At 35.1% G+C, this 110,122-nt stretch overlaps 18 protein-coding genes and 1 long non-coding RNA gene across 23 annotated transcripts in view; 12 read left to right on the forward strand and 7 right to left on the reverse strand.

Annotated features, from left to right (window-relative positions):
• LOC110229932 (glycine-rich cell wall structural protein) overlaps positions 1-1,421 on the forward strand; it is a 1,676-nt gene extending 255 nt beyond the window's left edge. The window contains exon 2 of the mRNA XM_021031117.1: positions 5-1,421. Coding sequence (XP_020886776.1) covers positions 5-1,257 — 1,253 coding nt within the window. The 3' untranslated portion in view covers positions 1,258-1,421. The remainder of the gene's footprint in view (positions 1-4) is intronic.
• A 1,879-nt stretch (positions 1,422-3,300) lies between these two features.
• LOC9319499 (probable fatty acid methyltransferase) lies at positions 3,301-4,134 on the forward strand. Its single transcript, XM_021031118.1, has 5 exons — positions 3,301-3,327; positions 3,407-3,466; positions 3,541-3,702; positions 3,770-3,843; positions 3,942-4,134. The coding sequence occupies exons 1-5, from the start codon at positions 3,301-3,303 to the stop codon at positions 4,132-4,134; spliced, it is 516 nt and encodes a 171-aa protein (XP_020886777.1).
• Positions 4,135-10,879: 6,745 nt separating this feature from the next.
• Positions 10,880-11,251, reverse strand: LOC110229678 (the record flags this gene model as incomplete). Its single annotated transcript, XM_021030348.1, has 1 exon — positions 10,880-11,251. A coding segment is annotated over one exon (372 nt), but the record flags the coding sequence as incomplete, so codon positions are not given.
• A 4,385-nt stretch (positions 11,252-15,636) lies between these two features.
• Positions 15,637-16,146, forward strand: LOC110229679. The gene is made up of 3 exons (XR_002333069.1): positions 15,637-15,782; positions 15,882-15,962; positions 16,057-16,146. It is a non-coding gene; the product is annotated as an uncharacterized LOC110229679 (long non-coding RNA).
• A 475-nt stretch (positions 16,147-16,621) lies between these two features.
• On the reverse strand, positions 16,622-18,420 carry LOC9319500 (cyanate hydratase). The gene is made up of 4 exons (XM_021030347.1): positions 18,017-18,420; positions 17,871-17,942; positions 16,961-17,069; positions 16,622-16,886 (listed from the first exon to the last, which is right to left on the reverse strand). The coding sequence occupies exons 1-4, from the start codon at positions 18,286-18,288 to the stop codon at positions 16,833-16,835; spliced, it is 507 nt and encodes a 168-aa protein (XP_020886006.1). The 5' UTR covers positions 18,289-18,420; the 3' UTR covers positions 16,622-16,832.
• Positions 18,421-24,224: 5,804 nt separating this feature from the next.
• LOC9321634 lies at positions 24,225-30,353 on the forward strand. 2 transcript variants are annotated; one of them, XM_021030345.1, is made up of 23 exons: positions 24,225-24,504; positions 25,012-25,248; positions 25,994-26,317; positions 26,409-26,510; positions 26,587-26,646; positions 26,725-26,954; positions 27,037-27,160; positions 27,249-27,429; positions 27,512-27,540; positions 27,636-27,784; positions 27,858-27,960; positions 28,102-28,197; positions 28,299-28,345; positions 28,425-28,548; positions 28,641-28,703; positions 28,803-28,862; positions 28,940-29,101; positions 29,181-29,254; positions 29,342-29,435; positions 29,529-29,665; positions 29,738-29,818; positions 29,904-30,009; positions 30,103-30,353. In XM_021030345.1, exons 2-23 carry the CDS (start codon positions 25,072-25,074, stop codon positions 30,181-30,183), a joined length of 2,604 nt encoding a protein of 867 aa, XP_020886004.1. In that variant the 5' UTR covers positions 24,225-24,504; positions 25,012-25,071; the 3' UTR covers positions 30,184-30,353. The 2 variants fall into 2 exon arrangements, with proteins under 2 accessions (XP_020886004.1, XP_002883433.1); XM_002883387.2 differs by having other exon boundaries at positions 25,052-25,248.
• A 1,136-nt stretch (positions 30,354-31,489) lies between these two features.
• On the forward strand, positions 31,490-36,531 carry LOC9319501. Its single transcript, XM_002883388.2, has 14 exons — positions 31,490-31,887; positions 32,305-32,386; positions 32,672-32,775; positions 32,943-33,069; positions 33,416-33,510; positions 33,880-34,003; positions 34,107-34,187; positions 34,352-34,450; positions 34,557-34,712; positions 34,798-34,852; positions 34,933-35,003; positions 35,385-35,429; positions 35,607-35,786; positions 35,881-36,531. The coding sequence occupies exons 1-14, from the start codon at positions 31,850-31,852 to the stop codon at positions 36,319-36,321; spliced, it is 1,698 nt and encodes a 565-aa protein (XP_002883434.1). The 5' UTR covers positions 31,490-31,849; the 3' UTR covers positions 36,322-36,531.
• Positions 36,500-39,202, reverse strand: LOC9319502 (protein DETOXIFICATION 18). Its single transcript, XM_021030346.1, has 7 exons — positions 38,732-39,202; positions 37,819-38,363; positions 37,546-37,632; positions 37,395-37,451; positions 37,062-37,300; positions 36,863-36,981; positions 36,500-36,767 (listed from the first exon to the last, which is right to left on the reverse strand). Exons 1-7 carry the CDS (start codon positions 38,987-38,989, stop codon positions 36,663-36,665), a joined length of 1,410 nt encoding a protein of 469 aa, XP_020886005.1. The 5' UTR covers positions 38,990-39,202; the 3' UTR covers positions 36,500-36,662.
• Positions 39,203-42,385: 3,183 nt separating this feature from the next.
• LOC9321635 (protein DETOXIFICATION 19) lies at positions 42,386-44,873 on the reverse strand. The gene is made up of 7 exons (XM_021033639.1): positions 44,507-44,873; positions 43,677-44,221; positions 43,443-43,529; positions 43,289-43,345; positions 42,955-43,193; positions 42,757-42,875; positions 42,386-42,676 (listed from the first exon to the last, which is right to left on the reverse strand). The coding sequence occupies exons 1-7, from the start codon at positions 44,783-44,785 to the stop codon at positions 42,572-42,574; spliced, it is 1,431 nt and encodes a 476-aa protein (XP_020889298.1). The 5' UTR covers positions 44,786-44,873; the 3' UTR covers positions 42,386-42,571.
• Positions 44,874-45,210: 337 nt separating this feature from the next.
• On the reverse strand, positions 45,211-46,777 carry LOC9321636 (phosphoglycerate mutase-like protein AT74). 2 transcript variants are annotated; one of them, XM_021030504.1, is made up of 2 exons: positions 46,246-46,777; positions 45,211-45,539 (listed from the first exon to the last, which is right to left on the reverse strand). In XM_021030504.1, the coding sequence occupies exons 1-2, from the start codon at positions 46,530-46,532 to the stop codon at positions 45,509-45,511; spliced, it is 318 nt and encodes a 105-aa protein (XP_020886163.1). In that variant the 5' UTR covers positions 46,533-46,777; the 3' UTR covers positions 45,211-45,508. The 2 variants fall into 2 exon arrangements, with proteins under 2 accessions (XP_020886163.1, XP_002885570.2); XM_002885524.2 differs by having other exon boundaries at positions 45,215-45,465; positions 46,246-46,775.
• Positions 46,778-47,706: 929 nt separating this feature from the next.
• On the reverse strand, positions 47,707-50,308 carry LOC9321637 (endo-1,3;1,4-beta-D-glucanase). Its single transcript, XM_021030311.1, has 7 exons — positions 50,032-50,308; positions 49,911-49,932; positions 49,133-49,259; positions 48,766-48,856; positions 48,544-48,633; positions 48,355-48,455; positions 47,707-48,127 (listed from the first exon to the last, which is right to left on the reverse strand). Exons 1-7 carry the CDS (start codon positions 50,177-50,179, stop codon positions 47,987-47,989), a joined length of 720 nt encoding a protein of 239 aa, XP_020885970.1. The 5' UTR covers positions 50,180-50,308; the 3' UTR covers positions 47,707-47,986.
• Positions 50,309-50,735: 427 nt separating this feature from the next.
• Positions 50,736-53,988, forward strand: LOC9321638 (ribonucleoside-diphosphate reductase small chain A). Its single transcript, XM_021033334.1, has 9 exons — positions 50,736-51,298; positions 51,843-52,003; positions 52,160-52,208; positions 52,581-52,707; positions 52,842-52,907; positions 53,000-53,116; positions 53,208-53,370; positions 53,464-53,534; positions 53,661-53,988. Exons 1-9 carry the CDS (start codon positions 51,121-51,123, stop codon positions 53,773-53,775), a joined length of 1,047 nt encoding a protein of 348 aa, XP_020888993.1. The 5' UTR covers positions 50,736-51,120; the 3' UTR covers positions 53,776-53,988.
• A 7,289-nt stretch (positions 53,989-61,277) lies between these two features.
• LOC9319503 (mediator of RNA polymerase II transcription subunit 33A) lies at positions 61,278-67,623 on the forward strand. The gene is made up of 12 exons (XM_002883390.2): positions 61,278-61,770; positions 62,091-62,201; positions 62,321-62,665; positions 62,851-63,170; positions 63,270-63,361; positions 63,641-63,953; positions 64,076-64,286; positions 64,622-64,736; positions 64,814-64,975; positions 65,063-65,720; positions 65,951-66,157; positions 66,301-67,623. Exons 1-12 carry the CDS (start codon positions 61,496-61,498, stop codon positions 67,419-67,421), a joined length of 3,930 nt encoding a protein of 1,309 aa, XP_002883436.1. The 5' UTR covers positions 61,278-61,495; the 3' UTR covers positions 67,422-67,623.
• Positions 67,624-67,743: 120 nt separating this feature from the next.
• Positions 67,744-69,806, forward strand: LOC9319504 (endo-1,3;1,4-beta-D-glucanase). The gene is made up of 7 exons (XM_021030376.1): positions 67,744-67,956; positions 68,102-68,123; positions 68,497-68,623; positions 68,762-68,852; positions 68,952-69,041; positions 69,315-69,415; positions 69,484-69,806. The coding sequence occupies exons 1-7, from the start codon at positions 67,809-67,811 to the stop codon at positions 69,622-69,624; spliced, it is 720 nt and encodes a 239-aa protein (XP_020886035.1). The 5' UTR covers positions 67,744-67,808; the 3' UTR covers positions 69,625-69,806.
• Positions 69,807-70,086: 280 nt separating this feature from the next.
• LOC9319505 (plant UBX domain-containing protein 12) lies at positions 70,087-70,963 on the forward strand. The gene has a single exon (XM_002883392.2). It carries the CDS (start codon positions 70,373-70,375, stop codon positions 70,811-70,813), a length of 441 nt encoding a protein of 146 aa, XP_002883438.2. The 5' UTR covers positions 70,087-70,372; the 3' UTR covers positions 70,814-70,963.
• Positions 70,964-71,760: 797 nt separating this feature from the next.
• Positions 71,761-73,649, forward strand: LOC9319506 (dual specificity protein phosphatase 1). Of its 3 annotated transcripts, XM_021031876.1 has the most exons (7): positions 71,761-72,046; positions 72,279-72,444; positions 72,552-72,687; positions 72,780-72,900; positions 73,004-73,149; positions 73,275-73,316; positions 73,355-73,462. In XM_021031876.1, coding segments are annotated over exons 1-6 (597 nt in total). In that variant the 5' UTR covers positions 71,761-72,044; the 3' UTR covers positions 73,301-73,316; positions 73,355-73,462. The 3 variants fall into 3 exon arrangements, with proteins under 3 accessions (XP_020887535.1, XP_020887534.1, XP_020887533.1); XM_021031875.1 differs by having other exon boundaries at positions 73,275-73,649; XM_021031874.1 differs by lacking the exon at positions 73,275-73,316 and having other exon boundaries at positions 71,762-72,046; positions 73,385-73,649.
• Positions 73,650-73,789: 140 nt separating this feature from the next.
• Positions 73,790-75,881, forward strand: LOC9319507 (ribosome production factor 2 homolog). Its single transcript, XM_021031873.1, has 6 exons — positions 73,790-73,976; positions 74,179-74,382; positions 74,730-74,975; positions 75,112-75,354; positions 75,450-75,515; positions 75,602-75,881. Exons 1-6 carry the CDS (start codon positions 73,908-73,910, stop codon positions 75,716-75,718), a joined length of 945 nt encoding a protein of 314 aa, XP_020887532.1. The 5' UTR covers positions 73,790-73,907; the 3' UTR covers positions 75,719-75,881.
• A 15,861-nt stretch (positions 75,882-91,742) lies between these two features.
• On the forward strand, positions 91,743-93,392 carry LOC9319508 (adenylate isopentenyltransferase 7, mitochondrial). Its single transcript, XM_002883395.2, has one exon. The coding sequence runs from the start codon at positions 92,068-92,070 to the stop codon at positions 93,052-93,054; it is 987 nt and encodes a 328-aa protein (XP_002883441.1). The 5' UTR covers positions 91,743-92,067; the 3' UTR covers positions 93,055-93,392.
• A 12,009-nt stretch (positions 93,393-105,401) lies between these two features.
• LOC9321639 (cysteine-rich repeat secretory protein 34) lies at positions 105,402-108,537 on the reverse strand. The gene is given in 3 exon segments (XM_002885527.2): positions 105,402-105,824; positions 108,133-108,432; positions 108,435-108,537. Coding segments are annotated over 3 exon segments (753 nt in total). The 5' UTR covers positions 108,465-108,537.
• Between the last annotated feature and the right edge of the window lie 1,585 nt (positions 108,538-110,122).

A 110,122-nucleotide genomic window follows, 5' to 3' on the forward strand; every position in this document is an offset into this window, starting at 1 on the left:
TTAGAAATCCAACCGACTGACGCTAGCAATTTGTCGTTGAGCTCGGGAAGAGATGAGGATGAGAAAACGTTAGTTGGAGGGGGCAAGGGTGGTGGCTTTGGCGGCGGATTTGGAGGAGGAGCCGGTGGTGGGTTTGGAGGAGGAGCTGGTGGTGGATTTGGAGGAGGAGCTGGCGGTGGTGGTGGAGGTGGTGGAGGAGGAGGAGGTGGAGGAGGTGGTTTTGGTGGTGGAGGAGGTTTTGGTGGTGGACATGGTGGAGGTGTCGGTGTCGGTGGTGGAGTTGGCGGTGGTATTGGAGGTGGGGGTGGACACGGTGGAGGAGTTGGTGGTGGGTTTGGAAAAGGTGGAGGTATCGGTGGAGGAATCGGAAAGGGTGGAGGAATTGGCGGTGGCATCGGTAAAGGCGGTGGCATTGGTGGTGGAATCGGTAAAGGCGGTGGTATTGGTGGTGGAATAGGCAAAGGTGGAGGAGTTGGCGGTGGTATCGGTAAAGGTGGAGGTATTGGTGGCGGGATCGGCAAAGGTGGAGGTATTGGTGGTGGGATCGGCAAAGGTGGAGGAGTTGGCGGTGGAATTGGCAAAGGAGGAGGAGTTGGGGGTGGTTTCGGCAAAGGTGGAGGAGTTGGTGGTGGAATTGGCAAAGGTGGAGGTATCGGCGGAGGCATTGGAAAAGGTGGTGGAATTGGTGGTGGAATAGGCAAAGGCGGTGGAATTGGTGGAGGCATTGGCAAAGGCGGAGGCATTGGCAAAGGCGGAGGCATTGGTGGCGGAATTGGCAAAGGCGGAGGCATTGGTGGTGGAGGTGGATTTGGTAAGGGTGGAGGTATCGGTGGAGGTATTGGCAAAGGGGGAGGAATTGGTGGTGGAGGTGGATTTGGTAAAGGTGGAGGTATCGGCGGAGGTATTGGCAAAGGCGGAGGCATTGGAGGCGGTATTGGCAAAGGTGGAGGTATTGGCGGAGGAGGTGGATTTGGTAAGGGTGGAGGCATTGGAGGCGGTATTGGCAAAGGTGGAGGTATTGGCGGAGGAGGTGGATTTGGTAAGGGTGGAGGCATTGGAGGCGGTATTGGAAAAGGTGGTGGAATTGGTGGCGGCATTGGAGGTGGAGGAGGCTTTGGTGGAGGTGGTGGAATCGGTGGTGGAATAGGCAAAGGAGGAGGTTTTGGCGGAGGAGGTGGATTTGGTAAGGGCGGAGGATTTGGCGGTGGAGGCGGAGGTGGAGGCGGAGGAGGAGGCGGTGGAATCGGACACCACTAAACAAAAATATACACATGAAGAAGGTTGCATTGCATGTCTCACGTCACGTACAACATGGTTTACAAGTTTGAGAGTGTTGTTGTTTCCAAATATAGTACTAGTTTTAATCTTTATGTACTTTGTCTCTATTTGAATTACGAGCTATGAGTTTTGTTAGACGCACATGTATTTCGTTGGAAGTCATTTTCTTAAAAAAAAATCAATGAAGCAAAATAACATATATATAGCAACATGAAATGCAAAAACTTGTTAAGATATAGAAATAATTGTAACATGTACCATAAGTATTACAATGTATCAACTTACAATACTTATGAATCAATTCAATGGTTTGGTTGATCCATCTGTGTTAGGTGCATGCCTCATCTACCCGTCTTTGTCCATGATTACCTAAGCTTCACTTAAGGATCATAAAACTATACCTAAGCTACATTTCATTGTCTCTCTCTAATGCATGAAAAATTACTCAGCTCTCTCATAAGTTTGGAGTTACATTTTATACATCAATGATCAAAAAAGACAACTCTCACACTACTACGCTCTTTCTATTTATACTACTTTAATTTCCTTCCTCTACAATTCTGTTATATCATCTCTCTTTTAACAGTTTCAGAGACTCTTGCCACGTAAGTCTGCATTGTAACACTCTCTCGCTCTGCCTCTCTCTAGTTCATCATCTTGCTAGAGACTTCACTTATTCTGTAGCTTCTCCTTGTTGATCTTGGTCGAGATCTTGTACTTAGGCTGGTATGGTGGCTGCCCATGGTCTGCTAGAAAAAAAATATGGTGACTCCTCTGAGCTGTTGTAATGGTTAGATACTGAATTATAATTTTTTTGTTGGTTGCTAATTCAGCCCATATTGTTTTTTTCTGCATGTAGCCACCGACATGCCCCGGCTATGTCCTCTCTTATTCTTTCTTCATATCTTCTTTAACAGTTTCAGAGACTCTTGCCACATCAGCTTGCATTGTATCACTCTCTCTGGCACCTTTGTCGAGACTGCTTCTTCACCTATCCCATAGCTTTTCCTTGCTAATATTGATTCAGGCTGGTATGGTGGCTCCACAAGGTCCGTTAGGGAAGGATATGGTGACTTCTATGAGCAACCAAAAACACATGGTCCTGTCTCTAATCGAAAAAGCGGCTCGGTTTTTCTTTACTAGATTCTTGACACATTTCATATCAACCGGTTGTGTAACGTGAGTCCCCCTCCTCTGCTTTATTTTTTCATAAGTTGCTTTGAAATGTTATGTTTACTTATTAGTTAGATCCTAACAGAATAATTGAAGAAGGAGGAACAATGTTCACTTTCGAAAGATAAGATTCAAGATGTCATTTGAAATCTGAACTAGAGATTCACAGTCCTCAGTTTTACTGGAAGGTTAGCGTAGAATACCGATGTTAGAACTTAGAAGTGCTCTTTGAATCAGTGGAAACTGTTTTCTTCGAAAGCTCAAGATTTGGATTCTTGCAAATATTTTATCACACAGGTTATGACACAGGCTGATTTAGGACTTGCTGATGCTTATATCAATGGAGATTTTTTGTTTGTCAATAAGGAAACAGGACTATTGAATCTGATAATGGTATGGTAACCTACAATTATTGAAGCATGGAGATTGATGTTTAAAACTTTTGATCAACATCTATCTGCTTCATCATGCAAACTTGCAGATTCTCATTGCTAGCAAAGAATTGAACTCAAATCTTGCTAAGAAAAGGTAAAGTTTCAAACTTGCAGCTAAGTTACTTCACTTGTCCCATTGCACTTGTTTTTATTTATTTTGCAGGGGCCGGTGGACACCGATGTTTTTGACTACTGGTTTAGCATCTGCAAAGCATTTCCTAAAGCATTTCTATAGGCAGAACAATATAACTCAAGCTCGAAGGAACATTTCGCGACACTATGACCTTGTAAGTTGTGTTATGCCCCCCATCTTTTAGTCTCAAGATGAACATTTTTTTGCTGTTTTGAGTGTAGTGATGAGTAAATTGCAGAGTAATGAGCTTTTTGCTATATTATTGGATGATACCATATTACCATGTCTTATTCCTCTGCGGTATTCAAGGTAACAATGATACCTCCTCACTCTTTTTTTACTTTCTCTTACTCTGATTTTAATCTTTTGCCATTTAACACGTTTATAGTCGGATGATGAAGATTTGAAGACTGCACAAATGAGAAAAATATATCTTCTCATTGATAAGGTAACATTCTTGAATTAAAGCAAGAACCTGGCATTTGCTCTGTTCTTTAGTGATCAAAAAGTAGGAAATTTCAGTCGAGGATAGAGAAGAACCATGAGGTCTTAGATATTGGATGCGGATGGGGAACTTTGGCCATAGAAGCTGTGAGAAGAACTGGATGCAAATATACCGGTATTACGCTATCAATTGAACAACTTAAGTATGCAGAAGAAAAAGTGAAACAAGCTGGACTTCAGGTTTGCATAATCCATTCTGTTTCTGATCTCCAATGCTATGATTAACATTTCAACTTCTTAATGATAGGACCGGATTACGTTTAAGCTCTGCGATTATCGCCAACTATCTGATGCTCAAAAATATGACAGAATTATATCTTGGTAATATCTTTTTTTCCCCTCCCTTCTTTGTATAATTAAATATGTACTCTTGTCTTATGAGTCTATGTCTCTATGACATAACATTTTGGAATTTTCAGCGAGAGGCTAGAACATGTTGGCCACAAATTCATGGAGACATTTTTCAGTCACTGTGAAGCTGCGCTTGCGGAAGACGGCATTTTTGTCTTGCTGGGAACATTTGCATGTATCGCCAATTTCATGTTTGCACAACCATTGTTGGTGTCAGATCCCGCACCAGAAGTCCGGGACCAACCAAAGATTGCCACGTAGACAAGATGAAGACCCATAAAGGATGAAGCCCGTCGGATCCGTGAGCCAAAGGAACGGTCGGAGTGGTTGTCAACATAAAGAGGGTCCGAAGTGACTGCATCTCGACACGAGTCCGGAGACGAGGTCATGGTTAAGTCGGTCCAAGTACATTTGGGCCGAAAGGCGAGGCCCATAAAGACCAAAGTCAACTCAAATTCAAACGTGGAGCATTAAAATCAAGGAATCAAAACGGACACATTTAAGAAGGAATAATTGTACTTAATTACTCATTTTTAATGTCGTTTCTCTATGTATAAATATGGAGGCCAATGGCCATGTAAAGGGATCTCCCTCTAGAGCAAGAAATACGATAGCAATTTCTGTAGCAATTCATAAGCCTTTTACGTTCTTATTTTTTGTCCCTCAAGAATAATCTTTCCTACTAATAAAAATACTTGAGTGTGTGAATCCGACATCCACATTTTGGCGCCGGCTGTGGGGAAAGAAGGTTCTTGAGTGGTTAGATTTTTTCTTTATTACACTTCCGAGATAAGCAACAATGTCCGGAGGAGACGCCGTTGAGACATCATTGGCCGAAACCCTCAAAGCTATGCAGCAAACCATGTCGGACATATCACAAAAGTTCTCGGATGTGGAAAAGGCCGTCGATACGTTGCAAACATCCCAGGTATCTCTTAGTCAAAACGTCAATACTATACAAACTCGTGTTCGCTCTTTAAGTGCAGGAAACCTTGTGGGAATCCGAAGAGGGATATTCAACTCGCCAAGTTCCGCTGCACGAAATGAAACCAGCGGACAAACAACTCCCGGTGCTACTAATAATGTAGTTCAGACGTTGGAAGAAGAGGCACAGCTCGGAGATGAAGAACAACTTGCAGCTCAATACGAGCAGGAGAACCTCGACCAGTTCGAGACCATGAGGAAGGTTAGCCAGGAATTAAAAGAAATGAAATCAAAATTTCATCAAGTTACAAGTTCGGAGCCAGACATCAATCGAGTCATTGAAGAAGCTAGGCGAACACCTTTCATCTCGCGAATTGCAAGTTTGAGGATCAAAGATTCCCGAAAACTCAAGTTGGACCCTTACAGCGGATTGGAGGATCCAAAAAGCTATCTCGCAGCTTTTCTGATCGCTGCTGGAAGAGTCGAATTGGATGAAGCTGATGAGGACGCAGGCTACTGCAAGCTTTTTTCGGAGAATCTATGCGGCCAAGCTCTAATGTGGTTCACCCAATTAGAGCCGGGTTCGATCAGCAATTTCGACGAACTATCAGCCGTATTCTTAAAGCAATACTCCATTCTTATGGATAAAAGCGTTTCGGATGCCGATCTTTGGAACTTGTCGCAAGGATCTAATGAGTCACTTCGAGTTTTCATCACCAAATTCAAAGGAGTGCTGTCAAAGCTCCCAAGAATCTCGCAGCAATCAGCTTTATCTGCCCTACGAAAAGGATTGCGACATGATTCAAGGTTTAAAGAAGACTTAATACTTCATAAACCAGACACAATTCAGGATGCACTCTTTCGCGCGAACAACTGGATGGAGGTAGAGGACGAAAAAGAAAGTTTTGCCCAAAGAAATAAACAAGAAAAGCCGGCAATCACCGTCCCTACCAAGAAGTTCGAGCCTAGGGAGAGCAAAGGACCAAGGAAATTTGGGTCGCAACCTTTCAACAGTACCGTCAGAAAGCAATTCCAAGGGAAAGGAAGATCAAACACTTGGGTCCGTGATGAAAGTCTATATTGCGACATTCATAAAGTAACCGGACATTTAACCAAGGATTGCAGCGTTCTTAAAAGGCACCTCGCAGAGCTTTGGGCTAGTGGAGATCTTTCCAAATTCGATATAAAAGATTTTGTGAAGGAATACCACGAAGCAAAGGAAAGTTCCAAAGATCAAAATTCTAAAAGACCAAGGTTAACCAACGAGGAAGAACCAAGGAATTCTAAGGGTAAGATCAATGTTATTCTAGGAGGTTCCAAATTTTGCGGAGATTCGATAAGTTCCATCAAGAAACATAGACGAAATATCCTACTCAAAGCAAGCTTAAGCGAAGAAGTCGATTTTCAAGGTGCATCAATATCATTTAATGAAGAAGAAACGCGGTACCTCGAAAGACCTCATGATGATGCTCTAGTCATTACCCTTGACGTTGCCAACTTCGAAGTATCAAGGATCCTTATAGATACAGGCAGTTCGGTCGATTTGATCTTTTTAAGTACTCTAGAAAGAATGGGAATTAGTCGGGCGGATATAGTGGGGCCTCCGTCTCCATTAGTTGCATTCACAAGTGAATCAGCCATGTCTCTCGGGACAATCAAGCTACCGGTCCTTGCCAAAAAAGTATCGAAGATCGTGGACTTCGTTGTCTTCGATAAGCCCGCAGCTTACAACATCATCCTCGGTATTCCCTGGATTTATCAAATGAAAGCAGTCCCCTCTACATATCATCAATGTATCAAATTTCCAACATCAAGAGGAGTAGAAACAATGGATGACATGCCTGGCATAAATCCAAGTAAATTTGTCATGAACTAAACGTGGATCCAAGCTTCAAACCGGTGAAACAAAAAAGAAGAAAGCTTGGAGTGGAGCGAGCGAAAATAGTAAATGACGAAGTGGATAAACTTTTGAAGATAGGGTCCATAATAGAAGTGCAATATCCGGAATGGGTAGCAAACACTGTCGTTGTCAAGAAAAAGAATGGGAAGGATAGGGTTTGTATCGACTTCACAGACCTCAATAAAGCATGTCCCAAAGATAGTTTCCCGCTCCCACATATAGATCGACTTGTAGAGTCCACCGCTGGGAACGAGCTGTTAACATTCATGGATGCCTTCTCGGGTTATAATCAAATAATGATGAACCCCGAAGACCAAGAAAAAACGTCGTTTATCACTGATAGAGGTATCTATTGTTACAAGGTAATGCCTTTTGGTTTGAAAAATGCAGGAGCAACATATCAACGGTTGGTTAACAAGATGTTCCATAATCATCTCGGGAAAACAATGGAAGTCTACATAGATGATATGTTGGTTAAATCGTTAAAGAAAGAGGATCACGTTAAGCATTTAGAGGAATGTTTTGATATTCTCAATAAGTATCAAATGAAGCTGAACCCGGCGAAATGCACATTTGGAGTCCCATCCGGGGAATTTCTTGGCTATATCGTGACAGAAAGAGGGATTGAAGCCAATCCAAATCAAATTAACGCCTTTCTAAACATGCCATCTCCAAGAAACTTCAAAGAAGTACAACGGTTGACTGGGCGGATTGCGGCTCTGAATCGTTTTATCTCGAGATCAACAGATAAATCGTTACCTTTCTACCAAATTCTAAAAGGGAACAAAGGATTCCTTTGGGATGAGAAGTGCGAAGAAGCTTTTGGGCAGCTTAAGGCATACTTATCCACTCCACCTATACTGTCCAAACCAGAAGTGGATGAAAAACTTTATTTGTACGTGTCGGTTTCAAGTCACGCGGTTAGTGGAGTCTTGGTTCGGGAAGACCGTGGGGAGCAGAAACCAATTTACTACGTAAGCAAGTCAATGACGGATCCGGAAACAAGATACACAATGATGGAAAAACTTGCACTCGCGGTGGTAACTTCGGCTCGGAAGCTGCGCCCATATTTTCAATCCCATCCGGTTGAAGTATTAACCAACCAACCACTCCGAACAATACTTCATAGTCCAAGTCAGTCCGGACGTTTGGCGAAATGGGCGGTGGAGTTAAGCGAGTACGATATAGAATTCAAAAGCCGGATCAGTATGAAAGCTCAGGTTTTAGCAGATTTCTTAACCGAGTTACCAATACCTGGAACGATAGAGCAACCGGAGAACCAAACTTGGAAATTACACGTAGACGGGTCTTCAACAAAACAAGGATCCGGAGTGGGAATCAAGTTGGAATCTCCAACATCAGAAATTCTAGAACAATCATTCCGGTTGTTATTTAATGCCTCCAACAACGAGGCAGAATACGAAGCCCTGATTGCCGGACTTCGATTAGCACAAGGATTTGGAGCTAAGGAAATATTGGCTTATTGCGATTCGCAGTTAGTAGTTAACCAATTTAATGGAGACTATGAAGCCAAAGATTCAAGAATGGAAGCGTACCTCGAAGTGGTGAAGGATTTATCTAAAAATTTCTCGAAATTCGAATTAATCCGCATACCTCGGGGAGAGAATACAACTGCGGATGCACTTGCCGCATTGGCGTCAACATCAGATCCTGAGTTAAAGAGAGTTATTCCAGTGGAATGCATTTCGGAGCGAAGCATTCAAGACAGCAAAGAAACCCTCGTCGTTACAAGGTCTCGAGCAGCGGCACGCGACCGTGGCGAACCAGATATCGAACCGCCACCCAACAAACGAAGGAAGTCAAAGTGATCGAATACATCTAACAAGGAACCCGTTGTCTTAGCTCAAGAAGTGATTCCAGAAACAATGTTAGAAACCGAGCCGTTAATCGAGGAGGATGTTCTTGAACCAAACGAGCATCCCGAGCCAGAGCCACGAATATTTCACAAAGTTGACCAAATTCCGGCTAAAGACTGGGGGGCTGACTGGAGGGAACCAATAAAGCACTACATCATGACAGGTGAGCTCCCAAAGAATAAATGGCAGGCCAGGAAAATGAAAATCGTTAGCGCGAAATTTTGTCTGTCAAAGGATGCGTTATATAGACGAGGTGTCAGTGACCCTTACCTATTATGCATTTTTGGGCCCGAAGTCGAAATCGTCATGAGCAAAGTGCATGAAGGATTATGTGGGAGTCATTCATCAGGAAGAGCTATGGCTTTTAAAGTTAAAAGAATGGGGTATTATTGGCCCACTATGATCACAGATTGTGTTAAGTTCGCCCAAAGATGCAAGCGCTGCCAACTCTATGCACCATTGATCCATCAACCGTCGGAATTATTCTCCTCCATTTCCGCCCCATACCCGTTTATGAGGTGGTCAATGGACATCATTGGACCATTGCACAAATCAACTCGAGGTGTACAGTACCTTTTAGTCCTTACGGACTACTTTTCAAAATGGATTGAAGCTGAGGCGTATGTTGGTATCAAGGATTCGGCGGTGAAGACCTTTATTTGGAAAAACATTATATGTCGACATGGAGTTCCATACGAAATAGTCACTGATAATGGACCACAATTCATTTCACACGAGTTTGATGTCTTTTGTGCGGACTGGGGAATCAAAGTTAGTTATTCTACTCCACGATATCCGCAAGGAAACGGTCAAGCTGAAGCCGCGAACAAGACAATATTAAGCAATCTCAAGAAACGCTTAAGTCATCTAAAGGGAGGATGGTATGAAGAACTCCAACCCGTCCTGTGGGCCTATCGTACAACCCCTAGGCGACCTACAGGAGAAACTCCATTCTCTTTGGTTTATGGCATGGAGGCGGTAGTACCAGCTGAACTCAATGTGCCCGGACTTCGCCGAACAGAAGCACCGTTAAATGAGGAGGAAAATTCAGCAATGCTTAATGATTCACTAGATACCATAAATGAAAGGCGTGATCAAGCTCTAATTCGGATCCAGAATTACCAGCAGGCAGCAGCCCAGTATTACAATTCTAAGGTTAAAAGTAGGCCTTTCTTCGTGGGAGATTATATATTAAGGCGCGTCTTTGACAACAAAAAAGAAGAAGGTGCCGGTAAACTCGGTATTAATTGGGAAGGACCTTACATTATTACCGAAGTGGTTCGGAACGGTGTTTATAGGTTGAAAGACTTAGAAGACAATCCAGTCAAGCGACCTTGGAATGTGATCAACCTAAAGAAGTTTTATGTTTAAAGCTACATGCATTGTTTATGTACATGAACTACGATGTGGCTTGATCCCGAAATGGGTACGTAGGCAGCTCGGAAACGAGTTCAGCTATTAATAAAATTTGTTTTATTTCTTTATTAAAGGAAAAAGGTTCGACTGTGCGAACAAGTGAAGCAAATAAAGGTTCGGCTATGCGAACATACAAGAGGTTGGAAATAGAGCGTTATTTAAAAGACGGGATGTCCCTCATCGTACACTTCGGACTATGAAAATCTTGTTGACGAGCAGAATACTTCAACTCCTTGACCAGCAAGATCGAGGATCGGCATCATGCAGTCCGGAATTCGAGCAAAGTTAGATATTCCAAGCTCAGTCCACTCTCCGGGGTGAGATTCAAGGATGTGAAGATCTCTTGACACCGTAGTAAGCCTGCGTTGCATCCGGTTAATCCTCTTCCGGAGTCTCCTTTTTTCCGACATAAGCTTCCGGTGTTGAAGCTCGAGTGCCTCTATGAACGCCGTCGCTGTTCCTTGGTCTCTGATTGTGAGATCCCTGATCAAAGCGCATGGGGCTCGGATCTGAGATATCAAGAAGCCGCGAAGTGGAGGAAGCTGCCTGCTTGGCTCATTCGGAACATCTTCGTTTATCATTCCGATTCTGGAGAAGTCGGGCATAGATTCTGAACAGCGAAGATTGAACTCCATACCTACTAAAATGAAAAGAATGGTGAGGAGTAAAGGGAAATTGAGACTATAATTTATAGGAACGAGTAAGCTGCGGACTCTATCCTAGGAATGGAGTGATTCGCGGAGAGATTTATGCCCTCGAACAAATCCTGCATTAAAAGACGCATCTCCGAGAATATTTGAAAAGTAAGGAAAGTTGCAAATGTTTCCATAAATAAAAAGGGGCCGAAGCCCATTACGAGTTCAAAATAAGTAAAGAAGTTAGAGAACATTTATGGAAGAGGCTCAGGAACAGGCTCCTTCATCGCCGGTTTAGTCTTCGAAGTGGACGCCTTGTTCTTGGCATCCACTTCGGGATGATCCCGAACGCGTTTCCGACAGGTGCTGGCCTCCTCCTCGTCTTCTTCCTCGCTATCAGATGGAACGGTATGGACCGGAGCATTCACAGGACCCGGAACTCCTTTAGCACGGAGATACATCCGAAGCATCTTCGGGATCTCAGCAACAGAATCGAAGTTCCGCCATTCCCATTGAAAGGGATCACTTTCCAAAGCCCGTATCTTCCTCTCCACCCGAGCGATGCGAGCCTCGAGCGTTTGCCTTTTGAGGCCCAGCCGCTGCCTCTCTTCACACAAGCGACGGTTTTTGTCGGCAACCTAGCATAAAGATGAATGAATAAAATGAAACAAAAGCTTTTAATCAAAGAAGACAGATATAAACCTTGTCAATAAAGTCGCAAGCCTCCTTCTTCTCCTTCGAAGGAAAGTGGAAGACGGCGTGAGGGAAAAGAACGCCGGCCGGTTCAAAGCCGTCGCCGGACAAGAAGAGTGGACTGCCGGGATCAACGGGGGCTACTTTTTCGTTTTCCATACTCGTAATTTTACTCAAGTAAGATTCTAAAAACGAAGTTAAATAAAGCTTAGAGGTAGGTAAGCCTTTATTTATAATGATTTATGGTTTGTCTTGGAACCATAAATCCAATAATGGTAGTGTGCCCGAGTGGTTTAGCCCCTTTTTGGGAAAATCGAGAAAGGGCAGTTATTGCATTAAAGACGAGCCGTTTCCCTACTTTTAAAAAAAAAAAAAAAAAAAGAGCAACCGTCGCATTAACTACAAAAGTTTCTGAGGCCCAAGCCCAATAAATTTATCGAGTTGACTAAACCCGAAGTGGGGAACTCGCTTTAAGCCGAGCTCAGTTCTCGCATTCTAAAGAGAAAGGTCTGATCAGCCTAAAAATCTCGAAAGCATAACCACAAGGCCACAAAAGGTTAAAAGCGGACTTTGCAAACCCGCATAAAATTTTAACCAAACCCCCTTGGGGTCATAACCTAGAAAGGTTTAAAAGCCTCCTCAGGCAAATATCTTGTTCAAAAAAGAAATAATAAAGCCTCCTTAGGCAAAAACAAGTTCGAAATTAAGTCTTAAAATTAATGGGACAATTCCCAATTTAAAGTGGACACAGCCACTACGGAGCAACAGCCCCCTCGGAATCCGGCTCAACAGTCGAAGCTTCATTCGCCTCCTTGGCAGGTGCTTGGTCAGATGAGACTCCTGGTCCGCTCTCCACAGTACAACCATCCTCCGGGATGACCTCCGGTCTCGCAGGAATTTCGGGTGGGACGATATCTTCCGTCTCACTTAAGCCTGGGAAGGACGGTTCCAGTTAATTTTAAAAAAAAACGTAAGGTAAGAAAAGGGTGGTAAGCGTCAGGAGCCAAGCGTTACCTGCCCAGTCTAAACCCGATTCACTTATAGGAGGTGATTCAGTAAAGAATTCCTCGAAGTCAAGCGGGTTGAAGGTCGAAGTGGGAAGAGCTGCCAAGCGACTCCGTTTTTCAGAAAGATTAGTTGACAGTTCGGTCCTTTCTTGCTTCTCGGAGAAATCTGTTTCATGGATTTGATCCAACAGAATCAGGTTGCTCTCATGCTCCTTGATGTCTGATTCCAAGTCTGACCTAGCCTTCTCGGTCTGCATGAAGCGGATGGCCCCTTGGATCAACTCCATCCCGCGTCCCTTAACCTCCTTTCTGGCCTTCGATGCCGACCTTGCCAACTCGGAATCACGCAACTTGGCTAGCGCCTTGTACTTCGCGTCAAGCTCGATAAGTTGGTTGTTCAGGGTATCGGCGGTTGATTCGGATTCATGAAGTCTACCCTGAACACCAGAAAGTTCATCCTGGAGTTTGTAATTCCGATCGTACTGGTCTTGCAGCTCCCCCTTTATCTGCGCAAGCTCGGATGTTAAACTGTCGACCTTGTCCTCCAGATCGTGCTTGGAGCCGGCAGAAGAACTGAGTTCAGCCTCAAGGGCAGAGAGTTTCTTCTTCCACATGTCAATCTCCTTCTCCCGTCCAATGACCAACCCTTCGTAATGTTCGATCATGTCGTTAAGTTCGCTATGAACCTGGCATTATACATAAACCCGGGATGGCGAGTCAGTTCGCAGAATGGCAATGCAATATAAAAAAACGGAACTAACCCGAGATGAGTGATGCGCGTGAAGCAAATAGCGTTCACGAATCGCAGGGCGCCACTTGTCGAAGTCTGGCAAGATCGAACCCGATCGGGTCTTGAAGCATCGGAAGACGCTGCCTTCTTTCTCCATAGCTGCGAAGAAGGAAGAATTGTAAAAATTGGAATCTTAATAGAAACAAAAACGTTAGAGTATGTGTAAATCACCAAACCTGAGAGCGATTTGACTTGAGGGACAAGAACGGTTTTTAACCTCGAGGAAGCATCTCGAGATTCAGAATCTCCCTTTTTAGGAGATGCACTCCGAGCAGTCTTTTCGCTGTCGGGCTGAGAAGAAGAAGACATGTCAACAGGCCGGGGAGGACCCATTGGTTTAGTGGGAGGGGATGATCGAGGTGAACGATCAGTCCGGGCCCTTGATTTCTCCCTTCGCGGAGACGAGTCACCACGGGACGACTTGTCTCTCTTCCTACGAACCAAATTCTTAAGTGGTTCGTTGCTGAAATCATCTCGGGGAGGCCGAGGAGAATCGCGACGAGGAGACCGCTCTCTCCGGGGAGAACGTTCGTCATGACGTTCACGACGAGGTGTTAGCCTATAAGCAGCAACGGATCTGGCTCCCTCGGAGCTGTTATCATCAACCAGTAGGGTCCTGCTGTAATCTTTCTTATCAATAGCGGCCGCGAGGAACGCCTTGTTTTCAACACAAGCCTCTGCTATCGGCTTGGAAAGTTTCTTACGCTGGGCAGTAAGGGCCCGAGCTGACATGCCCTGAGTTGAGGGAGGAGGCGGAAGACGATGAAGTAGATTGGGAGGACTCATCCTGAGTTTTCGGTTGGCCTCGATAAACCGATCGAGGGTGAAAGAATTCCAAAGGGTTTCCCCTTCGAGGATTGTTCTGAAGAACTTGACAAATTCTTCAGTCGGGAGAGTTGAAGCGATAAGAGCTGCGAAGTGAAACAACTAATTTGGTCAGTAAAAAATAATAAAATAAACAGGAAAGGAATATACGACCTAGTCTCTACCAGGCTTCGTAGACCACTTCGATGGGAGTACATCGGAAAGATTCCCAATCGAAGCGGGAGTTTTCTTAATCAGGAACCAAGGATGGTGCCAGTTTTCATCCTTGTTCGGGAGGTGCGAAATGACGTTCCTGTTGGCATTTGGATACGCCGAGAAGTACCCAGTTTTCTTTGATGAACTCCTTACGCTTAGGAGTTCATTCAGCTCGGGGACTCCAATGACGTAGCCAGCTTCCGCCGCAACGGTTATAATCCCGAGGATGGTTCGGAGGAGATTGGGGGTTAATTGAGGTAAAGCAATCTCGAGTGCCGCCAAGAATCGAATTAGGGCTTCGGGAAGGGGGAAGGTCAATCCGCAGCCCTTGAAGTAAATTTCGTAAACACAAAAGTAGCCGTCACGGTGGTTCTCCGGGGATTCCGTAGGATCGGCTATTTGCGCCTCCGCTATAATTTCAGGAGGAATTTGACAAAGCCCCTTTAATCGTTCAAGGGATTGAAGAGTACAGGTGGATTTGTAATGAGGACCGGCGATATCGTTAGGACGAGTGCATTCGTCGTTACTAGAACGCCTCTCATCATAAGACGGAGATTCAGGTCTCTCAGAATCGGAAGTCATCGGAGAAAAATGAAAAATTGAAGATCCGGCGAAGGGAGGTTCGGTGAAGAAAAGTAGAGAGAAGTTTTGATTAAAGCACAAAAGTAAAAGAAGAAAGTAATGGTGAAAAGAAGTTACCTCACACAAGCTAATGATGAAACCGCCTCGGAAGTTGTGTGGGAAGTGGGAAGGTTTTTTCCCGTTTTAATAGTAATTAATTAATATACGGTCATAATGATGACAGATGTCACTCGGGTAAAAATGGCTAGTGCCGAAATTAAAGGAGTAATGAGATTTTCGGCGGGAAATCAGAAAGATTCTCGAGCGCAATCTTTGGTCATTTAAAGCATTTAAAGTCCTCCGAATTGGAATGGCACTTCGAAGAACTTGGGGGGCTAATTGTTGGTGTCGGATCCCGCACCAGAAGTCCGGGACCAACCAAAGATTGCCACGTAGACAAGATGAAGACCCATAAAGGATGAAGCCCGTCGGATCCGTGAGCCAAAGGAACGGTCGGAGTGGTTGTCAACATAAAGAGGGTCCGAAGTGACTGCATCTCGACACGAGTCCGGAGACGAGGTCATGGTTAAGTCGGTCCAAGTACATTTGGGCCGAAAGGCGAGGCCCATAAAGACCAGAGTCAACTCAAATTCAAACGTGGAGCATTAAAATCAAGGAATCAAAACGGACACATTTAAGAAGGAATAATTGTACTTAATTACTCATTTTTAATGTCGTTTCTCTATGTATAAATATGGAGGCTAATGGCCATGTAAAGGGATCTCCCTCTAGAGCAAGAAATACGATAGCAATTTCTGTAGCAATTCATAAGCCTTTTACGTTCTTATTTTTTGTCCCTCAAGAATAATCTTTCCTACTAATAAAAATACTTGAATGTGTGAATCCGACATCCACAACCATAGTGGTTAACGTTTAACAATAATAACAGTTTATATCGATACCCGAAGAACGTTACAATGAGTACAGACTAAATTCAGATTTCATAAAAGAATACATATTCCCAGGTGGATGCCTTCCTTCTTTAGCCAGAGTTACTTCAGCCATGTCCTCTTCTTCTAGGCTATGGTAAAGTCTTCTCTTTATCAAAGTTTAGCTTCAAATGCAATTTTCCGGCTTTATCTTCCTCTGATGTCCGACCTATCTAACACCGGAAAAAAAACACAGCATTGAAAATGTTGAGAACATTGGGATTCATTACTACCAAACGCTGAGATTGTGGAGGAAGAATTTCTTGGAGAGACAAAAGTAAGATCAAAATTAAAAACCTTTCCTCTGTTTTGTCTTTGGACTTTGTATGTATGTTTGTGCTCATGTCCCCAAAAAACTATTACTTGTGCAGACAAATCATCGATCTTGGATTCGACGATAAATTCATTAGGATATGGGAATATTATTTCGACTATTGTGCAGCTGGTTTCAAGACTCTTACCCTTGGTCCTTGGAGACTACCAGGTGACACACACACACACACATATACTCGAGCATTAACACATGCCTCTTGATTTGAATAACATATGCATTATTTATGCAACATTGCAGATATTTTTCTCACGTCCAGGGAACGTAGTTGCATTCGGTGATGATGATCCGTCCCGCAGCTCCTTTTCAACTCAGAAAAAACAACGTTAGATGAATCATTTCCAGTCTGAAGTACTACTCACATTTCTTGTGTGTTTCCCGTAAAGTTTCATAATTTGCGATCGAGTATCTGGACACTTGAATTTCTGCTTTCATAATTGATTATGTATTCTGTACCAACAATCAGTTATTGTACAATGGTTACTGCTGTTCAAGATTAAACCTTACTGCTATTCAAGATTGAGTACTATGATGTAACTCAAGATCTCTGTGACAGTGTTACATCTCGTGTACATAGCACTGCCATAAACTTTATCCAATTGATATTAAGCATGAATCAGAACTCGATTACGATGTTAAATACAAACATAGAAAGGTTTTATATGTTTTATTTATTCACTGTTATTCAACCTGAAACAGCTTTAATCGGGATGCTGAAGTTGCATAGATTACAGATAAACAAACACCAGAGGCATTACAACGTTACAACTTACAATGAGGCCTTCATTGTTACGAAAAGGCTTCTTTACATTCATATCATTCGCTTGTACTTCCCTTGAGGTTTAGCCTTGAGACCATATTCTCCGTCCTCTGCAACAAAAGTGATCCCAAATCATTCAAATATTCTGAATCTATTAACATGCATTATAAAATGAAACACTAACCTGTTCGGAATGCGAAAGATACTTCCCATCAAGTGTCACGACCACACGATTATTACCATCCACTCCTTTGATTTTGTCCACAGAGCAATAGAAGTCTATTGCCGACATGCTAAACATATACACACACAGAGAAACAAAGACTCAGCTTTTAAAGGGCATGACATATGTGCACATAACAAGAAATAACAAAGACCGATATATATATAGATCACTCTCACATTCAAAATTGGCACATTGAGAAGCCAACTAGGACCAAGGGACGAAAAACCGAATGCTGAGCAACAAGAAATCAATCGTTTCTCACATACAGAAGAGTGCCAACACATCCTCTTAGCATGTTCCAGAACAAATCGGATAAATTTTTGACATTTCAAGCTTCTACTTTAACCAATTCCTTATTTCGATCCAAGGGCGTTCTAGTTCAGCTATAAAGTGTTAAACGACTAGGTTTAACTACATCTGCAAGATCTATATGATCATCTTGAACTAACAAAGACTAGTATAGATAGATCACTCTCACATACAAAATTTGGCCAATGAAGAAGCCTGCTACGAATCAATTGTTCCTCACACACACACGCACACATGAATGCTAACATATCTTTCTTGACATGTTCTGCTAAAAAATCGAATAAATTATGAACATTTCCATCTTTTCCTTAAAATTCTCATTTTTCATTTCAAATACGTTCTAGTTCAGCTATAAAGTGTCAAACAGAGTAAATTTACTACAGTTACAAGGTTTAATACGATCATAACTCCAGAGAAAGAACACACATGCCAATAAATCAAGAAACTTTCAATTCAATCCTCTCAAGATGGATCACAAGGATTCTACTAAGCAATGACCCTTTAAAGCAACGATAAAAACCCAAACTTTACATAATAAGAAGAACAACATAGAACTTACATGCCGTCGCCAAAATCTTCATTGATAATCTCCTTTATACTCTCACCAAAATGCATCACTGCTTCATTCAACCTGAATCAAACCCAAACCCAAGAAAAAATCAAAATTAATCCCACAAAAAAATATGTAAAATATCCAGAGCAAACCTGTAGATAGTGGGTTCTTGAATGAGATTAGGATCATAAGATCTCCACGGCGGAGACATCATATCTCCGATTAGTTCATCGGTCAGAGCTGGTAAAGCTTCCTTAAGCTTCGGGACTGTGTCCGGTTTGAGCTGAGCTTGGCGACGGAGAAGCTGAGCTACGTAGACGTTGGTGAGACCAGTCTCCGCCGCTAATTGGCTAAAAGTCTTGCCGGAAGCTGTTTTCACGGCGAGAAGCTGATTTGTAACACTCTGTTTCTTTGCCGCTTCCATTTTTTTCGACCAATCAATCACTTTTGTCTCTTCCTCACTCTTTTTATGGAAATTATTTAGTTTTAAATTTTAATTAGTATCTTTTAAATGGGCTGAGTATCTCTAATCTTGTAATGGGTCTTTAAATGGGCTTTTAATTTAGGGATATTACAAGAGAGTTTAAGAGAGAAAGTGTTAGTTATTGTGTGGTTCTCTCTTAATAACACTTTCTGTCTTAAATTCTCTCAAAAGCAAAAATTATCACTAAAAATAATTCTATTACAATTTTTGCTTTCCGGCGTCGTTGTTCTCTCATGTGAAAGGAAGCTAAAGCTACAGTAAAACCTCTATAAATTAATAATATTGGGACCAGGAAATTTTATTAATTTAGAGAAGTATTAATTTATCGATAAATTAATAATTATTAATTTATAGAGAGACTTTACTAATTTTGTAATTTTTTAAAAAAATTTCTATCTAAAAATAATTTTTTTCTTTATAAACAATATTTCTTAAAAACTAATTACAAATAGAGAAACAATTATTAAGTTTAAAAAACAACACAAACTTTTTTCGAATAATAGAGTCATATTTCATCAAATTTTTTACATATAATATTTTAAATATATATCATAGTAATTCATATATAACATATATAAATTTATATAATATATGTATATATGTATATATATATATATATTGATAAGTTAATACAATTATTAATTTATGATATAGACGGGACCATATGTTTACATAAGATTTTCAAAAAAATTATTATCTTATTAATTTATCGATTTATGTCATATTTTACACTGGTCCCAACTTGAGACCGGAAGAATTTATTAATTTAGAGAGGTTATTAATTTATAGAGTATTAATTTTATAGAGGTTTTATTGTATATGTATCTAACTGGTCACGCCAAATGTTTTTTTTTTTTTTTTTGGCCATGTTAGTAGAGATATACATATACCTCTGATCCTAAGTTCAATATTTCTAATCCATAATAGATATATGTTGGTCAAGTGTTTTTTTTTTTTGTATTTAGTTGAGAGATTATTCTTTTTTTATCAACAGTTGAGAGATTATTCTAAAGTACTACTATTTTTCTGCTTTTTTCCTTTGACCAAAACTAAAAAAAATATAAAAAATAAAACATTTTTAAAAATAGATATATGTTGGTCCAGTGTTTTTTTTTGTATTTAGTTGAGAGATTATTCTTCTTTTTTGTATTTAGTAGAGAGATTATTCTTTTTTTATCAACAGTTGAGAGATTATTCTAAATTACTATTTTCTGCATTTTTCCTTTGACCAAAACTAAAAAAAAATACAAAAAATTAAAACATTTAAAGAAAAAATTACTCTAACCTGGGGTTTAAGTAATCATTGGCTGAGAAAAAAGAAGAAGAAGTAATGACCTATTGTAAACCACCTTAATTTTGTGGTATTTTAATTTTAATGTTTTTTAAATCCCATTTGATATTTAAAAACAAAAAATATTAAAATGTAATTTCTGACAATGCCATTATCTGTTTAATTTGACTTCGCAATGTTTTTATTTATTCGCTTGATAAACGTTTATACGTATCGTCTTTGTTTATTTCTGATTAATGATTATCAAGTGGTGTTTTAAAATTCATGCACGTTATTAAACTACGTAACTTATAAGTTAGAATAATGATATATTTTTTATAGATAAATGCGCAGAAATGATCCTAATTATGAGTAATATAGGAAAAACCTTTACTTGAAAAAACTCAAGCTGTACTTAATTTGACTTGGTGATTGTTCTGCCTTAAATCTGGGATATATTCATTTCAGACTTCATGTATTACTACTAGTTACTAGTGTTATCAAATTTTGGTTTTACTTTTGCTATTTTCTTCCATAAAGACTTTGAAGTTTTTGGTAGGAGATTTTGAATTGGAAACTTTGACTTGCATTTGTCATATTTATTTAGGGGCTTTTGCAAAAATGCCACTTTTTCAATGCCACTTTTCAAAAATACTCTTTTTAAAAAACCTTATAAAAAATGCTCTTAAAAATATAAGACTTACCCAAATATGTATGTAATATTATTAAAACATACACAAACTACATTTCTATGTATCTAAAATCTTATAAATACTTTATAAATACCTTATAAATGCATTTTAAATACCTTTAAAAACCTTTAAAATATCTTGTAAAACCTTTGAAAAACCTTAAAAATCCTTTAAAATAACTTGTAAAACCTTTAAAAACACCTTATAAAACCTTATAAATACTTGGACCGAGTCTTCAAGTAGTAGTTACAATCCATAAGTACCTTATAAACCTAATAAAACTTTATAAAAATTTCAGATTTAAAAAGGGGCATTTTTGAAAATGGACATCTAAAAGGGGCATTTTTGAAAAGGGGCACACCAAAAGGAGTATTTTTAACAATTTTCCTATTTATAAATACTATTTTCAAAAATATATAACTTTGTAGATGTTATTAGATTTAACCCCTATGATTATTAATGATATGGTCAATAGTGTATCCCAAAATGCAAAATTTAAATAAAATTATCTTGTGAGATATTAAATGAAGGAACAAGCAATACGTCCTCGGAAATAATTATTCTCTAAACATTTTAATATTGTGTGTAAAATACTAATAAGGATCTAAGCAATATCTTCGTCAAGTCTTTGCAAACTAAAAATTTTAAGGAAAAAGTTTTCTAACTAAACTCACATTGTGATCATAACAAATTCACTTCTTCATAGGAAACATACATTTTTTTAATAGGAAACATACTTAAATTTCGTTTCCTGACAGAAAAAAAGAAGTCGTATCTCATAGTAGTAAACAAGAGAAACAGATAAACATGAATGAATTAATTAATTAGTCAAAATTCTGAAAATAGCAGAGGTCTATCATAGATTAGAGATCGATTGAAGAAATTAATAGGTTCGTATTCCTAATAATTTAGTTAATCGATTGAAGAAATTAACTGAGTTTGTGCTTTAATAGGATTTCGGGCTCGTGTTTAGATTTTTGGGAAGTGAAACGACATCACTTTATTAACTGAGATTTAAGAGATAAAAACTCCGGTGGATACCCAAAATCTCATAAAATAAAGGGTGATTTAGGTGAATAACCCAAAAAAAAAGAAAAATTAGTTTTTTAGAAAGAAGGTAGAGAGAGATAGGAAGAGAAAGAGAGTGAATAGGGGGTTAGAGGTTAGATATTTAATTTTGTTGTTTTTTTAGGTTATAGGGTGCAATTTCTTTAAAATAAACCCGAGTAAAACTATTTTTTCGGATATCCGTCCGTTTTAAACACAGAGTTTTTGGATGCAAAACACAAGATTAAACATGAATTTCGGATACCCACTGGATTTCATTTTAACACATCTTTAACATCCCTATGTAGGATTCATCTCTTAGAACATTTCCACTGTCTTGTATTTCCTGATTAATTATTTATTGGAATGGTCGAAAAGTAAACATACTATCTCCACCAGTCTTGTTCTAAGATATAAGTTAATTCAATTAAAATTAAAAATCCGTTAGACTCCGTCTTATTTTTTTTTTCTAAAACAGACATGATGTCTGAACTAACATACCGAATGTGATGTGCTCAATTTGCAGCATTTTCATAATTGCGCGATGTAAATTATGTGCACGAAAATTCAATAATTAAGTCATATAAGACTGATCAAAGTAATTAAAAATGTTGTTAACCAAAACATCAAAGCACACTTGAAAAAACAATAATTAAGCATCGGACCAAGACGAAGGTAGAACCAATACAGACAAATATTTTCTATGAGATTTACTTATGTAACAAGACAAGCATTTTAAATCATATAAACTTGTAATCTATTATCATAGGGCTATAGATCATTATTTACCGTGTTAATTATTATTACATCCATGTAGAAAAATATCATATGAAATATTTTGAACAATCAATAAACCAAACGCCAACTTACATACCCAATGTTTTATCAGTATGTATTTTTTTTATTTACTAATGACAACTTAACAAATATTGTCATTTATCTAAATAAATTTATTAGTCTTGTCATTTACCACATAAAAAAAAACTTTATATTCAAAATAAAAAAGTATCTTTATGTATTTATTTATTTTGTCAACGGCTGTATGTGTAATTAAAAGACTATATGGAGTGTGTTGATAAAGAAAACTCGAACAGGTTGGAGGGGTTGGATCCAATGTGATTTACAATAATCGTTTGAGAAATTAAGCGACGTGGACAAATGTTACATGTTCGATGAATGCTGGGTCTTCAATAAGTCCACGTTCTTAAAATTTGCTTATGGTCCTTTTTGTAATAGAAAACTCAGCTCTCAAATTTTAATATTCTTGCAATTGGCCCAAGAATCTTTCCTTTTTTTATAGTTTTCAATTTTCAGTTTGGTGTTCTGAAACCATGCAATGCAACTAACATGTGTGTGTAGAAATATCTGACAGAGAAAAAATAATAAGCCAGAATGTGGTTAAAAAATGATTTTCATAGGTAAAATATGATAATGTTAAAATGGTATAATTTTGCTACATGATTATGATAATAAATTAATAATAGATTAATTGAAAAAATTTATCTAAAAGGGGTAAAGAAATATACAAGTAGTCAGAACTTAAGTTGTGAATAATTGACATTAAAAAGTAAAGTTGTAGATTTTATTGAAGAAGATAACAGGGTTATAAAATTAGAGACAAAAAGGAATAAAATCCATTACAGTTGAATCATATATGTGTAAGCATTTCTATTTTCTAAATTAGAAACTACATTTTATTGAAAATGTTGACTAATAAAAATGTTGACTAAATTTTTAGAATATACATTTTCTAAAATGGGAAAATCTTTTATAGCCAAAATGTAATTATTTTTCTATATCAATAAGATAAGTCAATATTGGTTTACTCATTCCATCATATATATATATATATATATATATATGAGCTGAATAGGAAATGTAAATTTTAAATTGGAGAAATCTGGTATATTTGAACATAAAAAAAAAGTAAAAATTAAGTATTAGTAAATTTTATCAAATAAATATAGATAATTTATTTTTAATCAATATATAGAAATGCCATTCATGACAAAAAAAAATGTACGATATTATTTCTTACAGCTTATGTTTTACACTTTTTCTTGGTCTTAACCATAATTTTTACAAATGTATTCATACAAATTGGTCCAAATTTATTAGAAAACAAATTTAATAAAAATATATAGCTTTGAAACGAGCCAAACACAGCTTTAATAAAAATTTAAATTTAATAAAAATAAGAAAACGCAAACGTCGGGTGTTTTGAAACGAGCCAAACACAGCTTTAACTTGTGGGCTATATATATAGCTTTGCCCATATAAGAACAAAACATAATGTGGCCATGGGCGGAGGCAGCATACAACCATGGGGGTCAACTGACCCCGGTGAATTTTTAAAATTCAACTAATATTATGGCAAATTTAAACAAGTATGTAGATATTTAAGAAAAATCCTATAAATTGACCCCAGTGCCCATTGTGAAAACCAATCTTTTGACCCTTTAATACATAACTTTTTTTAATATTGCAAAATGATATGAATTATAACTACTAATAATTATATATAAGTTTATTTTTAATTTTGTGAATAAGTGTTTTCATTTACTTCAATAGCATTTTCTTTGATTACTATAAATCTATATAATTACTTTTATTCCACTATACTTTTATTATTTTTGCTTTTATCTATTCTTTTTTCCCATTTATAATTGTCTTTTATGTATATCAATTATCATGTTTTATACAACCAAACTTTTCTAGAAATACCAAAAATTATTATTTAATTATAAAACATAAGTTATATACTTATATGCAATATAATTTGAAAAAAAATCACATCTATTTTATTAAAAATGATTTTTATATTTTGACCCCGGTAAAAGAAAATTCTAGCTCCGCCACTGAATGTGGCTTGGCTTATCTCCTCAGCACAAGTGTTTCCTCTTAAACTCATCCAATAGTTTATAGTCGTTTACTCTTCAAATCCTTCTTCTTTCCCATTCACAATTCCTCAATTTTTCATTTTTAATTAATCCTCCATTTTCTTTTTCTGAAAAACAAGAAAAGTTAAAACAATTTCGGTTTTAGAATTCCAAGAAATCCGGGAATGAGCGTATCTCTCTAGCTAGACTCATTACGAATCAATTCCCATTTCCAGATCCAAATCCATTGTGTTCCAACTAAAAAGAGGTAAAATCAATCTACATTTCTCTTAGTTTTTTCAACAAATTTGTTCATTGGTCTTTGTGCTTATTAGAAGGTAGAAGAATTTAAATTAGATTTCGATTTAAATGCAACAAAATTTTTGGGTTTATTAGAAGGTAGAAGAAGAAAGGTCACCATAGATTGAGTCTACTACCATTGTTCTCATCTTCAATGTAGCACCTAGAGATTCCAAATTAAATAAAAATATAATAATTATCTTGGTTTTATAATAAGGTAGAAGAAGAAAGGTCACTAATAAATTCGAGTCTACCATTGTACTCTATCTTCTTCTTTTTTTGGTTTTCTTCATTGTACTCATCATTAATGGTAGACACGTATTTTGATTAGATTTTAAATATCTCATTTTCGTATAATGAAAAGTTATTTCTTAGCGTAATTTATTGAAAATCTAATCCGATGTATTTGGTCAATGTAACTTATTTATCTATAATTTGGTTATACAAAAAAACAACTTATTTATCTACAATGCAGGGATTAACAAAACTGAATATTTCTTAACCAAAAAAATTAGGTAAAAAAAGAAGAAAAAAAATGAAAGTGGCAGTGATAGGAAGTGGAATAAGTGGATTAGGGAGTGCTTACGTACTTGCAAATCAAGGAGTTAAAGAAGTTGTGTTGTACGAGAAAGAAGAGTCATTAGGAGGTCATGCTAAAACGGTGCGTTTTGATGGCGTTGACTTGGATCTTGGTTTCATGGTCTTTAATCGTGTACGTATTCCTTTCCCTTTCGCTCATTTTTTTTTCACAGAAATAAATAGTTTATGATAAAGTTATATACATCTGGAATTTTCTTTATTTCGTGAAAAAATGTGATGATAATTGAAGCTTTTTGCCTTTTCCTGTTCACTTTGGTCCACAAATGGACCATACCTTGTGTTGTGTTTTGGTCCAAATATTTGTTTTACTTTGCCTTCTAAGGTTTTGTATACACAGAACTTGGATTATTTTTTATATCTGTCCAAATCTAGCTATTGGAATTCTTTTTATTTGAGCTACGAGTTTTCGTTTGGTGTTTCTTTTAATTAAGTCAAACGTATTGTTGTTGTTAGAAAAAAATGTCAAACTCGAATTGTTTTCGAAATAACTTTTCTCTATGAATTTTGACTGATATGATGTTTTTATGTACGACTGTGAAACTATATATGATTCGTTTTATATATGACATGAAAATGATAGAACAACTCATTATCATCTTGTGACTATTCAAACTTTCCAAAATAGATTTTTATCGATTGGTAGAAGTTTCATAATTTATTGATAAATTAGTTGTGGTAAATAGTTTTATGAATTGTCGAATTGTGCACAAATGATTCATATTACACAAAAATTAGTCTTAAAATGTTATGAGATTCAATGTAAGAATCCAAATCTTCAAAACTTCATTTATAGATTGATTATGTATTGTTCCTAGCTCGACCTTTTGGATATTGATCATATATTAATATGTTGATAGGTTACATATCCAAACATGATGGAGTTCTTCGAGAACCTTGGAGTAGAGATGGAGGTTTCAGACATGTCTTTCGCAGTGAGCCTTGACAATGGCAAAGGTTGTGAATGGGGAAGCCGCAACGGTATCTCGGGCTTATTTGCTCAGAAGAAGAACGTTTTAAATCCGTATTTCTGGCAAATGATCAGAGAAATTGTTAGATTTAAAGAAGACGTTTTAAAATACATTGAGGAGCTTGAGGGTAACCCCGATATTGATCGAAAGGAAACCTTAGGAGAATTCCTCAATGCTCGCGGATACTCTGAGTTGTTTCAGAAAGCTTACTTGGTGAGGTTCTTTTCTTTAATGGATCAGTCAAAATGTTACTTGAAGTTTTCTTGGACAAGAAGTAACCTCGATATATATCTCTCTGGAGTAGGTCCCCATATGCGGTTCGATATGGTCATGCCCATCAGATGGTGTCTTAAGCTTCTCTGCTTACTCTGTTCTTTCGTTTTGCTGCAACCACCATCTTCTTCAGGTTCATTAATCCTCTCTCGTCCTTCTCCTTTTATTATATATCGGTGTTTCTTAGCTTAATTTTGTCCTTTTTTCAGATCTTTGGGAGGCCACAGTGGCTAACCGTTGCAGGACGTTCTCAGACTTATGTCGCAAAGGTTCCAAACTAAAACAATGGTTGTGTTGTGTAAGGGATATATGCATTTGTGCCTGACTTATTGTTACCTACGGATCAGGTTAGGGCAGAATTGGAGAGACTAGGATGCACAATCAAAACAAGCTGCGACATAAAATCTGTTTCGACATCCGAAGATGGTTGTGTAACTGTTACAAGTGGTGATGGGTCTGAGGAAGTATTCGATAGATGTATATTGGCTATGCACGCCCCAGATGCTCTGAGATTGCTTGGTGAAGAAGTCACATTTGACGAAAGTAGAGTTCTTGGTGCTTTCCGATACGTTTATAGGTTCAAAATTCACACCTCCATTTATTTTCTTCTATAAAAAAAAGAGTGAAGCAATTCATTAACCTTTTGTCATCGATTGTAGCGATATATATCTCCATCACGACATTGATTTGATGCCACGGAACCAAGCAGCGTGGAGCGCATGGAATTTCTTGGGAAGTACGGAAAAGAAAGTATGTGTAACATACTGGCTCAATATACTTCAGGTATACAAAGCAATCTACATACTTTTAAACACCGATCTCAAGAAAGCAATGACTTTACGCTAAATCTTGATGATATCTACTGGTGTAGAACCTCGGCGAAAACCGTGAACCATTCTTTGTAACACTTAACCCAGACGAGACCCCAAAGAAGACATTGCTCAAATGGACCACTGGTCACCCTGTACCTTCAGTTGCAGCTTGGACAGCTTCACAAGAGCTTCACAAGATTCAGGGCAAACGTAACCTATGGTTCTGTGGTGCATATCAAGGTAAATCCTAGATTCTAGTAACTTAAAACAAATCAATTCCCTCTTGTCGTTGTCTTATATTTTAACTGAATTTATCTTTCAGGCTATGGCTTCCATGAAGATGGACTAAAGGCAATGATCAAATTTTATATATAATCAAAGTCCCTTCTCTTTACGTCACATTGCATTTTCTAATAACTTGCAGTTTTGTTAATTGTCTTATTCAGGCTGGTATGGCGGCTGCACGAGGTTTGTTAGGGAAAGAAACCGCTCTCCTCAACAATCCGCGACATATGGTCCCTTCCTTGACAGAAACCGGGGCTCGGCTTTTCGTTACTAGATTCTTGGGACAATTTATATCAACCGGTTCTGTAACGTGAGGCTCACCCTACCTTCTCAACTTAGATTTTATTATGTTACATTGATACTTACCGCTATGAACTTAACAGAATACTAGAAGAAGGAGGAACAATGTTCACATTCGAAGGGAAGGATTCTACTTGTCCTTTGAAATCTATCCTCAAGATTCACAGTCCTCAATTTTACTGGAAGGTATACATATATAAATATGACAATGAAAGAGTTTGAATAGTCTTTCCATTATCCATAGTTCAAGAACCTGGTTCTTGATTCTTGAAATGTGATTCTTGATTCTTGAAATGTGATTCTTGATTCTTGCGTTTTGTCTCTTAGGTTATGACACAAGCAGATTTAGGACTTGCAGATGCTTATATCAATGGAGATTTTTCTTTCGTCGATAAAGACTCAGGACTTTTGAATTTAATTATGGTACATAATATATACCTGTAGGAGCATAGATACTTAATATTTTTCGTATTTTCGAGTTATTTCTAAAGTTTCTCTGTTTTAATTAATAAAACTTTCTGCAGATTCTCATTGCTAATAGAGATACAAAATCAAATCTTACTAAGAAAAGGTAAAAGCTTTGAAATTTTCTGTTTAAGGATTTAGGATTGGCCTGCAAGCTTTGTCTCCTAAGCTTTCAATTCTCGCAGGGGATGGTGGACACCGATGTTTCTAACTGCCGGTTTAGCATCTGCAAAGTATTTTCTAAAGCATGTCTCTAGGCAGAACACTTTAACACAAGCGCGTAGAAACATTTCTCGTCACTATGACCTTGTATGTAGCCTGAACCTCCACCTCTCTTATATCTCGACGTTTACTTTGTGTTTCGAGTTCATAATCAAATTCTGTGTTTGGTTCATTCACAGAGCAACGAGCTTTTCGGTTTCTTCTTGGACGATACCATGACTTACTCCTCTGCAGTATTCCAGGTGACCATGGAAACACTTTTAGGGGATTTTCTCTTTTTTCGGTTTCTCTTACTTTACTGTGATTCTGACTTCAACCATTTACTATAATTATGTTTATAGTCGGATGATGAGGATCTGAGAACTGCACAGATGAGGAAAATCTCTCTTCTGATTGATAAGGTAAAACATTTTCTTGATTTAGAACAACAACTTGTGATTTTTCTCTCTTCTTGAATAACCGAAGAGGGACATTTCAGGCGAGAATAGAGAAGAACCATGAGGTTTTAGAGATTGGATGCGGATGGGGAACTTTGGCTATAGAAGTTGTGAGAAGAACTGGATGCAAATACACCGGCATTACGCTGTCTATTGAACAGCTTAAATATGCTGAAGAAAAAGTGAAAGAAGCTGGACTTCAGGTTTGCATAATCCATCTCTTGATCTGCTTTTTTATCTCCAAGGCTATGTATGACTAGCGATATAACTTGTGAATGATAGGACCGGATTACTTTTGAGCTCCGCGATTATCGCCAACTTTCTGATGCTCACAAATATGACAGAATTATATCTTGGTAAAAAAAAATATCTCCCTTTTTTCCTCTGCTAATATAACTATGTAATTAATCTATCTTATGAGATAACATTTTTGAACATTTCAGTGAGATGCTAGAAGCGGTTGGACATGAGTTCATGGAGATGTTTTTCAGTCGATGTGAAGCCGCGCTTGCAGAAAACGGCCTAATTGTCTTGCAGGTAATATATAGCTCTTGCTCATTTCTCTTCTCAGACATTATCAAAAACTTACATAGCCATTTGATCCTTTTTATGATGTTTTGACCGTAACAGTTCATATCGATACCCGAAGAGCGTTACAATGAGTACAGACTAAGTTCAGATTTCATAAAAGAATACATATTCCCTGGTGGATGCCTTCCTTCTTTAGCCAGAGTCACTTCAGCCATGTCCTCTTCTTCTAGGCTATGGTAAAAATGTTTTATACATAACTTTTTCAGCAATCTCTTTGTTTAACCAATCTAACACTTAAGTTAATACAGCATTGAACACGTTGAGAACATTGGGATTCATTACTACCAAACATTGAGAGTGTGGAGGAAGAACTTCTTGGAGAGACAGAAGTAAGATAAAAAAATATTTAAAACCTTTTCTCTGTTTTTGTTCTGTTTACTCATATTTCCAACAAAACTATTATTATTTGTGCAGACAAATCATGGCTCTTGGATTTGATGATAAATTCATAAGGACATGGGAGTATTATTTCGATTATTGCGCAGCTGGTTTCAAGACTCTTACCCTTGGAAACTACCAGGTAACATTAACATAGATAATGCTTCTTTAATTCCTTGCTATCAAAGTATCAACTGTGAGGTTTTGAATAACTTTGAATACAATACATTTGCAGTTGGTGTTCTCGCGTCCAGGGAACGTAGCTGCATTCGCGGATTCATACCGAGGATTCCCTTCTGCTTATTATGTCTCTTGAGAGCAACAACATTTGATTGCTTATACTTTTCGATCTATAACAATATTTGATGACCTGAAATACTGTTATGATTATTTATTTGTTTGGTGTGCAAATTTGTTGAATAAAAAAAGAGCTTTACCTTGGAAAAAATAACCAAGACTCGTGGAGCTTTATGACCAATTCATACACTCCATGCATAATCTTGTATAGTCCAGACCAAAATGCCAAACCGTTCTGATAGTCTGTCTATCTGCCTAAGGATTCATTGTCAACTATCACTTCAAACTTTTAAACAGTAGTATTATTTAACTATAAAATTGCCAAAAGCTATAGCTCACCTAAAATATATAAATATTTTTGTGACAGCAGTGATCAACAACAAACAATAATAGTAGTATTTAAAATATTTAATTTATCATGATAAAAGCTTTGCAACAAAAAAAAAAAAATCATAATTAAGATTGTTAATATGGTAATTGACGTCCTTAACCAATTTGACATTTTCGTGGCTCTATCACCAATAGACTCATATGAAATATGTCTACTACCGCGATCATCATTACTGTTCTTCTTCATCACCATAAATACCAAGATGCTTTTGAAGTATGAAAAAAAAAAAAAAATTACATAGTCAATAGACCAAAATAGAAAAGTATGGTCCAAGAACTCATGATAATGTTGAGCCGGTCCGGGATATGGTATGCTTGTCTCTATAGGTGTTCTTGTTGACTTACCGTTTTCATGGCTTCTAAAGATTTGATCTAGTATTAATTATTGACGGATTTATTTGACTCTATATTTTTCAATTTTATTTTATGTTCTCTACTATGAAGAATATTTAGAAAATTAAAAAATTTAGAGTCAATTTTTTTTGGAATTTTTTAATTTTCTAAATATTCTTCATAGTAGAGAACATAAAATAGTGGAAGCCTCCTTGGCCCATTGGTTGACCAAGGGTTGATTAATGCTTCTACACTAAGAGATTTGAGGTTCGAGTCCTAGATATTGCGATTTATTAACAATTTTGCAGATTAATAGAGGCAAGTATGCAGGAGATCTCCAACGATGTACAATTATAGCCGTTCGCCAGAATTCTACGCAGAGAAAGAAGTGTCGCCAGGTCGTGGATCATTGAAGGTATTCATGAAGATTATGAAGAAAGAAGTATAGTCTTTCCTAGATCTAATAAGGGTCGGAAGGAATTGTCAGTTGTAGAATCGTTTATGTAACAGTTCTCATAATTTACAATTAATAATAAATCTAGACGACAAAAAAAAAAAACATAAAATAAAATTGAAAAATATAGAGTCAAATAAATCCGTCAATAAATGTCAAGAAGTGGTTTTAATAGTGGCAAAAATGTAGGTAACTTACCAATTTTAAATTACTAACAGAAATCGAAAAATAAATATTAAAAATAAAAAAAGCTCTCTTCTTCCTTTGTATCTTCTTCTTCTTCTTCTTCTTCTTCTTCTTCTTCTTCTTCAACCTCTCTCGATCTCACTGATTCTTCTCTTCAACAACTCGATCTTCTCTTCCTCTTTCTCAATCAGGGTTTTACAAAGGAAATTCTGATCCTAATTATCGAATTATTTAGTTTTAGGGCTTTTCTTCGAATTAACCAATCCGTTGAACACAAAGAGAAGATATGAGATAACAATTGCAGTTTCTGTGAGATTCTATAATGGAACAGCTTGTTAACTTCATCATTCGACCTCCAAGGTTATGCTTCTCTCTCGAGTATTATGAATTTGTGCTTTTTGATTTCTCCGATTTGGTTGTCAAATTCTCAATCGTTTGAAGAATTGGGTTTTCTCTGAATTTAAGAGTTCATGACTTGAATTTTGTTCTTTATGATGATTACTTGTATTCATAATTGTCTTTTGTACTTTCACTTGAGTTTCTGATTAGAAGAATTATCAAATTCTTATTTTTTTGGCCACCCATGTGATCTCTCTGTCTCTGTGTCATTACTAAAGTTTACTATTCAGATTCTACTACTGAATCTTCAAGAACGTGTCTATGTATTACTTTGACATGAGTCTTTTAAGAGTTAGGATTTGGGACGTTACTAGGTTTGAAGATAAACATCTATAAGAAGATTGTCAATATGTGAATTGACTTGTTTGTGTGCTGCAGAGCTGAGTATGACGCGGAACATGATCTCTTGGAAAAGGAGTTTATGATGAAAGGTAGATGGTATCAGAGAAAGGATTTAGAGGTAAAAGCTTTCTTTTTTGTTTTAAGATTATAAAATCAAACTTGTTTGTGTGGAACATTTTCTGTCCTGAAGTTTTCTGTATCTACAATGGTAATAAATAGGGTTTGTTTGTAACAATGGAAGTCCTACCGTTTTTGGTTCTTGTAAAGTCAATCTATTTATTGAAGTAAGATGTGTGTGCATAGTTTTTGAAACCTATGATGGTAATATTAAGCATATGGAAGTAAAAGTTAGTATTTGTTTTATTTTCCTGGCGTGAGTTATATTCAGATATTTCGTTGGCAGGTTAAAAACAGTAGAGGAGATGTTCTCCAGTGTAGTCATTATATGCCAGTTGAACGCCCTGAAGGAAAGCCTTTACCCTGTGTAATATACTGCCACGGAAACAGGTACCGGAATGTTTGATAAAGATATTTTGAGCTAGTTAATAGCTTTAAATTATCAGGAATACGATTCGAGTTGTACTACTTAACTTTGTATCTCCTGGGCCTTTCATTTACTCTTGGCCCTCTTGATTCTTCGCATTGCTTAATGGCCCTGCAATTCTATCATATAGTGGATGTCGAGCGGATGGTAGTGAAGCCGCAATTGTGTTGCTGCCTTCAAACATCACAGTTTTCACCCTTGACTTTTCGGGATCGGGTCTCTCAGGCGGGGAATATGTCACCTTAGGCTGGAACGAAGTATGTTCTCCTTTAATCATTCTCTTTTATCTCTTCTACTCTTCAAAATATATTGTTACATTGGAGTAAATATTTTGTCCAATATGCTCTGTAATTTTCCATTTTATACCCATGTAAACCAATATGATTGTGCTATCTTCTATAGATGTACCGTATTGTAAAAACTTTAGTTCATGATTAGACTGACGAGTGAAGAAATCATGGAATTCGTGTCGAGTTGTAGTTTTGGTCTTTGACCATGTCCTCTGTGTATTATTCACCACTGATAAAGTCACTGTTCACATTATTCTTATTTATGACTGGTCATTCTTCTTACTATCTTTAAACCTGATGTGACTGCTTGCAGAAGGATGATCTGAAGGCTGTGGTCGAGTTTTTGCGGCAGGATGGAAATATATCCCTGATTGGGTTATGGGGGCGTTCGATGGGTGCTGTTACTAGGTTCTGCGCAGACTATAATTTATTAATTTACTAAGAGCGTATTCATTTTTCTGCCTTGCATGAAGTTTCGGTTAATGGTATGGGACTGTGTCAATGGAAGTTAAAGTTTCGGTTAATGGTATAAGGCTTTGTCAATGGAAGTAAATCTTACTGGTGATTTATATTTGTTGTGAAGCTTCATTAGTTTTAGACGGTAGAATAAGTGCTGTGATACTTGCCGGTGCTTAGCCATAACTATCACATGTCACACGTGAGCGACTATAAGAGACTAAATGACATGTTGAAATAGGCAATTTATTATTGCGATCACTTGTGCTGCCTCCCAAACAATGATAGCATTTTGTTGAATCATCCACATTTTTGTTACAGCTTGATGTATGGAGCCGAGGATCCTTCGATTGCAGGAATGATTCTAGACAGCCCCTTCTCCGATTTGGTTGATCTGATGATGGAACTTGTTGATACATATAAGTTTCGTCTACCCAAGTTTACTGTAAGTAAATTTATATTGTTTCTGGTGGGATTTGTTCTGTCTACTGCAAGACTTCCTTATTCTTTTGCTGTATGGTATTAAGCTCTCTCTACTCTATATTCAGGTGAAATTTGCAATACAGTTCATGCGGAGAGCTATTCTGAAAAAAGCAAAGTTTGACATAATGGCTCTGAACACCATTAAGGTCGTGTTCTCTACTTGTTTGTCTTTGTCCTTGTTATCTACTTGATTGCATAAATGGTCTGATATATACAACAGCATAATTGCTTGTCATGGTCATCCTGCTGGTTGGGAAAGTATTTAATTGGAAACTATATCCAGTTTAATTGTTTATCTTCCATGCTGCAGGTGGCGAAGTCTAGTTTTGTTCCAGTTTTATTTGGACATGCCTTAGATGATGACTTTATCCGCCCTCATCATTCAGATCGTATATATGAAGCTTACGTAGTAAGCTTCCAATTCTTGATAGCCATCCTTCTTCTTACACATGTTCATCTTCGGCTAGCTTCTATGGGCTTTGGTATAAACATCTGGCTTATGTTTATGATGGTAGGGTGACAAAAATATCATCAAGTTTCTGGGAGACCACAACTCCCCAAGGCCTCCATTCTATTTTGATTCGATCAATATCTTTTTCCACAACGTCCTTCAACCCCCAGAGGTGGTGGGGCCGACATTTTATGACCCTTTGGATGATTACTTTGCAAATGTAATGCGACTGTGGTACATATGAGGGTTTAGATTTTTGTTTCTGCCTTAAGAAACGTCAATAATGATGTCTATTTTATGTTCAGGGCAGTTGGGGCACTATGCATGACACAAATATTCCACAATCCTCAGTACAGAAAAGTGAGTCATACTTGTTTTTCTCTTAATCTTCTGGTAGGTTTTATTTGAGCTTAAAGGCGACATCTTTTGTCAATATTCAGGTTTAGCCGCGGGTAGCATCTCTGAGGCAATTAATGAAGTCCGCAAGAAACGACCCATGAGTCGCACAGATGTCAGTAGTTCTTAACTAATCTGGGTCTTTTTAATTCTTATTGCATAGGTTTGAATGTTTTGTTTACCATTATTAGGCTGATACCCTAGCAATGGTTCAAGCAATCAAATGCTTTCCTAGCATTCCAATCTTCTAATATTCATAATGCCTGTAGTGCAAAAATTTAGAACGCCATATTTTGTCTGTTCATAGAACCTTACAGAAAGAGTATAAGAAGCTTATGAAATATAGTGGACTCATGTAATTTTTCTTGCACAAGGGACCAAAGTAAAATGGAAGGTGCTTGCTATACTTGTTACCTCTAAAATATACCTGAAGGTTCTGGGTTGTAATTTTGAGCTTTCACCACCGTATTTCAATGGCTTTTATTGCTTTCTTCAGGTTCCTTCAAATGTCACATCTAACGGTTCTCCATCAGAATCTAAGGTATAATTCCTTGTGTTGTGTTTATGGTGCCATTTAAAGTATATGGTCGTTTGATCATATAATTGTTCATTCAACAAGGGTTGAGACACGAGTGCCATGGTGACCAGATCATAATCGTGCAAAATATAAATGAAAGAGACTGGAAATTCCTGATGTGGCATAATGATTTCGTTTCAGGAAAAAGAAAATCCTGATGGCCGTGGCAGTTCATCTTCTCCTGATATGATAAGCTTTGATTTGTCAAACGGCAATCAGCACCCTCCTCACCTTAGGATGGCTTTAGATGATGATCAATATGTGGAGTATCAGATGGAGGACATGGCAGATTTTCCATCCAATGCAGAGGAAGAAGAAAGGGTAAGATCAAAATCTGGATAAGTCTACTTTTATTAAACTTTCTAATATGTCTATTTTCTATTGACATACTTATATTTTGTATTACTTTATTCAGATGCTTATGAAAGCGGTGATGGAATCGTTGAAAGACTTGGAAGTGCAAAGTCAACAGAAAAAAGAACCTCCTGAGACGAGAGTTCATGGCAGCTCTGCTTTTTTAACTGCAGCTCAATGCCTTTCTTCCAGGGAAGAATCAACTTCAACTCGAGCAAATCAATCAGAGAGTGATTCTGCTTCCAGTCCAGTAACAGGTAGCCAGGATCAACTACCGTCATCTTCTGAGTCCAATCCTCCTAGTGAGACCTCTACTTCTCTGGCGAGACCCATAACCGCTTCTATTCCCGGCTCTTTAAGCCAGAAGGAAAGCGAGACCGGTGACATGTCAGGAGTTACAAAGGCCACAGTGACAGTGGAACGTAGTAGTAGTGCACCAGGGAAAGTCTTAGACGGGTTAATACGCAAGTGGGATCTAAACTTCTTCAAAAACAACAAATAAGTCCACTTATGAGTTTGGTAGTGTTATAATTGGGTCAAGTCAGTGCTATACATATTGATATTGGTTCAAAAATAGAAGGATTTCTCATGATAGGTTAATTCGTTGTTGGCTTTGGTTATTCAAATGTTTACATATGATTTTTATTCAAATGTTGTCTTCTCTTGTGGGCTTTGGACTATTTGTGCAGATATGCATTGTGTTCGTTCCAAATGCTCTTTATCCTCTTTGTTACAAAAATATGATGATTCAGTTCACTTAATAATGTCTTTTCTTAAACACAATCCTCCCTTGATCTCGTATTTCTGAAATTACTAGGTTTCGAATATTGATCTCGTCCATTTTCAGACAGTAGCAGCATTCAGCTTTATCCACTTCCGGAAAATTGTCATAAGCAGAAGAGACGAGGATTGGCAAAACATCCCACATATCAGACCGATCCACAAACCCTGTTTTTTCATGAAAACAATATCAAAATAATGAATCAAACACAATTTAGCAACAACAAAAATCTTTACCAATTTCATAAGAGTCTAACATTCACCTTGGCATGAAGCTTCAACTTGAAACCACAAAGGACTGAAATCGGCATTCCAATTAAATAGAATGTTCCCAAATTTATAACCGTGGCGAACCGCTGCCATCCACATCCTCTCGCAACTCCTGTAAAATACATTAAAGAGATGAGTTTCTCCACGCTTGATAATTCAAGAAAGTTTTAAGATTTTCTTGGATCTATTTACCTGATAAAACACCTTGGATGGAATCAAGTGTTATAGATGCAGCAAGGAAAAACCTTAGTGATGCAAATCCCTCTTTAATCACATGGCTATTGCTGAATAAACCAACCCAAGCATCATGACCTACAAGTATAGCAATCACTACACCGAGAGCTAGAACTAAAGACAACTTAACGGACACCGAAGTCGCCTTCTTTGCGCCTTTTACATTTCCTGCTCCAAGTTCGTTCGACACACGAGTACTGCAAAGTTTTGGACTTTCAAAATTTTGACACAATATTATTATGAGAGAAATACAAAAGAATTTTGATGGATTAATTGATGAGATAAGCAAACCTTGTAGCTGCGCTAAGTCCGCATGTTAACATGTAGCTAATCGATTCGGTGTTGACGCTGAATTAATTTAACTTTACACACAATGAGCTACTTGTTGATGTAAGATAACACATTAATTGATTAACTATAATAGTGATATAAAAAGACTTACCATATAGCTACCAAAGAGGTGGTGATTTCCGGATTTGGCATGAGTCCTGCCAAGAATACTAGAATCTCGAACGCCCAATACTCTAAACTGTTGTAAAAATATAGTTTTAATAAACTTCAACAAGCATATGAATTCGAAACTAACACAAACTACTAAGCTACACGTTCTAGTCAACAAGCATATGAATTCGAAACTAATACAAACTACTAAGCTACACGTTCTAGTCAACAAGCATATGAAGTTAATAGTTGAATGGTTCTTGAGCTGACTTACCATACCATAGCAGCAGAAGGGATGCTTAATGTCAAGTTTAGTACTACATAACGAAATGATTCCATCGAAAATCCGGTCCATGTTTCCTTAAACTTGTCTGACCAAATCACGTAAATTCCGAGAGAAACGAAAGCTATCCACATTGAAATAGATGTAGCTATGGGAGCTCCAATGAATCCGAGGCCAGCTAAATGCACCAGAGCATACGTAGTACCAATATTAATCACCAAGGGAACAAACGAGAAGACAACTAGCGGAGTAACGATGGATTGTGTTTGGCAAAATCTCAAAATGTTTTGTAAGAACCCATAAGCAAATAAACCGGGAGCTAGGTACTTCATATAGAGTGCAGCTTGTTTTGAGATGCTAGGATCTTGTCTGAGAAGTCCGAAAATCGATTCTGTGAAGAACCATAAGATGGTGGTGAGGATGCTGAAGACTAATGAGACGATGCAAGATGATTGAAGATGAATCCCCAACATTCTATAGCTTTTTGCACCAAAGCCTTGTCCACACAATGTCTCAAGTGCTCCACTTAACCCTGTCTGAAAATTAACAAGACATTAAATGTCTTTTCTAAAAAACAAAGACAATGCATATAAACATTCAATTAGCAAACGTTATGGTTAGGGAAAAATTCAGACAAAACTCATAAGCCCATCCACACTTTAGATAAAATTGTTTTCTTTAAAATTCATTTTAATTGATAAGTAACAATATATTAACCAACTTTGGAGAAATGCATGGATAATCATGAATCCAAACTTGAGTTGAGTATAACTTTTTTAAAAAATATAATATATTAGCCTATCATTGAGAAGCAAAAAAGTGTTTTTTAGTAACTTATGCATGTAGAAAGCAAAAGAAAATGTTGGATGCAAATGAAGCTTGGAGGATAAGGAAATAACAGTACCATGAAGGCAAAACCGGTGACGGTAGCCCAAGAATTGGCGAGGGTAGCACCGGCGAGCTCGAGTTGGCCGAGGTGAGAAGCAAACATCACAGAGGTTAAAGGGATACAATAATAGAAAAGATTGGTGAATATCATTGGTAGAGAGTAAATGATTTGAGTCTTTGCTTCTTCAACGTCAATAAGTTGTTGAACATAAGTTGATGATTTTTCTCTTCCTCCTTCACCTTCATGGTCATCTTTGGACGTAGGAGCAGCCATTGTATCTTCAAGGACTTTGGATTTTGGTTAAGAGTAGGAGAAGCTAGACAATTTTTTATTTGTGAAGGTGAAGAACTATATAAGGATTAAGTGGAGAGCTTTAATGAGATGTGTTGAAAGGACCTGTCTCTGTCAGAGGAGAAGCCAACCAATTTCGACTCTCCACAAAAAAACACGAGCGCAAATAAGAAAAATAAGTATAAAATAAGAATGGTACGCAAAATAGTTTATGAAAATATTAAACACAAAACTAAAATAATAATACACAGACACATTTATGAATTTGACGGAAAAAAAGACACATTTATGAGTTTTATATTAACACTCATGAGTCATGTGACTCAACAAGTAGACAAAGCCAGAAATTAGTTCTTGGATTAGGAATCAAGTGTTATATATATCATCTTTATCTTCCTTTTATGAAATGTTTTTAAGTATATATCTCTTATGTATATTGGGAATCAAGTGGATGTATACATATTTAGTAACTTATTTTTACATGTGTATATGAAATGCTTCTGATTATGATGTGTACATGTGTGGCCCTTCTGCCGGCTCAAATAATACTTGGGAGGATTTTTCTTTTGGCCGCCCTATAATTAAATGTTTATTTACTTTTATAAAACTACAATTCAATATTTTTTGGACATTCAAATTTTTCTAAATAACTAGTCGCTAATTTTATTTATTATTGTTTAAATTTTGTTTTTTTTTACCGGATTGGTTTACAGTATAATGATATGGTTGTGTCATTATCCAATTATCCAAATTAAAAACCGACAATATAATGGAAGAAAGAAAAAAAAACTCCTTCTATTATGAGTTTCAGAGCTGGGCCCTAAACCATTGTAGCACCCGCCGCCTTATGTAGCAAGCCAATTCCCTACTATGATCAAGTAGTAAAGAGTTTGTTTCCGGCCACAAAAACAAAAAATCAAAATAAACGGCTACATTTTAGAGAATATTAGTTTGGTTAAATGGTTACATGTATAGGTCTTCTGATGCTGATGGTTGATGGTCGGGAAGCTCTTCCTTCCTCTGAGAGTCTAAGAACCCCAACTATTTTGACTAACATGATTCACCCCTAATCAACATCATTTAATGCATTCATTATTAATCCTAGTCTAATCGTCAAAACTTAATAAGAAGACTGAACTAAAGAAGCAAGTGCAAAGGTAATTGGAGGCATAAACATAATTACGGATACGAGATGTATGATGATGAGAAATCTTCACTAGTTTGATGAAAAGATGACATCTTCATCACCAAAATGTAGAAGAAGGTTCTTATTAGAATATTGTCCCACATCGGTTGGGTTTGTGATTCTTGGACAATATATATGCATTGTGACAATCATTTTCCTTTGAGCTAGTTTTTGGGTGTGAGTTAGGTCCACACTAATATGGTATCAGAGCTTAGGCCTAATTTCGATTGTGGACCACCCGTGGATGTCCAGTCCCAGAAACTTCACGCTTCAGATGTCCAATCCTGAGCGTGAGGGAGGTGTATTAGAATATTGTCCCACATCGGTTGGGTTTGTGATTCTTTCGCAATATATATGTGTTGTTGCAATCCTCTTCTTTTGAGCTAGCTTTTGGATGTGAGTTAGGCCCACACTAATAGTTCTTGAGTCCCAATACAAATTTGAGAAAACTCATACTTAGAATAAGCTTAAATCATGTTGGCACTTTAAAAGTTGGGATAAGAATGGATATGAATATATAGGCCTGCCTTTGTCAATGTGGAGGTCAATCTGATACTTACATGATTCTCCAACTTTTCCACATTGATCTACCTCTGCCCGATGTAAGAGATCGATACGTGATTTGCCTTTTTCTTGCATGGACCATCAGAAGGTCGATGCGAGCTCCATGAGCCTCATAAACTTGTGTTCTTTCCCTTGACGACCTTCCTTTAGCTTGATCCATTCCGCTACATGCTTTGCTTCTCCCGTTTTACGCTCTAATGTATCCGAATTCCATTATTTTGTAAGGTATCTCTACAACAATATAAAGACTCCAGATGCAAACAAAACTCCTAAATATGCCTAGATGCAAAGATAAAGTTTGCTAATACAAGAAAGAAAAAAAGAAAGACTTCAAAGGACTAAAAGGAAATTTATCAAAAGAATCTCCCGAGACAAAAATTCATGGCTTTCTATTAAATTCACATTTTTATTTTCCTTAGTTTCTGTATGAATATTAAGCCGTGCGCCAAACAAAAAGCTCCAGAACATGTAGTCCTGAGACTTTATCACTGTAATCAGTCTGATCACCAATTTTTATCAATCCATGCTTTCTACAAAATACCCAATGAGTCACTTTTTATTCTATTCATGATACTCTAAAAGTCCATAAGATTATGGATCAGAGACTTGTTATGGTATGACGTGATTAAAAATTAGTGACAATTGACAAACAAAGTAGATAATTACAAATTTCTAAAAAAAATAGGTTTTCCATAGCCGGGTTCGAACCAAAGAAACCTATTGATCGATTGAACCCAAGGAAGCCATCAATTGACAATCAAAATGAATTTAACCATTTAACTATTGCGGATCTTTTGTTAAACTATGAATTTACTATATATATATATATATATATATATATATATATATATATATATATATATAAATAAACAGATAATTACAGATTTCTAAAAAAACAAAAGGTTTTCCGCTGCTGGGATTGGAACCCGGAAAGCCATCAATCGATTGAACCGGAGAAAGCCATCGATCAAGATGAATTAAACCAATATGCTACAGCGGATCTTTTGATAAGTTATGAATTTACACTTTATATATCTATTGAATATGTTTGCCCAAAAAAACAAAATAAATAAATAAAAATATATCTATTGAATATGGAAAAGCCTAAACTGTATGATCAAATTTAATCTTGTGGAGAATGATCACGCATCTGAAAGATGAGTAATTATTTGAGTAGTATATAAAGGATCTTGACTTAATTCCGTCGAGATTGGTAGAAAATTATTATCTCAAAAAGACGTGATATATTCTATCAAAATTAATGGCTAGAAAAACTATTATGTTCAGAAAGTGTGTGGACAAAGATCTCATATTAATAAGAAGACACCAGACCAAACTTGTGTAACCCAAGAAAGAGAAAAGAGTTTACATAGAAAGCATCAAAATTTCTGATTTTAGCAAACATGCCAAAAAATCGTCAAAAAATATTAAATCAACTAGGAATTAAAGAAATAGAAAATGAGAAAAGTTTTTTGCTGACAATAACAAACTTGTCTAGCAAATTGGAGAACGCAACTGTAACACCCCCGAAACTGTAACAGCAACTAAGAAGTTGGTTTCAAAAGATAGCTTAAAATGATGCTATAATATTCATGCCATGGCCAACTTTGAGAACCAGATTCTATCTCTTACACTCCAAAAGAAGAAAAATAAAACTTAGAAAGATAAATTATAACAAAGCGTTTGGATGATCATGAGTTCCAAATATATATCTTGATCATAATAACTGAAAATTTTCTTACAAATATTTTATTCCATATTTGCTTAAGAAAATAAATGTGCCTCCGTAGAAAAATGGAACGTAACTAGAGTTTTCAGACCGTAGCAGCATTAAGCTTTGTCCACTTCCGAAAGATTGTCATAAGCAAAAGAGACGAAGATTGGCAAAATATCCCACAAATGAGACCAATCCACAAACCCTGTCACCACCAAAATAATGAATCAAACATAACACTAATAAAACAAAATTTACCAATCTCATAAGAGAGTCAAGCAATACCTTGGCATAAAACTTCAACTTGAAACCACAAAAGGCTGCGATCGGCATTCCTATTAAGTAGAATGTTGCCAAATTTATAACCGTGACTAAACGCTGCCATCCGCATCCTCTAGCAACTCCTGTAAATAAAATTAAAATTGAGTCTTCCCTCGCGTGATGAGTCAAAATAAAATAAAAAGATTTTCTTGGATCTTTCACCTGATAAAACTCCTTGGATTGAATCAAGAGTTATAGAGGCAGCAAGAAAAAACCTCAATGATGCAAACTCCTCTTTAATCACATGACTATTACTAAATAACCCAACCCAACCATCATGACCTACAAGTAAAACAATGACAACGCCGAAAGCAAGAACTAAAGACAACTTAACGGACACTGAGGTCGCCTTCTTTGCGCCTTTTACATTTCCAGCTCCAAGTTCGTTGGACACACGCGTACTGCAAAGTTTTCGATTTTTTAAATTTCCGAAACAATATTTTTCTACAAGATGGAATACAAAGTATTTTGAAACTATGTAATAAGATGAGCAAACCTTGCAGCTGCGCTAAGTCCGTATGTTAACATGTAACTAATCGCCTCCGTGTTGACGCTGAATTTATTTAACATAACACACAATGAGCTATTTTGATGCAATAGATCAATAAAAAACATTAACTAACTAAACAGTGATATTAAAAAAAACTTACCATATAGCAACCAAAGAAGTATTGATTTCCGGGTTTGGCATCATTCCTGCCAAGAACACAAGAATCTCGAATGCCCAATATTCCAAACTGTTGCAACAATACAGTCTCTTAAGCTTCAACAAGCTTATGATATTTTTTATTTTTGTCAACAACATGTATACTATTTGGTATGATTACATTGACTAACACAAACCACTAGACTAGATATAATGGTCAACAAACATATATACTTACCATACCATAGCAGCAGAAGGGATGCTTAATGTCAAGTTTATTACGATATAACGGAATGATTCCAACGAAAATCCAGTCCATGTTTCTTTAAACTTTTCTGAACAGATCACATAAGTTCCGAGAGAAAGGAAAGCTATCCACAATGAAATAGATGTAGCTATGGGAGCACCAATGAATCCGAGGCCAGATAAATAAACAAGAACATATGCGGTACCGATATTAATCACCAAGGGAACAAGCGAGAAGAATACTAGTGGAGTAATGATCGATTGTGTTTGGCAAAATCTCAAAATATTCTGTAAGAACCCGTAAGCAAGTAAACCGGGAGCTTGGTACTTCATATAGAGTGCAGCTTGTTTTGAAATGCTAGGATCTTGTCTGAGAAGTCCGAAAATCGATTCTGTGAAGAACCAGAAGATGGTGATGAGGATGCTGAAGACTAATGAGACGATGCAAGATGATTGTAGATGAACCCCCAACATTCTATAGTTTTTTGCACCAAAGCCTTGTCCACACAATGTCTCAAGTGCTCCACTTAACCCTACCTGGAAACTAAGAGACATTAATTAATGTATGTCATGAACAAACATTTATACATATATACCATTAATGGCCATATATATGTTCTTGAAGATGTCGTTAATAAAAATATATACAACTAAACCCATCTACTAGTCATTATTTATGTCGAATAAATCATTTTAGACAATCTTGATTCTTGAATTCGAATTCGAGTCTATTATTGAGATGGAAATAAGTAACTTATGCAAGTAGACATTAACACAAGATGTTGAATTACAAAAGCTAAAGTAATAAGAAAATAATGGTACCATGAAGGCAAAACCGGAGACGGTGGCCCAAGAATTGGCAAGGGTGGCAGCGGCGAGCTCGAGTTGACCGAGGTGAGAAGCAAACATCACAGAAGTTATAGGGATACAGTAGTAGAAAACATTGGTGAGTATCATTGGCAAAGAGTAAATCATTTGAGCTTTAGCTTCTTCCACGTCGATCAGTTTTTGAACCAAAGTTGATGATCCTCTCCTTCCTCTTTCATCTTCTCCACCTTCATGGTTATCCAACAACGGAGAACTCGTCGCCGGATCAGCCATTGGATCTTCTTGTTGGAAGGACTTTGGGTTTGGTTAAGACTTGAAGAGGGGAATTGTGATTTGGCAAGGTGAGGAATTAAATAAGAGATGTACGCAGAAACAGGATATTAAATACTAAGTTACTAACACGAGGCCTCTCTGCCATTTATTGCCACATTTTAATGCAATATAAATACATTTTAATTATGCCAAAAAAAAATAAAAAATACACTTCAGTATATTAGAGCAAGTCCAATGGTAGAGTCCTTAAAAAGACTCTTAAACATTTTTTAATTATAAATTGTGATAATTTGAAAATTAAGAGTTTGTGTTGAGTCCTTAAATTTTTCTCTGTCCAATGGTAGAGTCCTTAAGTAGGTTTCTCTAAAAATAAAATATTATTTTTAAAATGAAAATTATATACATTTTTATTTGATAAAACAATAATTATTACAATTTCTTAAAATTTTAAACATACATGACATAAAAAAGATATTAAAAAAAAATACAAATCAAAAATCGGAATAACCATTAGTCATTAGCTTGATTCGTGCCAAATCAAAAAATCAGCATCAGTAATTGAATATAACAGCAAATTTATGGAAGGACGAACTATTATGCAAATAGCATTACCTTGTTGTAATAACACAATGTCGAGTGATTGACATTGCTAAAGCATTTATCCAATGTTTCAACAAGAACTGAAAATGCAAGAAACTACCTTAGATCATCATACAATGAAAGCTACCTTTTCAAAGGGTTTACCAGTAAGAATCTGCGAGCAGAGTAATAGGCAATGATTCATATTTAACATCAGTCGATGGCATGCTAAGCCATTATTACAGGACTCAAGCCGGTATTCCAAAAAAGAAAACAACTACGCCTAAATTTGATTAAAGAGAATCTCAGCTCTTGACCCAACCCAATAGCAATCCAAAAATATTCAATACCTAGATATCTTGTAAATACAGTACATCCTATACAGACCAACTGAACTGGCATTTGTGCCAAGCTTAAACGAAAGAGCCAAGACACTGCAAAAGCTCTACTATACAAGACTCTGATTCAAATTTCCAAATTCTCTCTTTCTATATTGTCAAGCCAATGGTTCAAGATATTCAAAACAAGTTACAAATATAGAACTGTCTCATTCCAATCTCAAGCTCTAATCAGAACCTAGAATCAAGCATAAATAGCAAGAATTTCACTTGATCTAAAGATTCTGAGATCAGATGTCAATCAATTCCTCTTAACAGATGCATTTGGTTTATCGTCATTTTTCTGCTACATAATCCAAAATTTCCTCAACTTTTGCTATTTCTACACGGCTGGATCATAGAGAAATGATCTAAAATTCTGCTTAGCTAAACTAAATTATCATCTCAGATCAGTCAATATACGTATTGATAACTAGATATTTAGAAAATCAACAATATAAGTAAAGTAAGAAATTTTTGAATAAGCAAGGAAGTGAAACATACTTGAGACACGATAGAAAACGTCGGCGGCTGATTCTCCCTCCCAGAACCGATAGAAAAATTCCCAAAATCCTATTCCCTTCTTCGCGAATACCAATCACACGGCGATTCGAGAACGACCGTCCGATCTCCCGGAGAGTAGATCGAGTCCGATCATACGGCGAAACGTAGAAGTACACACGCCACTCCGGTGAAGAAGGATTTGATCCAATCAAAGTGTGGAGACGAGCTCTGGCTTCCTGCGCCTGAAGCAAACCGGAATCAGTTAACTCGATCTTATGATCCGGCATCGTTGTGTGTCGAGAATTCCTTCGATCTCATTACTTTGATGATGATAGAGACATATCTCATCTGTGGCCATTGGAGAAAACAAGGAGAGAGAGAGACGAGCAAAAGAAAGAGACACGAGAAAAAAATAAAATTGTTTTGTCAAAATTTTGAACCAATGAAACGGTGACACGTATGGGTCCTTACCATCTCTAAAAACTCTGATTTAAGGTTCGTTCCTTAGCTTAATTAACAGTTTTGATTTATTTTTGGGCTTTTTTTTAATTTTAATTATGCCAAAAAAAAATAAAAAATACACTTCAGTATATTACATCCTCAGACTAATTACTTAAAAGTCAACAAATCAAATTTGCAATGTCTAATCATTGTACACCAATAGGCAGCTCATGAGTCATGACCACCCGATTAACACTCGGGATTTAACTTATCGTGAAAGTTGTGAATAACAAAACTTCATTAAGAAATGTTTCTATATTACAACAATTCACCTGTTTTAAGACATGCTTAGGATTGGTACTAAACTACAAAAGTACAACTAATGAAAACTTGTATAGAAAAACGATGAAAACAGCTCAATACAAGTTTTCATTAGTTGTATTGTCCGTATTTAGAGCGAGTATAGTTTAAAGACGTGGTCACTAAGAGACCAAATCTTTAGGACTTTTAGATTTAAGAACGTTTTCCATACTCAAACTCAAATATGGGACCATCTGAGCAAATATTTATGTTTGTATTTGATTCTTGAAATTGATGACTTTGATGCCATAAGAATGAACAAGTTTCCACCTCACATACATGCCTCGTTTATTTCATTGATCTGATTATGGTTTTTGGAAGAGAGTTTACATAAGTTACTCATCTTCTTGTTTTTTTCTGAGCCATGGTTACTTATCAACTATAACCAACAAAGAAAGATAATTATCTTAAATATCACTACAACAATCCATATTTAGAAAATATTATTTTTATTTTTAATAAATAAATAGAAGCTGGTGAACCCAACAACTATTTCTTAAACATTAGTTGAGAATTGCTAATTTTGTCAAGGTTTTATGACTAATTATGAGGTAGATTTTCAAAAAATAAAAGTCGTAATGCAGCTGAATTCTAAAGTAGAGCTAATTCATTAATCATATATAGAGCAAAATCAATTAGTATAATTCCAATGTAGAAATATTTATATAGCTGAATTTGGGGCTGTCTTTATTTCAATATCAACAACATAACTAGGCTTAAGGTTCAAAGGGACGACATTAAGATATTTCTAGAACGTGTTAAGTTTAACTCAAACTGATGTTTCTGAGACTGAAACATTTTGAGAAAAGACTAACCACGAACATAACAAAGCAAAGTAAAGAAGATACTACTAGTTACATTTATTATTTAAAGAGTAATAGATATGATTTTGGGTCTCCTCTGGTTATATGCACACCAAAGCTTAGACCGTTCCAAGTTCTCACTTGACATAGTCGATGAGCCAAGCGAGCATGTCCATGTGAGCTTCCTCTGCAGCTTCAACTTCTGATGGATCATTTTCATTATATCTAACAGTCCAACCGTGTTTGACTCTTGGGAATATCTTCACAAAACTCTTCACCTAAAACATCACGTAATACAAATTCGAGAAGATATGAAAATGAAACTATATATCTACTTCCGCCACCAGGGTTCGAGGCACGGCCACTGGCAGGTTTACATAGGAGAATTGCCAGCCTCGTGGGATTAGTCCTTGGGCCTAGGAAGTCTTTGGGAGACCCGCGGTTATTCAAAAAAAAAAAAAAAAAGATATTGAGTGGCATAAAGAAATGGAGCAAAGCCAAGTACCTCAGGTTTAGAAGCTAAAATATCTTCGAATTGCCTCACAAGTTCTGGAGGGGACACTTGATCGAGTTCAGCTCCTAATACCGCGATTGGAATGTTGACATCTGCTTCAACCATATATTGAGAGTCATAATCACAAAAGATGAAAGGGAACTATCAAGTAAAGAGTGGCCATATCAAAGATTTAATTACCTTTGATATCATCCACCGTAACACGAGAAGGATGTAACAAAACAGTAGCGTCAACAAGCTTTTGCTTAGCTAGTTCCACTGCAACTTTTGCTAAAGATTAACACACAAAGGAAACAAAAGTCTTGTGTTAACTCATATCCATGGTTGACTTATAACATACAGATCATGGAAAACTTTATCTAAAGACTGTGGCAATGATGGAAACAAGAAAACCAAACTTACCACCCCAACAGAACCCTGCTGCTCCTATACTAGTTATGCCTTTGTTCTTCAAGGCCTCCACTATTGGCTTTGAGTCCTCAAACCCTTTCTCCTACAAAATACATAGTCTGGTTTCAGATACATCGATGCAGAACAGGATCTTATCTTTGCAATCAAAAACAAAGAGCAATGGCATAAACACTGTCTTGATCTATCTGAGCTTTGGAATCAAAAACTAAGAGTGATAGCATTTTGGCATTGAGAATAAGGCCATAAGGGAATATTGCAAAGGTACGGGAAATTTAGACCACTTGAAGCTTGGGAACAAACTCATTTATGTTTTGAGAAATATTAAGGATCAAACATTTGACAAGGAAAAGAAACTAACTTGTCCATGATCTTTTGCCCATGTAAGAAGCGGTCGATCCTTATTCTCGGGATTATAAGGATCTCCATAGAAGAAATCGGGAACCACCGCATAGAATCCAGCTTCTGCAACCTTGTCAGCAAGTTTCCTATCACAGGAAGAGCAACAACCATGACAAGTTACAACAAGAATGAAACATCTTTCGAGTGACCGAGAAAAAGTAGAAAAACATAAATAAAAGTTTCTCAAACAATTACCACCACCACCAACAACATTGATCACCACAAGACAAATAAGCTAATAACACTATGAATCATAAATCATTACAAAAACTTCTACTGTCTTTACAAGAATCATCGACAAGGCCAATTGGTTTTGAGTTGGAAGCCCATATTCTAATATGGTATCAGAGCCCGAACCACACATGTCCAATCCGATCCGACCCAAAGATGGTCCAATCATCGACAAGGCCCAAAATTGATGCCGTCGATCTAAGCCCGAACATTCCGAGATTAATGGCCAAAGAACCATCATCTCGAGGGGGCGTATTAGGACATAATGTCCCACATCGGAAGTTGGAAGGGATCTAAGTAATATATAAGGGATATGGGCCACTCCACTCATTGCCAAATGGTTTTGAGTTGGAAGCCCATATTCTAATATACATCATTAAATATATTAGAATTATGGGTTTCATTTACCAACAACAAGTGATACAAACTATTTTATAACTCGTTATAACAAATACTCTGAAGTAAAAGACTTTCTAACAATCACTAGGGATTCTCTGTTACAGTACCTCAGGTTAGGAGTTTCATATCCTGCAGTAAAAAGATTTTAGATTCTCAAATAAGACCAAATTCAGAAAGAACATTAAACTTTGAATGAAATTGAAAAGTTAGAGAGTGAAAAGGCTTCACCGAAAACATGAGAGACAAGAAGAACAGCAAGCTTTGAATGAGTGGAACCAGAGACGTAGGTGTCAAGGTTGCCGAGTTTCTCGACATGACCTGACCCGCTATTTGGATCCAGATGAGGCGGGTTCTCGGTGCACTGATGACCCGACATTCTTGTTTTTGGCCGAACCAAAACAGGGAGGCTCCTCCTCTCTCTGGGACCTCTGTTTTAACAGACACCTACTACGTACGTTTGCGTATCTACTAATCTCCCACCTACAAAAACCCACGTGCGTTAAATAAAAATTAACTTTTGCAATTTTCATTTTTTTTTTTTTCTGAATATTTAGTTTCATACTATATTTTAGAAATTTTTTGCTAAATGTGATAGTTTTAACTTTTAAGTTTCTGTAATTTATCAAATTGTATATTTTTTTTTAAAACATACTTTTTGGTAAGGTAAATAAATAGTGGAAGGGTAACGACATGATTTTTTAAAAATATTGTTCGCCGTTTGTTTGTTTTTTTTTGGTATCAAATTGTTTACCGTCTTATATACTTTTCAGCGATAACACTAGACGGTGAACAATATTTGGACAATGGACACTAGACATTGTCACTCATCTAGACAATATTTGCATCAATTTTTATACTCATCAGATCAAACAATTGTATTCCACTTAAAAGTCAAAACATATACTTATGCAAAGTTTAATACATACAATTGAATGATTCTTCTATGCACTTATGCAGAGTAAAAAAATCAAAACCCAACAATCAATGATTATTCTATTTCAATTCTCAATTTTATCAAAACTAACAAAAACTGTTTGACAAATTCGTTTTTCTGTGGCTTCCTCTAATCATCTTTATCTTTCAAAAAAAAATATTATATATATATAATTCACAATTTATGTGGCCAGATATTATTTTTTCCTTCCACAAAGCGTTGCCTTGAAAATCACGAGGAATTTATTTGCGCCACCAAAGAGACAAAACACAATTTTTATTTATTTTTTTTTAGTTTCTTGTCGGTTTCCAAGGGTTTTTGTTTAGGGTTTTCATTTTTTTTTTCCAATCTATCTAATCCTCTGTTTCTCCACATCAAAAAAAATGAGAGACGAATTCGTGATAATGGGTTCGTTGAAGGAAAGTCAAAGAAGAGACATGGACGAAGATGAATCAAAGGAGCCGCTTTTGATGGCACAGAACCAGAGATTCACTATGTTCCCCATTAGGTACAAATCGATTTGGGAGATGTATAAGAAGGCTGAAGCCAGTTTTTGGACTGGTTAGTCCTCTTTCTTTTGTTTTATTTTTGTTTTGTTCTCTTGAGTTTGAATTGTGCTTGTGGTTGTGGATGCAGTTTTGATTAAGAAAGTCTGTGACTTTGTAAATGTAAAGGTTCTTCTCTTCGTTGTTTAGGATTGTAATGTAGTCGGTGTTACCTTGTAATCGTCGATGTTCCACTTTGATTATGATTGGTGGAAAACAAGATATTTTTGTACTTCTAATTCTGTTTTTGATTCAGAGGATGTTTCATGTGTGTTGTGGTAGTTCTGTTTCTGTCTTATATTATCATGAATTGTGCTTGTGGTTGTGGATGCAGTTTTGATTAAGAAAGTCTGTGACTTTGTAAATGTATAGCTTCTTCTTTTCGTTGTTTAGGATTGTAATGTAATAGATGTTCCATTTTGATTTTGGTTTGTGGAAAACAAGATGTTTTGTGCGTCTAATTCTGATTCTGATTCAGAGAATGTTTCATGTGTGTGTTTGTTCTGTTTCTGCTTTTATTATCATCAATTGTATGGTTGACTTTTATGAATTGATTGTAGCTGAAGAGGTTGATCTTTCCACTGATGTGCAACAATGGGAAGCTTTGACGGATTCTGAGAAACATTTTATCAGCCATGTTCTGGCTTTTTTCGCAGCGTCAGATGGTATTGTATTGGAGAATTTGGCTGCTAGATTCTTGAATGATGTCCAAGTTCCAGAGGTGAGGATTTTCACTTAGCAGAAGAGTATAGAAAAATCTGTGGCTTTAAATGATTTTTTTAGTACTGTTGACTGGCTTGATATGCTGTGGCATTGTAATATCTTGAAGTCGACACTTGTTGTTTGATTTGAGATAGTCAATTCTCTGGATTTTCAGGCTCGTGCTTTCTATGGGTTTCAAATAGCCATGGAGAACATTCATTCGGGTAAGGCTTTGTTAGTGGAGAAGTTTAAGAAGTCTAGAACGTTTTTCCAGTTTTGATTCGCTGCAAACCCCGAATACGATCATTTTTAACGGATTATATGTTGCTGTTACCTTCCATTTACTCTTAGTGAGAAGAAGAAAACAAAAAAAAAAGCTTAACTCTGGTCATGGTGAATGAGCGTAAACATATGTGGGCCAAGGTATAAGATTTGTAACCAGTAGCCAAGAGAAGCTTGATAGGGTTTGGTTGTTTAAAGATTTAACGGAATATCCTTAGATAGGACTATGGCCTGGGTCATGATCTTGTAGATTTCTCTCTCTGTATACCAAGTAAAAACTGATTCAATACATATTTTCTTATGACAAATATCAGAGATGTACAGCTTACTTCTGGAGACATTCTTAAAGGACTCGAAGGAGAAGGATAGATTGTTCAATGCTATCGAAACCATTCCTTGTATCTCCAAGAAGGCAAAATGGTGTTTAGATTGGATTCAAAGGTACCCAATTGTTGTTGAGTTAATATGCTCAGATCTAATATTCTCTATATGGTTGAAGAAACAATTTCATGTGGTTAATTGTAAAAGATAATGCTAGATTGTTATCTGACTGTGAACCTACCATTCTCTTGCAGTCCTATGTCATTTGCTGTGAGGTTGGTTGCTTTTGCATGCGTCGAAGGAATCTTCTTCTCAGGAAGGTATAATTTTTTAGCTGTTGGAATCCTAGGCATAGAGAACCTATCATATATAGATGCAGCTCTTAGAAGCAAATTTTTGTGTATAAGCACAGTTTCTGTGCCATCTTCTGGCTTAAGAAGAGGGGTCTTATGCCGGGTTTGACCTTCTCAAACGAGCTTATATCGAGAGACGAGGGGCTCCACTGTGACTTTGCGTGTCTCTTGTACAGGTAAAAATAAGTCTGTATGGTAACTGCAATCCACACTGGGTTTAATGAGCCCTCTCTATGATCCAATCACTCTTTATCATACTTCGTGCAGTTTGCTGCAGAAGCAGCTTCCGTTGGAGAAAGTTTATCAGATTGTTCACGAGGCAGTGGAAATTGAGACAGAGTTTGTCTGCAAGGCACTTCCATGTGATCTGATCGGAATGAACTCAAACCTCATGAGTCAATACATACAATTTGTCGCTGACCGTCTTCTGGTAAAAGAAATTAATGTTTTCCCTTTAGTTTCTGGCATTTTGAAACATGAAGTAGCTTTTTATTAGAAGCCATGGATTTATCCTTTTCCGTAGGTTACCTTGGGATGTGAAAGGAGATACAAAGCAGAAAATCCATTTGACTGGATGGAGTTCATTTCTCTGCAGTAAGTAGTCGATATATCGCTGAGTTTCTCTCATCTCTAGGATCACAATGCCATTATAACGTATCAGGAACAGTAGTGACTTAATTGATTAAGTTGGTTTTGGTACTTTTATGACAAAATTTGCAGAGGAAAGACAAACTTCTTTGAGAAGAGAGTTGGAGAGTATCAGAAGGCATCCGTTATGTCGAACCTCCAAAATGGAAGCAAGAACTACGAATTCACGACTGAAGAGGACTTCTGAATGAAACCCCCATCGAATCTGGAAGGGCTCATCAAAGTTAGATTCTTTACGAGTCATCATTCTTTTAGCCCAAAACCAGTAGTAGTAGTAGTAGTAATAGAAGAGGCCATATTTTGACTTCACTTAGCAAAGGATGTTATTTATGTTCTCTATTTCACTATCACTTATGTCTTCTCCATTGTGTAATATTAACATCGTAGTTAAATCAAATCTCATTATTATATAAATAAAAAAACATTAATGGACTAAAAACAAAACCAAAAGCAAAAGCAAGTTTAGGACTTAGATATATAATACTATTAATTGTTATAAATATCTGAATTTTTTTTTTTTTTTTTTTGTCAAACATAAATATCTGAATTAAAAATGATAAATAGTCGCCAGCAAGTTATGACTTTGAACGCAAGATGCCAAGTTATGACTTCTACTTAAAAGATGTGACATGAAAAAGCGTAATAATGGTTAATTTAACATTACCACCAACAACTCTTAGGCTAATAAACACTCTAATTCGTTGGATAAACATGAAATAATGAAATATATTATATGGTTGCGGCTTAGCTGTAGTTTTGAGTAACTCTCCACAATCTCATTGACATGTTTTTTTAGAACTCCCACTTGACCAACTTTTTTCAAACAAAAGTCATTGTTTATAATCGTTATATAACCATTCCGATCCAAACTACGAAGACCTTTCGGATAAAAATGATAAAAATCATATATATATATATATAAGTTGGTTATAAGCTCTATATCTTCTATTTTATAGGTTAATAATACATTTATTATTTAATTTTACATATTTGATTATACGTACTATTTAATTTTACATATATATATTTGTACTAATAAAAACTTTATTTTATTATTGTATGAATGAAATTATTTTTTGGTTTATATACTCCCAGGGTTTATTTTCCTCTAATTTTTGTAATCTTAATTCAAAATATGAATGAATATAGTATAATGGAATAGCTAATGGTTTGAGTAAGTTCATTTCTTAAATTTTTATCTATATAATATACCATTGAGGATGTGAAATGCGTAAAGAGCTCTATCATCAAATTTCTAGGCTTCTATAATCCTAACATCACCATCTATAAAACAAAAATTGTTTAAGAATTGTGTGTATGATGCATTGTTGAGAATATTGCTACAAAAAGTATTTTAATACTAAAAGTAGTTATTCATTGCATGAATGAATGATTAGATAAGTAAAATTATATTTATCAAAATATAATATTAAATAAATTAATACAAAAAAACCGCGGCGTAGCACGGATGATCACCTAATTATTCTTAAAAGCTAAAACATAATAATTTATTAACGGATAAGAGTATGCATAGAATACAGTGGAGAATTTTTGTTTAAATAGCCTAATTATTTTTTTTTGATTTTTTTCTTTTAGTTATGTATAACTATATATTATTACTCAAAATTATCTGAATTATTCACGTAATCTAAAATTGTCCGTTGTTATATATACGATTATCCATCAATTTTTTTGATAGGCTAATATCCGATCTATTTTTTTTTTTTTTCAAAAATACACTATGTATAGTATTTTTAGATATCCGTATTACTCGTATAGGACAAGTATCCACTACTTACTATTATTTGACCTTAAGGCCTAAAATGGACGCTCATAATCGTTAAATGTTTGGTCCAACCAACTTATCACATTTATAAAAGGAAAAAAACAACAAACTTCCATGTATTAGAGTGACAAAAAATGGCTAGAGGATGAATAAATAGACTAATACTATAACGTACAAACTATTAATAGATAAATCTTGGACGATGAGGAAAAGTACAAAGAAAAATGATGGAATTGGTGTTGAAGATGAGAAGGTGCGCAATCTAAATCAGGAACCACAGACGCCGTCGTTTTCAATCAACTAGACAGAAAAACAAAAGACATGAACCACTATAGTGAATAGTGTTTGTTTGTGTGTTCTCACCAACCAAGTATATGATGATTCTTTTACTTGAAGAAGACATCAACCAAACACACACATTAATTAACAGAATAAAAAAGGGACGTTTTGTTTTGGGTCCGATCTCTTCTCCACTTATTGTTTCACGAACGGTTTTAGAGATTTGACTAATTAATACAAATCAAATTATATACCGTTATGTTATCCTCCAACATGTTATTTATGATTAGTAAGGTGTTGTTTCTTGATTGAAATCTTGATTAGCATATTTCTAGAAGTCTTTGATCATTTCAAAAAGGAATGATTTGAGATGTAGATCGTTTGTTGGACTTGGAAATTTTACTATTTCTTTTGCAACAATTCTCATTCTATAGAATATATTTATGTGAAACTTTAACAACAAGCATAAGCATGACTTAGAAAGAAAAACAAAAACAAATCACTAATTCAGATCTATAAACTGAAAAGAATGATTGTAGCTTTAGACACAGTTTGATTATAGTTTAGACAATTTGTTATATTATATTGCTACTGATGTCTAATTAGGTTAAACTCCATTTATTTTGGAGGTAAATCCATAATCTCTACGAATTTACTTCATGAATATCGGATCGTCAAAACCCTATCAAAACAAACGGATTAAACTTCCGACTATTGGTATATAAAGATAATAAATTTCACGAAAGTTAGATTACATGGTACATCACAATTCAAGATGTGCAGTAGCATCTCCACCTACTCCTAACCACTAACCCAATTATTCTATTTTGCATTTATTTGTTTACACTTGGGTAGGAAAAAAGGAAAAAAACTATGATTTCATGTCTTATTTTTTGTTATTAAATTAAGTTTTGAATACTATAGATGAAACTCCTAAAGAAGCCTCACGTTCTTACTATTTATTTTTCTTAATGATGACGTATTCTAAACTTGTTTATAGTTATCGAAAACATGATTTAGAAGTTTGAAATTCATTGGCCAACCTCTCCACTAAATTTCGTCCTATGTAATAGATTTTTGGCTTCACTTAACAACGGATGTTGTGTTCTCTATTTCACCACCACTTGTGCTTTTTCCACTGTGTAAATATTACCATCTTAGTTTATCATATCTTATTATTATCATTATAGTATCATATAAATAAATAATCTCATTCCCAGTAATTAGTAAAAATGTATAATTGGAGGTTTATATATATACAAACAGACTTTGACCTAAACCATAGTCATAAACCGGAAAATAGACATTGGTTTATACTATACCAGTTCACGGATTCAATGTATAAAACCGATTAACTATACAATCCTGTAAAAGTACAAGGACTGAACTATGTAATAATACTAAACATAAAACTTAGTTTAGTTTTAACGTCAATGTAGAGATCTTTATTATAAGTTAAATGTTCAACATCAATACATAGTCCATATGCATAACAAAATTTAGAACTTAAAGTATGAATTTTTTTTATTATAAACTAAATTTTTATTTTAATATACTCATACACACACTGATTGAGACAAAGCTCTTTGCAATTGTTCGCTAAAGGTTTTTATCATATGTTTGTGATAACTTCATCCATGTCTGCAACTCTCATGCCTACAACTGTAATCATAGGTAAGTCGAATCCCCACTTCTCTCAACTTCTGACAGAACTAAGCGAGAGCAGTAATACATGGTCGATGATAAAAAATTTGCGTGAACAAAAACAATTGTAAAATTATCGTCATATATGAGAAAATAGTTTCTTTTCCAATAACTATATGAAATTTTTTAATTTGAAAATCATAGATGAGAAAATGAAAAACCATAATTGATTGGTTTGGGTGTTGGGCTGATGGGTTTAAAAATTTATTTTCGAGTCATGCACTTGCAATTAAATCTAAAACATTTTCCCATCAGTTTCGACCACTTAAAATCCCAAAAAATTATATTAATCAAAAAATTTGGTTATTTTCGATTTCTATACTCAGAACCGAATCGAACCGAACCGACATCTATATCGGTTAAGTTGGAATAGTTTTCAACCGGAAACCCGATTAAACCGATTCGAATAACCGAACTCGCATGACTCTTCAAGAACATGATTTATGAACATTATTTGTTTTGCATATAGTTGATTCTAGCTAATGTGGTGAAAGGCAATCATATTACGTTTGGTGATTCTATCAAGTACAGTGATGACGAATGGACCTTAGTAGGACAAAGAGAGAATATGTAGATCAGCAGCAGTGCAGATGATAGGATATTGCTTCAAAAGATGCATGGGGACATAATTTGCAGAAGGAATATGCATAAATAACATGAAGATATTGTTAAGTATGAGCTTTTTCATGAACTAAAGTGCCTTGATAATTCCATTTGATCCACAAATTTGGGCTATTGGTATATATATGAAGCTAACTTTATCTAGATTACATGCTACATCTCAATTCAAGATGTCCATTTATTAAAGAAAAGGCATGACTTTATCTTCGACTAGAAACTGGTGATGGACCATCCTAAACCTCCACTAGCATCATCTCCACCTACTCCTAACCACTAACCCAATTATCCTTTTCACTTTTTCCTCTCAACATTATCCTATATATTTTTAGGTGATATATGGAAAAGAAAAATACTCCAATTTCATGTCTTTTTTTTTTTTTTATTGAATTGAGCTTTGATACTATGGTTAATATGGATGCAAGAAACTCACGTTCCTACTATTTTCTTTTTCTAAATGATGACGTTTTCTCAACTTATTATTTATCGTAGTCTAATCCGTTATCGAAAAAATAATATAGAAGTTTGAAATTCACTGGCCAAACTCTTTCACTAAATAAAATTTTCATTTGATAATGTCAATTATTAATTATAAAAGACCGGTACTCGAATCTAACCATTACCTACCTGATACACACACCAAGTTCTGAATCTAGAAAATGATCTTGTCTCATTTGTTTATCGACTAAAGAGTATATAAAAGCTGGAATCATGTGGGTCATCCATCATTAATCGTGTTCTTCAATTCACCAACTTCGTAGGTTCTGCATCTTTTGTACTTTTTTCTAATTTTAATTTAGCAATATAAAGAAAAAAAATATATATATTCACCTTTTAAAAGGTTTCTTATATGCATGGTATCACAAGAAAACATTGAATATTGAATCATCTATCTACCAATCTCTTGAAGTTGAAACTCAACTTAAACGTCAATGTTATGTTTTGCTTCAATCTAAAGAAACTTGTACCAAAATTAAAGTAAAAAATATTTTAAACTTGTTATTATTTTTTATTTTTGTGACTTTTTTCCCATGTCCATGTGTTGTGTTATTTGGACGACCTTGAAATTTTGGCCCTTTCAAATGACCAATATTTAATACAGTATTCAAGTGGAATTACTGATGCCGGATAAAGTAAAAATTGTCTTTGATACCAACTTCACTTTGACCAATAATCGAATCCTTTAATTTCATAATATATAGCTTTGACTAATATCCCATCATAAATCGCTACATGAATTTTAAAATTGTCAACTATGTGCAGTCCAGTACTAATATCATGGAAAACTAGATCACAAACATTTAGTTAATTTCTTAATTGTATTTTTAGGTTATAGACTTAACATGGTTTTTTCTAGATTATTTTCACTACATTGCAAGAAAGATGGTCAAGTTTAAAAATTGATAAAAATATTGTTTGTCCAAGTAAACAAAATACGTTTAAACCCTTTTTTGTCTATATGATTTAAACTTTTGAGAGACATATATCTAGTTTTTGTAGATTTTTTTTTTATGTGGACAGCCTATTTATTAAATTGAACTTATATTTTATCATATAATTTTACGATCTATTATCTTACAATCTACATTACTACCTAATGTTTTACTTATTGTTGTACTATATATATTTACATCTACTATTTCTGGCACATATAAAAACTTGTGATATTATCTTTAGATTCTACACTATTACTTTTATGTTTTACTTATTGTTGCATCCATCCATAAATACTTTCAACGGTTCAGTCAATTTAATCACTAGCTAAATTTTTACCAATATATTTTACGCATAGAAATTAATTATTTTTGCTGTTTACCAATTTAACTCTTGTTTTCGTTGGTGAAAAACCACACCCAAGAAAGAAAAAAAAAAACTTTTAAACTAAAACTAAAATGCCTTGACTTTCAAACGGTCCTCTTTATTTGTATTCTAATTATTTAAATTGGATGCCAAAACCGCAAAACTTGGAAGAAATGTTGTTAACCCATCCATCTTTTTCAGTATAGGATTTCTGATTATTCCCTGCGTTGAAAATTTAGATATTAAAGATCCATAGAACGTGGTAATGTTTTTTTCTCTGGCAAGAAATGGTAATGTTTATCCATTAGACTCATAACCAAAGCTAGAAAATTTGACTTAAATGGAATTATCTTGCATTATTACCTAAAAGCTCTTCTTGCATTCGTCTTTCATGCAAAATTGCGCCCAAAAGTCATACTTCGAAATCATGGCTTTGTAACTCACCTCTTGCCACCATATATAACTTATTAGTGTTTAAAACATTATTGATCAAAATCATTATTGATTTTGAAATAAGTTTCTTGAATTATATGAACGTCACGAAAGGTCAATTTTTATTTTACATTTTAGTTATGTATAAAACATATATCTCTATCTTGATTTTTACATATATATATATATCTTGATTTTTTAAATAACCGGAATCTATTTTGAATTAAAATCAAATTTTTTTGAAACACATATAATTATAAAACATCTATAATAATTATGAGAAATATACATTCTTAGAACCAAATGGTAATGATCTAATAATTGAAAGGTTCACTACAAATGTCTTTTTCTCCAGAATTCGAATCATTCTACTATGATTTTAATCATTTTTAGTCATCTCTAAATATATTTAGTGGTAATAAAATACCCTAAATTTTATGGATTTCAGAAGATTTAAGTTTTGGTTTAAAATTCTCCCGAATGCAAAGAAAATAATATAGTTTTAGTCTAATATTGAATATGCTGCGTAATCCGAAAAGAATTTAATGAATTTGTGTAATATAAATAAAAACTAAATTTGAAACAACTATCAAAGAAAATGTAACGCTCCGACCCGCCATTTCTAATGGGTCCCACGTCCTCTTTTGGCCTATGGGTCTATCTGTGTCCGACGGTCAGTTCGCTACGTCCGAGAGGTTTTAAAAACTTGTTTACCGATCCTACAAATCACCATATGATCTTTTTCTGTGTTTTGTTTCCACTCGCACGATTCCGACAATTACTTCCCGAAACGTTATCCATCATAAAATTGCTCCAGTCAAAGTATATTGTAGAGTTCTCTCAAAACAGCTGACCGAAAAGATAAGTGCATTTTAGTAATATAATAACCAAATTAATTATATTAAATATCTCAGCATACACTATTATTCTTGATAGTAGGATCTATTAGAAGAAAGTTGGACTTTGAACTTTTAACTTTAAAATCGATTAAATACTTAATTTCAATAACACATCCAAAATCGTTTATAGATTCAAGATATATATATATGGCAACACACAAGTTGACAAAAACAGTGCAGAGATTTGGGCAATGTGAAACTCTTTTTGACGTCTTTCTGATAATTCGTCTCGGGACATTCATCCACACGAGGACTATTCAGTCATTTGCAAACGCGCACACAAACGCACACGCGTTAATTTTTTTTTCGCCAAATCAAATCTGAGAGTTCCTGTATCTTTTAACCGCTCTTCCTCTTCTTCAGAGAGCTTCGTTGATTGAACGGAAAAAATGGTGGTTCCTGGACGGAGAACCGTCTGGGATTGTGTGATTGAGCTAACAAAGATGGCTCAAGAAAACTGTATCGATCCTCGTCTTTGGGCTTCTCAGTTATCATCGAATTTGAAATTCTTCGCCGTCGAGTTACCGTCGACGGAGCTCGCGGAGGTTATCGTCTCGTACATTTGTTGGGATAATAACGTTCCTATTCTTTGGAAGTTTCTCGAAAGAGCTATGGCTTTGAAGCTTGTTTCTCCTCTCGTTGTTCTTGCTCTGCTCTCTCACAGGTCTGTAATTCGTTTTAGTCTCAATATTTATCGCTCATGGATTGTTTTCTAAAATCTAGGGTTCTACATCTTTGGATTGTGAGTTGGTGAATTGAAGTTTGGAACGATTTTATGATGGATCTTAGATTTGGTTCTTTTTTGTGTGTTTTTTTTTTTTGAATTACGAAGAGTTTCTGGGTCTTGCATCTCTGAGACGAGGGATCAGAGCATTTTATATGGTCCCCTCCTAAGTGTCACTCGAACCGGCGACCTCTACGCATTTTCTGTGCGCTTTATCTTATTGTAGTTCATGTTTTGTGATTGTTGTTGGATTCTTGCAGAGTTGTTCCAAGCCGGTGTACGCAAGTAGCGGCTTATAGAATTTACTTGGAGCTGCTCAAGAGAAATATGTTCACTATTAAAGTTCATATTAGTGGACCTCACTACCAGAAGTGAGTTTTTTTTTGTTGATACTTCTTACTACTGTTACATTTAAATGCTTGGCTCTGCTCTAGGACTTGTTAGTAAATGTATGTTTCCATTAACATTGTACAAATATTTTTTTGTATAGGGTCATGATTTCAGTAGCCAACGTTCTTCGTCTTTCAAAGTTATTTGATTTGGAAACAAGCAAACCTGGTGTGCTTTTAGTAGAATTTGTTTTCAAGATGGTGTTACAACTGCTAGATGCAACTTTAAGCGATGAAGGTTTGCTAGAGCTAAGCCAAGACTCGAGCTCCCAGTGGCTAGTTAAGTCTCAAGAAATGGAAATTGATGCTCCTGAGAGATATAATGAAAAGACTGGATCGCTAGAGATGTTACAGTCTTTGAATACCATCATGGCTATCGAGTTGATTGCGGAGTTCCTCAGAAATACTGTGATATCCAGATTGCTATACTTGGTATCTTCCAACAGGTATGCATTATAGTTAATCTGAGATCATATTTACAATCCATCTGCTATGTTGAAGCTTGGATCATCATCATGTTGTTCTTTGCATTGGCAGATAGTTTGCTTAGTCATAACCTGAATTTGACAAGTAATTTCTCTGTAGTCTAAAGTGTTTTTCTTTTAAACATTTGCTATCCATTTCTTTTCAGGGCTTCGAATTGGCATGAATTTGTTCAGAAAGTTCAGCTGCTTGGAGAAAATTCATCGGCTTTAAAAAACTCAAAGGTTCTAAATTCTGGGGATCTATTGCAGTTGATATCAAGTAGACGATTTGGGTATTCTTGTGACATCAAAGTAACTTCATCACGGAAATCTAATGCAATAGTGGATTTTGGATCTCTCTCTTCCTTTGCTGGCTTATGCCATGGAGCAAGTCTCTCTTCACTTTGGCTTCCTCTTGATCTAGTATTTGAAGATGCAATGGATGGATATCAAGTAAACCCAACTAGTGCAATTGAAATCATTACCGGTAATTTGCAGACTCCATCTTCTTTCACTTGTGGTTTTAACTAAAGAAAAGATATCTCAAATATAGAACGAAATGACTCAAGTATATTAACTTTTCCAGGTCTAGCTAAAACACTTAAAGAAATTAATGGGAGTACTTGGCATGACACTTTCTTGGGGCTTTGGATAGCAGCTCTCCGACTTGTTCAAAGGGTTAGATTAATCTCTTACTGATCTTTTCTGTTTGTGATTTCACCACTACTTGGTCGCCAGAAAACCGCAATTGCTATTGCTTGCAAGTTCTACTTACACCGTGTGTTTTTGTGATTGGTTCTGTTATTTGGTTCTATAATTCCTACAGTTACACACTTTCTCTTGAGTTAACTAGGCTAGACTGAAAGCCGTACTAGTTGGTTGTTAGTCTGCATCCATGATAAGTTCAGATTTTCCGTATCTATTGGCTGTTCTTATTTTCTTCTTCTCTATTGCTAGGAAAGGGATCCTATTGAGGGACCTATTCCTCGACTGGACACAAGGCTGTGCATGTCATTATGTATTGTGCCTCTTGTGGTCGCAAACCTTATTGAAGAGAGGAAATACGTATCTGTCATGGAAAAGCTGCGAAATGATCTTATTACAAGTTTGCAAGTCCTCGGTGATTTCCCTGGATTGCTGGCTCCTCCCAAGTGTGTTGTTTCTGCTGCCAACAAGGCTGCTACGAAGGCAATCTTGTTTTTGTCTGGTGGCAATGTTGGGAAGTCGTGTTCTGATGTCATAAACATGAAGGAAATGCCTATCAACTGCTGTAAGTTAATCAAAATTCGCTCTGTCTGTCTTCGTAGCTTCATTATTGTCGCATAATTGTCGTCATTTATTGATGATATGGGCTCTCTTTCATGCCTAACATATTTTATGTACATGCCGTAGCTGGAAACATGCGCCACCTGATAGTCGAGGCTTGTATTGCAAGAAACATACTGGATACGTCGGCCTATTCGTGGTCTGGCTATGTCAATGGCCGAATCAACCAAATACCTCAGAGTCTGCCGAATGAAGTACCCTGCTGGTCTTCATTTGTGAAAGGGGCCCAACTAAATGCTGCAATGGTGAATGCATTAGTTTCAGTTCCTGCTTCAAGGTAGAATGAGTTATTATATTCTTTTTGTTTCTTGTCACTTCCAAATATTAGCTGCACACTACTTCACCCACATAGTCTCCCCTCCAAATCATACCATCAGTTGTAATTTAAAAATAAGCTGCTGAGTTTGAAAATCGTAACCTGAGGAAACCATAAATTTTACAACACATTTCCTCTATACTAGGGTGCCACAATGAGAAGATTGGTTGCATTTTAGTTTGACTTAAGTTCTGCCTCTTCTTCAGTTATTCCTTTTTGTTTCTTAGCCAGGTAATGCTCTTTTTTTAATTTACCAAGAGTAAAGCAACTGAAATAGCTCATGGATTTGATGGAAGCTTAGCAGAGCTCGAGAAACTATATGAGGTTGCAGTCAAAGGATCGGATGACGAGAAGATATCTGCTGCTACAGTTCTTTGTGGGGCATCTCTCACACGGGGTTGGAACATACAGGTTGGCATTACATCCACCAGTGAAAGTTTTCGGTTGAACAGACATGTTTGCTTCATCTATTTTTCTTCTATCTACAGGAACACACTGTTGAGTTTCTTACAAGATTACTATCCCCACCCGTTCCAGCAGATTATTCCAGTGCTGAAAATCATTTGATTGGTTATGCCTGCATGCTGAATGTTGTTATTGTTGGGATAGGATCTGTTGACTGCATTCAGATTTTCTCTTTACATGGCATGGTATGTAAATTATGCTTCCAAGTCTACTAGACTTAATACTGAATTTGCGGATAGATGTAATATACAATTTTGATGGCTACTTTTTAGGTTCCGCAACTTGCTTGCTCACTAATGCCAATCTGTGAAGAGTTTGGATCTTACTCCCCGAGTGTATCATGGACTCTTCCTTCCGGAGAACAAGTATCAGCCTATTCTGTTTTCTCAAATGCATTCACTCTTCTTTTAAAGCTTTGGAGATTCAATCATCCTCCTATTGAGCATGGTGTAGGAGATGTTCCCACAGTTGGTTCCCAACTCACTCCTGAACATCTTCTTTCAGTGCGTAATTCTTATCTTGTTTCGTCGGAGACCCTTGATAGAGACCGAAACAGAAAGAGACTTTCAGAAGTTGCAAGGGCAGCATCTTGCCAGCCCGTGTTTGTTGACTCGTTCCCCAAGCTAAAAATCTGGTATAGGCAGCACCAAAGATGCATAGCTGCCACATTATCTGGACTTACACATGGATCTCCCATTCATCAGACAGTTGAAGCACTTCTCAACATGACGTTCGGAAAGGTCAGAGGCAGTCAGACTTTAAATCCAGTAAATTCGGGCACAAGCAGTTCATCAGGAGCTGCAAGTGAAGATAGCAATACAAGACCTGCGTTTCCTGCTTGGGATATCCTCAAAGCCGTTCCATATGTTGTAGATGCTGCTTTAACTGCTTGTACTCATGGAAGGCTTTCGCCTCGTCAGTTAGCTACAGGTTTGTTTTGTTTTATTGGATCAGATTGCGTAAATATGTCACCAGAGAGAGGTAGAGAGAGAAAGGAGTCCTAATTGTGTTGTCATGTGCAATAATATCTGTCTATATGACCTTTGGAAACTCTGAATGCCAATGAGAGATGTTTTGACTGTGTTGATCAGTGTTATGTCATATGCTTTTCTTACAGTAAAGTGAAATGGATTACGTGATAACAAGTGTTTTTCTTTCAGGGCTGAAAGACTTAGCAGATTTTCTCCCGGCATCATTAGCAACGATAGTAAGCTATTTCTCAGCTGAGGTGAGTAGAGGTGTTTGGAAGCCAGTATTCATGAACGGCGTGGATTGGCCAAGTCCAGCTACAAATCTATCCACTGTTGAGGAATATATAACGAAAATTCTTGCAACAACAGGCGTCGATATCCCTAGCCTTGCTCCAGGTAAAACTATTCTACGTGTTTAGATGCCGAGTCTGTTTGTTTGGCTTAAATCTCTGTACAATCCTCCCTTTATAATAAGCTTTTACCTGTCCTGAGTTGATGTGTTAAACTTGTCTTTTGATCTTATGGTTGACTTTTTGCAGGAGGGAGTTCACCGGCAACACTTCCTTTACCTTTAGCCGCCTTTGTAAGTCTAACCATTACTTACAAAATTGACAAAGCCTCAGAGCGGTTTCTCAACCTGGCTGGCCCAGCTCTTGAGTGCTTGGCTGCAGGCTGCCCTTGGCCTTGCATGCCCATTGTAGCTTCATTATGGACCCAAAAGGCGAAACGTTGGTTTGACTTCCTTGTTTTCTCTGCCTCTCGCACCGTCTTCCTTCACAACCAAGACGCTGTGATTCAGCTCCTCAGAAACTGCTTCAGTGCCACTCTCGGTTTGAATGCTGCCCCCATGTCAAATGATGGTGGCGTTGGAGCTCTTCTTGGCCATGGATTTGGCTCTCATTTCTATGGCGGGATCTCTCCTGTAGCACCAGGGATTCTTTATCTCCGTATGTATCGTGCTCTCAGAGATACTGTCTCTGTATCGGAAGAGATTCTCTCTCTGCTGATACATTCGGTGGAGGATATAGCCCAGAACAGGCTCTCAAAGGAGAAGCTGGAAAGGCTGAAGACAGTGAAGAACGGAACAAGATACGGCCAAAGTTCTCTAGCAACAGCAATGACTCAAGTCAAGCTTGCTGCTTCGCTTAGTGCCTCGTTGGTATGGCTAACCGGTGGCTTAGGTGTGGTCCACCTACTCATCAAAGAAACCATCCCGTCTTGGTTTCTATCAACTGACAAATCAGACCGAGAACAAAGACCATCAGATCTAGTTGCAGAGCTAAGAGGTCATGCCCTTGCCTACTTTGTAGTCCTATGTGGAGCATTTGCTTGGGGGGTGGACTCAAGATCAACTGCATCAAAACGCCGCCGCCAAGCAATCTTGGGAAGCCACTTGCAGTTCATCGCGAGTGTCTTAGACGGGAAAATATCAGTGGGATGCGAAACAGCAACTTGGCGGGCATATATTTCCGGTTTGGTGAGTCTAATGGTGAGCTGTTTGCCTCTCTGGGTGACAGAGATCGATACAGAAGTGTTAAAGAGTGTAAGCAGTGGACTAAGAAAATGGGGAAAAGAAGAGCTAGCGATTGTATTACTCTCCTTGGGAGGTCTCAGAACAATGGACTACGCAGCTGATTTCATCATTCATTTGCGTTCATAGCTTCTTAAAAAGTTTTGATCTCTCCAGTTTTTTTCAGATAGATGCTTGATAGATGTGTTTCTTGTAGTGAATTTGCTTCCTTGTTGTGACTTGTGTTCTCTAGCTCCAGTGTTGTGTGATAAATCTATCACGCTATATGTATGTATAGAGAGAACCAGAAGAAAAGAAAAAATAAAAAAAAAAGACTAATCTTAAAAAGAAACTATTAGTGTACTATTTGTAACCGTTAGATGGATTGGTGTACTATTTTTATAACCGTTAGATGATTCGAGAATATTCTCAATTTATTTAATTGGTCACACAACAAATAAAAAGCAAACGAATGATTGAGTTTGGTTTGGTTTGGTTTCTTTGTCTCATCTCTCTGTTTTTCTGAAGAACTAACACATGTCGGGACCTCAGTGCTGCGAAAACCCGCCGACTCTGAACCCGGTTTCCGGGTCGGGTCATGTCGAGAAGCTGGGTGGGCTTGATGCCTACGTCTCCGGCTCTCCCGATTCCAAGCTCTGCGTCCTCCTCATTTCTGATGTATTCGGTAATATACTCTTCTTCTTCGTTGCTCTGATTTGACTTTCTTTGTTTTAGTTGAACACATGATCGGAGTAATTAGGGTTTTTGGATCCCTTTTGTTGATCTCATCATTGTTGATTCTGACTTTTTGGTACGTTTTTGTTCTTCAGGTTATGAAGCTCCAAACTTGAGGTACTCCTACTAATTCTCCCCTCTTCATCGATTCAACCATTGAAGATTGAATCTTTTTAATTTGGGTTTGTTGCTTTGAAGGAATTAGATAGTTTTTTAGTGGTCACATATGAGTTTTAGTCTCAATGCTGCAATAGTTGTTTCTGGTCTAGTTAGATATGTGTCTACAAATAGTTTTGTTGGTTTTGGATTATGTACAAGATACTTCTTACTTAATATGAGGAAGGGGTTAAATCACTAGCAATAGGGCGCGTTGCATCTCCTGGATGAAGCATACCTATCGTGTGTCTTTAAGTTGACTTATTTTTTCTGATCTCATTTGATAAGATCTAGATGTTTGATTTGAATCATTGCTTTAATTTTATGTCTTAAGGGCGCTTGCGGATAAGGTTGCAGCTTCTGGATTCTATGTTGTGGTTCCTGATTACTTTGGTGGAGATCCTTTTGATCCCTCTAACCAGGACAGACCCATCGCTGTCTGGATCAAAGACCATGGCTGGGTTCGTTCCTTCTCCTCTCCTCCTTATCATAATTGTCCTATGCATTCTCAATTTCTTTTCCAGTTTTGTTAACAAGAACACATACACTGAGTTGATAGAATCCATCTGAATCAGTTCATATTCTCTTTTGTTTTTCAGGATAAGGGCTTCGACAACACCAAACCAGTACTTGAAGCTATAAAGAACAAAGGCATAACTGCCATTGGAGCTGCAGGGATGTGTTGGGGTGGTGAGTTGTTGTTAGAAATCTAGCCTAAGATTTGTTAGTAAAAGATCTGGAAAATGTCTAATGGATATTACTTTTCTCTCTTGTGTTATTAATCTTCAGCTAAGGTAGTGGTGGAACTGTCTAAAGAAGAACTTATTCAAGCAGCTGTTTTGCTTCATCCTTCTTTTGTCACAGTTGATGATATCAAGGGTAAGTGACTTTGGTACTACCATCTTGATTGCACACATAAAACCAAGAAACACTAGTTGTCACGCCTCACCTCTAATGCTTTGTAACATTTACAGTCACCTATAAGATTGCGTAACTGATCTCGCCAAGATTAGATACCATCATTGTGGCTATCATTGTTACAGTAAAGAATACTAATTCACATTTACATACATAAAAGCACTGTGATTGGTCCGGTTGCTCTCATTTCACCGGTTTTTGATGATCCTTATCAATTTCACGGGTTTTCTGCAGCTGGGAAGGCTCCAATTGCTATATTAGGAGCTGAGATTGATCAAATGTCCCCACCAGCACTTTTGAAGCAATTTGAGGAGATTCTAGCTTCCAAACCCGAGGTAAGCTGCTTCTACACCGCAACTCAATAGGCTAATCGCCTTTATCTAACTTTAAACGGATTCTGTAGGTGAATAGTTACGTGAAGATATACCTGAAAGTGTCACACGGTTGGACAGTTAGATACAGCATCGATGATCCAGAGGCGGTTAAAGCTGCAGAAGAAGCTCACAAAGAGATGCTTGATTGGTTTGCGACATACGTCAAATGATTTGAGAAAGAAAAGCTTTGTATTATTATTCATAACTTCATATATGCAAAGAATAAAAATGAAAGAGAGACAAAGCAAAACTCTTGGTTTGTATTTCAGTTTCTACGTTTGAAGCATTCTGTGAGATTCTGTGATAATCATCGTTTTATGATTTTTATATGTTGGCAAAACTTTGTGCCCTTCTCATCATCTTTATTTGGTTAGCAGAAAAGTTACCAAAACATTACTTTGATCGAAATCAACGTCTTCTTCTATTGAAAAATTGAAAAAGAAATAATTATTAATTCTTGATTCCTGCATTGTTGTTGGTAATTTAAAACTCAAAAATTATGCATTCGTTCAAATTATATAAAAAATTGATTCATATATGATTTAAAATATTGCTTAAAAAACTTTCAAAAACAGAAAGATTCACTCACTAGGATCTTTAAAGAAATAAAGCACAATTCATAATCAATATAGATTTCTCCATAATTAAATTTGTGTTACAATCAATAAAAAAAATTATGTAAAAAAAAAAAAAAACTGCCAAATATCTCCAAAATCGAATTTGTTAAAAAATAATAAAATATAATAAACTAATAAATCTATTTTTCTAATTTCAAGGAGAAGGAAACAAACCTTCATAAACTCCTCCTCTACCGTCTCTCTATAAATAAACGAGAAGTTCACAAAATCCACTCTAATAACTATGAAAAAATTAGGGTTTTAAATTTCCTAAATCTCTCCGTAACCATCGATCAAAACGATGCTCGAGTGTGAATCAATGATGGAGAAATTATCACCGTTCATGGACATCGCCTCTTTGGAAATCGAGTCTCTACGAAGAATCAAACGCCCGAAACGCTTCTCTGAAGAATCAGAAACCGAGACGATGACTTCATCAAACGCGGTTTTCGGATTCCCTCACTTACCAGAAGAACCAAATCGCGATTTGGATCAAAGCGTTTTGTGTAGAATCCGCGTTCGATTACCAGATGGGAGAAGAATACAGAGGAGTTTCTTAAAGAGTGAATCTGTTCAGCTTCTTTGGTCGTTTTGTTATTCGCAGATTGATGAATCTGAGAGAAAGCGTTTTAAATTGATTCAAGCGTTTCCTGGGGAATATAAGAATCTTTATTTTGGATCTAATACGACTTTTGAAGAATCTGGGCTTGCGAATTCTTTGGTTTCGGTTACTTGGGTCTGAAGAAGGTCTTTGTTTTTTTTTTGGATTTGTGTAATTAGAAAAAAAAAAATTGTAGCGATTTCTGCTTTTGTTTATGTTTACTCAATTTCTTGAATTTGTAGTTGGAAAATTGCAAATTTTTATGAGAAAGATTGGTTTCTTGATTAGTTTCTTGAATCGTTGTTAGATATTTCCGATCAAATCGCTTTTAGATAACACTGCTTTAAAGTCAAGGTTATACAAGAGGACGTATAGTTTTGGTTATCTTGTTGCTTCTTAAGTCACGTTTCCACATGAATCTGCTACTAAATTTTGAGGTGATATAGCAAATCGAGCCCATAAGCCCAAATTCTAAACAAGCGTAAGACAACATCAAGTGAGCAAGTAGTACTCCATGTTCTTGCATATTTTTGACAGTGGGCAAGAAATCCGTAGCCGAATAAACCAAACCGTACCAAATTGGAATAGTTAAAATGAAACCGAGAAACTCGCCGATACCCAAAACCGGGTCTATAGAAAGCCATTCAACTAATACTAGCTCTAGACCCGGTTTTGGGTAAAAGCAACCCATGTATACGGCCTTGAATATAGACTGATTAGTGGAGTTGGTCATTTGTCTTCATTTTACCATTTTTTTTTCTTTTTAAATCACTAATTACTAAACCCTCTAAAAAATTTTGTAGCCCATAAGTTTTCTGGACCGGCTCTAAGTAGACAGTCCATAGAACTTTTGCTATGGCTACAACCGAGCTGACATGTATATCATTCAATCTACATAACCTTGGTATAGGTCAAGAGAAACAATAAATTCTTCTTTACGACAATTTGTCAACAATACACCTAACTACAAATCCAATGCTCTACCATTATCTAAACACATTGAAGTAGATTACCACTACGTCATATAACAAACACTTCTTAACAACAACAACATTTTAGTCCAAGTACGTATTTTTTTTTACTAATATATAGATGGCCTGATAGCAAACCAAGCCCACAAGCCCAAATTCCAAACATGCCCATGACAACATTCATGTATGCAGAACTAAGATAATAAATTTCCCTGTTAGAAAGGAAATATTACGATTTGGCCCTCCTTTGAACAAATCTTCCCTCTCCGGATTTTTAACCCAAAAAAACTGGAGAACCATGCAGTTGCGATTTCCTCTTTAACCCATTTCAAAGATTCGTTTTTTTTTTTTTTGTAAATTTCTTTCTCTTCTTTTGGCGAATTCGTGTTCCTTCTTTCTCAATGTAAGCGAATCCATCTTTTGATTCATTGTTCCATTGTTGTAATCGTAATTCTTGATTCGCCATTGTTCGTTTTTAAGATCATTCATCACAATTTTTAAATTCGATTCTTCCGGTTCCATTATTTCGGAACCCAATTCGGGTGACCTAGATTTTGATTTTGATTCTTGCTATGATCATGATCTTGATATATAAAGTCTATTTTTTTTTTTTTGTTTCTGATTTGGTGAATCAGGAGTTCTAGAGACAGAGGATCACCTTCTTCTTCTTCGTCGTCTTCTTCGTTACCAGGAATAGATAAGTATAACGAAAAGGTGAAAAATCAGATACAAGCACTTGTTCGTGTTATTAAAGTTGCTCGTACCTATAGAGACGACAATGTCCCTTCCTTTATTGAACAGGTTACTACTTACTACTACTCATAGTTTTCTTGTTTCTTCTCTGGAACTACCAACCAATGATTGATTCGTTATCAAAGATCAAAGCTTTTCTTGAATTTGACTTTCAGGGTCTTTATCTTGGATCTGTTGCTGCAGCTTGTAACAAGAATGTTTTGAAATCTTACAATGTTACACATATCTTGACTGTTGCTAGTTCTTTGAGACCAGCTCATCCTGATGACTTTGTTTACAAGGTTGTTCGAGGTATAAACATATTAAAGGTTTTACCTTTTTTATACTTTTTTTGTGCCTTTTTGTGATGGAATGGCTTACCTGCTTGTTTGTTTGTGTAATAGTTGTGGATAAGGAAGACACAAATTTGGAAATGTACTTTGATGAGTGTGTTGATTTCATTGATGAAGCCAAGAGACAAGGCGGTAGTGTTCTTGTTCATTGCTTTGTTGGCAAATCACGGAGGTCGGTTTTTGTGTTGATGCTGGATAGGATTCAATACTAAGTACATATGTCAAAGTGATTTGGTAACCCAATTTAGCCTGTGTTTTGCCCCTTTTACTTGCAGTGTCACTATAGTTGTTGCTTACCTCATGAAGAAACATGGAATGACCTTATCCCAAGCATTGCAACATGTAAAGAGCAAAAGACCTGTGGCAAGTCCTAATGCCGGTTTCATCAGACAATTACAAGACCTCGAGAAGTCTATGCAAGGTATGTATTGTCAACTCATATGCAAACTTACTATAACATCTTGTGGTCTTGACTATTAGGATCTTTCGAGCTCTGTGGTGAATCTGAGTTAGAGATTCTTTACTTTTGTCTGTCTGATTCAATAGTGAGTGACCAGAGTTTTCCCAATTGAGGATGAAAAGCAAGTGGTTGTGGAGGACAAGACGGTTCCATGTAAATTACACTTACCTGCATCTTCTTCTTCTCTCTAAAACAGGGAAGCAAGAACCGATTGCACAATGCCAGGCGTGAAGATCGATCGTATCTTTGGGAGAAACTTGTAAATCTCACAAGAAGCATCAAATGTTTTGTTGTTTCTCCTTAACAACTCAAATAAAAAAACATGGAAACGAATAAGGAATATAAGTTCTTATGTTCATGTTCTTGATTCATTTATGTGTAAAAGTTTCATGAATGTAAAAAGTGAACATAAATAAAAATCTGTTAATTTTTTGTAAAGAAATGTCCTTTTTGCGCCGTCATTGCTTAATTTGAGCCCGTAGAGACTAAACAGTTAATGGACCTTGTGAAACATTGGGTTTTATAATGAATAAAAAAACTAATCGGGGTGATTTAGGATAAAGTTATAAATTTAGGGGCCATATTAGAATTCTCCTAAAGTTGCTTCCAATTGTGAGGCACACTAAAACCCTAGACTCCATATTATGGAAAACCTCTCTTCTTCTTCCTCTCTTCTTTCGGAGCCGTCGCTTGTAAAAATTTCCGGCGATTGATCAGTCATGATGGAAATACGAACTCCGAAGACTGGCAAAGCCAAACGTGTACTCGAAAACCGAGCTCCTAAGTTGGTAAAGTTCTCTTCTTTCTCTGCGTTTGAATCCTTGTTTCGTCCCTCTGAGACCGAGAAGTGTCTTAAATGTTGTTGGTCTGTCTATGAGACTCATGGGTTTTCTATTTCTAGGTGAATTTATGAAAGAATCGCTAGAAAGTTGCAGACTTTGTATCTGAATTGGTGGTTTTAAAATTTCTTCTTAATCTTGGGATTTGTAGGTTGAAACTGGGAAGAAGACATTGATACTTCATGGAACAAAGACGAGTGCTACACTTAGCTCTGTGTTGATGGAACTGTACCGTTTGAAGAAGGGAGGTGCCATTAGATATTCAAGAAGGAATGAGAATATTAGGCCTTTTGAGAGTGGTGGTGAAACTTCATTAGAGTTCTTCTCTCAGAAAACTGATTGTAGCATTTTTGTGGTAAGTTTTTCTTCGATACTCGTGTTGTGGCAAACTGAGATCTCTGTATAGGTTTTGATTTGTTATGTCGATGATTTTGATTATCCTCTTAACTTAACTAGGAATGGCTAGTTTTTCAAGTAATCAGATAGATGCTTGATTGTCTTAGAGCAAGTTGCTAAGATGATGTGTCCTGTGATTATCTTTGGCTTGATTAGTCTTTGTGTTATGGTGGAAATTGGTAGAACTTAAACTTGTTCTATTATTTGCTAATTTAATCACATGTCTAAAGAATTCATTTGGAATTGGATATTAGCAAACTTACTTTGATGTGAGTTCTAACGTTGGTGAATGTTTTTATATTGCAGTATGGTTCTCACACGAAGAAACGACCTGACAATCTTGTACTTGGGAGAATGTATGATCACCAGGTCTATGATCTTATAGAAGTTGGGATTGAGAACTTTAAAACCTTGCTGGCGTTTTCGTATGACAAGAAATTTGCACCTCATGAAGGATCAAAGCCTTTCATTTGCTTTACTGGAGAAGGTTTTGAGAATGTACCAGAGCTTAAGCATCTAAAAGAAGTCCTCACTGATCTGTTTCGTGGCGAGGTGAAGTGTTTGATTCTTTTGACCTACCTTTGCAGCTAATTCCGTAACCAACATCAAGGAATTGAATTTCAGTTTTATGGTTCTTATCCTGATTATTTATGGATTTGGCTTAAAATAGAATTTTATTTGTCTGCAGGTTGTGGATAATCTAAATCTTACTGGACTAGACCGAGCTTACGTATGTTCGGCTATATCCCCAACTAAGGTTTTCCTTACTCATTGCGCATTGAAGCTTAAAAAGTCAGGCTCCATTGTTCCTAGAATGGAGCTTGTTGAAGTCGGTCCATCCATGGACTTGGTTATCAGGCGTAATCGTCTTCCTAACGAAAGCTTAATGAAAGAAGCAATGAGAACATCCAAGGATAAGCCTAAGAAGAAGGTAATAATAAAACATTAAAAATTCTAAGCTTTGTCTCATGTTTCCTTAAAATCAAAAGAAACCGATGATCAATCAATCAATCTCTTTTTCTACAGGTGAAAAACGTTGATCAAGATGCAGTACTAGGGAAGACTGGGAAGATTTACATGCCTGATCAGAAGGTAAGAACGAAAGCAAACACCAATATTCGATTCTGGAGATTGTTATTAATACCCTAAACTAACTGATTGCTTCGATCTTTGTGCAGCTGGGCGATATGAAATTACTCGATAAATCCAAGGGATTGAAGAGAGAGCGGAAAGAGGCTAAGCTTAAGCATAAGGAAGAGACTGTTTCCAAAAAGATGAAAGAGTCTTCTGAGTGACTCACCAAACCACTCTTGGCTCTTCTGCATCAACAGTTTTCAATATGAGGAAGATGAAGATTTTGTAGTGAGAATGGGCATGGCTTTTATTTTTCCATTAGAATCTATAACTGAATGTTTTTTATACGCTAATATTTTATTAAGTTGATTTTGTTTTGTTAAATTTCTGCAGCAAGAAAAAAATTGTGAAAGAAAAAAGAGTTACGAGATGAGATAAAATCAAAAGTGAATTTGCTCTATAACCGATAAATAAATTAAGAATATAGTATATTAATTTGAAAAATTAAGTAACTAACATGAATGAATTGTGAAATGACTAAAATCGAGTTATTGAGGGTACGTGACAAATGAGAAAAATAAAGAATTATCTTTATTTTGTTTTCCTCTATATTTTTAAATATGATAATGTTTACCCCTTAATATTTTTTTGCAACATATTTTCTACAAATAAATGATTTGAAAATTCAAATCTACTTAAAACAAATATATTTATTTTTCTGCATCAAACACAACTTGAATTTCTTAAATCGGATTTGATTTTTTTAAATAATGAATAGTGTTTATCTTTCTACACATAAATGAGATAGTATAGAATCCAATGAAATAGTATAGAACGAAACATTTGTAATAAAATGTAGGTAGTGGTGGTGGTGACGGTAATAACTTGGTGATGATGATGGTAACGGTATGGTGGTGATGGCATAGTTGTGGTAGCGGTGGTGTGATGGCATGGTGGTGGTGATATAGTGGTGGTGATGGTGACGTTGGTGGTGGTTAGGACAACGACGATGGTGGTGGAGGTAGTAGTAGTGGTGGTGGTGACTGTCGTTGGAACTTTTCTCGTAAAGTTTAAATTCTGGAAAGATATTCAAAATTTGATTCTCCCCAAATAAACAGTAATCAAAGCTAATATTTTACAGTTACAAAGAAAATGGGATAGATATTACGTAAAAACAAAAGAAGAGAGACACAAGGGCAAAAGGGTCCAAAGTACAAAAATTACACACAATATCATTGGCTTTTTTTGTTGGTTATTTACTTAATTATAGATTTTTTGTATGTTATTGGTGCAAATTTTCCTAAAATCAACAGCAGTTTTGTTTAGTTTTTTTTTTATCGTGTCACACCATCTTTTACCACAATTTTTCACCGTGTTCTCTAACCGTTGTCGTAAATATACACCGTCCGCTTGTGTCACCAATCAAATTAGATACAATGTACCACAATTTTTGTTTCTTTTCTTTAAAACGAATTTCGCTTTTAAGTAGGTTTGTGCATAGTTATTTATCATTTCCATACGTGAAAGTTTTATGTAATAGAAGGTAAAAAGAATGGTAGATAATGAATACGTCCCCTCCTCACTTTTAGATGAATATTCTTATGTTCTTGTAAAAATTTATTAGGCAGAAAAATTGTTTATTTATTTATAACTATAATAGAGTGGGAGGGTTAGTATAAAAATGTTAAAATGATGATTAATTGGTGTTTATTTTTTTTACCTACCAACTTTTATATGATAATGACTGATACATGTATTAAGTTTAACCTAATTAAGCTTTTTATTCAGTTAGCTGTCTTTATCTTCCACACTAGGCTTATAACTTATCTATAATTGAGACCTACCCCTATGGACTCTTCTTCATCATTATTCTTTATGGTTTTTATTTGCTATACGTTTGAAACCAAACCATAGGTAAAAAGCTTAATTAGGTGAATATTATTTGCCCGGATTAACATTTCTCTATATAATGGGTCTTGCATCTACCGGAAAATTTACCATATAATTTCTCAATTTTTTGCAATTTCGCAAATTTATTCCTTAATTTCCACGTTTGCAACCTCAAGTATTATTAACTACGCAAAATTTAAATGTTGCAAAAATGAAAAAAAAAAAAAAGACCAAATAACATGTGACAAAATAAATATCATTAATTAAACTGTTTAGGACATTGTTATTCTTCAATACGCGTAGAAAAGACAGTCCATTGTGATTACATGTTTTCGACTCAATGCATGTACGTACCGACGGTACCGTTGTACACGATCGGTGATCACTAGGAAACAAATTGGCCCATCTCCGTTGAAGAAAATTAAAATATACACCGATTTGTTCAAATAATTAATTATTTTTACGTGTTGACAAAAACAATTCACGTATGTTCTGTTTTAAAAAATTGTGAAGTCAATGACCAGACACACATATATACACTATATTTTTAAATGAAATATGAAACAGGGACAAGACACAACTGTTTCATGCTGGTCTTAATCTCCTCAAATCCTCAGCAATTGCTAGGCATGGTTTTCCAGTTGCTGCTCTTCCAATCCGTTACCTTGGCCTCCCTCTTATGCACAGAAAACTCAAAATCTGTGAGTATGAACCTCTCCTGGATCAACTTATTGGTAAATTTAGAGGATGGGCAATGAAATCTTTGTCTTATGCGGGTCGTACACAATTGTTGTCTTCGGTTATTTCGGGAACTGTTAACTTCTGGATTTCAGCTTTCATCTTACCAAAAACTTGTATAAAGAAGATCGAGTCTTTATGCTCAAGATTTCTCTGGTCCGGTAAAATTGATGGCAGTAAGGGTGCCAAAGTCGCTTGGTCCACTGTCTGTTTACCTAAGCAAGAAGGCGGTTTGGGGCTACGAAGATTCTCTCAATGGAATACCACTCTCTGCTTGAGATTTATATGGTTATTATTCTCTGAATCTGGTTCTCTGTGGGCTATGTGGCATAAATATCACAACATCAAGAGTAACAGCCTTTGGGAAATCAGTGAATCACCAAGAGATTCTTGGACTTGGAAAGCAATCCTGCGACTGAGACCGGTGGCAGCCCAGTTTCTGAAAGTTGTTGTTGGAAATGGGAGCAGTGCTAGTTTATGGTTTGACAATTGGTCTCCTTTTGGACCTCTAATAAAATACATTGGTGCAGATGGTCCTCGACAACTTCGTATTCCCCTCAAAGCTAAGGTAAAGGATGCGTGTAACTCTGCGGGCTGGACTCTTCCTTCTCCAAGGTCTGATGTGGAGTTAAATTTGCATGCACATTTAACAACAATTGAGGTTCCAAGCAGTTCTGCAAATCAAGATGAGTTCTGTTGGGTTGTTGACAAGGTAAAATGTAATGGTTTCTCTTCTTCACAGTCTTGGAATGTTTTAAGGCCACGAAAAGAGGAAACTAATTGGCATGATGTTGTGTGGTTCAAAGGATCTATTCCCAAACATGCTTTCAACATGTGGGTCTCTCACCTTAACAGATTGCCCACAAAGAAGCGTCTGTTCTCTTGGGGTATTATTCCTTCTCCGAATTGCAGTTTTTGTGCTGCAGACATTGAATCTAGAGACCATCTGTTCCTAATCTGCGCCTTCTCTCAAGCTATTTGGCGACTGGTTTTCTTAAAACTTGACCCTAACAGGTCGTTGCTCCTTTCGTGGTCTGAACTTCTTTCTTGGGTAAGAGCCGGTTCGCAAGCTGCACCGATTCTTCTAAGGAAAATCATTGTCCAAGCAACCATTTACCACATCTGGAAGCAACGCAATAATCTCGTCCACAATCAACAAGCAATCTCACCTCCAGCTATCTTCTTGCTTCTTGACAAGGACATTCGCAACATCATCTCTGCAAGACGCCATAGGAAGCCTTTTTACAATCTGATGCAGTGTTGGTTATCTTGATCTCACGTCTGTGATTTCCCCAAATTGTCTCCTTGTTTTTATTCTTTTTGCCAAGGTTTCAATATTCTCAGGCTCTACTCTTTGTAACAGTCAAACGTTTTCATATTTTATGATATTAACATGTTTAGCAAAAAAAAAAAAAAAAAAATATGAAACTTTTAATATCAACAAAAAAAATCTTGAACCATTTAACTAAAGAAAAATGCCTAGAGTACCTGACTTCTAATAAATTGTTTCAGTAATATATTTAATTTTCTCCGTTTCAATAAAAAAATTTGATATTTTAACTGCTCCACAGAAAACACTATTATGCTATTTAAATAACTTTAAAAATTAAATGAAATAATACCAAAATTTACGTTAATATCATAAAATGACACTTAGTTAGACAAAAAACACACATAAATTAAAACGGAAGGAATATTTGTTTTTCGAAAGAAAACTATGAGCTAAACCAAATAACTCTAGCTAATTTTTTATACTAATCATCCAATCCAAACTATATTTTGAAACTGAGTCCAAACTGGCTCGAACATACTAAAGTATTATAACTTTATAAGTAAATGACTATAAATGTTATTTAATAATTGAATCGCCATAATTATACAAGGATGTTATATGTAAAACTATCATATAAATTTGTATAAAAAGTTGAAAACTTTTATCTTAGTGGAACAAATAGTAGAATCTAAAACATCCATTATAACGATCACCACTAATATTAAAAAAATACTTTTTTGTTAATTAGAAATTTTTAGTTTTCTTATGTAAACATTCATCTTCCAAATTGGACAATCAAACAAAATAGTTGTTTCCTAATTAATGTATAGTTGAAATTTTTTTTAGGAAATTCTAGTTTGTTAGATTTTAATTTCTTTATGACACTATTTTGATTGTAGGAGTTAAATGATTTGAATTGGAATGCTTTGATGATTTTTTACTTCTAGATAATCGCGATCAAGCAAAATTATTTTTTAACATCAAAATTTAAATGTGATGTAGTTTTTACTACTGTTCTCCATGTGTTACCATCCAAATTCATCAATGTGATTATGTATGTTGTTGACAAAAAAAATCTAGTTCTTAGGAAACTCTTGCAAAAATAATAATTTAATAGTCAAAAATTCAAAATCCAGATGTGTTAAACAAATGGTTAGTATTAGTGTATCACCATTATCAATTCATCATCACCATTCTCACACATGTTTCAGCAATATAACAAATTGTAACTTTTGACTCGTTAATCATGTCAAATCCGCACGCTCAGAGCAACATTAGCAACGACTTCTTGTGCAATCATTAGTAATACTAGTTTATTATCATCAGACTTTATATTTTATTTTCGGAAATTTAAGCCATATTTACTAGGTGTAATATATAATTTTCTAGTATATTGGGACTTCCATCGTCCCGATTTTCACTAACATCGGCTGACAATATCAGTAGCAATATTACTTCCACTACAAGTTTTTTTTTTTCTTTCACAATAAGATAAACAACGCTTGTTGGTGTTGATTTGATTCAGAATAAACCAATATAAATTAGTAGCTTAAATAATTAGAAGAGGGTGATACCGAGATCAAACATAAGTGTATACTACTAATGCTTTAAGCCTCATCGATCAATTCTTCAAAGCTAAAAGCCAATCTTGTAAAACAATTTGCGATATAATTTTCTCATTACATCTCAAGTTTAAATAAACGGACACAAGAAACTTTAACATAAGAAAATGAACAAATACTTGATGGAATATTTTGCATAGACAATAGATAATGCTTTTAAAGTTATATATATTGGGCCAAGTTGTTTTGTATAGATAATGTTAAAAAAAGAAGGAACTATTATGTTTCTAATGATTCTTCCATTTGAAATGTAAAGACGAAAACTTTGGGCACATAAACAAACACTTATATTAGTTATCTAATGCATAGATTGTGTGGTTACACGTATGTTGCGATCATTTGTGTTTGTTTTTCTATCCATCTTTTCTTTCCATGTTTTTCTTTATTTAGTTAATTTATATTCGTATTATAACCAAAGTTAGTACCTCAACCTATAATTATTACATTTTTTTATCAATTCTTTTAGGTATACTGGTAGGGATAGAACTAAGAGCACCTCCAATGGGAGGTTGTCTCAAAAAAAATTAGGGGTTCTCTTGAATAATTGGACCAAAAATAATTCAAAAGGAGGAAAATAGAAGAGAGTTGGTTCTCTTCAGAGGCTTTTGAGAAATGAAGAGAACCTCCTATGTGTCAGCAAAATAGTGGGTGGAGCATTAAAACAAAAGAGAAAAAAAAAGCTGTTTCGTTTTACTTTGTTTTCTCCGGAACTTTTCTCTCCCCTCTATTGCAATTTCTTTTTTTTTCTTGTTACAAAGAACACCAAAATTCCATTATCATTGTTCTTCTTATTTGTTTTTTCTATTGTTACTCCAAAATTTACAAAAAGGCACCAACCAAAAATACCATTGTTCTTCTTTTTCTTTTTTTACGATCACCTAAATACCATTGCTATTCTTTTTTAAAAAATGTTTGAAAATAATGTATGTTTAATATTTTATGAATTACAATAATTATTAATTTTTATGATATACAATTTTTTATAATTTTTTTTTTTCTAAGAACCTCACTAGAGAACCTACCATTAGACACAAAAAATCAAAAAAAAAATCAGGTTCTTATCTAACACTTTCTCAAAATTTATAATAAAAATTTTGGGAGAGCTCATGGAGAGAACTCCCCCATTGAAGATGTTCTAAGGGTCGTTAGAAAACTAAAAATACACAAAGTAATAACTTTTATTTTAAAATACAATTGTATGTTAGTTTAAGAAAATACACAATATATGAAATTTCCAACATCTTTAATATAATTTTTGTCTAACCAAAATTTTCTCCTAACCCTTTAGGGAGGGAGATGGTAAACCCCTTCCAACTCCTATATCGACAAGATCACCCAAAGGATTTACTACGTAGGTCGTCAGATTGCACATGAAATATTAAGCTCTACAATTTCACCAGATTAATGTATATAAAATTATAAATACAACCTACAGCCCAATTTATGAATTGCAAGCTGGACTTAAATTAAATGAAGTACGTGTTAATATTTTACTGGGAGATTTAATTATATAGGCCGATTATTATTTCTTATCACAAAGTAAAATCTTCTCCATGAGTTTATTGTTAGTGATAGTATTTGTTAGAATTTTAACAAAAAAAAAAAGATAGTATTTGTTAGAAAATGCTCCGAATCGGTGAAAATAGTGGTACACCGGTCCTATAAGACCATCTCCAATGTATTTCCCTATTTTTAGCTCTATTTCTATAAGAGCATCTCCAACCCACCTCTATATTTGCCTCTAAACTCTATTTTATAGGCAAATTTGCTCCAACTTGGAGATGCTCTAATATTGGAATATGCATTCTTGACATATTTAGATCAATTCATGAGGAATAAAAAAAAATTCCTTTATCTTTTTTTTTTCCTACCATTAAAATGGATAGTTTATCATAGAGTGCTAGACATTATTCGTATGATATGTAACTTATGTAATTTAAGTTGGAAGAACGACATGTGTCTCCCCACGAAGTTTCTATAGTATCATAACAACACAGATTTTGGGTCTCGTCTCCAGTTCACACAAAACGAAAGTTAAACTCCAGTTTCCCCCTAAATTGAAAGTTCGAGACCTCAGTCTCCATAAATTCAAATTTTGTGGTTTATTATTGGTTTACTGTGCCGGAAACACCATTAACCGCTTAACATCGACATTAAACCGGATTTACCCAGAAACCAACCCGATTATTAGACCCATTAAACCCGATAATCCCCAAATCGTAAAATCCCCAAATTAAACCCTAGAACCCTAAAAACGAAAAATCCCCAAATTGAACCTTAGAACCCTAGGATCAAAAAATCCCCAAATTAATGGATTCGAATGAGCTTTATACGAATGCTGTCGTCGTTCATGAGGAGGCTACTAGAGTTGGTCCGCAAGAGGAAGGAGATCCAAGAGACAACGGACCACAACGATAGTAACGGCGGTATGGATTGGCGGCGGATTTTGAGATGATCGCCGAGATACTAGCCCCACACCAACACATCTTCGGCACACCCACAACTCTCCTTTTCTGTCCCACATTTGATGCTCCACTCGTAGCTCCAGATGAATTGCTCATATTCGAGCTTAGATTTGTGACCAAAATTGAAATCAAAGAGGAAGAAGAGAAAAATCAAAATTAGGGTTCTAAGATTTCTCAATTTGGGGATTCTTGAAAACGGTATTTATTTCGGGTTGGGATAACTCGAATTGGGTTTGAAATCGGTTTATTATTCTGGGTTTTGGTTTGGCATCGGGTTCGACACAGTAAATCAATGATAAACCACGGAAATTGAATTTATGGAGACTGAGATCTCGAACTTTCAATTTAGGGAGAAACTGGAATTTAACTTTTGTTTTGTGTGGACTGGAGACGAGACCCGAAATCTGTGTTGTTATGGTACTATATGAAACTTCGTGGGGGACACATGTCGTTCTCCCATTTAAGTTTGAAATTTTGAATCATTTAATTTACATGTTGACAGAAAAAAACAAAAATAAGAAGCGGCTAATCGAACGAGAAGGTCTTATATATTACTCTTGATGTGAAAGACAACCCATGAGATAAAGATAATCTTAATTAGTTTAAGCTAGCATCCTTGAGTAACTATAACCACTCCTTTGACGGTTCATAAGCTAATAATGATGATTATGCTCCATTATGAGTTTTTTTAATATGATAGTTATTGATTCTAATTTAAAATGATACTTCAAATTAATAAAGAAATGTGTGAAGAGGCACATTATGTCGAGGTGCAATTTCTTAATCAAGTCTAACTAAATCCCATAGGCCATCACTACTCCTACAGGAGTTGACTTAGACCACCAATTAAAATATGTATAAAGAATGTAATCTAGTAGACGAATAATTTATTAGATAGGTAGAAAATAAAGTGAATTTTGCTTACATTTATTTAGAGATAAGACAAAATCGATTAGGACAAGATGCTCGCTTAGCTACATCAGTTTCGAACGTAATAGACGAATTTGAAACTTAACAACCCAAGTTTTTTTGGGTATATTCTGACATTACCGTTTTAATTAGCTTTGATATTACACTATGCATTTTTAGTGAATTCATGTTTCTTGCATAATTATTTCAACGGTAATACCAGGTTAACTTCTAGAAAAATATTAGTGTATGTAAAAATATTTAATAAAATCAATTTAATTATCAATACACTACAAGAAAACATCACAATTTCCGACGACGGTATTGGTCGGGAATTCGTCGGAAATAGCATATTCCGACACATTTCCGACAAAATCAAATTCGTCGGAATTCTCTTGTCGGAAACCATAAGTTGTCGGAAATTCGTCGGAAATTATCGACGAAAACTATTCGTCGGAATTTTTTGTCGGAAATATTTGTCGGAAATTTCCGACAAATTTCCGACGACTATTTATATAGTGGTCGGAAATTCGTCGGAAATTTCCGACCACTTTTAAAATAAAAATAAATATATACCAAAATTAGTTCCGACAAAATTCCGACGACTTTTCTATTTTTAAAAAAAAAAACAAAAAAACAAATAAGAGTATTATAGTTAAAATTAAAATAATTATTGAATATCTTCAAAAAATAGATTAATTGTCACATAACCAATTTTCATTATCAACAAATGAGAATTAAAATTAAATTAATTAAAATGAATAAATATATAAATACATAACTGTCTCTATTAATTGAACAAGAGAATAAAAATTTTTAACTTTAAAAAAAATAGAATGATGTTTGAAGTAGAGAGAAGAAGATGTTAATATAGATTGAGATTGTTGTGTTTGGAATTGTGGAATGGATGAAAACTCATTTGGTATATATAGAAACAATTTCCGACGATTTATTTCGTCGGAAATTTGTCGGAAACTACAAAACGCGGAAAATTCATTTGAATTGAATGTACAAAGGCGGGAACATGAAAAATCATACATTTTCCGACGAAATTCCGACGAACGTAGAAATTTCTGACGAATTTCCGACAAATTAATTATTAATTATTTATTTACTTAATTATAAATTATTTAATTTTTTCAATATTTACTTAATTATAAATTATTTAATTTTTTCAAAAAAATATTCAAAATAATATTTCTGACGACTTTCCGACGAAATTAATTATTTATTTATTATAAATTATTTATTTTTTCATTTTTTAAAATAAAAATAATTAAATAAATAATTTCCGACGAATTTCTGACTAAACTTTCCGACAAATTTCCGACTAACAAAACTTTCTGACTTAAGTTTCGTCGGAAATTCGTCGGAAATATTAAAGGTTTAAACTCATAATTTCTGACGAATTTTCCGACTAATATTTCCGACCAAAGCGTCGGAATTTTGTCGGAAAATGTGCAGTGAATAAACATGTGTTCACCTAATATTTACGACGAGTTTTCCGACAAGTTTTCGACCAATTTCCGATAAAATTAAATAGTCGGGATTTTCCATGTTTTCCGATGAATCCTTCCGACAAAGTTCCGACGAATTTGTGGTCGTCGGAAAGTTTTCTCTTTTTTCGACGAGTTTCCGACGAATTTTTTTTCCCTCGGAATCTTGTCGGAAAGTTGTCGGAAACCTGTCGGAAAATTTCCGACCAAACATTTTGTCGGAAATTTTCCTCGGAAATGACTATGTTTTCTTGTAGTGATATCTCTACATTACACTTATATTTTCGGTAACATGTAATGATATACCTCCATGGTTATCAATATGTGATACATCGTATAATAACTTTCAAGACGGATTGAATTAAGAAAATAGAGAAAATAAATTCGAGGTGGTTTGCAAGTGGAGTCAAAATATTTTATAAAATACTGTGGAGTTGCATACTAAAGGTCAAACGAAGGTAAAATCTACAGACCGAGAATAGCTAGACGTTGTAGATAATAAACAATGGTATCGTAGGAGACCACCACCGAGTATAGATATGATCATTGTACGTTCGCATTGTTCGATCGAGAATATTGATCGTCGTCCTATGAGTGAGGTGATTATAATAGTCTTATTTTTTGATAAATGGGAATTTATGTGAAGAGGTTTAAAATGATTTATTTGATTACATATCTCACCAACAAAATATGTATATGTTTTGTAACTAATCATACAAGAAATCCATAGTTAAATGTGTTTAAACCTTTATGGATGAATGACATATTGATATTATTTTGTAGAACTTTATAACTCTGGATTTTTTTGATGATTTTCTAGGGTTACTCGACAAGTCTTTTGAATTTTTTTAAGTTGTGCACGACCGTTGAATGAATACGAGATTCAAAGACTAAAAACTAACATGATGATCCACAGATATAGGTCACCTAAACATTACATCAACTACAAGAAAGCATTGATTTTGGGACAACATGATTGGTAAAACAGGGTCGCAAATATAGAATTTGAGACTGCCTAAAGACTACATAGCAGCGTCGCAAAAAAACCGGAGGGTATTTTGATCTCTCCTTCGTAACCAATTTGCGACTACAGTTATATAGTATTTATTAGTTACAGTAAATATTTAAGATTTAAAACTCATAAAAATAAGTTTAGTCGAAAATTCAAATAGTAATCTGGACAGCTAAAATTATTCTTTAAATTATACTCGGTACAAATCATAAGCTCACAAAAACAGTTAAAGTTTGTTGTAACTAATGATCAAAATAGTGAGATAGAGTAAAGTGGGGTGTAGATCCACTACACAGAGACAAGTAGTTGCTAGATAGAGGGATAGAGTTTGGAGCTTTGAAAACATCAATGCACAATGGAGATGATTAGTTAGTGAATACGGAGGCTTGAATGGTGTCATTTTAAAACAATTGTATCAATGAAATTAACATAGTAAAAACTAAAAAGTGTTGAAATAATTTAATTTAACATCACTAATTCTGTTTTAAAATTAGTTTTGCAAGCTAGTTTTTGTTTTTGCAAATGATATTAACTCGTTAAAACTAGTTTTGGTTTTTGTGGTAAGAGCTATACCACTTCAATAGCTATCAATTATATAAGTTATCATACTCTTATCTTTTTTTGTATAACTATTATTTATCGTTACTTTTTTCTCTCTTAATCATATTAGTGTCGCTTACTGCTTTTTTCTTCTCTGCTAGAAGCTATAAGCCTATAATATTGTTTTATGTTACCTGTCAGATTTATTTTGTTATATTTTGTTAGAAGATAGGTTTTGAGTCCATTGTTTTGTTATATCTTTAGCCAAAATTTATATTACTTTATGTAAAAGCATTTAATCAGAAAACAAAATAAAACCATCAATAGATTCAGAACCCACTAAATGGAATATTAAATTCTCTTTTACCACTGATTTCCGAAAATATCAACTCCATTGTAGGCAACGTAGTTTCATTCCACGGATAGAACTAAACAACAAAGTAATACTAAATTAACAAATTAAAGTAAGAATAAATGAGTGATAAAATATTCATTGGAGCCTTGGGAATCCTGAAAACGAAACTACAAATTCTCCATTTGATTTGACTAATCATAGATAATCTTTTTCGTATTTGATATTATTTATTTCTGTCAATAAAAGTTTGTAAGCTTCCATCAAATTGTTAAAATATGTTGGGTCTGACTGGTTAAAAAACCAGAAGAAATGAGAAGAAAAAATAGAGGAAAAGAAAAGTCCCATCAAGAAGAAAAAAGAGTTCTAGTTGTTTACGAGATGAAAGAATTCTTTTGTTGTTGTTACTTTTTGACAATTTTAAAAGAAAAAGTTTTCTTCTAATTTTTTTTTTACTGGTATATAACTGAAGAATTTTTTCTTCTACGTTTTTCTTTTCTTTTATTGTAGTTAACCAGTCATACTTGTTATTTTAATATATATATATATATATATATATATAACACAGATGAAATTATTAAGCTGATGAAAACATAAACCACATGATCTAATTTTGATGACATCCGGTTCACAATCTATATGATCATGATTGGCTATTGGAAAATACTCTCACACTAGATTTTAACCCGCGGTGTACCGCGTGATGATTTAATTTTAAAGTTAGTATAAAAATATTTTGTAAATTGTATCTCTTTATAACATATTTATTTATATTATAGTTTATAATTGTTATTAAGGAACGGTATACCACGAGTCGATGAGACAATTATTAATAAATAGAGGATTTAACCAGTATTAAAGCAGTATATAAATATTGATTCAAATTCGTCCGCCATATAAATCCTTTCCGAAATATAACATGTTGCGTAATTTCTTAACCTATCCCTTGATTTGTTTTTATTTTAAAATTTAATAATTATTTATTATATATAAAAGTTTACAAATCATATCATCCTCTAAGACCACATGACATTATACCACGAGACAAATTTTGGTTTTATACAATCTTTTCTAAATGAGACTGATTTAATATGTCTAATATTTGTGGTATTAAAAAAGGATTTAATCCGTATTAAAGCGGCGGATTAATGATATTTTAATCTGTTTATTATTGTTGATTCAAAACTCCGTCCCGCCAAACCCGTCCGGTAAAAAAACTCATTTATTTTATTAATGTTCTTATTTATGATATGATTCTGAATCATAATCTAAATATTTTAATCGATGTAGAACGTTGAACACACATTTTCGTCAATTGGATAATATATGTCCGTTTTTAAAATTTTGAATCACAGTATATGCAGAAAAAAAATTGATTTTTTTTTACCTTTATATATTATATGATGATTCAAAACAGTTAAAAACAAATCAAACAAAGATGATAGAAGAATCATAATTATAAATCTTAATCAAATCTTCTAACTATCTAAATTATTAAATATGCAATATCCGGTGTTTGAGTTGGGTTAAATATAATCCGATCCAACAAATTTTTTGTGAAGGAATTTTAAAAACGAGTCGGGTATCCGATATATCTGGAAGCATTTTTACTTACACGTCACCAAAGTGTTGCAAAAATAATAGTCTAGATAATTCAGTTTGTTCCATTTGTCAATATATAGATTGTAAGAAAATAGTTATGCTACCATATAGACAAGTTCTATTTGTAAAAAATAGTAGCAAAAAAAAAGATTTATATACTGCCTCAAAAAAAAAAAACTGATGGCAAAAAGCCAAAAACATCCGAATTTTTTTTTTCTTTTCAATTTATGCAACTTTTACTTGGCTATTTATTTTTGGGGGTTGTTTCTCAGATTGCTTTTTTTTTTTTAGTGATTACGTTTTGAATGGTAAAAAAAATCACCACCACAACAAAATATAAGCAAAAAAGTACCAAGTGGTTCATGACTACTGATGATCTTGCTATTGGGTAGAAAGTAGAAACAACAATACTCATGGTTTTTTTTTCAAACCAATTAAACTAAAATTAGAGCTTAATGTTGTTGCACAAAAAAAAAAAAAGAGAGCTTCAGGCTGTGTTAAAGCGTTAAACTCTTTGACTTTGATATATATCTACAAAGACTGCGATACGGCGTTATAAGGACATATGCAAGGGTGCATTTTTTAAGTTTGATCTTAAGGGAGAAAAAATATTAAAATATTGTAAGAGCTTTAATTAAGATCTTTTGTAAAGTAAGTGATTATTGGTAGAACATGTTTAGATCATAGGAATTGATTTGAAATTGAAATAATGTAAGATCATTAGTTTACAATTTTAAAAACTTTAAGAAATAACTTTTAAATTGCAAACTTAAAAAACTTATACTAAAATAGATTTGAAAATAAAAAGAAACACAAAATATAATATCAAATTTTTATGAAACAAAAAAGAACATTAAAGATATAAATAAATAAAACAAACAAACAAACATATTATTTAATTAAACCCTAGCATAGATTTCGGATCGAAGGAGAAATGAAATGTTTTTTTCTTTTGCAAAAATTCGTAGCCAATGATGAAGCGTCACGTCACGCTAAAATTGGGGCAAGAACAGTTCTACAACAAGAACAGATCTACAACAGATCTAATACTATTCACAATATTTTTTATTTTTAAAAGGCTAAGAACACCTAAGTGTTCTCCCTTTAAATATGGCCTAAGAATTTACCGTTCGTGTGACAATATATAAATATAATGTAAGATGTGTTCATTAAAATTTGTGGGTCTAATTGTTAAACGTTAATAAATTTAGAATTCTTTTGTGGTATCCCACACTAGCTTGGAAACAGCTTTGCATCCGGAAATGACGTAAAGCCTCCCAATTATGATGGTAGATAATACACAACATCGTCCTTCTTCATGTATTATTTTTAGTGCTTTACATATAGTTTGCAACTTTAGTTTTTAGTTAATTAGAGTTGCAAACTTTGCTTTATTTATCCCACTAATCTATACGACAGAGAAAAAACAAATTAAACTCAAATTATAGATTTTATATTTTAATGCATATCATATCAAAATCTTCTTTTCTATACTCACAACAATTTAATACATATAGATATATCTATATAATATACACATCTTTGTATGATTGTTTTATATCTACTTATATATGCATATATCAATGGCTGGCCATCAATCTCAGCTCTAGAGTGTGTGTGTGTGTGTGTATCTAACTATCTATGCATTGGATCGGATCGAAGTAGAACATTGTCCTTATTCGGAGGAGGCAACAGATACACACGTGTTCAAGATTCGACGAGGAGAATGACACCCAAAAAAGTACAATATATATGTACGTTTTATGCATAGTGTATTTTTTTTTACAACTTAAATTGTATTTTTATACCAATTAATTTAATGATTGATAGGATCAGATCAAATTTACAAGAAAAAATACCCTAAAACTTGATATAATGAAATTAAGGATAAAAATAATTTTACTTTTAACAGATGATATATAAAACAAAATAGATGCAACTATGCATTAAAAATAAAAGAAAACCTGGCTAGTGAGTTGTGACCCTCTAACTTATAGGTCACATTGTATCCATGTAAGTCTATATGGTTTCAGAAATCTTAAATAATTTTACAAAGACAGAAAACAAAAAACAACAAAAAATGATTAGAGATTAACATATTTTACCTATTAAAATTTTAAAAATTGAAAATTTAAGATTTTAAGTCATCCACATAAGAAAAGCCTAGTTAAATTCAAAGTTCATACTGGAGCAACTGAAAATTATTATTATGAATATTTAAGTTAATAATAAAAATACTTGGATTTGAATACTCAGCAAAAACAAACTATAAGGGATTTTTTATTTTTGTCAAAGTTTAAATTTCTGTTTTTGTTTCTGGTATTTTTGTTAACTTTTAGTTGTGAAACTACAAAGGGTTAACCAACGTCTTAATGAATTTTCTATAGATGGGGCATCTAAAAATCTATTTTAATAAGGTCGTAGACCAAAGTCAGAGAAAACACGGCTATGTCTAGGTGCATATATATAGCCTCCTTATACCTCATAACTTAATTACTTGTGAAGCATTTGCTTTCTTTCACCATTTTCTCTCTTACTCTTCCTCTCTCAATTCTGATATTGCTACGAAGAAGTTATATTTTTTTGACGACTCACGACTCGTTGAGGTGATCTACCAAAAGGACTAAACAACAAAACATATTTTTTATCCCAACAAAAAAAGTCAATCATCATGAAGTTCTCAATCTCAACACTGAAGCAGGTACAACCAATCTTGAGTTTCAAGAACAAGCTATGTAAGGTCAACGTCAACTCTTTTCTCCATCCCAAAGAAAAAGTCGTCTTCGTGATGGGAGCTACCGGATCGGGTAAGTCTCGTCTTGCCATCGACCTAGCAACTCGTTTTCAAGGAGAGATCATAAACTCCGACAAGATCCAACTCTACAAGGGCCTCGACGTCCTAACAAACAAAGTCACCCCTAAAGAATGCCGAGGCGTGCCTCACCACTTGCTTGGAGTATTCGACTCCGAAGCCGGAAACATAACAGCCACCGAGTATAGCCGCCTTGCTTCACAAGAAATCTCAAAACTCTCAGCGAACAACAAGCTTCCCATAGTAGCCGGTGGATCAAACTCTTACATCGAAGCACTCGCGAATCATTCCTCGGGGTTTTTGTTAAACAACTACGACTGCTGTTTCATTTGGGTTGATGTTTCCTTACCCGTACTAAACTCCTTTGTCTCAAAACGTGTCGACCGCATGATGGAAGCAGGATTACTTGAAGAAGTAAGAGAAATGTTCAATCCAAAAGCGAATTACTCCGTAGGGATAAGACGAGCTATCGGAGTCCCCGAGCTCCACGAATATTTACGTAACGAATCTCTAGTGGACCGTGCCACACAAAGTAAAATGCTTGACGTAGCAGTTAAAAATATCAAAAAGAACACAGAGATATTAGCGTGTCGGCAGTTAAAAAAGATTCAACGGCTTCACAAGAAGTGGAAGTTGTCTATGCACCGTGTGGATGCAACCGAGGTGTTCTTGAAACGCAACGTAGAAGAACAAGACGAGGCTTGGGAGAATCTTGTAGCTAGACCAAGCGAGAGAATCGTCGACAAGTTTTATAATAATAACCAACTGAAAAATGATGATGTTGAGCACTGTTTGGCGGCGTCTTATGGCGGAGGAACTGGAAGTAGAGCCCACAATATGATATGAAAAGTTTTGTCATTGATCATGTGAAGCTTTTTGGAGTGCGAAAACGATGAGTCTCTAAGATTTCGTATGTGTGGTGGTGATTCCCCGGAGGCTTTTTTCAACGTACAGGTGTGACATTACCCCTAAAGAAAAAAACAAAAAAGTTTTTTTTTTTGTAAGTGTTTGTATAGAAGATATTCGGTTAATATTAATTGTTTGATACCTATTGACTACGAGTTCACGATAAACCGAAAGTTTTAATTCCTTGTGCCACGATATCACACTTATGTGTATTGTTTATAATATATAAACAATTATTTGTATTGCTTTTTGTTGTGTGAAGTATATCTTGGCCTTACATTTACGCATTCATGTTATTGGCTGAGCAATCAAAAACTAATTATAACAGTTAAATTCTCCTGATTTGAAAACGCCCTTTTGGAGTATGACAGTTTAGTATGCTCAATATTTTGAATTGGTTAATAATCTATGCATGTTTTTTTTTCGATTAATGATTCATGCATCGTAAAGACATATATATGTATATATGTTCTGTTTTTGTTAATGTAATGAACGTTAGGGTCTTTCATCTGTCTATGTTTTTTTATAATCAAATATTAACATTTATCCAATATCCAAGATTGAAACTCCTTAACCATATCAAGTTTAAGTAAAGAAAGATATATGATCATGTTGTATTAACATTTGAGCACGAAAGTTCTACATCTACGTAAAAGTTGAGTAAACACGCTAATAGATATTATTAACCAACAATAAAATATTAACATATCCGAATTATTTTTAACGAATTATATATTTATGTGATATAACTATAACAGACTAATTAACACTTAACAGTTTATATAATTATAAACAGCTAATTGCCTAATTGTGAGATCAAATGATCTCTTTTTTTTTTTTGTCAAAAAGATCAAGTGATCTTTTGTATGTTAATAGGTAATATGACCGTTGATATGATTGAGAAAGTTTACCGCCTATTCAAAGGTAATTTAAGAAGAGACTACTTTAACTCTGCTAACGTTACTGGTTTTGGCAGAAATACGGATTTTGGCCTAAATCATTTTAGTAAAATAGAAAAGAAAAAAAAACAACTGATTTTGAATAATCTTTTTTTTTCTTTTTCTTTCCTGGATCCCACTTTGGAGACAATTTAACCCAAATGGGTAAACAACAAGGAAGGATAAAACCTTGAGTGCACGAATGCAGCTTGTGATTTTGCAGTAGACTACTTGAGTTATCTATTTACACGTTCTCTTTCATGTAGCATCAAAATTTGGGACAGTTCAAGTAAATAAAAGACTTTGAACAATTATAGTAAAAAAAAAAAAAGTGAGAGGAGGAGAATCTTTAAGTTGAGAAAGGGAAGAATCGAAGAAAGAACATGAAAAAGAGCAAAGAGCGCGTGGTAGGCGCGTGGCAAGTAAGTGAGTTAAGAAGTCTGTGTCAATGACTCAAGAGAAAATTGCACGCGCAGCTTAATTTAAGGATCTTCCGTACATAAGAGCAAAAGCGTGTGGAGAAGGTTGGATCAATCATAAATTACGTTCGTACAGTTGTGAAGAGACATTGATCATTATTTAGATAATACTTGTATTATCAAGTAGTAGTATATATTAGTATTATGTTATTGTTGTTATTCATGGACCCATCCATTAAATTGAATTGTACACACGTCAAGTCATAACGCATCTAGGACAAGGAGGTGGTGAACTAAATAGCACTAAACTAATGTCATAAGGAGACAGCATCTGATGTCTTTCTTTTCCCTATTCTTTCGTTTTATAATTTTTTTAACGATTTTTTTCTCTTTGGTGTACAATTGTGATGTTCTTCTGATAATGATTTGTGGGGTTAGTAGTTTGAGATGAACTTGAAAGCACTAAATAAGAAAATTGTGTTTAGGACTTGAATTCTCATTCACATTAATCAATATATAGTCGGCCAATCAGTATTGTTCACCGGGGTAAATTATACAAATTACCTGCCACGATTAATTCTGAAATATTGACTCACAAACAACAAAAAGAATACTATATAACGTTTTATAACTTGTAACTCATATTAATGATGATTGTGATGATGGCTCCAAATTGGCACTATAAAATAGAAGAGAGTAGAATGTTTTCTTAAGGCTTAAAAGATGAAATAAAACAAATCAAAGGTTGATATTGAACATAGAAAATACCAAAAGCTGCTCTTTATTTATTCCCTCAATATTCTATATTTATCGTATTGTGACGCAAATGGAAATTGTGTTCTTATATTTTGGAGAAAATGGCGAATCGTTCCCTAAAATATTTATAAAAAATAAACAATCTTTTGTGGTGCGCTTAGTCTCTTTATTTACAGATTTTATTGGTCCAACTTCAGTGAGTTACCTTTTTTTTTTTCCATCAATCGTATTGCACTCTACATATTCCATATCGGGCCATGCTTATCTAGTTATCTTCAAATTATTTACACCATTTTCAAAGGGTTTGTTTTGTTTCTTCCAAACAAATTAAAATCAATTTATTGCAAGAATAATTTTAAAACAAAAATGTTATTTTTATATTTCCGCTTACTAGCTAAAAGCTAGGATTTAAGCAAAGAATATGTTATATCTATTATTAATTTTTTTGTGTAACACAAATTACACAATGACGCACACATAATAATCCGTATCTAGTAAAAATATTTGAATATGCTAGAATTGTTTATACATCTAGTATTAATACTTCTGCAAATATTAATTATATATTTTCATTTAATATGATATCTAATGAAGATTTTTCAATTTAAATAATAATTTATTCATTTTGTTTCAATAAATTGAATATGAAATCCATAGATGACTAAACACAAAGTAGATTGTATCATTTCCTAATCATGTAAATAACTAAAACATACTAGTATATTTGATATTTTTACTGAAACATAGTACTTTAACTACTATAAAGTTCGATGGAAAAAAAAAAACTACTATAAAGTTATATGTTGAGTTGCACAACTTCAAGAACAAAAAAAAGGTTTCTTAAAACACTTTGACATACACATTACACTCTTTAGAAATCTTACCCAGAAAATATCAAACGGTATTACATTTAAAGTTTTAATCAAAATATCACCCTAAAAAAGAATTCTAACGAAACAGTGGGAATATGAATATATGACCCACAATGCTTGAAGCTATCTAGAATCTAAAATTGCAGAATTTTAGGCCTTCAATTTTGGTATGTCTTCGTCTCTTTTAGATGTGCTTTTGCTTTTTAAAGCCCATTTTGTTTTAGGAGTCTGTTTTTTTTTTATATAATTATTCTTAGCTTTTCTAACGTACAAGAAGAATATATAACGTCAACATCAACTTTTTGCAAAGGGAACCTAAGTTCAATGCCAAAGTTCAGGTTCTGAGCACATAAATACAAAAAGAAGAAAACTTAATTTCTAAAACCAATTTTATTCTAACGAGTGAATATTTTTCCACGTCACATTGTCGTCTTTCTCCTGTTGTGGGTTGGTGCCTTGGAGACACTGTTCCGTCCTTATGCTGCAAGCGTGTAATCCCTGGGCATCTCATTCTCATCATAATTTTACTAACAAATACATGCATGTCGCAATCCTAAGTATTCTACAATCTCATGTACTCAAACAATTTTTAAAGTTCAACAATTTCTTACCCAAAAAAAAACTAAAACAGCCTCGTGTGAAACTTGGCATGATCATGATTCATGCATGTCGCCCGCAAGGTGGTGGGCGAGTGGTAGGGCGAAGTCCGAAGTTGAGGGTGAAATCCCCGAACCCGGGTTCGATCTTCCTCCCTCGCTGTTATCAACACTTTGTTGGAAAGTCTGGGCTTGGGCTTCGGCCCAGGCAGTTTACCTGGTAGTCTGGTAACACGCGATCCAGCTACCCCCGGGCATTAGTCGGAAAGCATTTCAAACTCGTATCAGGCAGTGTGGTAGCCCATCCTTCGAGGTGGTAGTGAGTCCACTCTGTAGCACTCAGGTGCGTTCCTGTCGAGTGATTGCTCGAGTAATTAACTCAATACACTTAACCGTTAGGCAGTATATTCTAGGTCGATCCATAAGGACCAAAGATACTCTAAAGATTTCCGAGACTCGTTCTTAGCTAAAGCGGAAAGGTTGTTTGTTTGGTTTTCAGATTTTAAAATAAAAATGCAAATTAATTAAACGATTTGACTTCAAGACTTAAAGACATTGGGCTATAGGATATTCAGAGATCAATAAATAACGGAAACATTAGACAAGGAATTCAACAATTAATTAAGCACCGTTCTTGAACATGAACACATTTAGACTAATTCTCTTTCAAGACATTAATCACTAAATTTGACTATTCGATTACTAAACTTTCGCATGTAATTTCCTAGTCAAATTCGCATTATAAAACAAGTTCATTAAGTTCACAATGCGTCCTAACGTCAACTTTCGTTGGCTAGAAATACATTGCTCAATTCACATTCTTTCAGGCATTCTATCGAACACTTTTGATGCATAGAAAAACCTAGACTCTACAACAGGGTGATCAATCCTATTCTAGCATTAAGAACATGTGAATCAAAGAACCTAGAGAATAAGAACTCCTAATATCAATCAATCCATTAATCCATTGAATCTCCTAATTAGAACCCTAAAACCCAATTGAGAAACTACTCACTCATGGCAAAGAAAACAACACAAAGAGATGAAGAAAGCATAATTGAATTGATAAATAAAGAATAAGGGTTTAGAAATCTTCTCCAAAGTGTCAAAGAGGATGAATCTCTAGAATCCCAAAAAGCTTACAAAGAGAAGTCTCAAAAGTTGCAGAGAAAAGAACGTAGAGAGAAAAATAGGTTTTTCTGGGTTTTTATACCCAAGTACAGAAAAAGGCAAATAAACCCGGTTAAGAAAAACCGGTCTGGTCGTCGAGGCTCGGATCGATCGATCCCATGTGTGGATCGATCGATCCAGATATGTTGAATCAATTGGTCTTGGACGAATGAGGGTTGGATCGATCGATCCCCTCCTGGGATCGATCGATCTCGAGCGACTGGAACTTTTGGCTTCATCGTCACAATTGGGATCGATCGATCCACGCCTTGGATCGATCGATCCCCAGCTCCTGGTGATCTCTTGTACTGTTTCTCCATTGTTTTAGCTCCGAATAGGCTCAATCATGCACAAGATGCTCCGAATCCAGCTCGAGCACCTATAGCCTGCAAAGGACTCAAGACACAACCGAAAAGACGCAAAAGACGGACTTTGACACGATAGATGACTCAAAACATGGACTAAACCAAGACTCGAAACTGTTAAAAACACAACACATCACTCCCCCCGACTTAAATCTTTGCTTGTCCTCAAGGAAAGCAGAAATCCTTATCAAGAGAAGAGGTTTGAAAACACGAGAACTCACATTTTCTTCGGGATCATGTTCTATCAATTGCCTGCAAACCACTATCACACAACTCATCAAACCGTACTAGACTGTACTTCGCCATAACCGTAGCAACAAAATTAAGTCCCGAAATCTAAAAGAATTTTCAGAATCAGATAACTTAACCTTTTAACATTCATTAGCAGTGGCGTGTATTCTCACAAAGGGGGTATCGAACACGTTATGGGCTTGGTCAAAAAGGGCTAATATTTAGTGGCTCAAGGTGTTTCGGGTACTCAACAGTATAAACGGATGCACGTCATTATGTTGTGTTTTTATCGGTTTTGAGTCTATGTTTTCTTTCTTACATCATATGTTTTATCGAGTCATCAGAAATGGCCTTCGCTTTTTCCTTCTTCAGGATTGGGTTGAGCTCTTTGCCACTCCTCAGTGAGATAGCATTAACATACTCCTTACCATTGTTGTAGTCTTTCGGGTTCGTGATCGGCTTTCCAGGAAGAACCCCCATTGGTCTTGTAGATGCAGAAACTGTCTGAGCTACTTGATTCTCAAGTGTCTTAACATGTGAAGCTAGTGACTCGAATTTCCCATGAAGATCACTGTACATGCTATCAACCTTGACATTAATATCTGCAGCGTTCTTTTTCTGTCCCTCAAGAATTTGCTGCATCATGAGCTTCATCTCATTGTCTCCTGAAGAAGATGCAGAATTATTACCTGTAGGTGCTTGGTAACTTCCCTGGAAGTTGTTAAACTGAGATTTCTGCTTGAAACCTCCCTGATTGTACCCATTGCCCTGCATCTGTGGCTTAGGTACGAACACCTTATTGTTGAAATTTCCCTGTCCAGGTACAAAAGGCTTGGACTGAAATTGCTGACCCTGTGATCCCGTCTGCGCTGGGTATACCTGATCCTGCGGATTCTCTACATTGGTACTCCTGTAGGAAAGGTTAGGGTGGTTCCTGTAGTTCTGATTGAATCCCCTGTTCTGGTAATTGCCCTGACCGTTGATGTAGTTTAACTCAGCCTGAACATCCTCTGAACCGTCCCCGACGAACTCTTGATACACCTGAGCTTCACCACTATCGTCACAGAAATTAACAACCCGCTGATCTCTCTTGAGGAGCTGCTCTACCTTAGCTGTCAACTCAGCAATCTGTTTCGACTCTCCTCCTCCACCTTTGTTCGACCTGTCATAGTCAACATTGTGGTTACTGTTGCTGGTTGCCAAATTCTCAATAAGCTCTGTAGCTTCATCCTCAGTCTTGGTCATGAAATCCCCATTACTAGCAGTATCCAAAGCCATCTTGTAGTCCTTATCGACTCCCCTGTAGAAAGTATTGATCAAAGTGGCATATGGAAACCCGTGATGAGGGCATTCTCTGTAGTAGTCTTTGAACCGCTCCCAAGCATCATGGAACGATTCTGTACCATGCTGCTGAAAAGAAGAGATCTTGTTCCTCAGAATGGCTGTCCTAGACTGAGTAAAATACTGTGACAGAAATGCAGCCTTGTAGTCTTCCCAGCTTCTTAAATTCTCAGTGTCCAAAGACTTCAACCAGCGATGGGCTTTGTCAGCCAAGGAGAAGGTGAAAAGTCTGCATTTGATGATATCATCAGGTACTCCATTCATTCTTGTTGTACTGCATATATCCTCGAAGTTATCCAAGTGGTAGACTGGATTCTCTGAGGTGAGACCATGGAACTGATTCTGCTTCACCAAAGATAGCAACCCTGTCTTGATCTCAAAATCATTCCTATTGATTGGCAGCTGTTGGTTCATGTCTCGAAAATGCACAACATTAGGAGCATCATGATCTCTCAAAGTCTGTCGAGCAGGCACGGGCCTAGCATTTGCTACAGCTACACGAGCGGCATTAGCAGCAGCATCACGTTCACCAGCAGCAGGAGCATTATTGTTTCTAGGCGGTGGAGGATCCTGAAACACTCCTTGATGATCACCTCCAAGTGGAAGTTCATCCCTATTCTGAAGATTTCCTGCAGCATCAAATTCAGCCATTTCAGCTTCTCTCTGCTCGGCTATCTTCTTCTTTTTCTTATTCGCTCTTTCAAATTTTCCGATATCCTCTTGGTAATCCGCTAGATGTGACGAGCCTTGGCTGCGGGTCATACACCTGAAAACACCAAAGAGAAAACGAAAACGAAAATTAGTAACAGAAAATAAAAATGCTTTAGACTAAAAACTAATCCTAAATCGTTAGGTAACGCAATTGGTCCCCGGCAACGGCGCCAACTTGATTGCTCGAGTAATTAACTCAATACACTTAACCGTTAGGCAGTATATTCGAGGTCGATCCACAAGGACCAAAGATACTCTAAAGATTTCCGAGACTCGTTCTTAGCTAAAGCGGAAAGGTTGTTTGTTTGGTTTTCAGATTTTAAAATAAAAATGCAAATTAATTAAACGATTTGACTTCAAGACTTAAAGACATTGGGCTATAGGGTATTCAGAGATCAATAAATAACGGAAACATTAGACAAGGAATTCAACAATTAAGCACCGTTCTTGAACATGAACACATTTAGACTAATTCTCTTTCAAGACATTAATCACTAAATTTGACTATTCGATTACTAAACTTTCGCATGTAATTTCCTAGTCAAATTCGCATTATAAAACAAGTTCATTAAGTTCACAATGCGTCCTAACGTCAACTTTCGTTGGCTAGAAATACATTGCTCAATTCACATTCTTTCAGGCATTCTATCGAACACTTTTGATGCATAGAAAAACCTAGACTCTACAACAGGGTGATCAATCCTATTCTAGCATTAAGAACATGTGAATCAAAGAACCTAGAGAATAAGAACTCCTAATATCAATCAATCCATTAATCCATTGAATCTCCTAATTAGAACCCTAAAACCCAATTGAGAAACTACTCACTCATGGCAAAGAAAACAACACAAAGAGATGAAGAAAGCATAATTGAATTGATAAATAAAGAATAAGGGTTTAGAAATCTTCTCCAAAGTGTCAAAGAGGATGAATCTCTAGAATCCCAAAAAGCTTACAAAGAGAAGTCTCAAAAGTTGCAGAGAAAAGAACATAGAGAGAAAAATAGGTTTTTCTGGGTTTTTATACCCAAGTACAGAAAAAGGCAAATAAACCCGGTTAAGGAAAACCGGTCTGGTCGTCGAGGCTCGGATCGATCGATCCCATGTGTGGATCGATCGATCCAGATATGCTGAATCAATTGGTCTTGGACGAATGAGGGTTGGATCGATCGATCCCCTCCTGGGATCGATCGATCTCGAGCGACTGGAACTTTTGGCTTCATCGTCACAATTGGGATCGATCGATCCACGCCTTGGATCGATCGATCCCCAGCTCCTGGTGATCTCTTGTACCGTTTCTCCATTGTTTTAGCTCCGAATAGGCTCAATCATGCACAAGATGCTCCGAATCCAGCTCGAGCACCTATAGCCTGCAAAGGACTCAAGACACAACCGAAAAGACGCAAAAGACGGACTTTGACACGATAGATGACTCAAAACATGGACTAAACCAAGACTCGAAACCGTTAAAAACGCAACACATCATCGAGGCTGACCGGATCAGCCGATCGGGTATATCAAAAAAAAAAAAAAAAAAAATGATTCATGCATGTCAGTCCTTTAACTTTTTATTTGATAAAAGATTTTCAATTGAAATAGCAAAAGAATAAAAATATTACTGATAGCCTGTAGGCCCACTTCTAATGAAAGCCTATTAAAACATAATTTTGAACCAATCATAATAATAGTTTAATGGGTACGAAGCCCAGAAAAGTGTTAGCCCATAGCAGTTTTATTTGCCTTGATTAGGCAGAGCAACATTCTTCAGCATTCTTAATCATCCAATTGGCTCTTGGGGTCTAATGTTGGCACCATTGTTGGAGTACGAGCACCAATGAACATTTTTTTGGGGGTTTCTTGACTCCCTAAAGGAAGAAACGCTATTTTTCTCATCGTTGAATCAATTTCGTCGAATTGATTCTGTATTGATGAAGTCAGTTGTTCCATAGAGACTCTAAATAGAATACCCGTTAAGTCATTAACACGATTCAAATGCGTTTGCATATATATAATTATTTTGCTAAAAATGTAAATATTTCACAAATAATGAAAAAATTTAGGAAGTACAATAAAGTAAAACCTACAAATTGGTCGCATGGCAAAAAAAAATGGATACAAAAACATGGAAGCAAAGAACATTCAATCTATTGACATCGAAAATGCAGTGACGCTTTCGGAGTCAATGAAGTGATAAGCAATTTTAAAGATTCTCCTACATGAAGCCAGGGAGAAGATACATTTTGTCAAACGACAAAGACCAGATCATAGAACTGAGCTTTCTCAGAGCGAAACCACACAAACCAAAAGAAAACGAAAACATTAGCTCATTCTACCAAGCCCTTTCCCCGAGGTTGGCTAGCACATTGCAAATGCAACAATACGACCAAACGCTAAACAATCCTAAGGTCTTACTAGAAAATGGTTCAACGCCTCTCTAAATCTTTCGCCATATAATTGTAGAATGCATCTATTGATTTTCACATCGAGATCTTCTGCTTTTAGCTATTTTCCCCCTCTCATTATATATATTCTCAAAACGCTCCATTGCATGTGGTCTTGAACATTACATAAGTAGTTCAAGTTGATACATGTTGTCTTCCAACCTTTACATTTCTTATTCTCGGGGGCATCACTTTATGTAAAAATGTGTTGCCATTAACTTTCCTTATAGCATATTCATCGTTAAGGTATGTCTCCGATACCGGAGTCTTTTCTCCCTTTAGGATCAATGAATAGCTAGGCGTCACAAACTTAGCCGGTCTCGGCTCCGTCTTCTTCTTTTCTTGTCCCATTGTATTTATCACACTTCCACAAATACCAGTTTTGATCTGTGAAAAACAACACATCATAATCATTAATCATTATCATTGATTCTACATTCAACATCAAGCATCATCATCATCATCAATCATTGAAATAAAACATATTTTGATGAAGTGGAATAACAAAATCTAAACATAGAACTCTACATTAGTTTCAGTCAATTCACAGAATATAAAATAGTTAGCCCAAAAGTCTGTAAACAAGCAAATTGAACAAAACTCCATTTCAATTTTGTAGATTAACGAGATTTGAACATAGAACACTAGTTCGATTATGTAGATTAACAAGATTTGAACATAGAACACTAGACTCCGAAGCAGGCATTGATGAAACTTAAATATTTTTTTTTAATATATAAAATGTTGTATTAGAAGGTATAGTATAAGTTTTATGGTTGATGGAAGTTTATGTCTAAGTACACTGCAAATACGAGATCTAGTTTTAGAAGGTATTAGTCTAAGTGCATAACTTGGGCCTTGGGGATTCATGTAAGAACATGAAATCTATGTATGAAAGTTAGGACCGTTATAATATGGTTATATGGTTAGGACTTAGGAGTTAGGATCAATATAATACTTATTCTAATTTAGGCCCGTCCATAGATTGAACGGATCAAACCTAAAACGATATCATTTTACATAAGAGTTTTATTTTGCCAAAAACAATTTTGTGTTGGACATTTCTTCTTCTGTCAAGGAACGACGATGAGCTTATTGAAGAAGTCAATCTTCAGTTCATTAATAGACCATCTCCATCGGTGGAGATCGGGTCTTATAACTTTTTATTTATATTTTAAATACTTTGTTTTTATATTTAAGTTTTAAATTATAATAAAGTTTAATCCAATCTTAAAAGTTAAAATGACAGCTAGAAGTTTTTGAGTGTATATTAGAAGACCATCTATCTTCTCTTATTTTCTTTTGTATTTATTTATAATTTTTTTTAAGACATCCTCCATAGCACTGAACAATGGAGGTGCTCTTATTATTTGTCACAGCCCTAGGTCCGGTTAGACCAATTGTTATTTGTCACAGCCCTAGGTCCTTTTCTCTCAATCTAGAAGATAACCAAGTTTGAGCTTTTTAGTTATTGAAGTAGAGGAAGTCGTCGAATCAAGGGTGAGATTGATTTGGTGTGACAGATTCGTTTATCGCTCGATTGGTTTTTCTGTTTGAATAAAATATGTGGATGCAAATGCATGCATTTTCCCAATTTAGTACTAACATCTAGATAATGCATTGGATGCAAAATCAATTGCATCTCAAATCATCTTGATATTTTGGATGGAAAAGTAGAATTTAGATGTAAATTTTGCATCCAGACAATAGAAAATACGGTAATTTATTCAGTGAAATCAAATAAGATACAAGACATGATACATCCACAATACAACAAAGATAAATATAAGCAAATTTAAATAAACATCAACAAATATATAATTAATAATTATAAAAAGTGATGAATGAGCAAATTTTTATGATTCTTTCTATACCAAAATTTATTCGCTAAAAAATAATTAAATGTTTCTTTTTTGTTTTCTCCAAAGTCAATCTAGTTTAATGAAATAGTCAGAAAATGCCAACATATCTTTAAATTATCAAATTTATGATTTAATGCAAAAATTAGGAAATCATATTTTTCTATTAAAACTATAAATATTAAAAAACTAAAAAAATATATATATATTTGAATATTTATGTTGGTCAACGCCGGTCAAACTGGTCAATGCCGGATTCCGGTGAAAAGTGTACTGGAAAAAAAATGTTTGTGATGTTGGCGACATGACTACATATAGTGCGTATATGTGGGCATGCGATACATATAATTTGTGTAGTTAGGGATAAATTTTTAAACTTCGGATGTGTGACCATGTATTGTAGCATACTTTATGTAGCTAGGTATCTTTTTTCCTTTTAAATATTATTGTGTTAAAAACATGTAATATGAGAATTTAAATATAGTAACATTTATAACGAAACCTTCAAAATAGGAGAATTAGAAAATAAACAAAACAAAATTAGAAAGTTGTCAAAAGAATGTTGTTCTGCATCAACATCAAATAGTCATTAAGTCCTAAGAAAAGGATATAGCTCATAACTAAGATTACAGGCTGTACCCAAAACTCTCGCTCCTTGTTTACCGTCGCAACACTTAGAAAGATGGCTGATACTCCATTCCAAACAAGACGTACACTGCACCATTGCATACAGTTTATTCGTCCCGATTCTCTTCTCTCCTGCCGCATAATATAACAACTCGATGTCATCCTTGTCGGCTTTATCAGCTTTCGCAATCAGCTGTTGGAAAAAATCATTTGTCTTCTTGTTAAACAACTTTGTATCCCCTCTCACATTGTTTGGGTTGTGCATAGGGAAAGTATTCTTGTAATTGACTTTCCTTGGGGCTCCTTCATTGATCATACTAATATCGAGAAAACATTGATCGTACCATATTATCCCTCCTTTGTTTCTTGGACATCTCTTACGAAACTGTCAAATACATATACATACATGTCCTGGTTTACTTCAAATGATGATTTAATTTTTTTAATTTTTCAATGCAAATATATGGTTTTTATTTACTAATTATTTTACAACAATTGATTGAAAAATGTTTTACAATTTTTCTTATGTACAAAACGAACATATAGTATCTCTATGTCTTTATTAATACTTTAATATTTTCGTTGTAAAATTATCTTTTTTTTTGTAAATATTTATTTGTAATTTTTATATTTATATTAACTAATGTGGCGAATGGCTCATGTATATAAAAAAATATACAAATATATTATTACAAATATATTGTATTTAGCATTTATTAGTGAAAAGAAATTTAGCAAATAAAGTTTTTTAATTGAAATTATGGTTAAAAACTTAAAATTTTCATATGGTTCTCCTTCAAACAATTAGAAAAATATAAACCGATAAACCATAACTTTTTTCTAGAATTCCAACATCTTTTGATTTTGGTTTTGATGACATGGTTTTAGTTCGTGAAACAACTTACATATAATGTTGTTTTCACATGACATTATGTATCATTGCTAAAACAAACCATAAAACTAATTTGAAAAGCGTTTCACGTATATGTTCTTAAATATTGTATTTCATAATAGGATTTAAATTTCAAAAAAGCGCCATAATTGAAAAATAATAAATATAGATAGTTGGTTAAAATAGTAAATAATTTCAATAAAACAGAAATCTTAACTGTGTCTGAAGATTTAATACAGAATAACAAAATGGTAGCAACGCTAAAACCGATAAACCATAACTTTTTTCTAGAATTCCAACACCTTTTGATTTTGGTTTTGATTGCATGATTTTTTGTTCGTGAAACAACTTACATATAATGTTGTTTTCACATGACATTATGTATCATTGCTAAAACAAACCATAGAACTAAATGGTTTTCCTATCTTAAACTACATATGTTCATCATTTGGTTGAGTACCCAATTTTTGGTCCTTTTGATGGGGAAACTAAAATACTTTTAAAGACTAATATAAATTTTGTTATTTAGTTTTCCTATGTTAAACTACATATGTTCATCATTTGGTTGAGTACCCAATTTTGGTCCTTTTGACGGGGAAATTAAAATACTTTTAAAGACTAATATAAATTTTAGCAACTTAATTAATTAGGCATGCTAAACAATATTTGCCAACTTCATCATGAAAAAAAAAAGTAGAAACTGAAGGTAAAGAAGATATACATTATTTGTATCTCATCTAAAAGTGAGAAGGTATAAGGTTTAATTAGTATAATACTTAATTTTGTCATGGGACTTATGAGTTACATTTCAAATAATAAATATACCATAAATTGTATGGCAATTAATTTTGTCAAACACAGTGGGAGTTACATTTTTCAGAATTAATATGCAATAAATTGTGATTAGGATTATTATCATATTTTTAATACTTTAAATTATTTTAAAATAAAATGAATTGAATAAATATTGTTTGAGTAAATTTCACTTATTACAAATATTGATAACCAAAATGTTATTAGGAGATATATTGTCAAAAAAATAAATTTTTACTTCAATTACAAAGAAAACCATCATATTAAATCATATAAATATTACTTCTTAAATTATATGTAAATTAAATGAAGTTAAATTAAAATATAGAAGATATTGTAATATTTATTACAAATATTGATAACCAAAATATTATTATGAGATATATTGTCAAAAAACATAAATTTTTACTTCAATTACAAAGAAAACCATTATATTAAATCATATTAATATTACTTCTTTTAAGATTTTGAAAAAGAAAATAAATTTTTTTGTGAAGAAAAGAAAAGTAATTTTCGTTTTGTTTTAGTTTAACATAATATATTCTTAGGAGAAATAATTATTATGCATTTATTTTTGGAGGAATTAATGTTTAGATAAAAGTAATTTTCGTTTCTCATAATATGTCATTAGGAGAAAAGTGACACATGTCAACTTCTTAGAGACTCTCACCAAGAGAAACCTTAAAATATTAGTATATAAGAAGTTCGTTCCCCCAAGGCCCCAAGCAATCTTAACGTTTCAATATAAGATAAGATAATACTTTTGTTTTTTCACCGAACGAGAGTATCTATTTAATTCTTCTTAACAATTATGATAATTTTTATCAGTTGATGCATTGTTACCCGGCTCAAATTTCTGTCAGCTACTTGTTAACTCTAATCTGAGTTTTTGTTTCCAATGATCATTTCTATTTTGGCGATAATGTGATGTTATACACCGCACCACAAGTTATAGATCATATATGCAAAAATGTTAAAGTAGCATTACCCCGGCGAGTGCGGTGGCATAGCAGGAGTTGCACTTGGACCTGTAAGAGTCACCCCGACATTGGAATATGACGGTAGCGGAATTGGTACCGTCTTTAATTGCGCTGTGTACGAACCCGTTTACAAATTTTTCGGTAGCGACATTACCGGTGATAGAGTTGAGGTCTTTCTCGTACTCACTTCCTGGCTGGTATTTTCCTTGTTCAACCCGACATTTGTGGTTCAGATACTCATTAGTAATATTCAGGGATGAAACGCTGCGTATGAGGAGTTGTATAGCCAAGATATGGAAAGAAACGAGAGACATTTGGATAGAGAGAATGAAGAGTACATTGTTTTCTTGATTATTAAGGGTTTGGATTAAGATGTTTATAGAAGATCACTCAGAAGGATTTTAGCTATTTGTCACATTAGTAACTGGATTAACTGTTTATCTCAAAAAGATATTCTCTCTTTCGGTTTCTTTATAAAAAGTTACTAGGTAATAACCTGCACATAGTGCAGGATAAATCTATATAGATAAAATTAGTGTTATGAGTAAAGTTATTTTTGAGGATCTAAAATTTGTTTGTGTAAAAACGAAATATATAATCCGTGAGAATATGTTTAGATCAAACTATTATGTACCAACTAAATATATAATCCGCTATTTCTTCAATCTAAGCAAATTTTTTTTTTTTTTATTATTTTTTTTTTGTGTAAGAATATGTTTCACCTGTGAAATATTATATCAATGATATTAAATAGGGAGACTCACAAAAATGCCCCTTTTTCAATACCCCTTTTCAAAAATGCCCCTTTTGGATGTCCATTTTTAAAAATACCCCTTTTATGTACAAAATGACTAAATTACCCTTCTTTTAATAAAAGATATCATAAATATATAAGGAAATATAACAAAATTAGGTCCACAAAATACAAAATCTTTTTTGGCGGGAAAAGTGATCCCCCAATTTTTCCCGCCAAAACACTTGTAAAAATTTGTAAAACCTTTAAAATACCTTGTAAAATTTTTTCCCGCCAAAAATTTTTTTTTGCGGAAAAAGTGATTCCGCAAATTTTTTGGCGTTAAATTTTTGGCGGGAAAATTTTACAAGGTATTTTAAAGGGTTTTTACAGGGTATTTATAAAGTTTTACAATGTATTTTAAAAGGTTTTACAACGTATTTATAAAGTATTTATAAGATATTATAAGATTTTACAAGCTATTTTATAAGGTTTTACAAGTTATAAGGTTTTACAAGTTTTTTATAAGATTTTACAAGTTATAAATACCTTATAAAACCTTATAAGTACCTTGTAAAACCTTTTAAAATACATTGTAAAACCTTACAAAACATTTGTAAATACTCCGTAAAACCTTTAAAATACCTTGTAAATTTTTCCCGCCAAAAAAATTTCGGCAAAAAAATTGCGGAATCACTTTTCCCGCAAAAAAAAATTTTTGGCGGGAAAATTTTTTGGCGGGAAAAATTTTTACGGGAAAATTTTACAAGGTATTTTAAAGGTTTTTACAAGTGTTTTGGCGGGAAAATTGCGGGATCACTTTTCCCGCCAAAAAATATTTTGTATTTTGTGGACCTAATTTTGTTTCAAATAAGGGTAAAATGGTCATTAAAAATTAAAAGAGGGCAAACTTAAAAATGGACTCTCAAAAGGGGCATTTTTGAAAAGGGGTATTGAAAAAGGGGCATTTTTAACAATTTCTCTATTAAATAAGTCAATTTCCTATAGTAATGATTATTATGATGGTTTTTTTGGAAAATTTAAATATGTGAATAGTAATCAATTTTTTTTAATAGGTGAATAAATTCAGATTTTGAAAATGTTTTAGATCTAATAATGTTATAATCATTAAATCTGTTATAAAAATGATTAAAATATATTTTAAAATTGAAATGTTGGATTTTTTTAATTAATTGAAAAGAAATATTCTTTAATCATTCAATAGCAATTATGTACAAATATCTATAAAAATGAGGGCAATAAAT

Source organism: Arabidopsis lyrata, assembly GCF_000004255.2.
Source record: "Arabidopsis lyrata subsp. lyrata unplaced genomic scaffold ARALYscaffold_3, whole genome shotgun sequence".
Taxonomy (NCBI): Eukaryota; Viridiplantae; Streptophyta; class Magnoliopsida; order Brassicales; family Brassicaceae; genus Arabidopsis; species Arabidopsis lyrata.

Bases quoted from the DNA above. Each gene is read 5' to 3' on its own strand.
- LOC9319499 (XM_021031118.1), top strand. From the start codon at position 3,301: ATGTCTTATTCCTCTGCGGTATTCAAG. The intron at 3,328-3,406 runs GTAACAATGATA...ACACGTTTATAG, and splicing joins ATTCCTCTGCGGTATTCAAG to TCGGATGATGAAGATTTGAA. The intron at 3,703-3,769 runs GTTTGCATAATC...TCTTAATGATAG, and splicing joins TGAAACAAGCTGGACTTCAG to GACCGGATTACGTTTAAGCT.
- LOC9319500 (XM_021030347.1), bottom strand. From the start codon at position 18,288: ATGGAAGCGGCAAAGAAACAGAGTGTTACAAATCAGCTTCTCGCCGTG. The intron at 17,943-18,016 runs GTTTGCTCTGGA...GGTTTGATTCAG, and splicing joins CAAGAACCCACTATCTACAG to GTTGAATGAAGCAGTGATGC. The intron at 16,887-16,960 runs GTTAGTGTTTCA...CTTTTGTTGCAG, and splicing joins ATCTTTCGCATTCCGAACAG to AGGACGGAGAATATGGTCTC.
- LOC9321634 (XM_021030345.1), top strand. From the start codon at position 25,072: ATGAAAGTGGCAGTGATAGGAAGTGGAATAAGTGGATTAGGGAGTGCT. The intron at 26,318-26,408 runs GTGAGGTTCTTT...TCTCTGGAGTAG, and splicing joins TGTTTCAGAAAGCTTACTTG to GTCCCCATATGCGGTTCGAT. The intron at 27,961-28,101 runs GTATACATATAT...TTTGTCTCTTAG, and splicing joins GTCCTCAATTTTACTGGAAG to GTTATGACACAAGCAGATTT.
- LOC9319501 (XM_002883388.2), top strand. From the start codon at position 31,850: ATGGAACAGCTTGTTAACTTCATCATTCGACCTCCAAG. The intron at 32,387-32,671 runs GTAAAAGCTTTC...TTTCGTTGGCAG, and splicing joins ATCAGAGAAAGGATTTAGAG to GTTAAAAACAGTAGAGGAGA. The intron at 34,853-34,932 runs GTGAGTCATACT...GTCAATATTCAG, and splicing joins ACAATCCTCAGTACAGAAAA to GTTTAGCCGCGGGTAGCATC.
- LOC9319502 (XM_021030346.1), bottom strand. From the start codon at position 38,989: ATGGCTGCTCCTACGTCCAAAGATGACCATGAAGGTGAAGGAGGAAGA. The intron at 37,633-37,818 runs GTAAGTCAGCTC...TTTTTACAACAG, and splicing joins CCTTCTGCTGCTATGGTATG to TTTAGAGTATTGGGCGTTCG. The intron at 36,768-36,862 runs GTGAATGTTAGA...ATGAAAAAACAG, and splicing joins AGTTGAAGCTTCATGCCAAG to GGTTTGTGGATCGGTCTGAT.
- LOC9321635 (XM_021033639.1), bottom strand. From the start codon at position 44,785: ATGGCTGATCCGGCGACGAGTTCTCCGTTGTTGGATAACCATGAAGGT. The intron at 44,222-44,506 runs GTACCATTATTT...CTTAGTTTCCAG, and splicing joins TCTCCGGTTTTGCCTTCATG to GTAGGGTTAAGTGGAGCACT. The intron at 43,346-43,442 runs GTAAGTTTTTTT...AAATAAATTCAG, and splicing joins ACTTCTTTGGTTGCTATATG to CGTCAACACGGAGGCGATTA.
- LOC9321636 (XM_021030504.1), bottom strand. From the start codon at position 46,532: ATGCCGGATCATAAGATCGAGTTAACTGATTCCGGTTTGCTTCAGGCG. The intron at 45,540-46,245 runs GTATGTTTCACT...CTCTGCTCGCAG, and splicing joins CGTTTTCTATCGTGTCTCAA to ATTCTTACTGGTAAACCCTT.
- LOC9321637 (XM_021030311.1), bottom strand. From the start codon at position 50,179: ATGTCGGGTCATCAGTGCACCGAGAACCCGCCTCATCTGGATCCAAAT. The intron at 49,260-49,910 runs GTACTGTAACAG...TTCCTGTGATAG, and splicing joins TATGAAACTCCTAACCTGAG to GAAACTTGCTGACAAGGTTG. The intron at 48,128-48,354 runs GTACTTGGCTTT...GTGATGTTTTAG, and splicing joins TTTTAGCTTCTAAACCTGAG to GTGAAGAGTTTTGTGAAGAT.
- LOC9321638 (XM_021033334.1), top strand. From the start codon at position 51,121: ATGAGAGACGAATTCGTGATAATGGGTTCGTTGAAGGAAAGTCAAAGA. The intron at 51,299-51,842 runs GTTAGTCCTCTT...AATTGATTGTAG, and splicing joins TGAAGCCAGTTTTTGGACTG to CTGAAGAGGTTGATCTTTCC. The intron at 52,004-52,159 runs GTGAGGATTTTC...CTGGATTTTCAG, and splicing joins ATGATGTCCAAGTTCCAGAG to GCTCGTGCTTTCTATGGGTT.
- LOC9319503 (XM_002883390.2), top strand. From the start codon at position 61,496: ATGGTGGTTCCTGGACGGAGAACCGTCTGGGATTGTGTGATTGAGCTA. The intron at 62,666-62,850 runs GTATGCATTATA...ATTTCTTTTCAG, and splicing joins TACTTGGTATCTTCCAACAG to GGCTTCGAATTGGCATGAAT. The intron at 64,737-64,813 runs GTTGGCATTACA...TTCTATCTACAG, and splicing joins CACGGGGTTGGAACATACAG to GAACACACTGTTGAGTTTCT.
- LOC9319504 (XM_021030376.1), top strand. From the start codon at position 67,809: ATGTCGGGACCTCAGTGCTGCGAAAACCCGCCGACTCTGAACCCGGTT. The intron at 68,624-68,761 runs GTTCGTTCCTTC...TTTGTTTTTCAG, and splicing joins GGATCAAAGACCATGGCTGG to GATAAGGGCTTCGACAACAC. The intron at 68,853-68,951 runs GTGAGTTGTTGT...ATTAATCTTCAG, and splicing joins TGCAGGGATGTGTTGGGGTG to CTAAGGTAGTGGTGGAACTG.
- LOC9319505 (XM_002883392.2), top strand. From the start codon at position 70,373: ATGCTCGAGTGTGAATCAATGATGGAGAAATTATCACCGTTCATGGAC.
- LOC9319506 (XM_021031874.1), top strand. The intron at 72,688-72,779 runs GTATAAACATAT...TTTGTGTAATAG, and splicing joins TGTTTACAAGGTTGTTCGAG to TTGTGGATAAGGAAGACACA. The intron at 72,901-73,003 runs GTCGGTTTTTGT...TTTTACTTGCAG, and splicing joins TTTGTTGGCAAATCACGGAG to TGTCACTATAGTTGTTGCTT.
- LOC9319507 (XM_021031873.1), top strand. From the start codon at position 73,908: ATGATGGAAATACGAACTCCGAAGACTGGCAAAGCCAAACGTGTACTC. The intron at 75,355-75,449 runs GTAATAATAAAA...CTTTTTCTACAG, and splicing joins AGGATAAGCCTAAGAAGAAG to GTGAAAAACGTTGATCAAGA. The intron at 75,516-75,601 runs GTAAGAACGAAA...ATCTTTGTGCAG, and splicing joins TTTACATGCCTGATCAGAAG to CTGGGCGATATGAAATTACT.
- LOC9319508 (XM_002883395.2), top strand. From the start codon at position 92,068: ATGAAGTTCTCAATCTCAACACTGAAGCAGGTACAACCAATCTTGAGT.